At 37.9% G+C, this 139,195-nt stretch overlaps 17 protein-coding genes, 1 long non-coding RNA gene and 1 other non-coding gene across 29 annotated transcripts; 10 read left to right on the forward strand and 9 right to left on the reverse strand.

Moving 5' to 3' along the window:
• Positions 1-10,494: 10,494 nt before the first annotated feature.
• Positions 10,495-14,269, reverse strand: LOC103409883 (probable ADP-ribosylation factor GTPase-activating protein AGD15). 2 transcript variants are annotated; one of them, XR_525230.4, is made up of 9 exons: positions 14,060-14,269; positions 13,891-13,949; positions 13,644-13,734; positions 13,141-13,195; positions 12,833-12,923; positions 12,531-12,732; positions 11,569-11,749; positions 11,239-11,326; positions 10,495-10,883 (listed from the first exon to the last, which is right to left on the reverse strand). XR_525230.4 is itself a non-coding variant. In XM_008348672.4 (8 exons), coding segments are annotated over exons 1-8 (732 nt in total). In that variant the 5' UTR covers positions 14,111-14,269; the 3' UTR covers positions 11,074-11,324. The 2 variants fall into 2 exon arrangements, 1 of the variants encoding a protein (XP_008346894.1); XM_008348672.4 differs by lacking the exon at positions 10,495-10,883 and having other exon boundaries at positions 11,074-11,326.
• Positions 14,270-15,268: 999 nt separating this feature from the next.
• On the reverse strand, positions 15,269-15,341 carry TRNAF-GAA (transfer RNA phenylalanine (anticodon GAA)). The gene has a single exon. It is a non-coding gene; the product is annotated as a tRNA-Phe (tRNA).
• A 76-nt stretch (positions 15,342-15,417) lies between these two features.
• On the reverse strand, positions 15,418-16,399 carry LOC103409885 (uncharacterized). The gene is made up of 2 exons (XR_011582469.1): positions 16,200-16,399; positions 15,418-15,888 (listed from the first exon to the last, which is right to left on the reverse strand). It is a non-coding gene; the product is annotated as an uncharacterized lncRNA (long non-coding RNA).
• Positions 16,400-18,031: 1,632 nt separating this feature from the next.
• On the forward strand, positions 18,032-22,085 carry LOC103409886 (E3 ubiquitin-protein ligase RING1-like). Of its 2 annotated transcripts, none has more exons than XM_008348675.4 (2): positions 18,032-19,520; positions 21,898-22,085. In XM_008348675.4, exon 1 carries the CDS (start codon positions 18,366-18,368, stop codon positions 19,509-19,511), a length of 1,146 nt encoding a protein of 381 aa, XP_008346897.1. In that variant the 5' UTR covers positions 18,032-18,365; the 3' UTR covers positions 19,512-19,520; positions 21,898-22,085. The 2 variants fall into 2 exon arrangements, with proteins under 2 accessions (XP_008346897.1, XP_008346898.1); XM_008348676.4 differs by having other exon boundaries at positions 18,150-19,520; positions 21,904-22,085.
• A 2,583-nt stretch (positions 22,086-24,668) lies between these two features.
• LOC103438294 (uncharacterized) lies at positions 24,669-26,868 on the forward strand. Of its 2 annotated transcripts, none has more exons than XM_008376836.4 (3): positions 24,669-25,168; positions 25,301-25,431; positions 25,656-26,868. In XM_008376836.4, the coding sequence occupies exons 1-3, from the start codon at positions 24,914-24,916 to the stop codon at positions 26,419-26,421; spliced, it is 1,152 nt and encodes a 383-aa protein (XP_008375058.1). In that variant the 5' UTR covers positions 24,669-24,913; the 3' UTR covers positions 26,422-26,868. The 2 variants fall into 2 exon arrangements, with proteins under 2 accessions (XP_008375058.1, XP_008375057.1); XM_008376835.4 differs by having other exon boundaries at positions 24,772-25,168; positions 25,283-25,431.
• Positions 26,869-27,214: 346 nt separating this feature from the next.
• On the reverse strand, positions 27,215-27,981 carry LOC103409889 (protein phosphatase 1 regulatory subunit INH3). Its single transcript, XM_008348679.4, has one exon. It carries the CDS (start codon positions 27,804-27,806, stop codon positions 27,459-27,461), a length of 348 nt encoding a protein of 115 aa, XP_008346901.1. The 5' UTR covers positions 27,807-27,981; the 3' UTR covers positions 27,215-27,458.
• Positions 27,982-29,704: 1,723 nt separating this feature from the next.
• On the reverse strand, positions 29,705-34,282 carry LOC103438300 (dolichyl-diphosphooligosaccharide--protein glycosyltransferase subunit STT3B-like). Of its 2 annotated transcripts, XR_011582472.1 has the most exons (7): positions 33,102-34,279; positions 32,416-32,952; positions 31,593-32,047; positions 31,259-31,381; positions 30,747-30,874; positions 30,585-30,644; positions 29,705-30,157 (listed from the first exon to the last, which is right to left on the reverse strand). XR_011582472.1 is itself a non-coding variant. In XM_008376843.4 (6 exons), the coding sequence occupies exons 1-6, from the start codon at positions 34,038-34,040 to the stop codon at positions 30,028-30,030; spliced, it is 2,244 nt and encodes a 747-aa protein (XP_008375065.1). In that variant the 5' UTR covers positions 34,041-34,282; the 3' UTR covers positions 29,705-30,027. The 2 variants fall into 2 exon arrangements, 1 of the variants encoding a protein (XP_008375065.1); XM_008376843.4 differs by lacking the exon at positions 30,747-30,874 and having other exon boundaries at positions 33,102-34,282.
• A 3-nt stretch (positions 34,283-34,285) lies between these two features.
• On the forward strand, positions 34,286-36,420 carry LOC103438299 (DNA-directed RNA polymerase II subunit RPB7). The gene is made up of 6 exons (XM_008376842.4): positions 34,286-34,667; positions 34,955-35,120; positions 35,246-35,296; positions 35,469-35,534; positions 35,649-35,717; positions 36,160-36,420. Exons 1-6 carry the CDS (start codon positions 34,552-34,554, stop codon positions 36,220-36,222), a joined length of 531 nt encoding a protein of 176 aa, XP_008375064.1. The 5' UTR covers positions 34,286-34,551; the 3' UTR covers positions 36,223-36,420.
• A 460-nt stretch (positions 36,421-36,880) lies between these two features.
• LOC103438298 (plastid division protein CDP1, chloroplastic-like) lies at positions 36,881-41,759 on the forward strand. Of its 2 annotated transcripts, XR_011582470.1 has the most exons (13): positions 36,884-37,245; positions 37,568-37,681; positions 37,801-37,938; positions 38,275-38,379; positions 38,471-38,593; positions 38,874-39,242; positions 39,391-39,486; positions 39,614-39,733; positions 40,097-40,162; positions 40,250-40,685; positions 40,769-41,020; positions 41,129-41,319; positions 41,439-41,759. XR_011582470.1 is itself a non-coding variant. In XM_008376840.4 (12 exons), the coding sequence occupies exons 1-12, from the start codon at positions 36,991-36,993 to the stop codon at positions 41,521-41,523; spliced, it is 2,433 nt and encodes an 810-aa protein (XP_008375062.1). In that variant the 5' UTR covers positions 36,881-36,990; the 3' UTR covers positions 41,524-41,759. The 2 variants fall into 2 exon arrangements, 1 of the variants encoding a protein (XP_008375062.1); XM_008376840.4 differs by having other exon boundaries at positions 36,881-37,245; positions 40,250-41,020.
• Positions 41,760-42,280: 521 nt separating this feature from the next.
• Positions 42,281-45,755, forward strand: LOC103438297 (succinate--CoA ligase [ADP-forming] subunit alpha-2, mitochondrial). Its single transcript, XM_008376839.4, has 7 exons — positions 42,281-42,662; positions 43,237-43,446; positions 43,682-43,852; positions 44,072-44,195; positions 44,888-44,949; positions 45,161-45,242; positions 45,335-45,755. The coding sequence occupies exons 1-7, from the start codon at positions 42,447-42,449 to the stop codon at positions 45,472-45,474; spliced, it is 1,005 nt and encodes a 334-aa protein (XP_008375061.1). The 5' UTR covers positions 42,281-42,446; the 3' UTR covers positions 45,475-45,755.
• LOC103438341 (GEM-like protein 4) lies at positions 45,739-48,784 on the forward strand. Its single transcript, XM_070823325.1, has 4 exons — positions 45,739-45,784; positions 45,976-46,055; positions 46,545-46,836; positions 48,273-48,784. Exons 1-4 carry the CDS (start codon positions 45,739-45,741, stop codon positions 48,782-48,784), a joined length of 930 nt encoding a protein of 309 aa, XP_070679426.1.
• A 7,558-nt stretch (positions 48,785-56,342) lies between these two features.
• Positions 56,343-59,015, reverse strand: LOC103438305 (nascent polypeptide-associated complex subunit beta). 2 transcript variants are annotated; one of them, XM_008376852.4, is made up of 6 exons: positions 58,752-59,015; positions 57,586-57,653; positions 57,160-57,308; positions 57,007-57,063; positions 56,763-56,801; positions 56,343-56,685 (listed from the first exon to the last, which is right to left on the reverse strand). In XM_008376852.4, exons 2-6 carry the CDS (start codon positions 57,651-57,653, stop codon positions 56,507-56,509), a joined length of 492 nt encoding a protein of 163 aa, XP_008375074.1. In that variant the 5' UTR covers positions 58,752-59,015; the 3' UTR covers positions 56,343-56,506. The 2 variants fall into 2 exon arrangements, with proteins under 2 accessions (XP_008375074.1, XP_017188515.1); XM_017333026.3 differs by having other exon boundaries at positions 58,525-58,850.
• Positions 59,016-80,554: 21,539 nt separating this feature from the next.
• On the forward strand, positions 80,555-87,334 carry LOC103438304 (uncharacterized). 2 transcript variants are annotated; one of them, XM_008376847.4, is made up of 13 exons: positions 80,555-81,271; positions 81,884-81,933; positions 82,454-82,725; positions 82,811-82,885; positions 82,971-83,029; positions 83,180-83,315; positions 83,982-84,078; positions 84,179-84,245; positions 84,552-84,650; positions 85,341-85,430; positions 85,998-86,152; positions 86,624-86,725; positions 86,897-87,334. In XM_008376847.4, the coding sequence occupies exons 3-13, from the start codon at positions 82,473-82,475 to the stop codon at positions 87,021-87,023; spliced, it is 1,260 nt and encodes a 419-aa protein (XP_008375069.1). In that variant the 5' UTR covers positions 80,555-81,271; positions 81,884-81,933; positions 82,454-82,472; the 3' UTR covers positions 87,024-87,334. The 2 variants fall into 2 exon arrangements, with proteins under 2 accessions (XP_008375069.1, XP_008375071.1); XM_008376849.4 differs by lacking the exon at positions 81,884-81,933 and having other exon boundaries at positions 80,765-81,271.
• Positions 87,335-87,645: 311 nt separating this feature from the next.
• LOC103438302 (uncharacterized) lies at positions 87,646-90,473 on the reverse strand. 2 transcript variants are annotated; one of them, XM_070824248.1, is made up of 5 exons: positions 90,309-90,473; positions 89,677-89,842; positions 88,811-88,943; positions 88,581-88,695; positions 87,646-87,992 (listed from the first exon to the last, which is right to left on the reverse strand). In XM_070824248.1, the coding sequence occupies exons 1-5, from the start codon at positions 90,466-90,468 to the stop codon at positions 87,937-87,939; spliced, it is 630 nt and encodes a 209-aa protein (XP_070680349.1). In that variant the 5' UTR covers positions 90,469-90,473; the 3' UTR covers positions 87,646-87,936. The 2 variants fall into 2 exon arrangements, with proteins under 2 accessions (XP_070680349.1, XP_008375067.1); XM_008376845.4 differs by having other exon boundaries at positions 89,677-89,847; positions 90,309-90,461.
• Positions 90,474-95,443: 4,970 nt separating this feature from the next.
• On the forward strand, positions 95,444-97,090 carry LOC103438301 (ATP synthase gamma chain, chloroplastic-like). The gene has a single exon (XM_008376844.4). It carries the CDS (start codon positions 95,764-95,766, stop codon positions 96,874-96,876), a length of 1,113 nt encoding a protein of 370 aa, XP_008375066.1. The 5' UTR covers positions 95,444-95,763; the 3' UTR covers positions 96,877-97,090.
• Positions 97,091-104,628: 7,538 nt separating this feature from the next.
• On the reverse strand, positions 104,629-105,683 carry LOC103438306 (NDR1/HIN1-like protein 6). The gene has a single exon (XM_008376853.4). It carries the CDS (start codon positions 105,604-105,606, stop codon positions 104,767-104,769), a length of 840 nt encoding a protein of 279 aa, XP_008375075.1. The 5' UTR covers positions 105,607-105,683; the 3' UTR covers positions 104,629-104,766.
• Positions 105,684-106,649: 966 nt separating this feature from the next.
• On the reverse strand, positions 106,650-109,931 carry LOC103438307 (alcohol dehydrogenase-like 6). 2 transcript variants are annotated; one of them, XM_008376854.4, is made up of 10 exons: positions 109,630-109,931; positions 109,369-109,505; positions 109,253-109,290; positions 108,790-109,118; positions 108,436-108,518; positions 108,258-108,333; positions 108,118-108,179; positions 107,806-107,901; positions 107,521-107,682; positions 106,650-107,075 (listed from the first exon to the last, which is right to left on the reverse strand). In XM_008376854.4, the coding sequence occupies exons 1-10, from the start codon at positions 109,709-109,711 to the stop codon at positions 106,959-106,961; spliced, it is 1,182 nt and encodes a 393-aa protein (XP_008375076.3). In that variant the 5' UTR covers positions 109,712-109,931; the 3' UTR covers positions 106,650-106,958. The 2 variants fall into 2 exon arrangements, with proteins under 2 accessions (XP_008375076.3, XP_070679976.1); XM_070823875.1 differs by having other exon boundaries at positions 109,369-109,508.
• Positions 109,932-110,781: 850 nt separating this feature from the next.
• LOC103438308 (UPF0426 protein At1g28150, chloroplastic-like) lies at positions 110,782-112,692 on the forward strand. The gene is made up of 3 exons (XM_008376855.4): positions 110,782-111,091; positions 111,187-111,354; positions 112,279-112,692. The coding sequence occupies exons 1-3, from the start codon at positions 111,053-111,055 to the stop codon at positions 112,456-112,458; spliced, it is 387 nt and encodes a 128-aa protein (XP_008375077.1). The 5' UTR covers positions 110,782-111,052; the 3' UTR covers positions 112,459-112,692.
• Positions 112,693-116,439: 3,747 nt separating this feature from the next.
• LOC103438309 (uncharacterized) lies at positions 116,440-120,166 on the forward strand. 2 transcript variants are annotated; one of them, XM_008376856.4, is made up of 5 exons: positions 116,440-117,005; positions 117,847-117,989; positions 118,370-118,554; positions 119,216-119,329; positions 119,566-120,166. In XM_008376856.4, exons 1-5 carry the CDS (start codon positions 116,700-116,702, stop codon positions 119,691-119,693), a joined length of 876 nt encoding a protein of 291 aa, XP_008375078.1. In that variant the 5' UTR covers positions 116,440-116,699; the 3' UTR covers positions 119,694-120,166. The 2 variants fall into 2 exon arrangements, with proteins under 2 accessions (XP_008375078.1, XP_028959975.1); XM_029104142.2 differs by having other exon boundaries at positions 116,460-117,005; positions 118,370-118,562; positions 119,278-119,329.
• Positions 120,167-139,195: the final 19,029 nt, after the last annotated feature.

Consider the following 139,195-nt stretch of genomic DNA (forward strand, 5'->3'; position numbering starts at 1 on the left):
ACTTAGATCTAGTCGAGGAACACAGAAACCATGCTCACTTGAGGAATGTCGCCTACAAGCAGCATATCTCCAACTACTATGACTCAAGGGTCAAACTTCGTTTTTTCAAAGTGGGGGACTGGGCATTGAAGAAAAAATTACTCTGCGACAGAGTCCCGAGTGAAGGAACACTTAGTCCAAACTGGGATGGACCGTTTGAAGTTATTGGCATCAGTCGCCCTAGCTCCTACAAGCTTAGAAGCTCCGATGGAAAGATCATTGGCCATCCATGGAACGCTGATCACTTGAAGTACTATTACAAGTAAACTCACATTGTACAAATGTTAAGCTTCAGCCGTTCGGCATCCTATGTAACGAAGACTATTTGGCATAAATTCAATAAAGAGGTGATTTAGACAACTCGATCCTAATCCTCTTACATTCCTAGCAATGAAACACTCGGGTTCAAAGCTTCAACATGAATGCTTCCAACATGAAACAAAGTCTAAGTATATGTCAACAAGACTATACAAATAAACGAACAGCTTCACATTATATTCATCCAATCATACATTCCAACATATTCATACATAAGCCAACTGTGCTTTGAAATGGTTCAACATATTTTTTGTCATTCGACACTTGCTACAATGTGCCTAGACACCTTGCCACTCATGCCACCAACCAGGTGAAGAAGGAACTCATCTTCATGTCACAAACCAGGTGATGAAATGTACAACCCGTACTCTCCTTCATGCCACCAACCAGGTGATGAAATGTACAACCCGTACTCCAATATCATCTGGCAACTTGCCACTCATGCCACCAACCAGGTGAAGAAGGAACTCATCTTCATGCCACCAACCAGGTGATGAAATGTACAACCCGTACTCTCCTTCATGCCACAAAAGCTTCATGCCACCAACCAAGTGATGAAATGTACAACCCATACTCTCCTTCATGCCACCAACCAGGTGATGAAATGTACAACCCGTACTCTCCTTCATGCCACAAAAGCTTCACCTACAAAGCTTGACCCACAAAAGCTTCACCTAAAAAAGCTTCAACTACAAAAGCTTCACCTATAAAAGTTTGACCCACAAAAGCTTCACCTACAAAAGCTTGACCCATAAAAACTTCACCTACAAAAGCTTGACCCACAAAAGCTTGACCCACAAAAGCTTCACCCATAAAAGCTTCACCTACAAAGCTTCACCTACAAAAGCTTCACACTATCTTGATCAAGATAGTGTGAAGCAAAATCAATTCATGGTGCCGAACAAAACTTCACCTACAAAGCTTTAAAATATATATATATATATATATATATATATATATATTTTTTCTTTTCGGAAATTCGAAAATTCAAAAATTTTGAAATTCGAAAAAAAAAATCGAAAAAATAAAATAAAATTGCCTAGGCCTCTTCTTCTTTGGACCTAACAACTTTCATAACAAATATATATGAAGAAGGAGTTTTGGGCTACCACTTAGAAAGGAAATGCCTCATTCGTCAACTCCCTCGACCGGAGACTTGGGGGACTCCTACCATATGCTACTGCACCTTGATACTTGGAAGTCTCACGACCACTCAGTGACTTGGATTTTTCAAGTCTCCAAACGAGAAGTTTTCCTCACTCGGGAAATTAAGGGAGCACTACCTCAACCTACATGCATTACTCACAAAGCTTCAACATACAAGCTTCAACAAAAAGAAAAATTCAAAGAACTTAGTGAAGAAGACATTGGTGTATTTAACACAATACGTTGAAATGAAGCAAATCTTGTTTATTGATATCTCTGATAAGTTACAAATATGTACATATACATGAATCAAAATAAACAAACAATAGGGAGCCTTCACAAAGGTTGCTCAGGAGAAGTCTCAGCAGTCGGCAGAGCCCCAGAAAGAGGAGGCACCAGAGGGTGATTATTCGGAGCCTCAGTGCTAGGCAGAACCCCAGAAGGAGGAGGCACCGAAGGTTGATCATTTGGAGATTCATTACGCGATACAGCCCCAGAAGACGAAGGCAATAAATGCCTTTGGAACAAACCCACAAACCTCTGATGATCAAGTAAAATCTGACCATCAGATTCCTGCAGCTGGTCGAGCTTCCTCTTCATGTTTGTAGCATAGTCATGTGCGAGCCTGTGCAATTGTTTATTCTCATACTTGAGCCCTCTGATCTCCTGTTTGAGACTTATCACTTCAGCCGCCAATGATTCAACTTGACGGGTTCGAGCAAATAGGCGTTGGGCCATATTAGACACAGAACCTGCACACTGAACACTGAGAGCCAGAGAATCCTTAATAGCCAACTCATCAGACCGTTTGGAAAGTAGTCTGTTATCTTTGGGAGTGAGAAGGTTCCTGGACACCACCGCAGCGGTCATATCATTTTTCATCATAGAGTCCCCAACGGTAAGAGGACCAGTAGGGGATAAAAATGATGGGCGCCATATGTTGTCTTGAGAAGGCATGGCTGCCTCTTCACTAAAGTTCAAGTCAAAACGATGGTCGGATGAGCCAGACATTCTCAGAAATGATGAAAGAGAAATGAGGTGCAATATATCTCTGAAGTAAGGGGAAAATTCCTACAAGCAATAACACTCTGAATGTACTCCTTGCACACAATTAGTGCCCTTATAAAAGAAAGGGCAACAGGGCCGTTGGTTCAAAAATCGAAGAGACACCACTCTCCGGATTCCGAAGAGGCACAACTCTCCGGATTTCGAAGAGGCACCACTTTCCACACGCAACATCAGCTCAGCGGGTACCACAGATAACTTTGCCAAAGATCTCTGACAAAGTTTAGACACATAAATTTTGAAGGTTCAGCTACCCTACTATTACCCACAAGGGTAAAAGAATAGCACCACTGCTTGATAACTAGAAAGTCCCAATGTGTGTCAACCTCCGTGCTCCGTGGCAAGGCAGACTGGCAAAAATGCCCAACCTTTACTCACATTCGAGAAAACACTCCCAACAAGATTGTTTGCTAAAAAATCAAAGAGGAACCACTCTCCGAATCTCTAGAGCCAGACTCCCAACAGGATTACTTTCTCAAAAATCGAAGAGACACTGCTCTCCGAATCTCAAGAGTCAGACTCCCAACAGGATTGCTTTCTAAAAAATCGAAGAGGCACCGTTCTCTGAATCTCAAGAGCCAGATCCCCAACAGGATTGCTTGTTCGAAAATCGAAGAGGCACCGCTCTCCGAACTTCGAGAGCCAGATTTCCTTGGATAAAGCTTGTCTGCAATCTTCACACGCAACATCAGCTTTCCAGATACCACATACCACTTTTTCAAAGCGCTCTGACAAAGTTAAAACATGCGAAGCTTGCAACTCCCACTACATTGCTATGACCAAGAAGGGTAAAGGAATAACATTATTACTTGCTCAAAAATCGAAGATGCACCGCCCTCCGAATCTCGAGAGCCAGACTCCCAACAGGATTACTTTCTCAAAAATCAAAGAGGCATCGCTCTCCGAATCTCAAGAGCCAGACTCCCAACAGGATTGCTTTCTCAAAAATCGAAGAGGCACCGCTCTCTGAATCTCAAGAGCCAGATCCTCGACAAGATTGCTTGTTCGAAAACTGAAGAGGCATCGCTCTCTGGACTTTGAGAGCCAGATTTCCTTGGATAAAGCTTGTTTGCAATCTTCACATGCAACATCAGCTTTCCATATACCACATACCACTTTTTCAAAGTGTTATGACAAAGTTAAAACACGTGAAACTTGCAGCTCCCACTACATTGCTACGACCAAGAAGGGTAAAGGAATAGCACTACTACTTGTTGTTAGGGAGACTCTTATATATGTCGACCTCCATCCTCCACAGCCAGGCAAACCTGCAAATAAAAAAAATGCTTAACTTTTCTTCACATCCGAGAGGGCACTCTCAGTAGAGTCTCTCGAAATACTCAGCTTCTTTTCCTCCCGATAATACCTCTGCAAACAAGCCACACCAGAGCAAGAGTATCTCATATCATCAGGGTTAAAAGTAAGAGTATCCCATATCATGATTTTTCTCTATCTTTTCCTTTGTCCTTGTTCTTACTTGCAAGACAAGGAGAAAGAGAGCAATCAGTCAGCACTTGGAATCAAGCTTCTAGTCAGGAACTGACTGCCTGGAACCCCTTGCCTGATTACTTACCTGGCATTGCTCTTGAATACTCATCTTCAACATCTTATGCTTCCAGAAAAGATATCACATCTGCCTGAGGAACAGATAGGGCAAGTGAGAAGGATACAAAGAAGCATGTGGAGACAAGCGTAACAGAACATGTGTCGATACATCCACTACTTTGTCAACAGAAAAAGTATCCCATATCATCAAGGTCGAACGTACTTTAGATTTGATGGACTTGTTTTGACCCTCAAATTTTTGAGTCGGCCTTATACTCTAAAGGGAACCAGAAAACCCTCCAGCCCAGTTCAAAAATAAGCCTATGGAAAGTTACTTCTTCAAAAGAAAAAGTATCTTATATCATCTCTTCTTCATTTGCTTCTCCTTATCATTGGTGCTATTTAAGACATAAGGAGAAGGAGAACAATCAACCGGAAGCCGAAGTCGAACCTCCGATCCAGGTTACTTGCGTGGAAGTCTGATTGCTTACCTTGTCTGTTACCTCCTTCGGCAAATCTCCTAACTCAGCGACTTGGGAGACTCCTACTATAGGGTTTGTATCGCACTTGACCAAGCCCGAAACTACAAGTAAGCTTCAAGTGAAATTGATACATTACCTTGTGCATCTTCATCGGTTAAAGATACCACCCCTGGATGGAGGAAAAGTACTTCCAGAGAAGATGCCACATCTACATATGAGACAGATAAGGCAAGTGAAAATGATATCACACTTCGGTACTTAGAAGTTTCATGATTACTCAATGGCTTGGATCTTGCAAGTCCCCAACCGAGGAGCTTCCCTCACTCGGGAACTTAGGGGAGCACTGTTTGTACCATACTTGACCAATCCCGAAACTACTAAGCACCGGTCAATGTTATATCGTCAAGTACCCAGAAGAGTTTCCCTCCAACCAGGAGGCCAATCACAGCGCGACACGTGTCGACATCAGAAGCCAATCATAACGCGACACGTGTCAACATCAGAAGCCAATCACAACACGACACGTGTCAATGTCAAAATGAAACTAGAAACTCTCTTCTATAAATAGAGATCATTCTCTCACAATATTTCCTAATGTCATTTGTACTAAATCATTCGCTTGTACTCATTAAAGGAGAGCTTGAACCTATGTACTTGTGTAAACCCTTCACAATTAATGAGAACTCCTTTACTCCGTGGACGTATCCAATCTGGGTGAACCACGTACATCTTGTGTTTGCTTCTCTGTCTCTATCCATGTACATACTTATCCACACTAGTGACCGGAGCAATCTAGCAAATGTCACAAACTTAATACTTTCTGTTGTACCAAAGTCCTCACTGATTTTGTGCATCAACAGAAAGCATACCATATAGAATGAAGATTGTAAACATACATTGTTGAAGCATTTCCCACCCTATTCCCTATCCCTTTTGATCAATCATTCTCTTTCATGGGTATCTTAGTAACATGTAGATTTTAACAATTCATTACTTCTTTTTTTTTAAGATAATGATGTCGGATCTTTTTCAAAGGTAAATAATATATAATTTTATCTTTGTCGAAGGTAGAAAATTATATCTGTTTTCGTATTCTCACTTGTAAATAATTGTGTTAGTTTTTGGTTACCCAAGTTAATTTTCTTTTCTTTTTTTCAACAAGAATCATTTTGAATATGTTAGTAAGGTATTTCATATTACTTATTTGCAATTTTAATACTTGACATTTTTTGTTTTGATGTTGCTGGTGACCATGACAACAACACAAAAATTCAAAATTCAAAAGTTCAAAGTTAAAAGGGAAATTGAATGCATAAATTAGGGCTTTCAATTAATTTCCATAACCTAATGTAGGGATAGGATGGACATCAAATAAGAATTAAAACATTAATTAACAAATAAATTGACTTGGTTTTTTCCTAAAGTAGATGGATGGCCCTTAATTATAATTTCTAATTTATTTACTATATATTGGCTCATCAAATTGAGCTTAATTTCCTTTTGATACAATGTATGTACGTGATACTTTTAAGATAGCTAGACCCACCGATGTCACAGATCCCTCTTTAGGCATGCCTACCAGCGACCCCCTCTTGGAGTATTTTGCTATAATATCCACGTTCTCCTTCATCGATTTCCTTTTCATTTGATGTACGTACGTAGTTGATTGATAAGTCGGTGACAAACTTGAGCTTGATCGCTTTTTCTTGATGAAAAATCAGTTTATTAGAATACAAGAATAAACCTGTTTATATATAGTACTAGCTACCAATCACAGCCCTGCTTAGTTAATTATAAGTGAAAACATGATTGGGATATCTCACTAATTATGAATATATTGCTCTATTAGTTTGAAGGATCTTTCACTTGTGGACAATCAATTTCAATTTTGCCAATTGAAGTACTGTTTACATTTCTATCAAGGACAATGCGTCAAATCAACAAATTAACAGAAACGGAAGTTTATGTTTTAACAATTTACTTCAAGTAATGGACGCATGCATACATAATTGCCATTGGCATGTTTGAGCACGTTTAATATTGAACCTGAATACTTTCATTCAGTCATAAAAATAAATTCTGAAGGGTTTTCCATCTACGTTTTCTAGAGGATTTCATGGTAAAACGAGGGGAGTGTTTAGCCCGCTTTGATGATTAATTTAAGATTTTTATTTTTGTTTTTTGTTAAACGATAGATTTGTTAGATTAGAAAATCGACAGGATTTGAACTCACACCGCAGTGTAAAGGAAACACTTCTCTCTCCACCATTATGTTAGAGGGCTACTTGCAATTAATTTAAGAATTAAGGTGAAAAAAGTTCTAAAAGATAGACTTTTGAGAGTATGGACACAGTATATAAAAATAATAATTATTATATGCAGAAATAGTCAAAAGGGTATTGCCCAGAAATATATCAAAAACCTTTAGATCTATGTCTTTGATTTCTTGTTCCATTTTATAAGATGACAGGTGTAACAATGTTATTGTTTGCAGCAATATTCTATAATATCTAGATATGTATATAAATAGGTGAATTTGTCCAAAGATTACTTTTGTTTATAAATTGGCTTCTTTGTCACCAACTTAATTACCACTGACGCCATATCATTATCCTCTACCATTATATAATATACAGTACACTGCATGCATGCTTTTTAAAATGAAAATGTTTGAGCAACTAGAGGGTCCAATTTGACGGCAACTGCTCCCTGCGGACTGCAGTTTAATTTTCTTCCGATTGAATCGGCAGCAACGGCAAGATTAATAAACAATTCCACTAGAATATTGTTCCATCCCCATGCCGCCATGCGAGATATCGACGAGCTATAGATTATGATAACCAGAGCTATATACGTATAAGAAATAATGAAGAGAAGTTTTTATGATCAATGTCCATGCCATCGAGTTAGTTATCACATATAATTATTGACCAGAAATACAAAAAATGTCGACTATTAAGTAGATTCACACGCATATATATCATCTTCTAAGAATTGAAAAACCACAACTTTTGTTTAATTACTGATGTAATTACGGATAAATGGAAGCTGCTTGTAATTAACTAAGATTAACAACTAAGCAAACAGCCTAGGGAATATATAGTGAATTGTATTCTTGATTGCTTGAAGTAGTTAGCGCTTGATTAATGACTGTATAAAGAGATGGAGACATATGTTGGAGTGACACTCACTGTGCTGGTAGGGGGCTATACCGCTATATTAAATACAAATAGCCCTATACGCATTACATTATATATATCCCACTAGAAACCAAACCAGTGAGAGAGAGAGAGAGAGAGAGGAGGAGGAGAAGGTTGAAGATGGGCGTTGGAAACTTTGAAGCGCTGCCGCTAGTGGTGGGTGTCCACCAAGCGGCGCCCTATCCCTTTTGTTTTAACTTTTCCGTAGCCCTAATTGCCAAGTGGCCACTGTCCATGGATTTAGGGTTTATATGATATGATACATATCTTTTCTTTCTTCTCTCTTCCTCTCATCAGTCATCTCTACTAGTACTACTACTATTATATACCATCCGACTGCTACTACAAGGAAGGGTCACTCTATATATATAATATTTTGAAGGGCCCTACGCAGCTATATATATGTATATATATGTTAACAAAGTATATAACATTCAAAGAAAGGAAGAATTGGAATTGGAAGGTCTTTCATCTTTCATTTGAATAATGGCCTTGAAATAATGGGTGAATTAGTGGGTCCCCTCCCCCTCCCCCTCCCTTAAAGAGAGAGAGTTAGAGTGGCGTACAAAAACAAAATGCATATATAATTGTATTGCTGGTGAGTCTTTACATGATATAATGGTTGGTTGCTTCTTTTTTTTTTTTTTTTTTTTTTTTTTGGTAAACTAATGGTTGGTTGCTTGGGATGGAAGACTAAGGACGACAAAGCCACCAATTCCAATTTGCTGGGCGGCACCTGCTTTGCTCTTTTGCATTTTGCAATATATATATATATCAAACCAAATACAAACACTATTGTAGCTATGGCCATCCCCTTTTCATTAATCATGATTCCTTTACATGCACTATACAATATACATATTTAAATATAACACATATATCTAACTAATTGCAATTCCTTCCAGCATGTAGAATTTTAGCTAATTCATATATAAATTTGTAAAGTAATTAGTTGATGGTAGAGAGAGTTGTTAGCTAGGGCAGGAAAGGACAAGAATCTAGGGTTTGTATGATTGAATCCTTAAAAGCAGCTTATTCTTATTGGATGTTTTTTTCTTCTTCTTTCTAAATAACCAAATATATTTGTCCTAAATATTTCTAGGTAATACTTTGTTTAACATTTTAATTACTATGTTCCTGCCTAGCAAAAAGGAAAAAAATTGACCTTTTCCATATTAGAAACTAACCCGGAATTAATAGTAATCTTTCAATTCAAGTTGTGATCACAAAACACACACACACACGACACATGGCTAGCCAGGTAAATGGCAATGTTATATTATCCGATAGGAAAAGGAAGAGGCCCACACAGTGACACAGCCACAGTGTGTTGTGTTAACTTGGACAGAGAGGAATAGAAAGGGCCCGAAATTAAAAAATATTAGGTGCTTCATCATTCATCATGCGGTTGGTTGTTTAATTAGTTTGAATGGATATATCATATTATATATATGTATGTACATAATAATGTTAGAGAGACTATATTTATGGATTACATTTGTGTGTCACATGACACAGGTAACCAACATCATTTGCCTCATGGTATGTATACATTAATTTTTACATACACCAATGTAATATAAAAATATAATTTTCTTAAAATCTTTCATTCATATAAACTGAATATTAAAGTATCTTCATCACGAAAAATGAAAAATGAGACAGAAATGATTAATATAGATAAAGAAACCAATTTTAGTGTAATGACTCAGCCCCATGGATTCCCCATGTGCACATGCATGATTTTGTTGGTTTGACGATGACCCTTTGTAATTAAGTAAATATTAATTAATTAATGTCATAGTTAACAACATTTGTGCTCCCCACCTCATTACAGCCCCCTTTATACAAAGTCCGGTTAATTTTATATTTACATGAATTATATGTATATAGATGGTGACAGAATTAAAATCATGGACGACAAAAGCATGCATGCATCAGTTATGACTATTAGTTATGACTATTAATTCAAATTAAGATGGTTCAGTTCGTTCCTGATTAATTCATGAAGTGAAGGGTTCTAATTAATATATATTTCTTGATTATATATTAAACGATGTACACTGTATCATGTACCAAATTAGATGAAGATACTTGAAAGGAGCGAGGAGGATGGAGAGAGAGGGACAGCAGTTGACATGTCATTTCACTCTTATATATAATATACACAATGGCAAAATAATAATAATAATTATTCTTATAGAAGTATATATATAACAAAGCAAAGTATGGGAAGTTATTGATATGCTGCCTCCATATCCATATCCGTAGGAGCCAAATTGAACTTTTGGGTCAAACCCTTCCAATTTGATAACAACATACAACATCCAAGTTGAACACTTTTATACACAAACAAAGCATACATGCAATGCAATTATTGATTTTTGTTCTTCTGACAATCTCCAGTTTAAAATAAAATGAACCAATTAAACGAGCTAATGCATAAAAGATCAAGACACTTGTTTTGAATCTTATTGTACATATAATTATATAAGTAATTAGCATCTAATCCAATGATCAACTGTATGTACATGTGTATATGTGCATGCATGATAATTAAGGAGGTTAATCAAAGTGGCAATGAAAGGCGAATTCAGGTTTCTTTTCTAATTTGCATGACAGTCCAGCAACTTAACAGTGTCGGCAAATTTGACCGTATAATTTGCACAATCTAGGGAAAGCTGTATGTGCCCTTATAATAATAATAATAATAATACATAATACATAATAAAGGGCCTTTGTTTTTCGTACTTTATTATATACAATATTCCTTGGATTGTGGGACTCCAAAAGTTCAAATCATGAATCATCGAAGCAGATCAATTAATTGTTTGCGAGTAACACATCTTTGTTCTGTTTAATAATTCTTATAACAATTATTACATTAATTCTTTCTCCAGTCTGCGTTATTAAAAAATATGAGATGGAGACATTGGAGAAGGCGGCCATAGGTCCAACACTAAATCTTTTGATTGTTTCAGATCTTTTCTTCTCTTGCAATGTATGCAGTGTAGAACGATTGAACGAACAAGCAAATCGACATGAGAACAAGCGCAAATACAACCTCATCCTTGCAAGTTGCAACTAACTGAAAATGAGAGATGAGATTTTTAGTGTACTAGGAACATGGGCCGGTACACCAAGTATCATAATACAAGTTTTCAATCACTTGTATTATGACACTTAGTGTACCCAGTCGTGTTCCCGTTACATTGAAAAATTTCTCCTGAAAAACGAAATTTGGCAGGAAAGAAACCAATTAATGACATTCAGCAGACTTAGTGCGAAAATTTTCTTGCATGTCATTTGATACCAGTTTTTATTTTAAACCTTTTTTTTTTCTTCCATGGTGTTAGTGTGTGACAACTAAAACAGCAAACCTTGATGTCCAATGTCCAACCCTACAATTTTAGGGTAGGAATAAATACAAAGTCAGTGCTCACTCTAGTTCAGTTATAAACTATGGCGTTAACTTCCACAGCTGGTTCAACATTAGTGAATTCCATGGGCTTCACTTAAAATTATCTTCTCCTGCAAATCATGGATAGTCACAAGGTTAGAGCCGAGTCCAGTGCTCACAATTTAACACGCAATTTTACAAGCCAGTAAAAGTCATTTTCCATGCGTTAAACATGTTTTAGCTGGGGATTTTTAAGGAACTACTCAAATTCAAGTTATTTTCCATCTTCCTTTCTTCAATTTTACTACTTCCTTCCCAACTGCAAAATAGTAAACAAATAACAAAAAGAAAGATGTTACTATAGTTTTCTTACAATCAAAAGTTTGCCAGAGCGGAGGAGTGGCATACTTCTGCTTTGCATCATGAACATAAAGCAAGCTGAATAGGTCTGTTGTACCGTTGATCTTTTTTGTGACTGTATCACATTCCATCATTGGTGGTGGCCCCTTTGCTGGAGGTGACGTACTAAACTTATGATTCAAATCTAAAGAACCCTGCAATAAACAAGATAAATTAACTAGTAAACGTCTTCGACTTGTCAAAAGTACCATAAAAATTACTTATCAAAGATAAGAGCATTACCAACACATTTGACAAGGCACGCAAACAGACATGAAAGAGTAGACATACAACAAATCACGGAAGCAGATAGCTCTGATGAGTAGTGACTTTTCTCTTCCGTTTCATCTTTTCGACATGTGAAATCAGTTATATTTTAGGTTACTTAGTATGGATCGATCATTTTCTGGAAGAAAAAATTGGGACAGGCCTAAGTGCAGTATGATAGGTATATATTAAGGGGTAGAGGCAAATAGCAGCTGAATAATCTATGAAATCCAAGTATGGATCATATACGACAAATATTAGGGAAATCAACAAGGCAAAAGAGAACTTCTTTTGCTTCACTAGACCTAATTTCTCAATCTCATAATCTCCAAAGAAAGTGACATCGCCAAGCCAACAAAGAATCTCGATTTTCTTGCTCTCAGCTTTAAACCGCCAGTTTTCTAAAAGCTCCCTTATCGATCTAAGAATGAGCATGACCCATAAGAACTCAATTCAGGATCAGAAACACACATAAAGCTGTCTATTCCACACTTGTAGACGCGCCAAGTGACAGAAACTCCCTAATTAGTGATACCTAGATGACAGGTTTATTACGGATGCAAAGTATGAGGAAGAAGCAAGAAACATTTTTCTGAACCTAATACCTCCAAACAACTTGAGCATTTTCATCAAGATAACATAGCAAACATAACCAAATAAACAATCTACCCCACGGGATCTTGCCACTGTAGGAGCAGCTTCTGCCAGGTTCGTAAAAAGCATTGCCTCCTCAAGAGAATGTCTCCTTGTTTTCTTAGGAACTCCACGTGTGGGTCCGCCCTTTACCAAACTGTTGGAACTGATGCTCATATCTACTGGTTTAGGAGCTGGCTGTTTTGCATTCTTCGAAACCCACATTTTCCCCTCATACCTGAAGGTTCCGAAGAAAGTCAAGAGCAGAAGGAAATGATAACTAACACATTCTCCATGTTCCACATGAAGCTCATAATTAGCTTTAGAAAACAACTTACTTGGCACGAATAAATTTCTCAGTCCCACTTCTGTCAAAATTTGGTGGCAATTCTTTTTCCCAATAACTGTTTGCCTTTTCATTACCCATGGCTACACAAAAGTACATAGAGAGTTGATTAGCAGGATAATGAATTGGAACACAGTAGTCAGTCAGAAAAAATTAAAAACACAGAGCAAAAATGTGAATAGTGAACTGATGCTTTCTAACAACTATTTCGGTTAAATTATTTCAGGGAAAAGAAGGAAAAAGATGTCACTGAGATGACAAACAATGCACAAGTATCAGTTACCATAGTCGTGTTCTTACATTCCATAAAAGCAACCTGTTCTGGCAGCCATGTATCCAAAGTTGTAGACCGTACCTATTTCCAAGATCAACCATGCTACGCTATTATTAGAACATAGAGTTGCAATAATATGAAAACGTATGTTACTCAAACAGATTGACAATCAAATAGAATATTACTCAACTTTGATAAAAGTAGTTCAGTAGACCAGAACACGTAAATAACTCAATGCAGATTTAGGCTTTGCCAATCACCATTGTCATTCAAAACATTTTCGATTACTTAAGAGGTATTAAGTGGCCTCATTATCAATCTTTAACAATTTCAGAAACCAAGAATAATTCTTTAGTCACATGGCTGTTCAATTTCTTCAATGAAGAGTTACAAGACATTTGTTAATGACTTTCATGAGTACCAATCCGTTTGAATTTGAGAAGCCAGGAAAGGAAGGGCGAAAAAAAGTTTACTGGCAAGAACAGCATATGAACTAGGAAATAGAGAAATGATAGGTAGAAAAATAAACCTTTGAAATATGCACTCCAAGACTCCGATGAATTCCTGAGCACTGCATGCAAATAAATATTCCCAGGTTGACACTAGCCCATCGCGGGGCTCTGAAAGAAATACATTGCAGCACGAAGATAACGTTAATATGGACATCAAATTGCCACAATCAAGACCATCACTAAGAAATATAGCCAAGAATAGCACGTGAGACAGTAGTAAAAATATACTAGACAAAAGAAAAGAGAGGGATGTGAAATGCGTACTTGCTCCGGCAATCAGCACATTCCCTGTTTTGTGGCAGCTTAAGAAGGCCTTCTAAAACCTGGAGGCACAAGCAACAACGTGCAACACAACACAGAAACAATAAATGGGGATTGTAAGTGTAGCACGAGAATGTGCAAGGACAAGAAAACGACTGAAAATGAAGGATACCTTGAGGTGTTTGGCGTTGAGGTCTTTGGAAACGGAGGCCTTGTTGTTCATTGTTGCTAGTGTGAATGTGTATGCTTGTGCGCCTACCTTCGCTAGTTTGTTGGCTTGGATGATACGGGACCGGAAACAACCACACAACAACACATACACAGCAGCAACAACAGAGGCAAGGCGTTAAGACTTGAGAGGGAAGGAAGGCAAGGCCCAAGGCCACGGAGAGAGATGAGAGAGAGAGATGAGAGAGAGAGGCCGGAATGAAGGTAGAGGCTCAACTAATTCCAAGGAAAAACGGTTGGCATTCCTCAAAACATGCCTACAATCATTTTCCATTTTCATTCTTTTCTATTCTGTTCTATTCTATTTCTGTCTTCTTTTTTCTTTTTCCTTTTTCTTAAAAAAAAAAAAACAACTTTTTGACTCTCACAAGCCAGCCTCATTCTCTCTCTCTCTCTCTCCCACAGTACTCGCAAAAATGCAAAACATTCATTCAAGCGCAAATTGCAATTGAAAACTGCAAAATTATAATCAAAGCGCATATCATAATTCTGGAAGAAAGAAATTGGACATCATCACCATGTATGTATAAGCAACCATTTCAATTTCACATTAAAAACCAGCAAAAATTACATAATATTATTAATAATAAGTATAATAATAATAATCTGATAAATCCTCCAGCATAAATAAAACACTAGCAATTAGCAACTGAATTAACCACAAAAGAGTTTTCATTAGGTGGAATTTCGAATCCTATTATTTGGGGTTGAGGACAATCTCTTGGGGAGTCTTGGCCACGATGGACAGCGCGTGGAGCCCGGACTGGAGCTCGTCGGCCAAGGCATCGTAGACCATGCGGTGTCGTTTCACCAGGCTCTGCCCCTCGAACTTTGGGGACACGACCTTGAGGTTGAAGTGAGTTTCGCCATTGCCATTGGCCTTCTCTCTCATGGCGGCGTGGCCGGCGTGCTGATGCGACACGTCTTCAATCTCCAAAACGCTCGCTTCCAACGCCCTCTGCAATTTCGTCCTCATTCTGCTTGCTCGTGTCAGCTGCGACACCACCATCGCTGCTCCTCTCGAACCCATCTCTCTTTCTCCACACTCCAGCACCATCACACTCAGACTCGGTCACATTCATATATTAATTATTTTCTTCGCTTTTTTCATTAAAAAAAAGGGAAACAACGAATTGAAAAAGAAAAAATTGGGTGCGGTGAAGGTGGATCGAACACCTGACCTTCAGATCTTCAGTCTGACGCTCTCCCAACTGAGCTATCCCCGCAACCGATGACACTTCACACTATTTAGAAAATATTAAATATACATGCACGGACCATTCGCATTTCAAATCAACAGAATACACATTCAAAGGCGTGATTATTAATTAATTAGAATTTGATAAACATTTATTAATATGGTATATCTATACATGGTGATGGTGGTGTCCATTGTTTAATTGTAACATTTGACAACATATACGCCAAATCCAAAAGCTACAATCACAGCAACTGCCGCTAGAAGCTTCACTGTAACATCTTTTCCCACTTTCAATCGTCTAGAAACTAACATCCTTTGGCCCTTAAATTCGCAGCTTGTTGGTTTATTAGCATCATAATCACCAGCATTGACTGCTACAGGCATTGTCACTGTAAGGACTCCTGCACTGTGAAGCTTAGCGTGAATGTCATTTGGATTGCACTTGTCTGAAAGTTTGATTTCTTTGTGGAAGCGCCTCCATGTGTTTCCATTACTTTCCTTCAAAGGACGTTCTCCATGGATTATAACGAATCCCTTATGAATTTGAACCTTCAGGTGTTCCTTTCTAAAACCTGATCGACATCGATCAGTACAATAAGTACAATAATTAGTTAACAAAAATAATTAAACAATATCAAATGATCATTCAAATCAACATATATGCATTAATTCTTTATCTAATATATATATATATATATATATATATATATATGCATACAAGTACGCGGGAAGACCATTTGTTTATGTTTAAAAGAAAAGAATAATTGTGTGAGCATATGTGCATGATTTCAGGCAGTTGGCGGGGGGAAATGCAATGGAATTAATGTAAGGGCTCCATCCTTCCAACATAATTAAGGAAAAAAAGATAATACAAAGTGATTACTGCGAAGATGGAGCTCAATCTCGTCGCGTCCATTCCATTTGCAGAAGGGTTCAAAGTCTTCGTAAATGCGTAGGGACTCAGCTGTGGCCTTGTTTTCCATGAAAATTTTCTCTTCTTTGATCTTTAGACAGACTCTAGCAAGACGAAGAAGTGATTATATCTATATATGTTACAGAGATATTATTGAAATTGATTGATGAAGATGTAGGCATGTCTGTGTCTCTATTTATACTAGTTATTTTATGCATGGCAATTGGCAAGGGATGAACCAACACAAAGGCACAAAGCTAGCTGACCGGTTAAGGTAATCTCTGAGCTAGCAAGCTAGAGGTTTCTTTTGGTTTTCCTTTTAATCGAAAGAGAGTCATTCTTTTTTTATTTCCTAGGGTTTCTGCCTTCTCGATTGCTTCTGAACCTTCTTTATTTTAAGAACAATATTATGTAGTGTGGAAATGTTTCCTCATATCGGGTACATCCATCAATTGTGCAAATGTTTCCTCATATCGGGTACATCCATCAATTGTGCATGTTGTGATGTTCACTCCTCGCTTGCAAGGATTATGAGAATACCCTTTTCTTTTTTTCTTTTTTTTAAGAGAAATAATTACGTACCATCTTCTTTGCTGTAAGGTTATATTATTAAACAACAATTCACAATGTAAGAAATCATGAGAAAGAAAAGTATACAAACAAATTCCCTTGTGGCATGTGGCACATTTACCACCATATATTCCTAACCTAAAGTTTCCGTAGGACGTAACAAATAACGACTTATAGTCTGCTCTTGTTTTGCTCTCTTTAATTTGATTATCAACTCTTATAGTCTTGTAATGTGTTAATTTGTCCTTTAATGGTACATTATCACATTTTCTTCTAGTTTTTCTCTTTTACTCAAGTTGACAAAAATAACATTAAGCTGGATAAAATTTGGAGAAAGGTGATCAACCTACGGCCATCTATATGCAAGCAGTAAAAGAAATCTCTGATGACATATATCCATGAAATTGTAGTTTTTTTTGGTGGGTCAAATCCTCTTTTGACGAACATAAATTATTCATAGAATTTGGAAGATTTAGCTGCCTTAAATTTGAAGGAAAGCGTGAAGAAAATAATTTTTTTTTCTTGAGTAATGGTAGAGAAATTAAATTTATAAGTTATTTCATATTATTTAATTTACAAAATTTAATCTTCAAATTTAATCTCTTTAACATAACCCTCTTCCAATCGTGATAGTAGCTATTTCCTGGCGCCATGCAAAACGTTGCTTGTTATTGGATTTAGCAACAAACCCCCGTGTCTGCCTGCAGTGCCGGATAAGGATTGTCTGCCCTCCCACTTCCGGTGTCTTCCCATGCTCTTCTGTTTGTGTGGTCACGGTTAAGTCACGCCAACATTTTATATTACTATTCATTTTTGTCTTATTATTTCTATAAAAAAAAAAATATAAAATATTGACGTGATTTAACAATGACCACATAAAATAAAAAAATATTGAAGGGCATCGAAAATGAAAAGGCAGACAATCCTTGTCCTGCAGTGCCCCACCATTTATTGCAATTTTCAAAGAGAGGAATTGATGCTGGGTTTTCCAAAGACGTTGGCAACTAGGTTTGAGTTGCACGCGCTTTCATTAGGTTTTTTATTTTTATTTTTTCTTGTATTTATTATTAAATAATTTTTTATTAAAATTTAGAATTTTAAAGTGTTTTTTATTAATTTTTTTATTTTTTATACATTAATCATTAGATGGAAAAAATCTAAAGCCCATGTAGGATTAAAAGAGAAAAGGGAAAAACCATTTAAATAGGATGAAAAATCAGGAATTGAATTAGAAAAAAAAAAAATAGTGCTGTATTTGGACAATGAGTCCGCTCCTGGTCATCTACCTCCGTCGTGTTGCTCGTGTACTCCTATATCGGCGGCGCGCGCACTCGCCTAAACGCCATATTTCATCCACCCATTCAACTTTCCACTACAAAATCTCTCTCTCTCTCTCTCTCTCTCTTGTTTCTCTCTCTAAAATGTAAAATGTAAAATGTAAAAGGTAAAATGTAAAAACTCCCTCCCCCTTCAGCCTTGAGTTTCAGGTCTCCCTTGTTTCGTCCTCCATATAAATCGCCTTGCCCGCCCTCTCTGTCAAATCTCTCTTTTCTCAAGCCTAGCGACATGTCGTCCTCGGGCGGCCACTCCGGCAGTGTTGGCGGTCCGATCGCCCCTCAGCTTTACTTTTGCCACGAGTGCGACCGTACAGTTTCCCTCACCCCCTCACCTACCTCCGATCTCGTTTGCCCTCTTTGCAGCGGCGGCTTCCTCGAAGAGATGGAAACCCCTAACCCTAGCCCTTTCCCCCCCAATCCCTTCTTCTCTTTCCCCTCCTCCGACGCTCCTCCCTTTGCCTCCAGCGGATTTCCCCTCCTCTTCTCCTCCTCCGCCCCCGGCCCCGCTCCCGGCCCTGCCAATATAGCCGACGATCTCTCCGCCCTCTTCGGTGGCGCACCCCAACGCTCCTCACCCTTTCACGACCCCGACGCTTTCAACCCCTTCGTCTTCCTCCAGAATTACTTGCAAACCCTAAGGGCAAATGGTGCCAATGTCCAGTTCGTGATCGATAGCACCCCCGGCGGCGGCGGGGACCCATCAGGCTTTCGTGCTCCCACCAATCTTAATCTCGGCGATTACTTCTTCGGCCCGGGCCTCGAGCAATTGATCCAACAATTAGCCGAGAACGATCCAAACAGGTACGGCACGCCACCCGCCTCAAAATCGGCGATCGAAGCCTTGCTGGTTGTGAAAATCTCAGAGGAGTTGTTGGCTTCGGATTCATCGCAGTGCGCTGTGTGTAAGGACTCATTCGAGCTCGGTGAGGAGGCCAAACAGATGCCCTGTAAGCACATATACCACTCGGATTGTATTCTGCCTTGGCTGGAATTGCACAACACATGTCCTGTCTGTCGCCACGAGCTGCCCACCGATGATTCTGAATACGAGCAGAGGATTCGTGGGGAATCTGGAAATGGCAATCAAACTAGTCAATCTGGGGCTCTTGGTGGAGCCAATATTTCTGTGGGCGGCGGTGGGAGTAGTAGTGGGTTTGGGTTTGGAATTGGCGCGCCATCTCCAGACAATCAGAGTCCGAGTCCCCGAACTGTGGAGCGGAGGTTTACCATCTCCCTGCCGCGCTTTTTCAGGCAATTGGGTGGTACGGCCGAGACTAGCAATACTGGGAGTGGAAACAATGAGGAGTCGAACTCAGGGAATAGGGGAAGGCATAACTCTGGATCAGAGGAGCCTAGGCAAGAAGATCTTGATTGAGCACAATTGGTATTGCACTTGTTACCTTACACATTCATATATGTTTGTTTTCCATTTGGTTTATTCTGACCTAACAAGCTTGAATGTGCCTGTCAAACTCTGTCATTTATATCTTGACAAACAGGGACTATTAGCTCCTTTTATTTTTGCATCACTAGTTTAACTCATATGGACATGCACGAACTATTTCATAAAATTGTGCTTCATGTAAAGTCATGTACATTTGAAGTCTTTGTTTGATAATTACTTATTCGTAAGCCTTCTATGTGGCAAACTTGCAACTACATTGTACCTTAGACATTGCTTTGCATGAGTTATTTGTAGCTAATCCTTCACACACGAATATGAGGGTCGGGTCCTATAGTGTTAGGTAAAAGGAAGAAAACATGCAACCAGTGAAAAATGCTAGAAAGTACATATTTAAACACTGACAAGGGTATGACTTTCCCATTTGTGGTTGATCTAACATGACATAAAAGTTGAACGCTTACTCTGTATTAAAAAGATATCTTCCATGTAACAGTCCTGGTAGACCTCCATTCATTTCAATCAAGCCTCAACAATCTTATAAATCTCCTTCTTTGAACTAGTTAAAGTCTATAATGCATACATGAAGAACTTTGGAAATATACAGATGTGAATTGTGGATGCATATCTAATAATGCTAAACCATAGTGTATAACACACATAAATGCCGCTGCAATAGTTGATACTCATAATTATTGGTTTTTTTGGTATGTATCATATATACCATATTGTGATATGGGTGATATCACCCGTATGTCATCAGATGGTTGTAGAAGGTGTCTTTAACGACTTCTCTAGGATAATGTTTGATATCCTAGACGTTATGATATTTGTTATAGGTGAGAGATTTACGAGGTGCATAAGCACCAATGCCACGACATACTAGGTTTTATTATCTGTAGTGGCTAAAATCACCATCTTCAGTGTTCTAGGTTCATGTTGTCTAACCCTTGGAATAAACATACTCTTTCTAGGAGTGAACCTTACGTTCTTTTTTTGTGTGTTACTCTGATCACCATCCCAATCATGTATGATTATGGATGTATAACAGTGACCCTATTCTCTAGATTTGAGAATATGTGGCTTATATTTATTTCACAAGATCAAGTTGTTCCGGAGTTTTCCCCTTTTTATGTATCCAGCTTTTGAAGGTTACTCACAAAAAGTGGAGAATAGATGGGGTTGGATGTAAAGGTGGGTCGGAGTGCTTTTATAAATTCTTTGTGGTAATTTGACTATAAGCTAGTGGGAAAGTAATTATTCTGCTCATATTCCACTTCCTAAATGTGGAAGTTATGAGAGACAAATTCTAAGCAGTAAGTTAACTATAAGCTATAGGGGAAGTAGTTATTCTGCTTATATTCCAATTTTCTACATATGACAGTTATGACTAGCGGATTTCAGATTAGTCGGACTCTTGACTCATTTGATACATTAGATCTTTCATAGGAGCTTACTTTTTGCATTTTTAGTTAAATTGTAATACTCATAATTCTCTTTTTTTTTTTTTTTTAATTTTCTGTCAAAATCACCTGAAGTTGTGTGCTGATGACATTTTTATGTGGTGTTCCATCCATTCAAAAGAGTTAGACCATACAAAAATCTAGGCTGTTGTGTTTGTATCAGTATTGGATGGTATGAATATTTCCATCCATTCAAATCTAGATTTTAATGTTTATTTTTCTTTTCCATTCAAATTAGGTTGTCTTGTTTGTATCAGTATTGGATAGTATGAGTATTTCTGTATGACTAAGTTTTCTAAGCCAATCCATACATGAATGAGGTTCTTTTGTTTTAGTATACTGAAACTTGAGGAAATCAAGTGCATGTTTTACTATATTTCTAGCAGCAGTTATGTGCGTGATTCGTTTAGTTTATGAAAGTCTTTAACATAGCTCTATGTTCCAAGTTGCAAGACCTTTTGGGATTGTTTGGTGTCTAGGATTGAATTGGAATGGATAACTCATAAAATTCAAGGTATATTGAAGGTAGTGGTGTATGATTTTTCATTTTTAGGGGATTAGAAGTGGAAGATTAGACATGAAGGAAACTTGACCCTTCTCGTCCTATCATTTGGGGGGATTGGATTGTTCTTCTACTTTTTGGTTGGACACAATTTTTCAGTATCTGCCTTCAAAATATATTGAATATAGTGAAATATTTAATCCTAGACACCGAACGAATCCTTTGTGCTTTTTTTTTCTTTCCAGTTTGCTATGTGGCATTGTGTGTAATTACGAATATTATGTGCTCTCCTCACCACGCCCCCCCCCCCCCAGCTTCCTCCTCTCTCTCTCTCTCTGATTTTATAATTGTATTAAGTTTTTAATTAAATGGTTGCTTTGTCTCTTTTTGGTAGGTACAGTTAGCAGATATGCAACCAATTGTTGAACAAAGAGAGAGGAGGGCTTACACATTAACAGTTAGTGACAGTTGTTTTTCTCTAAATATTGTCCCGATAATCATAGGTAAATGTCCATCGTTATATTTCGTTGTTGCGAATTCTTTTGTAGATTCATCATCAAATTTATGAGAATTTTATGTGCATGATCTGTGTTGTCGATTGTGGTGTAATTTTTTTTGATTTGGGTACCATGGTAATGTTGGGGATATGTCTGTAATGATGCCTTGCCTTTCTTTCTTCATTGGGTTATATTGTAGTTGAGCTTTGAAATGGTTTTTATATTGTTATCTATATATTTATTATTGTGATGCCCAACCCACCCCCACCCAAATTGTGATTAGGTGTCCTAACCACATAGTTTAAGGCCGTAATCGTAAATCCGAGTAGTGTTGATGAACTTGACTGCCAATGCCAATATACGTTGAGTAGAAATGGAGATTGGTATTGCCATGGTGTGGCCAAAGCAAGCTTCAAGTTAAATTGAAGGAGGAATTTTCGGCCGTGTTTATTGGATGGTTGATCCTCAAGAGTTTAATAGCCAAAAGTCACATTGTGTATGATATTCAAAAGTTCACATTGGATTGGGGGGTGGTTGGTGGGCCGATGATGGCAACTCCAACACATGCATTTGTCTGCCCGCCTCAAAATCAAAATCAGTATAAACATCAATTTGAATATTAAACGTGGAAGAAAGGAAAGTGAAGTCTAATTGGAGGAGTATTTGTTGAATTCATCTATATATCATCTATCTAGCTTTCCTTTTTCCTCACCCACTCCCTCTCTAACTCTAAACTCAAAAGAGGAGTAGAAAAGAATTGTTACCAAACCAAAGGTAAAGAGCTTTACCAAAAAAAAAACCATTTTTTGAATTGAATTTTCGCAAGAATAATCCATGAGTTGAGACTTACAAAATTAACGGTTTGGATTGTTAAAGTTCAATGTGAAGTGGACTCCACACCTAATTTATTATTTAAAAAAAAAGTGCTATACACAATTTTCTGAGATGCAATGGAGTAGTGTGTAACGTGTATGGCACATGTATAAATGAATGATTAAATCAAATAGTTCAACAGTGTCCCTCTTTTTCCCTCCTCATGTCACACCGTATTGTTCTTTGAGAAGGGAAACCAACTATTTATATCAAATTTATAAAAATGTGACGTTATTATTGATAGTAACATACTTTATTTTACTATTAGTGACATATAACAATTGTAACTTTAATATAAAAAGTTAATTTATCTAACATTTCTCCGTAACAAAATCCCTAAAAAAGACAATAGGAAATAAAATAAACAAACAAACATCAACTCCAAATGTATGTGGGGAAGGAAATATACATACTCACGACTAGACTACGAGTACTTGAGGGAGGGAAGGTGGGGCCCCGACATGGGAGAGTCGTTCGTTTTCGTGACTTGATTGAACGATCCAAAATACCATATTAGTCGGTTCGGCTGAGAGATGTGTCGGTAGTCGGTTCGGCATCCCTCTGTCGTTCTTGTCCGCTGTCCTCCTTGGGGTGGGTTCAGTACGGTTACCATACCAAAATTCTTATACCAATTACCATACCAAACTTTCAGTTTGGTAAAATCTATTACCATTACCATACCAAACTTTCGGTATACCGAAGTTCGGTATTGCCAAAAGTTTGGTTGGCATGGTATGTCAATGGTAATTGCCATTTTGTTTTGGGACAAAATATGTTTTTGTTTTTTTAACCCAATTCAAGGGCAAAACTTCTTTTTTTGTACCTTTATCTCATACATTATAGATTAAATTCATCTATTATTCATCATTCACAATTCACACACATAATAATTCAAATGAAGCATCAAGATTCATCATGAAAATTAAGCTTACAATCCAAATAGAAGTTACGAACCAAAACAAATAGAAGTTAACAATCCAAATAGAAATTAAAGTTTCAAACCAAATGAAAATTGGAAGTAAACTTCAAGAAGGAGAATTCATTGATTAATTATTCAAACTTGTCGAAGCTTTTGGAGGAGGCATTGAACTTGTAGAAGATTGAGTTTGTATCAAGCTAACATTACAAACAAAGAAAACATATTAATTAGTAGCAAGAAGAATTAAAGTTGAAAACCATTTAATAACAAATTTACTAAAAAAATTCAAGCATATCTTTCTTGTTTTCTCTTCTTCTATTTCCTTGTAAAATTGAAGCATATCTGCCGTTGGTCCTTGTAGAAGTTTACTTCACCTGCCCTAAGCCAACCACTAGTACACACTAGTGCCTCAATTATTTTAGGAGTCAAGAATACCCTAAAAGGGTTCACAACCCTCCTCCCTAGACTAAATGCATTTTCACTAGCAACAGTAGAAGTGGGGGTTACAAAGATATTTTGGCTATTTGTGAAAGAATTAGGAACTCTTTTGTGTTTGATTTCCACAATTTTAAGAGATCAAAGTCACCAACAACATGCTAATATAAGTAGGGTTTTATTTTCAAATTATTGGAATATTATAAATATGTGTTATATAATTATGTATTATATAAATTATAAATTATAAATTATATTGTATTTTCGGTATGGTACGGTAATATCGTGGTAATAGTATCCATTACCAATACCGTACCATGAAAATTCGGTACAGTACAATACCGTACCATTACCGATTGGTACAAAAAATTTGGCAAAAATCGGTATGGCACGGTTGGCAATTCGATTAGCACGGCAATTTGGCAAAAAAATCCACCCCTAGTCCTCGTCACGCCCTCCCTCAGCTCAACTCAGCTCAGTCGTACCGCGTCAGGGAATTATAATAATTATTATTACTATTCATAGTTAATGTTAAAAAATAAATGTAAATACTGCCCGTCTCCCTTATGCTTCTTCCCCATACAAGGAGAAGAAGAAGAAGAAGCATTTGACTTTCTTGTGGACTCCATTTTTGTCTACAACTTAAATATTATTGTTATTCTTTGTCTTGTTTTACTGTATGCCGTATGGATCTGCTTGTGTCGGTTTGCTTTCTGAAAAACTCTCCACTCCCAACCAAGACTTTGGATTTGAGGCAGGCAAGCCCACAGCTGCCAAGGGACGAGAGATCGGAGAAAAGTGGCAGATCAATTATGTCTCCTTCCAATCCAAGGTCGGTCGAGAATACTGGAGGAGGCGGCGGCGGCGGCAATAATTACATAGAGCACCAAGTCTCCAAGATGGACACACTCGCCGGCGTTGCCATCAAATACGGCGTCGAGGTTTCCAACTCTTCTCTGAAATACCTTTTCTTAATTAGCTTCCTGCCCTGCGCATTGTTCCTAATTACATTTAGTACTAGTCTGAATTGCTAAAAATTGCTATGGAATTGATAGATGGTAAACACTAAACAGGTGTGTGACATTAAAAGGATGAATGGGTTTGCTACAGATCTTCAAATGTTTGCTTTGAACACCTTGAAAATACCTTTGCCCGGAAGACATCCTCCCTCTATTCCTTCTCCAACCACAACCACCGCCTCAAGGTAATTCTTTCAATTCAAACGTAGATTTACCATTCCTGAAAACTTGATGTTAGGGTTCCTTCCGTAAGACTCTCTGTCGTTTATAACAAAAGAAGCATTCCTTCAAATGTTATGATGCGTTTTCTTTACCAACTTTCATTTCGGAATGGATGCACAAGTGCATCTCGGTCTCTATATGTAGCCACCGGTTGCATAAAGCTAATCATTTGTATAACTTATTGCAGAGAAAACGACACTGAAAAATCCACTCCTTGTCTTGGCCAATCTATTGGTTCAAAACCTCCCAAAGAGAAGAAGGTCACTACAGCAATGAGCACTTTACAGAAATACTATGGTCTAAGATCTCCGAATTTGAAGGGAAAAGCGCAAGGCATGGAGATGGCTGTCTACAGAAGTCGAAGTTCTGAATCCTTTGATCAAAGCGCGGTCTCACCATTGTCTGACCCTCTAAGTCACCCTAACAAGTCCAGACATTCTTCCATTGATCTCTTGTCTGAGAATGGTGCAATGGCTGATTACCTTGCAGCACAACTTGGAGATGGGCAGGGTGAGAAATCTGATGACAAATCAGTCCGGAGGCGTCAGAAAGCTGAAGTTGATGATGGGGCAGTCACACCAGAAAGGTTGTTAAAGGGGGAAAACAGTGGTGGGACCAGAGCTTCAACAGGAAATGGTTTAGCCATGAGGCAGAAATCATCAAGCCGAGCATCGTTGCAATCTGATTCAGATTCAGGATGGCTGAACTCTGTTCCGGTGGGAATGGGGGATTCTATCACTATCATGACAGACGACATGGCTGTGGTTCGCAAGTCATCAAGCACACCGAGCTTAAAAGACCAAGACAGTAATAACACGGTATCAATTTGGCCAACTTCAAGGTGGAGCTTGACACAAGACCTTCAAGCTCTCTCAACTGCAACGATGGCCAGACCAATCTTTGATGGCTTACCAAAGCCAATAACTGGCCGCTGGAAAAAAGCCCTTGATTAGAGAAATTCATTAGCACCATGATATCATGGATTTGTTTCCTTACACTCGATCCAGTTGGCTGAAAGTTACTCAGCTACAGATTCCGCCCAAAGGCATACATATTCTAGAGCTGGTGCAGTATTATAATTCTAGCGGGAGAAACATACCTGAGAAGGAGAGAGGGTAGGAGATTACAGTGAATAAGAGATGACGTACGTGCAGCAATGTGTTAATAACAGCACTTAAAAGTGAAACAGTGGATGCCATGCCGCATCTTGAGAAATGGAGATGGTATTGGTACACGACCAAATTATTTATTGTTTTTTTTCTTGGTTGCTGTCATGTGTTCTTGAACCGGGTCATGCTATATATTACTTGTTGTATAATGATAATGAATGTGAGGCTGTGCATTACAGCAGAATTGTTTGTTGCTTATTGGCAATGCAAATTGAATTTGTTAGCACAAAACTCTCTTCCACTTGCTCTGTTTGTTGCTTTTATCATCTTTTGCTGCTTGGTTGTGCTCAATGGCTTAATGTTAACACACTCAATAAGAAGCAACTTTGCCTCCACCCACCTCTCCAGTTTCCAGCCCATGTCTCTGCCTCCGTGCTCCGACCGACGGTGTTTTCAGCGAGCTTAGGAAGCAACCAATTGTTATCAGAAACACTTGATGCAAACATTTGGTTGGGATTTTTTTTTATTTTTTTATTTTTTTAATCTTTCAACCACGAAAGCAGTCTAACAGATTGCATTTGGATGCAAGTTACAAGTTTTGGATTAAAAAACATCACTGGAATTCATCAGCATCATATATATCAATCATATATCAATTCTCAATTCTCAATGACGTAACCCAAACAACATGTATTTTGGGGCATTACAATTCTTGTTTTATCACTCACAAAACCTAAACCTAATTCATTCGTCCCTCCTCCTAACAAACACCTAAGCGCAGTACACAACACCATCACAGATCCACAATACTATGAATCAAATCCATCCTATCCAATCAATCCACTCTTTCAGATTCCAATACTAGATAGATTGACTATTGATCAGACGGAGTTGCTGTTAATGCCTGAAGAAGAAGGTGAGGGGTGGTGGTGGTGATTGTGATCGTGATCGTGGTGGTGATGGTGTTCCTCATCGTCGCTGTCGTCCTCGTCGAAGGGCTTCTGCTTGTGGAAGATGCAGCACTTTTTGGAGCTCTTCTTCTGCATGAACTCGTTGTCCACCGTCCCTTCCTTCCACGACACCTGCTTCTTCTTCTTCCGATTCAGCTTCAGCACCACTGCTTCCGATTGCGACGACGATGAGCCCGCGTTCTCAAGGGTGATGGTCGTCGTCATGCTCCCGCTCGTCGTTGGTGCTGTTGTGCCTCTGCCTCTCCCGCCGCCGCTCATGCTTCAATCGCAAATCGCAAATCGCAATCAATCGTCAATCCCCAAGGGCGTTTGGCCTCGTTCGCTCGCTTGCTTTTACCTTTCCTTCCTTTCTTCCCTCTTTTAATTATATTACACCCTTTGACCGTCTCCAACCGCTCACCAACATTTGCTTGCTTTTTTACTCCTCTTTATTTTCCCACCCACTTTCTAATGAAAATGTTAATAAAATGCTTATTCTTTTAGAATAGGATAGAGTAAATTACATAATAACCCCTCAGGTTTGAGGTCTATTACAACTTCATACAACATCTTTAAGAATTTCACTTTCATACCTCACGTACTATTTTATTTCAAAATAATACCTCCATTAGATTTTTCATCTATTAATCTGTTAAATGCTGACGTGACTGCCACATTTGTGTTGATGTGGCTGCCACGTAGCAATTTTTTTTTCTTTACATTAAAAATATTATAATATTAACCCTATTTTGAAAAAAAAAAAAAACACACACACACACACAAAAACCCAGAAATCCTTCCCCGCAACCCCACATCCCACCCCCACCCCCTTACCCATCTCTTCCTTCCCGTCCATCCATCTCATCCACCCCTCCATCCGTCCCCTCCACCGGAGCACCCATCAACGCGGGTCCCACCAAAACAATGTCAAAGAAAAAACTAGAGGGCAAGCCCTCAGGTGGAGAAGAAGATGTGGGAGTGAGAAAGATGAAAGGAGGAATAAGGAGGAGAGGCGTGTGAGAGTGAGAGAGCGCTTGACGGTGGAAAAAGAACAGGCAGGGAGTGTGCTCGCCATGATGTCCATCATTGCTCCTGTTGCTGCTACGTGTGTATGCTCGCCGTCATCCACTACCAAATGCATAAAAGCAGCCATATTTCGTAGCAAAGAAAGCTTATCCCCCCCCCCCCCCGGCGCGAAACCCAGAAAGCTCCCCCAAAAATCTCTCTAGGGTTTTTCACGGGTAAGATCCCAAATCCCTAGTTTTTCCCAATTCGAGCTCCTAGACCCCCCGGTCGGTCCCTCCCGTCCTCAGAACCTTCCCCACCTCACCCACCTGCACCCTCCCCCCGCCCCCCCCCCCCCAAAAAAAAACACGTGCAAAGCTCCGTTCCCCCCCTTCGACAAGTTCCTACCGCGGTCGTCGCATAGGTTCGAGGCTGGGATGGCAGGGTCGTCCTCACTCCAGAGCTTAAAGGTATTGTGGGTCTAATGTCTTGGATTTATGTGTATGAATTGAGAAAATTGTTGTTCAATTTCATGATTTGAATATGTTGGAATGTTGTGTGTGGGGTTGCAAAAGAAAATTGGTTGAAAAAACCAAAGGGGAGGGGAGAAGATGAATGGCATGGACTGGGGAGGGTTTCAATGAGGATGAATTGTGGCCTAAGCGGTGGATTTTGTAAATGGGAGTTGCAGAGAGGTGAGGGGGAAGAAAGGGGATCCGGGTTTAGGTTTTTATTTTTAATTTTTTTTAATAAGGTTAATATTATAATATTTTAATGTATAAAAAATTATTTTTTTGCCACATGGCAACCACATCAGCACAAATATAATAGCCACGTCAGCATCTAACAAATTAATGGATGAAAAATCTAACGGATGTATATTTTGAAATAAAATAGTATAAAAATGAAATGTTTTAAAGATGTTGTATAAGATTGTAATAGACCTCAAACCTGAAGAGTTACTATATAATTTACCCAATAAGAAATAATGGTATTAGCATAAGGTAGAGGCATGTATGATTTATCGTCCGACTTAAATTAAAATAAGGACTTTAACAAAAAGCTTTCGGTACTATTTATTTTAACGAAAAATCACATTTTTACACTAAAAAATCAATTATAATACTATTCACTTTGCCATTTATCTTGTTCTTATCGTTTAGAACTCAAAATTTTAAGCCTTTTTCATTAGTCTTCCTTATTAAAATTGCTTAAATGTAACTTTATAAAATCTTTCTCAACGATACAAATAAACAAAACCGTTGGTAATTCACGGAGGCAAAATGACGGGCTTCCAATCAGGGGTTCCGGATCAGATCAAATCAGTTACTAAAGAGCCTTCAGTGCCACAAACCGAGTCTACGAAAAAGAAAAATACGCTTTTGCTATCTTCTAAAAACTACATCTCAAGACTCCTAGCTCTCCGCCTTTCATCTAACCATGTTCCTTCACTCCTCTCCTTTCCTTCCTTCTTGTCGCTGCAACTGCACCGGACTTACCACCTATTATTTGGTGGTTTCACTTTGTAAATACGAACAATCCAATTGGATGTTGTGAATGCCTCTTCCAGGTATTCAAGTTTGATATCCTTATTTCCAATTTCAACCCCCCGTGCACGATCATACCTGTCAAACAAAACAACTGCAATCAGCAATTTGGCATAGGTAGCACATGCTGATGCATTGCAAACACACACAACATACACGTGTTTATGCAATAATGTACTCTCCATTTTCACCCAATAACGTACTAGGCCTCAACTAGTGGTGTAAACCCAAGCCAATGGAGAATTACCAGCCTACTGCAGCCTTTAATGCAATATAAAACTTAGGAAGAGCACCTAGTATTATCAATCTTGCATATTACGGCCATTCTCCCTATAAGGATGCATAGGCTCCGGTTTATAGGTTTTCCATTTTTCAATCAGTTTAGACAATTGCTGGTAGTGTCTCATACTCCATGTGCTACGCTTTTGCATTACACTTGTGCTGTGCGTTTGTTTGCACAGTAACATGCACACCTATAGTTGTTATCAACACACATGAAACTTACCCAGGTGGTTTCCCATACTCTGTCGTCATCTCTCCAAATCGATAGTAAGACAGCTTGTACCTAATCACCATACAAAACGAAAACCAAATCATTCCTGTACAGAACTTGACATAATACATAAGGAGCACAAATAATATAATAATCTCCGAATGGATAACTCACCCAAGGGTCTAGGATTAATTTTGAGTGAGATAGCACCCAAATACCTCGCACATTAGAACCGGTGGTCCAGCAGAAACGACACTCAATTTACTTTATGATATACAGCCCACTTATATCAATCACTAGGCCTTAAGGATTGCAAACCAAAAAATCATCAAAGCCAATCAGCTCTTCGACTAATTTCAAGCAAGTATAAGGTGTTATCTGATTACTAAAAGTTTTAAAGAATTCATTCATAAAAGAACAATCATACACATAAGCTCAGTGTAACAAGCATATGTTTTCCATTTTGCCTACTTTAAATCACCATACTGATTTTCATACAAACAAATTGTTTTGGATTATGGAACCCCTTTGGACGCATGTGTTTTTTTCTTTCATACTATGTTCGTGAAATGAAGTAAGGCGTGATCCCACTAGAAAAAGATGAAATTAATAGCTCTGTTCAAAAATCTTACATGTACGTACACATAATATAAGTCTGCACATCTTAGCTGTGTTATGAAACTTACATGAGACAGTTCAACATCTTGGGAGCTGCACCTTTGTCAACACGATATTCACCATTAACAAGGTAATCGGGTTCCTTAATCACAGGAAATACTCCACCCCCAATTCTCACCATCCACAGAAATCTGGCATACAGAAATTTGTATTACTATTACAGTATTACTATATCGTGAGTGCAGAATAACAGACAAGAATATTACTTTCACTTAAATTCAACAAAAGGGTTCTCAAGATGAATTGGAAACATTGGTAGAGATAGAAGTAAGACACATGCATAACTACACTGGTCCACCAACACGATCATAAACAAGTATTATGAAATAACAAGCGACTTACTTGTTGATATCATCAGAAGAATAACCAGTAACACCACCAAATACAACTAAAACATAGTCCACGTCAAGCGATCTCATTATGTCGTATGCCTCATCTTCATAAGATGACATTGCACGCCCAACCGTAGCAATGTGTGTATTGTTCCAGGTGTTATTGTCAACTATAACAGTTCTGTTTCCCATTGCAGTGATTTGGTACCCATAATCCCACCATGACATCACTTTAGCATCTGGAGGAGTATTCTGACGAAGCCAAAAGTATGCCTCACGGTAATCATCAAAAATGACCCTGTTCCCATGGGCACCCCTTGCAGCCAGAACAATTGAGGGAGATGAGTACGCCTCTGATGTAACCCAGGTACAGTGAGTTGCATACTTACTAAGCAAGTAAAATGCACCAAAAAGTAAGGCAAAAGCACCATTTCTTTGAAAAGGCTGAGATTGATCAATTGAACCCTGTTTGTAACACAAATTTTAGCAAAGATACTGCTATATACTGTAACTAAAAACATAAAACCAAAAATAGTACTTGATATATACCACCAAAATATCTCGAAAGAAAATCACCACAGAACAAAACATTAGCTGGCATTAACTAGTTCCTAATGGTGCACAAAAAACACACTCACAATATTGTCCTCACCGCTAAGAGTCAAAATCCATACTAACCATGTTCACATAAAAATAAATTTCCTATTTAGAGATTCAGTAGCTGCCACTGCATTTGGTTCAAACACTTGGTGAGTATGGACCCTGTACTCCACAGTGAGCAAGAGATCAAAACTGTAAGTGTATGTATGCATATAAAGGAGCAAATATCTCACCTTTGAAGAACTTTTTGTGCTGCTGGCTCCTTTGGCTGAACCAGTTTGAGAAACCTTGTCCTTTGCCCTTGCCAACTGTGTCAAGTTCTTAATAGTCGCAGAGACAGCAATAGCACTAATAAGACAAACTGCAGGTGTGGCAACAAGAATCAACCGAACCATGACACCAGCAAAGTACATGCTTGTAAGACCATACATTACTATAAATATGGTGGCATCTGACAACCGCTTGAAGCAGAAGTAGAGACCGGCAGGGAAAAGGAAGAGCAAGATATGGAAATCGAACATAAAAGATGACCAAGCTGTTGGTTGATGCTCAGAGACAGATGCAATAATAGGAATGTGATCCTTGGCATATGTTGGGTCTAGCAAGGAATAAAACCGGCCAGTCCATGGAGAGATATAGCCAGATGCAGTGCCGACTCCCAAGGCAACACCACCAACGGCCACGGCACAGGTGACAGTGATCCTTAAAAAGGCTTGAAACATCTTTGAGTCACTTAGTAGGTGCTTGACATAATCTAAGAAGTAAAAAACCTGACAACCCCATCCCCCGTGCCACCAACCAAACATGGAAAATGAAGTAAGCACTAAGAAATGAATTGACAAAAGATGTTTACTTCATAAAACAAATAAGTTGGTATATCATAAATTGAATTCTGCATGGAATGGAAACGTAAAGCAACCTGCATCAAGAAGAAGACGCCCATGGCAGCCATGTGCTCCCCAGACTGAACGTGCTGAAAGCCGACAAAGCGAATTTGCATAGCGAGCAACATTCCGAGAATATAAGTGCAATTGTAGGCGACATACAACCTCATGGAATAGCGCCCGGTGATCAAAAGCACCAAAACGTAAAGGGGAATCAAGTTGATTATAAAGATATAACCTCCCCAGGCAGAGACCATGTAGAAGTAGCCCAATGCGGAGCCCAACGCCCAAGCGAGCGAGCCGGTGTTGACGGCCTTGACGAACAAGTAAAACGTCAGCAACAGGGCGAAAATGGCGACACCCTCATTGTCGTAGGAGCCAGCCACCGATCTGGAGATGTAACCTGGGCAAATGGCGATCAATGCGGCGGCGACAAGGCCGGCACCGGTGTCCCATATCTCTTTACCAAAGAAATAGGCGACGATGGTGGTGTTGGAGGCGAAAAATGGAGCGGTCAAGACGCAGACCTCTCGAATGTGAACGGCGAAGCTGAGGAATCGGAGGGCCCAGTAGATGATGGCGGCGGTGACCATGAGGCCAGGGTAGAGAGTGCCGCCGATGATCCGACCCAAGGGGTACCAGCTCTCGGAATCGAACCAGTTCCAGAATTCGTAGAAGCCCTTCTCGGTGAGGTAGAGGGTAGTACGGTAATTGAAATAGGGATCGAACTCGTGGATCATGGACTCGTAGCGGAGGACGCTGAAGAGGCGGGTGATGAAGGCGAGGACGTAGACCAAGCAGAGGATGGAGACTCGGATCAGGAGCTCCTGCTGCTTGGTCTTCAGTTTTAGGGTTTTGAACGAGAAGTTGCCGAGGAGATCTGACATGGGTGTGGCTGGGGGCGGGGATGGCGACGGATATTGGCCGGTTTTCGCGGTGGCTGTGCCGTTGAGGGGCTCAGATTTTCCGACCATGATGTTTCTGTTTCCGATGAGAAAGAAATGAACTGGAGTGAAGTGAATTTCAGGGGTTGTGAGAGAGTATTTTCAGAGGGTTTTGGGATTTTGCGTTTCACTGCTACATTCAGAGTGGTGGGAGTGACATTTTAGGGTCGCCACGAGCACGACAGACAGGGATCAGGGATGGGATCTGGTCCTGCGATTACGAGAATCTCCCCGCAGGTCAACATTAACACAGTTACACAAGCATTAACAGCGTTGGACTTGGATATTTTGGGCTTATATTTTACCCGGCTTGGCTGGGCCCTCGAATTGGGTTTTCCTTTTTACTATGTTGTCCCACGGCGAGAAGGAATCTGCCCTACAATTTAAAGAATTTTTGTGAATAAAAAGGGAATCCCTAGATCGGTCTCTCTCGAGAGTCGAGAGAGAAGTAACAAGTTCCAAGTTGGAAGCTCAGGGCAATCGTCGAATTCTCAATTTCCAACTCACCAATCGGAATTGAGAGATTCAGAAAGAGAGAAACATGTTCTTCCATATAGTGTTGGAGAGGAACATGCAGCTCCATCCTCGCCACTTTGGCCGCAATCTCCGTGAAAATCTCGTTTCCAAGCTCATGAAAGATGTCGAAGGCACTTGCAGGTTTCTCCCCTCCTCCTTCTTCTTCTTCGGTATTTTTTTGCTATTTATTTGTTCCCACAATGTCGCCTGAGGAAAATTAAAAACTAAGGACGAAAACGGGAAACCCCTCTTTGCTTTATGCTGTTGGGTATTGCAGTAAACTTCAGAACACAAAAACACCCCAAAAAATTTGAGTTTTGTCGATCCTTTTGTAGACAGTCATCACTATGATTCAATTCAATTCTCTTCACCGTTTTCATCAGGGTTTGCGATGCATCCATTAGTTGATATGTATACTTTTTGTGCAGTGGCCAACATGGATTTGTGGTTGCAATTACGGGCATAGAAAACATTGGGAAAGGGATGATTCGTGACGGGACAGGCTTCGTCTCATTCCCCATGAAGTACCAGTGTGTTGTTTTCAGACCATTCAAAGGAGAGATCTTAGAAGCTGTTGTTACCATGGTAAACAAGGTATGCTATTTCCTCCTTCACCTGGTAACGTTTTATCATCAGTGTTCTTACTTTGCTTATGCAAGCTCTTGTATTCTGTATAATACTAACTGCGAAAAATGTAATGTCATCTCGAAATTTTATAGATGGGATTCTTTGCTGAGGCTGGTCCTGTTCAAATCTTTGTTTCGAACCATGTAAGTATCTCTTCCCCTTCGATTATTCTGAGCAGTGATAAGCATTATCATATCTTGTTACAAAACTTTGTTTTCTATAATATTTTTTTTTGTCTTGTACAAAGTTGTAAACATTTCCAATGACTTGGGTAGTGTTGTTGCTATGGGTTAATGTCCTCATCTTGTGTTGTAGTTGATACCGGATGACATGGAGTTCCAGACTGGGGATATGCCAAACTATACAACATCAGATGGATCAGTATGCTTCAGTTTCAAACTTTCAACTGATTCTCAGCTGTTTCTTTTAGCTTTAGATTTATATGGTTAAACTTGTTTTAAAAAATGTTTAAATTGATTTCTTGTTATTTTGCAGGTTAAGATTCAGAAAGACAGCGAAGTGCGATTAAAGATAATTGGAACCCGAGTAGACGCTACTGAAATTGTATTACCCTCAATCTATTTTCTCTTCTCTCAGTGATTTTTATATTTTGCCATCTTCCTTGTACTGTCCAAGTGATTCAGCTTTTGTTATGGAGGAAAAGGGTGGTGTGTGTGGGGGGAGGTGTAAAGTTGCACATTCATCCTAGCCTTCTAGAAATGGTCCTGTTTAATGTTTCCTTGATTAGTCAGCGAGTCTTAATTTTGAATTTTCTGACACTAGTAAATCATACTGAATGTGGAGTTGTGGGATTATCATCATGATCCTAACCTAATGTCTTACTTGTTTGATCCTGGTTAGCTGCGGTAGTCAGTTTTTGGTGCATTAGTTTCTTAGAGCCTGGCTGAGGCCACTTATGTAAAAATGGACTAAAATAGTTTCGTCATCCATGCAAGTTTGCTTATTTTTGTTTGCTTCTGATACTAGTTTTCCCTGTATTTTGCAGTTCTGCATTGGCACCATAAAGGACGATTTCTTGGGTGTGATAAACGATCCTACGACTGCTTAATGAAGTTGGGATATTTGTAGGCATGGACATTTACCCGTTTGCCTTGTGGCATTTGTTCTGTTGGATAGCTGAGTAGCGTGGATTTTTTGTATTTAACTGGGGGAACGTTTAGACCTGCCTTGTAATCCTACAACACTTAAAACCGACCTTGTACTTGTGTACATTTTAATCTTATTTACTCAGAGCATGCTCAACTCATTCATGTTTTTTGTTTTGTTTTGTGGTTGGTCGACATAGATCATCCTTTGTAGTCATGAGAGTCTCAGTATAATCCTTTGTCATTTGAGGTTCGTGTGTAGGGTAATAGTATTTTCTTGCTCAGATGGAAGTAGCTCATGTGAAAACCAAGAGTTTGGCGATGCAATGCATCCGAGGTTTTTTCTACGATTCCTTACATCCCAACGTGTTTGTAAAGTCTGGTCAAAACACATAAACATAAAACCGAATCAACCAAAAAAACATCACAATTAACAACGGAAAGAAAAAATAATTTCACGCCAAAAACTTACAACAAAATCCTCAAAAATTGCATCCTTTGCCCTGTCTCTTTACTTTTTGGGTCTCAGTCGAAATCCAAAAACGATGAGTGATGTGATGAGCGTGTTTTGTGCTTTCTTTCACCTTTAAAAATAATATAATTATTTTCTCGAAAAAATAATAATAATAATAATAATCTGAGAGATAAAAAGACGGGAAAGGTGAGGGTGAAAATTCCAAGTTTCTTCATCAGCGACAGCGAGCGAGGAGGTAGTAACTTACTGGGAAGCCATGACAGCTGCTTTGTCTCACGCCTTGCTAAGCATTCCGTCATCTCGCAGTTGCCTTGGCCGAATCGGCAATCACAAGCTCTGCGTTTGGGGTTTCTCCAGTGAAAGAAGCGACTCTGGAATCGGAATTTCTAGGGCTTACAAGAGGAACCGTGATCGTCTCACCGGCCGCTGGAGTCTCAAATCACTCGACACCCACATTGGTGTCGAGACTGCTCCTCGCACCACGGTTGAAATCCCCGTCACCTGTTACCAGGTGGCTTCCTCCGTCTTTAATTTGGATGGGCTTTGTGTTTGTCAAATCGTGTCATTTTTACATCTACATTCTTTCTGGTTGAGAGAGATCCTGTAACAGTGGCATATACACATTGCTCTCAAGACCTTCAAATGTTGAACATACTCAGTCTGCTAGCATATGCAGCATATGCAGCCTAGCAGTCCCATAATCAATTGTTATCACATTTTGTCTAGTATTTCAGTGGTTAAGGAATTTGTTTCTTGTGCTATGATTTCCCTATTTCGGAACTTCATTATAAGTCACCATTTACTAACTTAATGCCAAACGAATGACTTTGCAGCTTATCGGCGTTCCTGCTAAAGCTGAGAAAGATGAGGTTGTTAAATCAGTGATGGAATTGAAGAGTGCTGAAATTGAAGAAGGCTACACTTTGGATACTGTTCGATCTCGCCTGGTACGCACTTGGATTTTTTTCTTTATTTTTTATATCATATCAGCTGGGAGGAGTTTTCTTATAAGTTGTGCTATATGTTATATAGTTTGATTCTTTTTCTCTTACTGCTTTGTTTCCAGGGTCTTTTAATGGATGTGAGAGATAAGCTTCTTTTTGAGCCAGAATACGCTGGTAATATTAAGGAAAACATCCCTCCTAAATCTTCCCTACGAGTTCCTTGGGCATGGTTGCCCGGTGCACTTTGCCTTCTTCAAGAGGTACAACTTTGTCCTCGTACGGTCTTCTTAGTTTTACATCGAATGTTGCCTTTAAGGCTCTTTGTTCCTTTCCTTCCCTTCAACGAAAAATAAATATTGTTTAGCACCAGTTTAACAGGAATTGAATTCTTTTTTCTGAAAATTAATTACTGTACTCTGTCAGTGAAACTCCATTTGGCACCATACTTTACATTGTGGATTCTTGTAGATGCTTTATTGATATATTTGTAATTTTAGAGAAAAACCTTTTTTTTTTTTGTCTAATTAAAACAAAAGAAAAAAAATAGGCTTTTGTTTTGAAAGATGGGTATATGTTATGGGATTTCTCCATTCTAGGTTGGGGAAGTTAAGCTTGTGCAAGATGTTGGCCGCGTGGCTGTTCAGCATCCAGATGCTAAGCCTTATATTCATGATCTTCTTCTATCTATGGCGCTAGCGGAGGTAAGGCATATCAGCAAAGAGGTCAGGATATTGTGCCATCTGTTTCAGCCTTGTTATGCCTCCCTTTCTTATCCTAGGTGCTTTCTTGAAGTGTGCAACTGCAAAGGTTGGTTTTGAGAAGAACAAGGTGTCCCAAGGTTTTGAAGCTCTAGCTCGTGCTCAGTGTCTTCTAAGGAGTAGAAAGTCTCTTGGGAAAATAGCATTGTTGTCTCAGGTAATACTCTCATCTTCTATTCTGACAATATTTTGTTATCTGGTTTGTCACTCTGGAATGGGACTCTTGTTTCTCTGTTACAAAGTATTGACCAGATATCTACGTAATAATCACAAAAGTATAGTGGATCAAATGTTGAGATGTTAGGACATTCTTAGTCAGATGGATCATGGACCTGCTGGTTGAAATCTGTCACAGCATTTAACTTTATTCCAAGCTTGTGCCCAAAAGTATACTTGCTTTTGCTGCTGTTAACGCATATGTTGGCCATGTTTAATAGATAGAAGAATCTTTGGAGGAGCTTGCACCTGCTTGTACGTTGGAATTGCTTGGCATGTCTCACTCACCTGAGAATGCTGAAAGAAGACGAGGAGCAATTGCAGCCTTGCGTGAATTGGTCAGACAGGGACTTGATGTGGAAACTTCATGCCGGGTCCAAGACTGGCCATGCTTCTTGACCCAAGCACTTAATAGACTAATGGCTTCAGAGATAGTTGATCTTCTTCCATGGGATGAGTTAGCTATTACAAGGAAGAATAAGAAATCACTTGAATCACAGAATCAACGGGTTGTAATTGATTTTAATTGTTTCTACACGGTGTTAATAGCTCACGTTGCACTGGGTTTTTCAAGCAAGCAAAAGGAATTAGTAAGTCCATTATTCTCCTAGGTTACTGGCTTTGAAATAATTAGTTTTGAATATGAAGGCTGATGGAATAGTTCTCTTCAAATTCTCTCGGGGTGGTTGTTGTGTGTTCCATTTTGTTAATTTCAGTATTTATCATATGGTTCGGCAGATTGAGAAAGGAAAATCTATATGTGAGTGCCTGATTGCATCAGAGGGTGCTGATCTGAAACTTGAGGAAGCTTTTTGCTTGTTCCTCCTTGGTCAGGTATATTTTTCAGTTTCCTTCTAGTTTTATTTCCTGCCCTGTTTCATGAAATTCTTTTGGATATCATGCAGAGATAGAATTTTTTCCCTTTTTCTCCTTTTCAACTGAATATTTACTTGGTTTCCAGGTTGATGAGGCTGCGGTTGTTGAAAAGCTTCAGAAGCTGGACTTGAACTCAAATTCTGCTGCACGAAATTCAATCTTAGGGAAGGAAGTTAAGGATACTTGTGGTGCAACTCAATCTTTGGTATATCTCTTATTGGTTATTGTTGCCTCCCTATTTACACAGCGTTATCGTGGTATTAGCTGGATTAAGGGGCTCTGTGTGTCAACTCCTTTTGATTAGTGGCATGCACATCAGTGGTCCAAAAAAGCATACACCAGCAACCAGGGGCCACTCTAGTCTATTTTCTTTTTTACTCTCTGTGTCATGTCATGGTTTCAGGAAAAGTAAAAGTTGTTTTTAGTCTGCGGAATAGATGGTTTATCATGAAAATGCAATGTGTTCTATATTGTGCCACTTCACACTCTACTTATTTCAGTACAAACTTTATGTTTGTTTTCAAGGTCAGTACTTTCTCATGTCGGACTGCCTGCTGAACTTGATCAGGAAATGTGGCTGAAGGATGCTGTCCTTACTGTGTTTCCAGACTCACGAGATTGCCCTCCATCGTTGGTGAGATTCACAAGGATGGATTGATTAAGGATCCTATCTTCAGTTTTACCGGATGGTTTATGTACGTGTGTATGTATGTCTTTGTAGGCCAACTTTTTTGGTGGTGACAAGAGGACTCCTTTGAGCAAGAAAAGCAAAGTAGCTCCACAGAAGTTGCCTATCATAAGTCAAAGACCAATATCCACTGCTTTTGTGTCAGAACGGAGAGATTTCGATGAATCTTTTTCCCATATGAACTCTTCTCAACATCTTGGGACAGCTGTTAAGCAGTTGGCTCCAACTGATCTGCAAAGTCCCTTAATATTGGGCAAGACTGGCAGTGGAAGCAGTTCTGCATCATCTGTTCAATTGGAAAGGAATCTTGGCATGCACCGTGGTAAAGCTTGGGATGGTTGGTTTGCGAGAGGAGTTTTGGTGGGAAGAATCACTTTAGCTGGAGTATTGGGGTGCATTATTTTTGCGACCTTAAGGTTAACAGGCTTGAAGGGAAATGAGATGAGAAGTGCTTCCAAACGGGCCTCCAGTAAGCCAAATATGCACACAAGTTCTATTGCTTGGACAACAGTTTCATCTGCAGATTCTAATCTAGTCCCTGCTTATGTCAAGGGAAATGGACTAGCAGGCAGATTTAAGAAGCTTTTGGCGACTTTTATGAAGCCGGTGGGGACCTGCTCAGATGCCGGAAATCCACAAATTCTGGATCTGTCTTCTTCAACAGCTGTGTTCCGGAGGCTTATGTCTATTGAAGAAGCTGAATACCTTGTGAAGCAATGGCAAGCAATTAAGGCTGAAGCTCTGGGGCCCACTCATGAAATTCACAGCCTCTCTGAAATCCTTGATGACTCAATGCTTGTTCAGGTATATTTAAGCTTACTTCTTTTTACATGTTCTTTTCCTTGATAATTGCAAGTTTCACTGCTTTACTGTATGGGTGTGGGTGGTTACGATTGCATGCATGATTCACAGTGGCAGGCTTTGGCTGATGCTGCAAAGGCGAGGTCTTGTTATTGGAAGTTTGTCTTGCTACAACTGTCAGTCCTTGGTGCTGAAATTATATCAGATGAAGTTGGCGGGGAGAGAGCAGAGATCGAGGCTGTCGTAGAGGAAGCGGCTGAACTTGTTAATGAATCTGAACAAAGGAACCCAAGTTATTACAGGTGAGCTGAATGAAGGGGTTATGATTACTTTTGTGGTTGCTGTTACATTATGTGGGGTGGGGAGGGGTTATGATTACCATGGCTTGTATATGATTTGTTTTCTGTTGGAGTGATTGCAGCACCTATAAAATTTGGTATGTTCTAAGAAGGCAAGAAGACGGTTCGTGGAGGTTCTGTGAAGGGGAAGTTCAAGCACCATCATAACATTGGCCTTGCCTAATAGTTGCTGCTGAATAATGCTTTTCTAACTTGGTGGGCTTTCCTCCCATCTGTAATTTTTATAGCGGAGGAGGTCCCGACTAATCGGAGATGTGGATCTAAATTTAGGGAGGTTTTTTTTTTCGCACAAGTATGAAAATGGTTTGTTTTGATAATTCTTTAGTTTTGATTATGTTAATAATTGTTTACATGTAGCTGGAATAGAATGAGCGTTGCTTTCATCATGTGTCAGATGACTCTTTTAACCATCCAACTCAAAGGACATGGAAGGAGGATCAAGTTTCCAAATTTACCATGTCATCTTGTTAAGCTAATGTAGCCGTTTATCTTTTTAAATCTTTATTTTGTATATAAATATGAACTTGTGAGGAGGTGATGAGCAACTTACAAGGAATGAGTTTATTGTAATTGTGGCATTCTTGTTCAATTTTGAACCGAGATGACACCCGACGGTAAACTCAACTCATTCTATGGATTACTTTTGATTTTCGAATATAGTACTAATAATTGACACATGCATTAAGTCAAAACTAACAGACAGATGCCTGCAAATAATGGTGTTGCTAAACAAACAAGCTAATGCTTTGATTAAAAAAACAAACAAACAACAAACAATCCAATGGGGAATACGAGGTTTAAAAGCAAAAGAAAGTGGAAGCCCGTGATGAAATCCATCATAAGATTTTATTTTCACAAATGCAACTCAGCCCACCAGAGAAGAAAGCCCAGCCCAGCTCAGCCCATATTAAACCACAGCGCCCCACCCCCACTGCCACGGGCACAGCAGAAGAAAGAAGAATCTGAGACTAAACACTGTTTCGTTCATCTAACGAGGAGAAGCCTTGAATTGAAGCATACACTATCAGCCCCCGCCAGCCAACAGAGAGCGAGCGAATCACGACGGTGTGATGGGTCGCCAAGCCGTAGCCAAGCTGATCGGTTCGATCGCATCGCGCAAACCATCTCCTTCAACGTCTTTACGTCAGCGCCGTCATTACTCCCCGGCTCCGCCCCCGCCCCCCGCCGTCTTCGTCGACAAAAACACTCGCGTCATATGCCAAGGCATCACCGGAAAGAACGGCACTTTCCACACCGAGCAAGCCATCGAATATGGCACCAAAATGGTATCTATCACTTGCACCTGTCTGTCTCTTCTCCAAATTGGTCTCTATATGTGCTCTCGCTCTCATCTGTTTTCCATTTCCGTTTGCTTTATTGAATTCTTGGTTTGCGTTTGATGCTTATGCAATGTTACTTGAAATTTCTGCTAGCGATTCAGTTACCAAATTAAGCAATAATGCGTTATACTTGTACTGCTCTGTTTATGTGTTTAGATTCATTTGCTCATCTGCTTAAACTTGTTTGTCTCTTACTAGTGAATATCAAAGGCGGCGTTTCGATTCCGTATAAGTAATTGGGAATTGAGTTCACGCTGAAATGTGAAAAAACGAGCGATATGGGTTTTATAATGCGCCAACATGCCGCTAATGCAATATATTAAGAAAACCCCCACTGTTTACTTACATGTAGCAATGGGTAACCTATTCCAATGAACTGCTATATAGGAGTGATCACAATTAACGGACTGGGTTTCAATGTGAATTTCCCAAAATAAGCTTTCTTTTAGCAATATACTTTAACCATTTTTTTTTCTTTCCTTCTTCATTGTTTAATGTGCATACGATTGTGCTGAAACAGGTGGGTGGTGTAACACCGAAGAAGGGTGGGACTGAGCATTTGGGACTTCCTGTTTTCAACTCAGTTGCAGAAGCAAAAGCTGAAACAAAGGCTAATGCCTCAGTCATATATGTTCCCCCACCATTTGCTGCTGCTGCTATTCTGGAGGCAGTGGAAGCAGAGCTGGATCTTGTTGTCTGCATTACTGAGGGGATCCCACAACATGATATGGTAGTGTTAATTTCACCAATATCTTCAAATAGGAAGGATAAGGTCACCGTGTTTTTACTTGGTAATTTGGGTTTTGAGACTTGTAAAGAACCCCTGACCATAGTTATTGAGTTTATTCATACGGCTTGGATTTTGGACTTCATTGAACTTGATCTGGGCTCTGATTATTATTTTCAGTTCACTAGTTCACTGAAAGCCTTGTTACTAATCTTGAATCTGGTCTTAACTGATTCAGGTGCGTGTCAAGGCTGCTATTAACAGGCAATCTAAAACTCGCCTCATTGGGCCAAACTGCCCTGGAATTATCAAGCCTGGTGAATGCAAAATCGGAATTATGCCTGGCTACATTCATAAACCTGGGCGCATAGGAATTGTTTCTCGATCTGGTACCCTGACCTATGAAGCGGTGAGTACTATTTTTAATCCAGGGAGACTGGGAGAGTTATCTGATTAGGCTCTACAATTTTCATATTAATTTGGTTCTTTCAGCGGATTGGATACTCTTATTATGATTCAATCGTCAGCTCTTCTTGTTTGATGTTTGGATCTTGTGGGTACCACTTCCATTTACATTTTTATTCCTTTTCCTTGTAAATCTGACTAATTTATTCCTTTTACCATGTAGGTTTTCCAAACAACTGCTGTTGGCCTTGGACAATCCACCTGTGTTGGTATTGGGGGGGATCCGTTTAATGGTACAAACTTTGTTGATTGCATTGACAGATTCCTACAAGATCCTCAAACAGAAGGTTAGGAGCTTGATTTAGTTTTTCTTCTCCTGTTGCAGTTGGTCAATTTGCAGATTGAAAGGGAGAAATGTGCATCCCTTCATGCGCTCATCTCTATATGTTTATATTGGATGTTCGTATTTATGCTATGAGCGTCTGTAAAATAATAGATTGTTTTAGGATGCTCATTTTTCCCATCACTTTTGTTGAGTCAAATAGGACATGTTGGTACGCTCTGATCCTTCAACACTTTTTAGGGGCTTTATGATAAGCATATCATGTTCCAACTACTTTGACTGGATTCTAATTTCCATGTAAGCATCAAGCTCCATGTAGTGCAAAGTCTTTTATAAGAGGATATGAAGACGTTGTCCAACTTTTTGTGGTTAATGACTCATGAGTCAAATTTCATTTAGATTCCTCATTTAAACCTATTTTCATTTTCGATTAAATTCAATTTTTTGCTACAACTGTGTGTGTTATGTCTCTCTCCATGAGTTCTCAAATTACTACTAAAGTTCATCCTTTTAGGACTTGTCTTTCATGATTTTGGATGCTCGTCCATTCTACTATTTTTGGCTTGCTGTGATTATTAAAGTGTATGTATTCTTCTTACCTTTGTCATCAGTGTGGATATTGGTGAGGTATACAAGAAAATACGTGTTGAAGTAGAGGACTAGTAATTTGAACTAATTCTAGAATGTATGTTTCAGGTATCATTCTTATAGGAGAGATTGGTGGGACTGCAGAAGAGGATGCTGCTGCATTGATTAAGGTCAGAATGTCACTATCTTTGGTTAGGGCTTTGAGTGGCCATAACCGGGGAGAAATACCTTTCTGTTGCTTCGTACCTTTCTAAGGATTTGTTGAGCCATATATTGATTTTAGTTTATGTAGATTCTCAAAGTTAGTTTCAGTAAGTACTGGTGTCTATATTTGTTGTCTGGAAATGGGTGCTCAGACTAATTCTCTGACCAATGAAACAGGAAAGTGGAACTGAGAAGCCTGTTGTTGCATTTATTGCTGGATTAACTGCTCCTCCTGGTCGTCGAATGGGTCATGCTGGAGGTATATAATTCATTACCCTCTCTCTTTCTCATTGTCTAAGGTTGAGTCTGTGGTTTTCAATATGTTATGATTGCTCGCATCTGGTTGTGCAGCTATTGTGTCAGGGGGAAAGGGTACAGCACAAGACAAAATCAAGACACTAAGGGAAGCTGGGGTTACAGTGGTGGAGTCTCCTGCGAAAATTGGGGCGGCCATGCTTGACGTCTTCAAACAAAGGGGCCTTGTGAATTAGCAGCTTGACAATGGCAGTTCACTTGCAAGCAGCTTGACAATGGCAGTTCACTTGCAATCACACCTATAATATTCTATGGCAAGATGCCGAAAACAAGATGATTGTCTCCAGTTTTTCAGCGATTATAAGTTCAACTATGAAGGAGCATTTGAATGCTCGGAGTTTTTCCTTTGTCCCATTAATTTGTTTATGAGATATGTTTTCTCATACATAATGAAGTGATTTTGAAGGGAGTCCAGAATATAAATATAAGCTCTTGCAGTTATGCAATTTATGCTAAAGCCTAAAGGTGGTTACACAGATTATGCAGGTTTGTTATAATCCAACGAACACTGTTGTAAATAACAACTTTTTATTGTCCAAAGTGATCAGAAAAAGAAGAGGTTCGTTTCTGTTCATGTAGGTTTTACATGTTGCAAGGTGTGCATATCATTGTTTTCTGATGGTCTACTCTCGGGAATTTGTTTCAACGCGCTGAGTTTGACTTTAAAGGTGGTGCAGGTTCATCAACATCTGCTAACAAGCAAAGTGATAGTAAAAATGAAACTACCTATGTTGAAGAGTATTCCCCACGTAACAAGGTTGAGGATAATTTATCAGATGAGAAAAAACAATGAATTAATGAAACTACATATGTGCAGCCTAAGATACATCTACAAGGACGGTTTAGGGGAATGGATCTCTTTAAAAAGAAATGTGAATTAGTTGTGAAGTCCACATCATATTGTAAACTTCCTATAAAAAAATAACACCAAGTCACCAACACCGAAACAAATTAGCAAATTAGCAATAAACCCCTGTTTATTAGGCATGGCTTCTATAGAATTGTTTAAACTAATTGAGACATTTTCTAGAAAGATGTTTCTTTCAAAATAACTCAAGGTTCTTGGATAATATAGTCAACAACACCCTATAGTATGTATGAGCAGCATCTTGAAACTTCCTTCGTCGTGGTGGGTCAGTGGGTGCTCGATGCTTGAGTGAGTATTGACAGACTCACTATTACAAATATAATGAGTGCAATTCTTCTAATCTAATATAATATAATATGGATCCAATTGAATTGCCAGATACAATTTGAAGATAGTGATAAATTAGCACATCTAGCACCATCTTTTAAGGAGAGGACGCTGCAGGCACGCAGATCTATACACACAACATCTTTCAAAGTTCAGAAAGTGGAAACGGAAGATAAATCTGCAGATCAATTTGTTGCCAGTAGCAGCCCGTACATGAGGAACTCATATGATCATGATAGTGATACAACACCAGAAAGGCAAAGGCAGGCATCTCCTCTATCTGAACCTATCAGTCCATCTGCACATTCATCTTCCTCTTCCTCCTCCAAAACCACCTCCACCTGTACGTCTCCTCTGTGTCTCTGTACTGTATGCGTGTTTGTTTTGTTAGTGCACATAGTTACTATTTGGGTTAATATTTGAACATTGAATTTAAATGAAGAAAAGTTCAAGGGTGCCGGAGATTTGCCCGAAACCCAGCATCAAGCTCAGAAGTCTTCTCAGCCAAATACAAGTCACGTGCTTACTATTGAAGTGACAAGCGATGGAGACTAACCTACTACCAGCTAAAGAACACTTTCTAGTGGCATTTCAAGTAAAAAGTTGATAACTCACTAGCCTTCAAATGCTTTCGGGCAAGAGTAAAGTTTAACAATCGGGCTACTTTGTCTATAAAAGGAAGAAGCGACCCCAGATATAAGGACACTCAACCAATCAAACAAACAAACATACAAACTCTGCTCTCAACCTAGATTTGCATCCAAAAACTATAATCAGCACAAATCTCATATCTTTTTAACAACAAGCTATCTCTTGTTTAGATCTTTTTAGAAAGCCTATCTTTCTCTAGTTTAAAAGCTCTACTACCTCCCTTAGTGGCGTATTATCGATTCCCTCGTGTAAACCTGTTTACCATCTATCCATTTCCAGCATACAAACCTCTGTAAACTCAAAGATAAATGGCTGCAAGAGGTTCAACCTTGACATACAAGGTGAAATCTTGCCCGACTTCCTTGTGTTTGTACTTACATTTATAGATCTATTACTTAATGCATTCTCCAGTATGTGTTCAAGTTATTTCCATTAGTTTTCCTACTTCGAGAACACCATTTGTAGTTGGATCTGGTTAGTTTAATGGATATGTCATCGTTAAAACCAACCAAGAACCAAGTAAATGGCTTAAAGCGCTTTGAACTCCCTTCATACGAACATACAAGACTATGAACTAAAAGTCCTTGGTCACAAGGCAAGAAAAAGAACTTAATGTTGACTTAACTTATCCACGACAATCATTTGATAACAAGAAGTCCGAATAACTTGGGACGCAAGTAATTGACTAAAACACACTTGTTCTACATCTGCTATACTGAGATAGCAGTGGCACACCTAACACTTAGTTAGTTTTGATTGCGAACCTCAAGGCCTACATCTAAGGCCCCACAAAGACATCTTTCAAAACTAACTCTATCCTTTAGCACATCGACAAGCAAAAGCCTGACTATACATCTAAAGTGTCAATCCCTTGGGGAGCTGTGCTAAGATGCTCAAGACCCTTCCCCATGGAAATCTTCACGTACCGATGATTGTATATGTATAAATTTTTGCAAGTACAAATGGAGATGATTCGAGGAAAGGCCTCAACCAAATGGAGATGATCACGACGAGAGTCAGTCCGTCTTTTTAATTCATCTCCTCCTCCTGTCCTCCTATTACAACCTAAATATGCTATAGAATCAATCATAGATGATATATATGTTTATACTTACATGTGTGAATAAATTGGAATTGGAATTGGAATTGCAGTGAAACTTGGGCACAAGCTATCAGAAACAGTGAAGGGGAAATTGAGTTTGGGAGCAAGAATCAGTCAAAAGGGTGGGAGGGCCAATATTTTCAAACAGATATTCGGCATTAGCCAAGGAGAAGAGCTCTTGAAGGCCTCCCAGTGCTACTTATCTACCACCGCCGGTCCCATTCCTGGCCTCCTTTTCATTTCTACCCAAAAGCTTGCTTTATGCAGCGAAACACCTATCACTCTCCCTTCTCCTTCTGCTCCTTATGCTGCTGCTATTGCTGGACAACTACAACTCCTCAGAACGCATTACAAGGTTCAGATACCAATAAGGAAGATCAAAACAGCAAACCAAAGCGAGGATGTCAACAAACCACAGCACAAGTACATATTTACCCATGATGATTTCGATTTCTGGTTTATGGGATTCTTGCGCTACGATGAAGCTTTCAGAAATCTTCACAAGGCCCTTTCCATCGCCAACCATAACCACAACTAGAAAATGCGGGCAGCACATTAGCTTCCATGTTTATTTTCCTCAAGGTTTTAGTTTTACCCTTTTTCTACTTGGGTTTCTTATATCAATCATGTCAAATTCATCCATTATTCTTCATGGGGAAATGGATCGTTTGTTCTTTTTTTTTTTTTTTTTTATCAAACTAAATTACTTTCGTTAAAAAAGGCAAGTACAAAAAAAAAGGGGTCGAAGGCAACCCACTACCTAAATACAAGCCTAATAGCAAAAAAAGAAAATACAGTAGGTAGACCCAAAAGCCGCCAGCTAAACAACAACAAAAAAACCCTAAGACAATAGCCACTAGATACACCTTCATCGCAAGGCCACCACTACCACCAAGAAAGCAAACCAACGAAACAAATGGATCAACGGAAAATAGGGGTGAGCAAGCCACCCGTGCAGGAAGCACTCATCCTACCAAATAGTGCAAAAAACACTTTGATAGCTACCCAACACCCGAGAAGAAGCACATGGCTCACTTTGGTCATTATCCATACACACGGCGACATGACATCAATTCACCATACAAACGTCATAACCAGAGTTATTAATTTTCATTCGCAGTTATCTAAATATTATATCTTTAAAAATTTATTTGAAGATTGTTTAGTCTAGGTGTCAAACAAATCAATGATTATTATAACAAATAACATTCCCATGACTGTAATGAGCCAATCAGTCTAGGTGCCGAACTACGCATTGTTATTCATGTTGTATCTTTAGCTTGGGATAAAGGTTGGCATTCTTTATGGATTGAATGTGACTCATCACTGGTTGTTCATCTTCTTTCTTCATCCTCAACTTCCTTGACATCTATCCCTTGGAGGCTTTTGGTCAGTTGGCATAACTGTCGAGTTTTACTATCCTCCATGCATGTTCAGATTTCTCATATTTTTAGAGAGGGTAATCAAGTTGCTAATTGTTTGGCCAATTATGGTGTTGATCACCCGGTGTCCATTGGTGGGATTCATGCCCTCCTTGTGCTGCAGCTGCTTATTCTCACAACCTTTCTAAGCTTCCTTGATATAGGTTCTGCTAAAAGAGGTTTTGAATTGTTGTTATGAATTCTTTAATGGTCTGGGTTTGGCCTCATGTCCCCCCTGACATATTGTATTTTTCTTGTTTATCAATAAATTATCCTCAAAGTCTCTTCCCATGATAGCAATGCTGGAGTGGGACGGACTTTGCGGCCAAATTGAAAAAAAAAAATCAGTGTCCTTTTCAAAATATGTTGTATAAACAGTTTTACAAAAGGCAATTGAGACTGGGAGTACGCATGGCACTGGCAGGCACGGCACGCAACGGACTCCGGCGACAATGCAAGTTTATCGTTTTTCCGATGGGCCAACAACATCACCTGAGTCCCGTAGACAACCAATTTGGATTTGGTTTTCGGTATATTTCCCACCCCTTGCCGTGTGAGAAAAGACAGAAACACGGTTGTCTTAATAAGTTTTGACAGAGAGACAGTGAAACCTTTGAGATGGTTTTTACAGTGGACGATGGAGGTGATGTGAATTTACACAGAAAATAAAATGAAAGATCGAGAAAGATATCAACATATGGACTCCCACACACGACTCCCAACTGTTGCCGTGTGTTTTTAGAGCATCTGTAGTGAAGTCTTTAAATATGGACAACCATTATATAAAATGAGTATAAAATAAATATAGAGACACAATAAACCTCGACTAAATCGGAAAGTGAGTTCCTAAAGTATAAGTAATCACTGGATATATTGTGTATGTCCCCACATACAGGGACTGTATAGAGATAACTTTGAGTAGACAAAGTAGCCCACAATCTTGATTGAAGCTTTTAATGCTTTTAATGTTAATGTTTTTAATTAATTAAAAAAATATGCTGGAAAACGGGGCGTATAATCTTGATTGAAGATTTTAATGCTTTTAATTAATTAAAAATGGTTAACATAAACAAAAAATGTGAACCTAATCAAACTATCACATAAAGTTTTAAAAGTTCTAAATTTAGGAATTCTACTATAAGGACTCTCCCATTAGAAGTAATATTCCTTTAAAGACATAAAAATTTCCTTTAAATCTTTAAATAAGGACTCAAAAATAATGAAGAGGGTCTCTAAATAAGAACTTCCATCAAAGATGTTGGCCCTTTAAAGTCAGAGAGTATTGATGAAAGCATTGCTTAATATGCAAATTCATCAATTGCTCGATGCAAAACTGCTATAGGTGTTTTCAGTTAACGACGAAAGCTTTGCATATCTTGATCAATCCTCATTCTTGATACCCCTAACATGTGCATAAACATGTATCCTAGAGCACAGGGACTTTGTGTCATATTCACTGTTCTAAAGATTTTCGACTAGATGTTAAGGAGTTAATCATCGTTCCGATTACTTTTAGGGCGTTTGAAAATTATGAAATGACACCTAAATCTTTCCAAGCACCACGCCTGACTTGCATAAACCCACCTAAGTCGTGACTCTCACTTCAACAAAAAATAAATAACTTTCAATTTGCATTTTATTTTTTCAATAAATTATAAGAGACTTGTTGAATACTTGGAAAAACACTCCTTAGATGGTTGTTTCCTATGTTTTTAATATGTTTTAGTTCTTTATAATTTATAATGTCATTCTATTTAGCAATTTATGCATCACAATGCAATTACTGTTTTTCTAAGTATAAGTATACATTTATTTATTTCTTATATAATAAGTTTAAGGATTAAGTACCAAATATAATCAAAATGTCACATTTGTTAAGCCCCAATTGAATTTTGTTAAATTAACTGAGGCTTACTTTGGATCCATTTCTAATTCAATTCAATACTCTTTTGATCATTGGTTTCCATATTATATAATTTAGGGTAAAGTACAAAAAATTACCTCAACTATTAATGTCACGATACTTTCATACCTCATTTTATGAATTTGTGCCAATATCATACCTTCCGTTAGCTTGGCATGAATTTCTCAGTTAAATGCTGACGTGGCTTGATCAGGGACCCATTTTTATTAAAAAATTATTAAAAACTAAAAAAAAATCATTTAATATTTTTAAAATATTAAAATAAAAAAATAAAAAAATAAAAAATAAAAAAAACCAACAATCAGTTCGTCCCCTTCCCCCCTTCTCTCTCTTCTCCCCATCTTCTCTTCTTCCCCCTTCCTGCAACTTCAACCCAGAAAAAAAAAAAAAAAAAAAAAAACCAATTTGTCTTCCCCACCACCTCTTCTCCCCGCACCCACACTCCGCACCCAACTTCCCCACCTTCCCACCCACCCTCTGCACCCAACCTCGCACCCACTACCTGCAACCCAAAAAAAAAAAAAACCCAGATCTCGTTGAGGTGGAATAACAAAAATGGGGGGAATGGATGTGGAGGGAAGAGGGTGGGTACGCCGCGGCCGGGGGGGGGGGGGACAGACATTTTTTTTTCCTTCTCTCTCTTCTTCTTCTGCAGGTTGGGTGGGGGACGGACGATTTCCATTTTTTTTTTCCTTTTCTTCTTCTTCTTCCTCCTCCTCCTTCTTTCTGGGTTGCAGGGGATTGGGGGGACGAACAGAATTTGGTTTGGGTTTTTTTTTTTTTTTTCTTCTTCTTCTTCTTTCTGGGTTTGTTAAGGGCGTGACGAACTGGATTGGGTTTTTTTTTTGTTTTTTTTTTCTTATTCTTCCTCCTCCTTCTTTCTGGGTTGCAGGAAGATGAGGAAGAGAGAGAGGGGGAGGGACGACTTAGAGAGAGAGAGAGTTTAAAAAATTTATTTTTTTAATTTTTAATTATTAAAAATATATTTAATTATTAGTGAGTGGATCTGCATGTAGCCACGTCAGCACTTAACAAAAAAATTGACGGATGTATGACATTGGCACAAATTCATAAGACGAGGTATGACATTGTCAATTTTAAAAGATGAGGTATGAAAGTGTCGTGACGCCAATAGTTAAGGTAGATTTTTGTACTTTACCTATAATTTATGTTTAAAATTTAGATTGCGAGACAACTAATATTAATGTTGATCATTATATACCCAATTGGTGAATTTTAAATATAAAGGTTAGGATGGAGTTTCAATGGTCGTAGATTGCATTCCGAAGTAACAGGAGCTTTTCCAATCTTCATTTTTGTTTTTCTTTTTATTTGGAAATTTATTTATTTGTTTTTATTTTTCACCTTCATGTCCTTTTAAGTTACTTTATTATTTGTGTTCAGATGGGGGGCTTTAAGGCTCCGGGTCCGGATGGTTTTCAGGGGATTTTCTATCGGTCTTTCTGGGATAATATTGAGGAGGATGTCAACCACTTAATTCAATCCCTTATTCATGATTCGGTCTGCCCGGCGCTGCTCAATAGTACCCATATTATGTTGATTCCCAAGGTTCAGCATCCTGAGTCTGTGTCTCATTTTCGGCCTATAAGTCTCTGCAACTTCTCTTATAAGGTCCTCTCCAAAGTTTTAGCAAATAGACTGAAAGCTTTTATGCCAAAGATTATCTCCCCCTCTCAGAATGCGTTTGTGTCTGGTCGACAAATCCAAGACAATATTGGGATTGCCCATGAGGTTTTTCATTTTCTAAAAGGGCGTAAATCGAAACACAAGTTTGAAATGGGTATTAAAATTGATATGCTAAAAGCTTATGATAGGGTGGAATGGGCCTTCTTGGATTCGGTTATGGAGCGCTTGGGCTTTTGTTGTAGTTGGAGAAAGCTCATCATGGGGTGTGTGTCGTCTGTCAAATTTGCTGTTATACTTAACGGGCAACCTGGTAAGAAGTTTGCTCCGTCTAGGGGCCTTCGGCAAGGTGGCCCCCTTTCTCCGTATTTATTTTTAATGGTTGGAGAGGTTCTCTCGTGCTTGATCCAAGTGGCTGTGGAGAAGAAGTTGATTGATGGGGTGCGGTTGGGTGCCACGGGACCGGTTCTATCCCACATTTTCTTTGCCGATGATACCCTAGTTTTTATGCGGGCTGATGCAAAAAATTGTAGGCACCTTGTCAAGCTGCTTCGGGATTATTGTGATGCTTCGGGTCAGGAGGTGAATATGCAGAAATCCAGTATGTACTTTGGGGCCAATACACCATGTGAGGTATCTCAGGAGTTGGGTCGGATTCTTGGAATGCCGGTGGTGGGCGACCCGGGCACGTATTTGGGTGTTCCGGCATTATGGGGTCGCTCAAAAAATCGGGGTCTGGCGTATGTTAAGGGCAGGATTGCTGGTAAGTTGCAAGGATGGAAGCAAAGTACTCTCTCGAAGGCGGGCAAGGAGGTGTTAATAAAAGCCGTTGTCCAGGCTATTCCCGCGTACCCCATGAACATTTTTAAATTTCCGGCAGTGGTGTGCGATGATCTGGATGCTTTGGTGGCTGGGTTTTGGTGGGGTAAGGCTGGAGGAGGGGGGAAAATACACTGGGTTTCAAAGGAGGTCTTGGGTCTGCCTAAGAATATTGGAGGAATGGGCTTTAAGAGCTTTAAGGAGTTCAATGATGCTTTACTGGCAAAGCAATGTTGGCGGTTAATTTGTGAGCCGAATTCTCTTTGGGCTAGAGTGATTAAAGCCCGTTACTTCCCGCACTGTTCTTTCTTGGAGGCGTCGAAAGGGGGGAGAGCTTCTTGGGCGTGGAGTAGCTTGCTATCGGGAAGAGATGTGATTCTTCAAGGCACTCACTGGCAAATATTAGGAGGAGAAGATGTGAGAGTTTGGGTGGATCGCTGGTTACCTTCCCTTCTCTTGGGTCATCCTGTTCCTCTAGGTGGAGTGGCGGTGACTAGAAATCTTCGGGTTTGCAAACTTTTCTGTCCTCTCTCCCGAGAATGGGATCTTAATTTTCTGCAGCCTTTTTTGACGGATGTTGAGCTTGAGACTATTAGAGCTACGCCAATTGGAGATTCGAGTAGGCGTGATCGTTTGATTTGGGCGGCTTCTAAGAATGGAAGGTACTCTGTTAAATCTGGGTATAGGTGGATTCAATCTCGATCCTTGTGTTTGAGAGATTCTCGCCTTCCTCATGCCCGCTCTGTTCCGGAAGAGCTTTGGAAGTGTCTCTGGAAGATTGAGGTGCCTCCAAAGATTCGCCACTTTTTATGGAGTTCTCTTCATAATGCCCTTGCCACCAACATGAATCTCTTTAAACGTCGAGCTTCAAACTCCCCAATCTGCCCTATTTGTCTTTGTGATGATGAATCTACTGTGCATATTTTCCTCCTCTGTCCGTGGGTCAAACATGTATGGTTTGGTGGGGTTCTGAGTTATAAAGTTGATGGATCTGCTATTAGCTCCTGGTTTCTTTGGTTGCAGGCTATTTTTTCCTCCAATTTTGGCGCCCCAGATGATGGGATGTGGGTTCGGTCGTGTGTGGCTTTTACCTGCTGGTTCATTTGGAAAGCTCGTTGTGATTTTGTTTTTAATCAGGTGAAAATCATTCCTTCTAGGGTGGTTTCGGCTATCTCTTCTGCGATGGATTCCTTTTTGGCTGCTGGTAGGAGTCCGGAGGTATGTGGGTTGAGAGATGGTGTCGGCCAGGCTTCAAATCCGGTGGTCTGTTGGACTCCCCCGGATCCTCCTTTTTCTAAAATCAACGTCGACGCTAGTTGGTGCAGGATGTCCTTGGTTGGTTTCGTGGGTGTAGTTGTGAGAAGTGCGGAGGGGCAGTTTATTGCTGCAGCGCGTTACTCGATCAAGGCCTCCAATGCGGCTGCTGCGGAAGCGTTGGCTTTGCTTCACGGATGCAAGTTGGGTGTTACTTTGGGTTTGTCTGAGGTCATTATTGAATCTGATTCTCTTGAGGCAGTTTCTTGCCTGTCTAATTCTCTGGAGGATGGCAGTTGAGAGGCTTTTCCCTTTTTAGCTATGGTGAAAAAGATTGGGGAAACCTTTCAGTTCTGTCGCTGGTCTTGGGTGCCAAGAACAGCCAATATGGCGGCGGATGTGCTTTCGTCGCGGGTTTGTACGGAGATGTGTGATGTTGTTTGGGTTGATAGGCCCCCATCTTCGTTAGTTTTTGTTTTGAACAATGATGGGCTTCCTTGTCCTCATTCGGCGTGGGGGGCAGTGCTTGGGGGTGACGCTTCAACTTGGTTGTAGCGTCTCGATTTCTCTGATCTTCCTTGCTCTGCCTTCCTTGCGTTTCTAGCTTTGCTGTTTGCCTTTCTTAGGCTTTCCTGTTTTCTTTCGCCTCTGTGCCCGTGGAATGCTATTCCTTGTTCTCCAAAAAAACAAAAAAAACAAAAAAAAAAAAAGCTAAAGAAGTGAAACCCATAATTGCCACATGTACATTTATCGAAAAAATTAATTAAGACTTTACAGATGAGATATTTTCAACTGATTGAATCCTTGTTTGAAAGGCTTAAAAAATTAAGACCAATCTGAAATGACCCTGGAAAATTAGAGAGTTTTAGATGGTTGATTCTAAATTTAATTAAAATTCTAAAAAAAATAAAAGACCAGAGCCCCTACCCGCCTCCCGCCTTTGAGAAGCTTTGGTCATATTTCGTTTATTATAACAAGGAATCATCCAATTTCAACAAAATGTAACACCATGTAGCACACTACTCAATCAAGAATTAGGAAATAGTAAACTAAATTTTAACCAAGAGATAAGTAAATACTACCCAATGCATCACAAGGAGAATCCGTCAAACATGGTCAGACATGAACAAGGTAAAAGCAAAATCAAAAACTTTCCCCAGCATCGAGTGTATAAAAATAACAATCCCCTCAAAATTCCCTAAGAAGCTTGATTCTCCTCCTTGTCCTTCTCCTCTGCAGCAGCTTCAAAGGTCTCCCCAGCCACAAGCTCAGGGACCTCATCATCATCGTCCTCTTGTGCAGTGGCTCCACCAGCACCAGGTGCTTGCTTCTGGAACTGCTCAGCCAACTTCTTCAAATTGTCCAAGTTATCAGGCCCTGAAAATAATCACAACTCACTGTTAATTGAATCATATAAGCAGGAACAATATAAAAATGTTTACAAGCACACTCACCCAAGTGGCTGATAATACTGGGAAGAATATCTTGCAACTCTACAATAACGAAGATCATATGTCAAGTTACATGCCAAAATGTCTAAAATCTGAAGGACAATCAAAGGTAAAACAACAGCAAACATGGCCGTCAAAAGCTAATGCAGCTTGATGTCAAGGCACAGCCACAAACAAGAATGTAAATATGTCCAATATTCCAAACAAATTTCAAACTCAAAAGATAGAAAAAGAAATAGTGACATACTCTTTGTTTGAGGAGAACCGCTAACAACCCAGGTGTTGGCAGCAATTGAAGCTTGAACTGAAACGTACAATGAAAATCATCAACTATTAGGAGAAAAAAACTTGAAACAAACTGATAAAATACAAAATCAGAGTTTTGTAAGGTTGTCTTCACCTTTGGGGTTTATGAACTGGATAACTACATCATCCTTGAATATGTTAACTTCCTCGATTGCAGGAATAGCATTCACCCCTATCCTCTTGAGGGTGCTCTGAAGCCGTTTGTCGTCTGTGGTAGTTGTCTTGTGAACAGCCTTCTTCTTTCTGAAGTTGAGAGCAAAGATTAATAAACAAAGTCACATACAAACAGGAAGATAACAAAACCACCGAATGACTAAGTTTTATAATGAAACAATAGCCATACATGCAGTAATATTAGCAAAGCAGTAATCTTTATCATTAAGTGATTGCACTAAGACATCAATCAAACACCAAACGAATATTCTCTTAAGAAAAGGAAAACATGGTAAAAACCAATCTACTCAACATGCCATCAGGGCAACTGCTTCAAAAAAAATTTAAAATGGAAAAGTTTACTCACCTCCTCACGCTGCCCTTTCCACCAGTGCGAACCGCACCAGCCATCTTCATAAGTTTCTCCCTATTCATCTGCATAAAGTAAGAGTATAATGAGATGAAGTCACGAGTTCTAATCAAAACATGCAACAAAAAGTTTCGATAGACAAGAAGTCGTATCTTCAATTACATTATAAGTTTTAAGCAGTAAAATCTCCGGCTCACAAAACCTTTTGTTTACAATGTGTAAAATAATAAACAATTCAATTCCACTTTCTATTATCTTGTTTCTTCAATCTCATATTGTATTAAGAAAATGAGCCTGAATTATAGAAACTTCAACAAAATGGCTCTATGAGGTGCCAACATGCAACCAAAGAAAAGACGCATCAATTATACAACTTCACATACTGAATAATTGAGTTCACAACATCTCCCAAAGCCTATAAACATAAAAAATATATATATATATTAAAAAAAATATCTTCAAATTTGAGTTTATCTTCATTAAAAGGTGAAATGGGAGAAAGCAAGTGATTTAAAGATGGTAAAAACAGAAAAAAAAACACAGTTTTTATTATACCCAACATAATTCTCCACACGAAACTCAGGCCACAGCATCCTAAAACTGAGAAATCTAAGGCCACAAGGCAACACATGACAACTAAGTGAGAATAAATATAGTATACATAACTATACAACCGTGATACAAGTAAAATTAGCAATTTTGTCAAAGTAATACTAATGACACTGTCGAAGTAAAACCCAGTTCAGAATTCATAATTAGGCACTATCAGACCCTTTCGCCCAAAGACGCTTCTACTTGTACAGTGACACCAGTGACGACATATGCAAACAATAAGTGCACAGCTTTAGCAGATTCATTCGGAATCCCACACGATCAAAACTAGAAATCTAAAAATACAATATTTGCACCAGAAATGATTGATTTAGCTTTACCCACCTACGAACAAGCTCCTCCAAGGACACAAACAGCAAAAAAATACAAACACACACACAGTGGGTGCTCTGCTCAATAATGCATCCTCAATCATTTGATTAACCAGCAAACAAGCACAAGCGAAATCAAAACAAACGAGCTTTTCCAGTAAACAAATCAGAAACAGATTCCATATATAAGATAAAGGATTGACAAAAAGAGAGAGAGCGAGTGAGTGAGAAAGTCTTCACCTTGGCGTTGGGGGATTTGGGGGTTTTTTCCCTGCTAGGGTTTTTGCGTTCGGGATAAAGATGTAAAGATTCTGAATCCAAGCCTTCACCTTAGACGGCGCTTTGGTTAGGTTTTCTCTATCGCTATAAAAGCCCTCTCTCGCCTCTCCTCAACATCCGACGGTCACCAACCCATCTCTCTTGCCACGTGGTGCGTTCCTGCTAGGGTTTGATTATCACCTCGTTTTCTGATGCGATGTACACTCTAGCTTGCGTGGGCTATGAAGAACAAATTTCTAAAAGACATTAAGTGCTAGTTGGACAGCATGTTGAGACCTAGCACTTAAGTAAATTTAAGTAAATTTATTATATTTTATGTAATTAAGTGTATATTTATACTTAAATTATATATATATATATATATATCATTATAAACTACAAAATAGAATGACATATAGATTATGGAGTATTGAAACATAATAAAAGCATGGGGAACAAACCTATAATGTGTTTTCATTTAAGTATTCAACAAGTCTCTTACAATTTATTGAAAAAAAATAAAATTCAAAATGAAAGTTATCTATTTTCTGTCTAAGTGAGTTGCAACCTAGGCAGGTCTAGATGGGCTAGGAGGGTGCCTAGGAGGTCTAGGCGGGCACCTCAACAAGTTTAGGCTCCATTTCTTAATTTTCAAACGTCTAGGCATTAATCGGGTAGGTAACCAGCTGCCTAGCGCCTATGCAGGGTCTAGGCGACGCTAGGCGGTGATTTTTAAAACAATGAAAAAGAAAAAGAAAATAAAACCCAAAGGGTATACACATTTCTTTTTTAAATGGTGGACAAATTTAAATTTAGACTTTATTTTGGATTTTAATTTGATATGATACAATTGGTACATCATGTTTGTATCTCCTTTGATACAATTAATACATCAACTTCAATCTTCTTTGATACAATTGATGCATCAAGGCCCTTTTTAAAAAAAAAATACGATATTTGTTAAGGTGATACACAAGGTCTACGAAGATATGAATTTATATATAAACTTTGTCAAGTTACGCTACATTTTTGCAATAATGAAAAGCCAAACCTCTTGCATTAATTTTATCTTTTGTGACATCTAAGATCTCTAAACATTTTTTTCTTTAACAAACAATAGGTTTTTTAGATTAAATATTAGATTAGAGAGCCAACAAAATTCAAATTCACACAGTGTTACAAACGCGACACTCCTCTCTACCACTATAGTAAATGGTCATATGTCTCGCTTTCTTCAAAATATATTCATCTTTGACTTTAAAAGGTTATTCTAAACAATTGCTTAATTGCTTCTTAGCAATACAGTTATTGCTATTCTTATTCATTTGTAAAGAAGATGCCTTATGTTTAAATTTCATAGATTATGAGCTCGATATCAATTTATCCCCACCCCTTGATGTAAATATTCGTTTTTGTAAAAGTGTTCGGAGTGGTGCTTGAAGAGACGTGTAGGATAACCAAGGCTAAACAAGATGCTCGGTTCGCACCACTCTCGACTGAACACCTGTCACTTAACTGCCAAATATTTGGCTGATAGGTGAAAAGGTACAGTATGCTAGTTTTACGTAGATAGCTGTGAAGACCTATATTTTTTAATGCATATATTATTTACAAGAAACTAATTATTTCCTATTGTGATTATGTGTATATATACATTTCCTAAAATCATATTTTACAATATTTGACACACCCCGACCTAGAATATCCACTAGGACCCCGAATCGGGTCGTGCTGGCCGACACCTGGAAGGTGACGAAGCCATAAAGTGTGATAATGTATAAATTGTGAATAAATTAAAATCTAGAAGTGCCTAAGTACATGAGTGCGCGATGAGCAGATCTGGACCCATTTCACACGTGATACAAAGCATAGGTATAGTACAGTAAAGTGAGATGATGATTATACCATCATAAAAAGACATATGTGCTGAAAAGTGCCACGAATCCTCGTCAATACGGAACTCTACTACTAGAACCTGGAGGGGTACAAAAATAGAAAATGTGAGTGAGTGAAACAAAACTTTTCAAACCAATTCCAACTACCAAAGGTAATAGCCCCTCGCAGTAATATCTGTATAATTTCCCAGAAAATAACAGGTGTGACTATAAATCAAAACCATAACCAAAATAATAGTCTTACAGTTATGCCACGTCAAATATCTCAACAAGAATAAGTAACCTAGGTGAAATAAACCAATATGAAATGGTATGTTAGCCGGATCCACCTATCATGTACGGTTGAATCAATATCTCATCACATGCTAGTCGGAGTCACCTTACGTGACCTGTACGACTTATCCATATCTCATCAATTAAGGCTAGCTCATAAGTCGAAGTCACCTCTAGCGACCTGTACGACTTATCCACATCTCATCATATATGCTAGCTCATAACATATCTCATCGTATATGCTAGCTCATCACATATCTCATCATATATGCTAGCTCATAACATATCTCATCATATATGCTAGCATCTTATTATATATGCTAGTTTATAACATATCTCATCATATATGCTAGCTCATAACATATCTCATCATATATGCTAGCTCATAGCATATCTCATCATATATGCTATCATCTCATCATATATGTTAGCCCATAAGTCGGAGTCACTTCCAGTGACATGTACGACTTACCCATAACTCAATAAGTATACCTGCACACGAGTCGAAATCACCTAAAGTGGTATGTACGACAAGACTAGGTGTAAATAAATACGCTCAAATGCTACGATAGCGTGAAGACTGTGCGAATAATCGCTGGTCACCTACGAGTCGGAACCACCTATAGTGGTCTATACGACAGGACTATGCACGTACCTTGGATCCAAGGTGAGCATAAGGTACGGGAGGTGAACATCACGTGAATGACTGTGCCCTAGCCATGCACGGGAGCACTAACACTGAGGTGCAGGTTTATGAGCTCTAACTACATCTAATATAACATGTACGACTCATGGGCAACCTGTAAGACAAGGTCGGAGTTGCCTAAAACATAAATGCAGTAATGCCATAACTCCATCATTTCAATTAATACCAGAAACTCACATGAACTTACCTGCGTGTCTTGCGTTCACCTTTGCACTTCAAAACGTTCACCTTTAATTATGTGCAAGTAACATACATGTGAATATACCAGCACGTAAATCTGAAATTCAACCATATCATAATATTTCCAAACATATAAACATATATACAAATGGCATAAAATGCATAAGCTGTATTGCCCCACTCCCCAACTAATTACCTTCGGAAATAATTATCGGTAATAAGCCTAACTAAACACTAGCTTAATTAACTATTATTACTAACTATTTTTCACTTCAATGTTACGATTCTTCACACATTGATTTATAATCAACATTTAACCACTAAAACATAAGGTTAAATCTCACATTTTCCACCAATCTCCTTCACATTGCTCAATTCCCCCAACAAGGCTACTGTCTTAATTATTTAGTCTCATTTACTGTATGGCTGCATCTAACGTCTCGTTAGACTGCCTACATATCCTAAACAGGGATCAAGCAAATCGTAGTTCATAGTAATTATTTGTAGGTAACATGCATAATCAATTTAGAAGTGTTTGTGGAACTATCAATTATATACATATGACAAAAAGAAAAAGACCCACTCACCTGGAGTCCACGCTATGATTCTCTAGCATGCACATCAAGGCGTCCCGAACGATTGGTGCTTGTGACCAATTATAGAATCACATCTCAAAACTCTTATCAATAGAATACGTAATTCACATAAAGCACATCCTCAATGACATTCTAAAATAGTTTGAAACCCATTGACCATAAGTTAACTGTCAATCGAAGATCGACGATTGGGTCCACAACCCTGTAAAACTCGATTCAGAAGATCTGTATCTCAGATTTTCAGTCCACAACCTCCAAAGATACACATTATGCTTCTAGAATAACATACTAAAATTTCATTACAATCCAACGGTCGGATCTCTGCCATTTGCCTAAAACTAATTGACGGTTAACATTTATTTTACAAACTTACAAATCCAATTCGGGAAGATCCATACTTCGGATTCCCAATCCGTAAATTCCTATGATCCTTAAATATTACTATTATAATGTATCCAAGTTTGGTGACAATCCAACAGTTGGATCGTCGATTCATATTTTGGCCAAACCAAGTATCATAACAAAAATTTGATTCAAACGATCAACCTATGACATTCGGATATCAAAACTGAATTCAGGGCATTTAATTTAGCTTAAAAGTAGCATCCATAGTCTTCTGGCCATGCGTCGCCACACGTGGCGGTCGGTCGCTCCCATTCGCCGAAAAATCCAACTATTACAAAAAATTATCAAAATTTACAGGAATGAAGATCTCAATGAGTAGAGTAACTTTCATAACTGTGACCAAGGCCAATTTGACCGATGAGAGCTTCAATTTTACATAAATCCGTCATAAACCCTAAAGATGGTGTGCTTCGATTCGACCTCCATGCTCACTCCAACGCCTCCACAAGTGTTTGGGCTTTGTTCCTGAGGTTGATGGGAGTTTATTTGTAGTGGTAATTGGAGGAGGTAGCTTCCAATCATGGCGGAATGAAACCCAACCCGTGCGCCCCCTTTTTACACGGTTTTACCCAAAATTCACCAATTTCCACCCAATTTTCACATGTAAATGGAAGAGAGATCGGTTGGCCTCGTGATAAGGGTCATTTTGATACTAACCTTATCGTCCAAGGTGGCCGAAGATCGGAGAATCCACCGGGTCAGGTCACGGGCTGAGGGAAACCCGGTTTCCCTTTTTCTTTTCTCCCTCATTTCTCCTCCTTGCTCTTTTCTTTGGTTGGTCCCTCACTTCTTTTCTCTTCCTGATTGGGCAGCAACCCTTCCCTTCTCCTCCTTTCTTCTTCTCCCCCATTCCTTTTCTTTTTCTTCCCCCTTTCCGTCACATACACGCACACACACATGTCTTCCTAATTTAGCATACATTAATATAATATAAATAGAATAGATATTTCTTCAAAATACTTTTGGTTCGTAATTCCAAATTCACTTCTACTTGCGCTTACTCGTTCATATCGTCGAGTACTTCAGGAATACGCTAAATAATATTTAGTACGTCTCACTACACATTGGTCAATGAAAGTCAACACCTTCACCTCTAGGGCATTTTCGTAAATTCACACTTTTAAAATTACAAAAACCATAAGTTTTAGGGACGGGCTGTCACAATATTGATTAGATATTCAGTGTGAAATGACTGATAAATATCTTTAGTATTTTATATTATTCTTATTACCCATCCATAGTTTTTAGGTTGTGTAAGTTTGCTTTTGGTTTGATCTCATCTTCCTCTATGCCGACCGACTTCCCTCTCCTATGAATAGATGTTACAAGCATGAATACCCGCATTTTGCTGCGAGGTTTAAGAATACCATTTAAGACAATGGTATTTAATATAAATATGTTTTATATATCAATATTTACATGTATGTTGTTTGAGAAGGTAAATTAGCAAAATATTATTGTAATCAAAATATTAACAGCATTAAACTGATCATTATTCAAAATATTTAGATAGACTATGAACATGTTACTGAGTCTAGATTTTCCTACTTCACTGTTTCCGGCTCATCTTCATCTTCATTATGTTGAGGTTTACGGTTTCAGCTAGTTCTAAAAAAAAAAAAAAGGCTAAAATGAGTGCATTCAAACCAACCCATTATTCACACTTCAGTCAAATATCAATTATATCTCAGTGATACTAATTAGACAGAGTCAAGAAGTTCAAATAAATCACTTATAGCAACAAAAAAAACAATAAAAAACAAATGTTTATGAAGAAATTAAAATAGTAAAGAAGGTATCGTTATGACGAAGATGTAATAATTTGATGTGATTAATTTCACGAAGAAACCATATATAAAGGAATCAAGTGCAAACAATGCAACATTAGAGTGTTAAAAAGCAAATGAGGATTATATGAAGTCCGAGAGCAACAACCTACAAATGAGTAACATGTAAAGTTAAAATAGAGAAGACATTGATGTACAATGTTGTACTGGAGGAGGGCATACTTATGTAGAATATATATAAAGTGGAGGCAGATTCTCTGCCCTCCCACTTCCTGTGCCCTCCTATTTGTGTGGTCACGGTTAAACTACATCAACATTTTATATTACTATTCCTTTTTGTCTTATTATCTCTATAAAAAAATAATATAAAATGTTGATGTGGCTTAACCGTGACCACACAAAACAGGAGGGCACAGGAAGTGGGATGGCATAGAATCTGCCTCCATATAAAGTAGGCTGGAATTGGAATTTGTTATTCTAGAAAAAAATGGAATTTGCAATTTTCTCTGTATGGGTTCACATTTTGAAAAAGGATGCTCTTAGCATGGATGGTCTGTTAAATTTAACTCAAAACAGTAGAACATAAAAGTAAACAAATGGGGGACACATACCCAAAAGTTAAGACAAAGTTTTCTTATGATAATGAAGAAGCATATATAATCTGTTTTTCGCTCTCTTTTTTCATCTGCTCTATCAGATACAATGTGTGACAAAAGGAGTACATTTAAATTAGAAAGAGTTGGGTTAGGCATAATTGGACAAAGAAATGGTCTTTATAGCAACAAAAATGAAAAACTGCTTTATAACTGGACAAAGAAAGAGGAAGATAAGAAGAAACAAAGAAAAGGCCTTAAAAATTTGGTAGAGGCATTTTTAGGAAGTGAACAAAAAGCAGAGGCATTTCTAAACAAAAACTCAATATCAATATGCAGTGAAAAGAAAATAATAACTGAGCAAGGGGGAAAAAACAAAAAAAAAAATTATAAACCTGAGTAGCGATGTAGAATCCATTTGAATGCAATATTTTCCTTTCAAATGAAAACCTGTAGTAAAATTAAAAACCAAATGAAAGAGCATGGCAGAAAAATTGAGGGGGGAAATAGATTAAAAAAAGTAAATAAAAAAACAAAGATGACGAATGATTGTGTCCAATGTACTTAATTTCTCTCGAGTATAAAGACAGCTTACATATTTCTTGACCATATGAGATCAGTAGTTGATATAATTAGTCTAGCCACAAAGGAACCTAATTCAACGCTTAAACCTAACTTATCACTGCATTGAAATGATAAAGAAAATGCATATTATATCCATTATTTCAGTCATTCATTAGATGGATGTGTTTGAATGCCCCTGATGCCAATGATAGATTTCATTACTCTGCACATACAAATTGTACAGCCAAAACAACTATTCATAAAAAATTAAAGCATCAAAGTGCATGAAGATATATCTATATCTAAAGAGGAAGGCATATCATAGGCTTCAGTAATCTGTAAAAGAAAAGTGAGTGTATGAATTCTCAAAATAAAATTGAAATTGAAATTTTGATTTGTAAAGAAGTTGAAGACAAATTAAGATCATATTATCAATTGAACATTTATTAAAAGTAAATTCAACACTACTTTCTCAAGAACTAAATTATTGCGTATCAATGCTCCTTCTGACCTAGGATCAGTTCAATATTTTTACCAAAGTAAGGTGCTACTGATTGTTGCTTTTGATCATCTCGGCTCTTTTATTTAGCTCGACTGTTGTCATGGTCATTTCAAAAGTTGGTGCAAAGATGTAAGTCTGCAGTAAGGAACAAAAAGGATATAGATTAACCCTTACGATGGTTAAAGGTTGTAGCACCTGCAAGTAAACAAATATTGTAGCGGCATAAGTTGAATAATTGCAGCAAGCAAACAAATACAAAATTTACTTACTCTCAAAATCCAAATTGGAAAATAAAACAAAGTGAATGGACTATGAGAGAAAATTTATTCGCCGAATTAGAATCAAACTAATAAAGTTGAATTGTCACATCCCGGTCCGGGCCCCCACCACATCCCAGGCTCGACTCTGTCATAGCACAATATTGTCCGCTTTGGGCCCCGACCACGCCCTCACGGTTTTGTTTATGGTAACTCACACGAGAACTTCCCAGTGGGTCACCCATCATGGGATTGCTCTCGCACGAACTCGTTTAACTTTGGAGTTCCGATGGAAGTGAGCTCCCAAAAGGTCTCGTGCTAAGTAAAGATGGGAATATACATATAAGGTTTACATGATCCTCACCCCTAGGCGATGTGGGATCTTACAATAAAAAATTTGTTTCTGGAAACTCACACGAGAACTTTCCAGTGGGTCACCCATTATGGGATTGCTCTCGCACAAACTCGCTTGAACTCTAAAGCCAGTGAGCTCCCAAAAGGCCTCGTGCTAGGTAGAGATAAGAATATACATATAAGGCTTACATGATCTTTAACCCTGGGCGATGTGGGATCTTACAATCCACCCCCCTTAGGGGCTCGGCGTCCTCGTCGACACACTTCCGACCAGGGATTGGCTCCGATACCAAATTGTCACATCCCGGGCTCGACTCTGTCATAACATGATATTGTCCGCTTCGGGCCCCGACCATACTTTCATGGTTTTGTTTATGGAAACTCACATGAGAACTTCCCAGTGGGCCACCCATCCTAGGGTTGCTCTCGCGCGAACTCGCTTAAGTTTGTAGTTCCTATGGAATCCAAAGCCAGTGAGCTCCCAAAAGGCCTCGTGTTAGGTAGAGATGAGAATATACATATAAGGCTTACAGGATCCTCACCCCCTAGACGATGTGGGATCTTACATGAACTGAACAAAACTCTAACTCAAATTTATTGAATTAGAATCAAACTAATGAGATTTAATTGAACAAAACCCTAACTCAATTGAAGCCCATGTTAAAAACCTATCTCTGATATTAGATTATCTTTGGGTATATCGGGTATGAGTGAGGGTATTGATCTTTACCGGCCATGTCATGTTCGAAATTGGAAGAGTGTGGGATGTGATTTTGGTGGAAAATGGGCAGTGTTATGGAGAAAACAAAGCAAGTCCATGTTTATGTGGAATCGAAAGTGCAAAAATCAAACGATGTAGACAAGGATTTTGAAGATTCTGAATATAAGAAAGAGAAGAGAAATCTACCTTTGGGGAAGAATGGTGACCATTGCTGTTGAGATTGAAAATCAAGAAAGAAGAAAAGGGGAGTATGATGCATTGAGTGTAAGAATGAAGTTGTGATTGCGAGCGGCAAAAGAGATAAGCGAGATGAAGCGGTGAGCGTGAAACAAAAGAGGAAGTGGGGATGAACTTCTATAGATGAGTCGAGGAAGGAGAGAGAAGCGGCGAACACCCACGCGTCCCATTTTGTTCACGGTTTGACCAAACTGGCAAAATTGAAATAACAGCAAAGTAATCGGGAGTAAAACTGGAAATCTAGATTTCCCCACCGGTTTAGTATTATAAAATAGGGAACTTTAACCAAAAGATTCTGGTACTGTTCACTTTAACGAAAATTCATATTTTTACACTAAAAAGTCAATCCTATTACTATTCACTTTACCTTTTATTTTGTCCTTATCGTTAATATTCAAAGTTTTCAAGCCCTTTTTCATTAGTTTTCCTTATAAAATATAATTTCTTCAGATTTCTTCGCTAGCTAGGTGAGCCATTTATAGAATAGTCTTTCTATTCGTGTTGTTCTTTAGTGACAACCTCTCATGTACTGTAAATAATGCCATACTGATTTCTACTCCTGGAAACTGTATGAGCGTGTTTACGTATCCGTAATCGGAATCAAAAGTCGGAGTGTGATTCCGATCATGGTTATTCTTGTTATATATATACTAAACATCATTCCTACTTCATTTCTCGACAGTTTAGTAAACACTTTTCATAGGAATCCGTTTCTGATTCCCCATCATCCAATTTCTCCTTAATTCAATTCCACCTATTTTGATTACGGATTAGCAAACGAGCCATAAGAGACTTACATGATATTCTATTGCAGGGACTTACACACACACACACACACACACACACACTGTAAATAGATGTCATTTTCTTCAGTTTTCTTCGCTAGCTAGATGAGACGTTTTCTCTTCGGGTCTGCTCTCTTTCAGGTTTAAAGACTTACTTTCTTGATTTTCCACTTAATATATCTCTACTAATATTAGTGAATTATAAATGTTTGAATATCAACTAAAATGGGTTGCTGGGCATCATTCTGCTTACATATTTAAATTCGTTTATTCTGCCGCTTTGGTTTTATAGAATAGTCTTTCTATTCGCGTTGTTCTTTAGTGATAGTCGGCTCTCATGCACTGTATTACACATATTACATACAATATTATACTGATTCCTACTCCTGGAAGGGCACTTAACTGTAAGAGATTTACATGATGTTTGTTGATGCAAATTTCCGCCGTCTTTAGCTTTGACGAAAATGCATCTGTAAAACAATCAAGACTTTTGATCAATGACCTAAGTCTCACGTGCCTACGAGATGGGAGGGTTAGGCCAATGGATCTCTGATGACTAAGTTAATTTCTCTCAGAAGAGTAAGTGTTTAGGGCTTTTTAGGATTGTAAAAGATTCCCGCAATTTGTAAGAACATGAGGTATATATAAGGGAGTGGCCGGCCATGATGTTAGGGTTTTACCCTACATATGGCGACATCCTATTAGCCAAGGTTTTATGGAGAAATATTCTCAAGATATTAAATAGGAAATAATATCTTGAGATAATAGAGTAATTATCCCTAATTGATTTAAATATGTATTACTTACTTGAATGGAGTCAATCTTCAATTGGGAATGTATTAAAGTTATGATTTGGGTAACTAATCCTTATCTTTAATGCTTTGACTTTTCCTTGCCAAGGGCAGGTAAGATGTGGACAGTCGTATTCAGCTACATGGACCTTCAGGGGTGTGAGCTGCGCGTGGAGTATTTGAGAAGCATGTCCATTTAATGAGAGCAATCGTGTCTTTCTTGGCTAAAAGTTCACGTGTCGTCTCTAGAATATTTGGGATTATTTTAGGCTCCACAATGTTCTATTGTAGGGAGTAGAGTTGATACATATATATATATATATATATATATATATATATATATATATATATATATTGTGTATGTATATGTATATGTATGGACGTGTGTGTATTGTTAAAGAAGCATGTTGGTAGCCACTGTTCATACTTTTAATATGCTTGTACTCTTCATTGACATGATGTACATACATATATATATGTACACACACACATACAGGAAGCCTTTAATGAAAGAGATTTTAATTTTTTTTATAAACCTGAGGATTGGTTGTGGGGTCCACATGACATCGAATTTTAACGATCTGAACCATCCATTTTTCAAGTTGCATCTATTCTTGCAAAATATTAGCCAAATAGAAAATATTTAAGACATCTAATTGGGTAAAAAAAGTAACGAATATTTGGTTACATAATAAACAATGAAATTTTATCTTGATAATTAAATAGGCAAATGATTTTGGATTGAATTAAATTTTTGTAAGAATGATCTATGAATTGAAACTTACAAACTAGACGATTCGGATCGTTGAAGTTCGATGTGGAGTGGGCCCCACACCCAGTCCTCATTTTTGAAAAAAAAAATGGAGATCCCTTTGCATAAAGAGCATGTATACATACATAATATATATATATATATATGTCTAGTAATGACAAAGCTTTTATATAACTAAAGTGTTTTAATGTCACATCCCGATCCGGACCCCCACCACATCCCGGACTCGACTCCACCGTAGCATGATATTGTCCGCTTTAGGCCCCGACCACGCCCTCACAGTTTTGTTTCTGGAAACTCACACGAGAACTTCCCAGTGGGTCACCCATTCTGGAATTGATCTCGTGCGAACTCGCTTAACTTCGGAGTTCCTACGGAACCCGAAGCCAATGAGCTCCCAAAATGTCTCTTGCTAGATAGAGATGAGAATATACCTACAAGGCTTAAAGGATCCACATCCATGGGCGATGTGTGATGTTACAATCCACCCCCTTAGGGGCCCGACGTCCTCGTCGGCACACATCTAGCGAAGGATTGGTTCTGATACCAAATTGTCACATCTCGGCCCGGGCCCCCACCACTTCTCGGGCTTGACTCCACCATAGCATGATATTGTCCGCTTTGGGCCCCGATCACGCCCACACGGTTTTGTTTCTAGGAACTCACACAATAACTTCCCAATGGCTCACCCATCCTGAGATTGCTCTCGCGCGAACTCACTTAACTTTAGGGTTCCTACGGAACCCAAAGCCAGTGAGTTCCTAAAAGGTCTCGTGTTAGGTAGAGATGAGAATATATATATAAGGCTTAGAGGATCCACACCTCTAGGCGATGTGGGATGTTACATTTAATGTACTAGTCTTATATTTTAAGCTATATCTTCACCGATTTTGCAAAGCCATTTCCATTCCAACGTGTGCCAACTTAGGTGCCACCAAATAATTACTCTCAGTCCTATCAAGCAGAATCACTAAAAACCAATTCAATCTGTCATATGTCACCCAAATCAACCAAATATAACACTTTTTAGGCATTATTCATGTCCTATACAGTTGAGATCCACATCTCTTGTTGTATATGTTCAAATTTTCTTTTGCTAAAACATACTTATTAGGACCAATCAAGGAGCTTACAGCAGTCTTTCGAATCGAAGAAGGAATAGTGAGGAAAAAATTTCAAAAAGAGAAACCGTACCTCAGGATGCATGGCAAAGAAATGAATAAGCCTAGAATTAAAAACTTGGAGCAGAGCTATAAAGTCAGATACTGGAGAATGAGCTTGTAGAACACCAACTAGCAATGTGATATTCATATATGGATTGGTTCAAATAGGTATCGTTTGGTATGCAGATAAGACGGGATGAGACGGAATGGGACGGGACGGGACAGGACGAGACGGAACGGAGAGGGAGCAAAGATGCCCTCGGATGGAAACAAGGAGGAAGAAGAAGGAAAATGAGAGGTTATAATTTTGTGTTCCACGGATGTGGAATGAGTCGTTACAGGGAGGTGAGATGGAACGAAAATTCACCCAACATGTGTCTTGTGGAACAACGCATTCCACCCGTTTTAGGCGCACCAAACGTAGGATGGAACGCCTCGTCCCACTCCGTTCCATCCCGTCCCATGTACCAAACGGTACCCTAGCTTTCTTGTCTTGCACCAAAATACTACCTTTATGGCTTCCGGAAGTATAAATTTCATTTGAGCAAGATGCTTGTACAACAACTATCTGAAAAAGGAAAGGAAAGGATGAACACTTTGTTACAAGTGGAAAGACAATGAAAAATTCAAATATGCTAATAAACAATATTAAACAGATACCAAACTAATATTGAACAAAACTAATATTTCATACTAAAAGCAAGACCAAAATATAAAATGTACATGGCTCAGATTAATGTAATACTGAATAGTTCCAAATAAAGGCCATTATTTTAGTACATACCTAAATATGCATCGAAGTGTATTAACATAATATGAATAAATGAAACTAATATTAAACATATAAAATGACGATCGAAGCTTGCACACCGCAATGTCCTTGAAACAGAAATTCACCTTGTTCTATGCTTGTAGTTCTGTAGGCGTCTACCTCATAAGGATTCAACGATCTAAATTATGATTCTAGCACCGGCAAACTTAGTTTATGGTGAATATCTTTGTAATTCTCTTAGCAAGAAGGTTTTGGTATTTCAAAAGGAAGGATGTTTTTTTTCTAATGTTCTAAATGCAGTGCACATGAATGTATATATGATGTACATATACCTATTCGCAACAAGTATGAACTTGGAATGTGTCTTATGGGAGTCATCTTCTCATAAGGGATGTGTGCTACTCTGGTATTCTTTCGTCATCTCAGACTTCATCCAAAAGTATGAGTTTGTTGATTTAAAAAATTAACTAACTAATCCGAAATTAATAAAATAATTAATAATTTAATTTAATTATTACAACCCTAGCTTAAGAGGCCCAAGGGCCATCTTTTGATAATTAAATACATATTGATTATATATTAGTTGTCATAACCTAAAGTCTAAACCCAAAGTTTAAGCTCAATTTTGCTCTCTATGGTTCATCTCTCCCATCACTTTGTAAGAGGACTTCATGTTCTAATGTGTGTGAAACTTTCTAACTTGACCAATTTGGGACAAATGAGATAGAAGGAAATTTCCTCTCAAAACTCCAACACTTTGGAGCAATAAGAAGCCTTGAACCGGTAGTGGCCCAAATCAAAATAGCTCAAGTCAGGTCACGGAGGGAGAGACGATCAAAGAGAAGGCCTCACTCTCACGAATTGTGTCTGCAGTTGTGGTCATGCTTTCAACTTCAGACTCATGTGGTCATCCCTGTGATTTGAGGGGAACTTTTATGGGCTCCCTAAAAATAAGTCGTCGCATAATATATTAGGTTTAGTACTTTAGATACACATATTTTCTCATTTGCGAATGTAGCTTGACCAAATAAAAGCAATTATTTGAGCCATTTTATTCACCAATCTTCCATTGTATTGGAGTTAGTTTAATCATTCAAAGGTATAAAATAAATAGACGGTTTATCATGAATATATTACTTGGTGTTATAGTCAATTTGTCCTATACATTTAAATGGGTAAATAATTTATGATTAAAATGATTTTTTTATAGGTGTGATCTTCAAATAAGAAATAAAATAATTAAATAATTTCAATTATTTTATTAGTATGGTCAAAATATGTTGGTCATAATAAGAGCTGAATGAGCTCATTCTCCCAAAAGAGAAATGCAAGTATTTATCATATATTATTCTTCATGCTGTATAATGTTGTACAACAAAAATGATATGTTACAGTTTTAGAATAAATTATAAGAATTAAATTACGATTTGAGAGAGTTGTAGCGGTCACAATAAAAAATTGTTCTCTTGTGGATGTGAGTTGTAAACTCTTGATGAGGCGTCAGAAAGTTTGTCTGCCCTGTGATCTCAATCCAACGAACCAACCAAACCAACCCAGGCAGGCGGTTGCCACTGAGCATTATTTTTACGTTGAAAAATATCCCGCACGTGGCACGCAAGGAGTGGACCAAACTGGTAGACTTTGTTGCCTGGAGGTTGGAGTGGCGTGTACCTCTCATGTCATCATTCATTGTCCAGTGTAGAGGTAGTGGTAGCTATAGCGGCATCCCAACGTCACACCAACAGCATGCCACAACCTTAGCCGAAATCGGCCAAAGTATGGAACGGACAGCCACCGCTCGCCACGTGTTTCTTCCCCTCTATTGAAAAATGAGATATTTCGGATTTGTTTCCATCCCAGTCACCGGCCTCGGCAAATAAGAGGCTGAAGTTAGATATATATACACTTCGGTGATGCCACATGTTCAGGCACGTGGAGTGCTTACAGCTCTTTGACGGTGGGCTTCATGGGAGCTGCTCTGCCGTGGTCGATGTCTGGTCTCGCTATCACTGGTTTAGCTCCCACATAGAACCAGCCCCCACGTACCCTCTGTAAACACATACTCAAAAGTCTGTCCAAAACTGCGAGCGAGCTATTTATATCAAGAGTGTGGATGTAGAGTACTCTTGAAACAAGTAAAATGTATACAAGTATTATTCTTTCATTTATCGATGGAGAATTTGATTTAATTAACCAAAAAAAAGCTACGTATTTAGCTTTGATTAAAAAAAAAAGGCTATGTATTTAGTGCTACTTTTTATTTTTATTTTTTTACTCGAAATTAAAGAGCATAGTTGAAAAATGAAAAAAAAAAAAAAAAAGGAAAGAGAGAGATTCCATATTTTTCCCATTTGTCCACGTAACATGCATATATTATGGAATGATGAGTTGCTTATCAAAGAGGAAACTAATGAAAATGAACGACGTAAACAAGTCTAACTTGTTTTGTAACTCTATCATTATATGTATATGTATATATATGTAGTCATCAATCAAACACTTTTTAATGGTAACGACAATTAGTTATGCTACGACATAAAGATTTCAATATATATAGATGATGATGCATGCGCAGCTAGCCAAGAGATCTCATGAGGTCCCATAAAATCCTGTCCTTTTGATGAATATGTCTTGTTCCTAGCAAGCAAGCAATTGCTAAGTCATGGCTATGCATATGCATATACATGCATGTCTTAGTCGATCAAAAGTCTAAAACGACTACTATATATGCATGCATATGTCTAATTCATATAATTTATTAAAACTTAACAGTACGTACTTGTCAAAATCCACGTTGGCAAAACAGACCTAAGAGCAACTCCAACGTGGAAGTCATCTTCCTAGGCTATTCACCATTCAATCCACCAAGTGAACAGTAACTGTCCTTAATGAACAGTAATTGCCTTTTGTATCTCCACCCCTACACTGAATAGCAATTGGCAATAAAATATTATTATTTTTTATTTATAAAATAATACAAAATAATTTTATTTGTAATTTCATATAAGATTTTTAATCGTTCTTGTTGCGCCACGTGTCATTATTCGAGAAGACAATTATTGGTGATGGATTTCCAATAAGATTTTTAATCAATCATGTTGCCACTACTACAAATCCATTTATTAATGTCGCTATGAAAACCACCAAGAAATGTGTATTAGTGTCGGATATTAAGCAAAATCATACAGAAAATGTGTATTACTGTCCACATTTTGTAAATATCCACCCACGCACACACAGAAAGAAGAGAGAAAACAGAGAAGTAGTGACCACCAACAGAGCCTCTCGCTTTTCTTCACTCTCTTCTGCAATTTTAGGACAAAATTGCACAAAGGATGATAGAACAGCCTTTAAATCAAGCAATGTATCACATTGATGACCACATTTTCTACTTATTCCTAAACAATCCAACTTCAATGTTACGGGTTTGGGATTAAATACGCAACTTCTGTTTACCAATGATACGAAACAAACCAAACAATGTGCAGCCAAATAAAATAAAATTACTTTTTTTAGACCAGAACAAACATCTTCACCTTTGAAAACAACAGGGACATCAACTTTTAGCTCGGAGCCCTCATCCGCCCAAACAAACACCAAATTCAGAATCTTCCTACTGTCCTGGCCCCTGTGAATCTACACAATCAAACACCCCAAAATTCAAATCACTCATAAATTTTCAATATTTACATATATATATATATATTATAAATGGATGAAGAAAATGAGAAATTGCCTTGATGGGTATGACATTTCTGGATTTGAGCAAATCCGACGACCCGGACCTGGCTCAGATTTGGAGGGGGAACCGACTGGAGCAGAAAAATGGGAGTTCTACCAACTTCAGAATGGCCTAATCGTACCTGAAAATTGGAAAATTGGGACGCAATTGGTAAGGATGAGGTGAAGATTTGAAGGATTTGGCGAAATGGAAACCCTAAAAATAACTGAGGCTCATGAAAATATGTTAGTAGAAAAAACGGAGCAAGGAAGAGATGGAGAAGCAGCAGCTATGGCAGCAGCATCGGTGATGGTGTTGATGGCAAGAGGCTTGAAAGGGTCGCCGATGTGGAGAAGACAACAGCGTCTAGGGGATCGTAGTTGGGATCGATGACTTCGCGGTCCTATTTTGGAAGCAAGGTTGCTTTCGTGGCTTCGCGGCCTTATTCGAGGAAGGGGAAAAAGATGTGGAGAAGGAAATGAGGAGAGGAGAAAATGGGGAAGGAAGGGATAAGGGAAGGGGTTTTATTTTGGAACATTTTCATTAGTGTCGGTTAAAACCGACAGAAATATTTTTTAAAAATATAAACCGATAGAAAATTTTAATTACTGTCGATTATAACAGACAGAAACAAAATGACATCCCCCCAAAATCCCCTCCCAAAATTTTGTTACGATTTAAAAAAATAAAATAATAATTGTTTGGTTTAATAAATAAATAAATAATTTGGTTTAATATTCAGAGATTAGGTAATAAAACAAAAGTGTTTGACGGTTATAAACGAAAAATCACAATTTAACTGTTATTTTAACTCCGATTTTGATGATTTTTTATAGCTACACTCCTCGACCCTATAAGAATGAATTGAATGAATTCGATCTTCAATTTAAAATATTTACACTAGTGGATACCACAAAATCTTATTTTATACTTAATGGAAGACTGGAAGTATAATATTAACTCTAAGTGTTTGTTTAATCTACTGTGTTAACGCGATATGCATTCTACGAAATGTTTTTCAATGATCCAACCGTCAAACTTATTTGTAAACACTCCGAGATTGCATACGCAAAAAATCATAAAAAATAAACGAAAAATCACAATTTAACAGTTTATTTTAGCTCCGATTTTAATGATTTTTTTACAGCTACACTCATCGACCATATAAGAATGCAATGAATAAATTTGATCTTCAATTAAAATATTTACACTAGTGAATACCACAAAATCTTATTTTATAATTAATGGAAGTATAACATTAACTCTTAAGTGTTTATTTAATCTATCGTTTTGACGCGATACACTTTCTACGAAACTTTTTTCAATGATCTAACCGTCAAACTTGTTTGTACATACTCCGAGATCGCATACCTAAAAAATCACAAAAAACAAACATTCAGAGATTAGGTAACAGAACAAAACTTTTCGATGGTTATAAACGAAAAATCACTTTTCATATTAACAATTATTTTTTAGAACATTTATTAGTACTCCACGTCAACATCTTATATTAATTTTATATAGAAAAAGAAAGACAAAATAGAGAATGTGAGAGGAGGGGAGAGAATCCTAGTCCGAGAATAAAAAGGATTTTACGTGTGTTTATAAGTAAATGAACTACTTTTCATATTAACAATTAATTTTGAGAACATTTATTAGTACTCCAAAAATCTTAATTCGCACTATTCACATGTAAATTTTTCTTTCAAATTATAAAAAGTTTAAAATGAAAAATGAGATATTTGAAGTGCAATAACAATTTCCTTAATTTTATGGAGAAACTTTATTTTTTCCCAAAATATAACAGTTTTTGTTCAAGAAAATATTATAACAGTTAAAAATCTTGAAGTACCCTATATTCAGCAGCACCATAAAATTTTGGGATAAGCCTCCGAATCCTCAAATTGTGTCCGTTCATCGTACATCGTGTAGCCAGTTTTCATCAAGTACTATTCATATTTAATTTAAAATGATTTCTGACCACATGATGTATGGTGAACAAATATGATTTGAAGATCTTTGAGATCCTCACAAAGAAGATCCGGAAAGGATCTTCATCCCTCTTTCTCCCCCTTCCTTCCTACAATTAGACCATCTCCAATGGTTGGGCTAAAAGCCAAATATTTTAGCCCGGAAAATTTAGTTTTTAGGCCAGAAACAGTTTTTCTGCTTCAACAGTTTTGGCCTAAAATTTTAGCCCGGGATTATTAAAGAATAAACTTAGGCTATTTTTTTAAAATTAAATTTAAAAAAATAAATAAATATGTAGACTATCGTAAATTAATTTTATGAACATTTTAATCTAAAAAAAATTTAAATTCCGATAAATATTGAAAAATACTAAATTTTCCACAAAGCAAGCCTTCAACTTTTATCAATCTTTCAATCCTGGGCTAACTTTCAATTCACCAACCGTTCAACACCAAACTTTCAACTTTCACCGCAAGGATTTGGTTGAGCATGTATGACGCCGAGAAGGTGAACGTTGATGATGTTGGTTAAGCATTTATGTAATAATTTTAAGTGTACTATGTTGTTATTTTCCAGTAATAAATTTAAGTGTCTTCTTGTGCAAAGTATTTTGTCTAGTACGTTGGATAAATTATTGAATGGAGGTTGAATTATTGAAGGCATCTAGTCTACATCAAAGTGTGGAATAATAAGACATAAATTATTGGATAATTAATAAGACATAAATTTAATAAAGTACATAAACCACATAAACTTAATACAACCGATAATTCATAAACCACATAATTAATAAACTACATAAACTTAATACAAACGACAATTAATAACCTTAATTAATAAAGCACATAATTCATACACTACATGAACTTAACAATCATATCCACCATCTTCACTTGGTGATGGACTTTGTTGAAATGTTGGGATATAGGGTTCAGAGGATTCATCATCTTGAAACATACTCCTTGAGGCAGACTTTCGCATAATTTCCTCTTGCTTACCACGTAAGAACTTCTTCCTCTATGGACTGTATTTGCTGAGGTCATTCATCATGAATTCAATTTCAAACCTATTTTCCTTCCTATCCGAAATTTCCTTCATTTGCAAATGCATTCGGGCCGTTTCTTCTTGGCGAGCGCTATGAGTTTCGTTCAATTTTGCAATTCCAGTATCAAAGTGTCCACTCATCGGATCTTGGGACTTCCCTTTTCTCTTTGGTTCCTTTTGCTTATCTCTTCCCGGGGGCCTTGCAAAAGAAGGAGATGGGGTCATTTCATCGACACCTTCATCTCCGGCATTTGTTTGTGCAGCTTCGCATTGAAATAATCTTTCCCATTGTTGGTCCGCATTGGTTCCCCACCTCGGACAATCCTTGAGGACGTCCCAAGCATGTTGCAACTTAAAAACTTGATTTTTTTTGTGTTACTCTTGTCTTGTAGATTTCCATTGCTTTGTCACCCTATGCAAAAAATACATAAAAATAATTAGTTGCAACATAATATTATGTACATGACAAATAAAATATCAAGAACAAAACTCACAATTTCTGTGGCGCTCATTCCACTAGCCATGCCAACCACGACTCTCTCCAAGCTTCTCTTCCATAAAGTGCATGCTTTGTTGATAGTCTTCTATCGATCATAAACACCAACACCATCCCGCCCTCCGCCATTGTAGTTTTCTTGAAACTTTGCAATGATTTTATCCCACAAAACCTTCTTATTTTGATTTGTGCCAACTGCACCATCTTCGCTAACAGAAACCCATGTCAAGTATAGAGCAACATCTTCCTCACAGGTCCAATTACAACCTCTAATATGCTCTCTTGCCATGTTGAACAATTTGGAAATGGAAAGAAATGGTAAAAAGATAAATTGGAAGAATTGTAAGAGAAAATTGAGTTTTGTGTGGATATTTGAACAAATACATATGTATTTATAGAGTTTTTGGGTGAATTTTGAGTTAAATAAAATTTTAAATTATTTTAGCCGTTGAATTTAAATTTGGGCCGTTAGATCTTTTTTTTACCGTTAGATTTGATTATATTCGATCTCAGCCGTTGGATTCAATGTATTTTAAAATAGCATATTTTAAAAAATAAAATTTGAATATGGACCGTTGGATCAACCAACAGTCCTTGACAACTAGCCATCCGATTCAAAATGTAGCCGTTGGAATTCAGTGGGTGGCCGACAAACCGCTAACAATGGGGCCCACCCCGGGCATGTTGGAGCGTGAACGGGCCGAGACTGGCCCAAAGGCCAGCGAGTCCAGTCGCGCGGGGGGGGGGGGGAACCTGGGGGTATTTGGCGCAGAAATAACATTTGGCATTTAGCCCAAAATTTTAGCATGAATTTGAGATTGTTTGGGAAGAGGGTAATTTGGGGAGTAACTTGGCTTTTAGCCTCCCATTGAAGTTGGTTTTAGGAGTAGTTGCACCATTATTGGGTTTTGACACTTGTCATGCATTTTGTGAAATATTTAGTTGGATCCAAGTAAAATGGAAGTGGCTTTGTTTTGTTCTATTTTTTTTGGTTCTGAAAAGGGAAAGGAAGAAAAGATGAGTTACCATGTAAACAAGTGCGCATTCCAATGTCAACACCAACATTCTCAATTGAAATTAATTATTAGGATGTTAATAATTGTTGCCGGAAATAGAAAAAAGGGTGAAAAAAGAAAAAGTGACAAGAATAACGGCTATTTAATATTGACAGAAGAAAAAAAAACCGAGACTGACCAATTTTTTTCGTCTCATCGCTCATCAGCCAAGTTATATCCGCCGTCTAATGAGGGATGAGCAACCCAATGAGAGAGAAAAGAAAAAAAGAATATAGGGAATTTCATTTAAAACTCGATTAGTATCCAAGGAATGAAAAAAGAAAAAGAAAAGAAGGGAGAGAGAAAGCGACTGAATGGCGATAGATATATAATAATAGGAAGGAAGAGGATACACAAAGTTGGAAGTTGCATAGCGGTTCTCATTTTTCAGTTTTCCAGTTTTCAACTTCCACCAATTCCCTCCCTTTGTTAATTCTGTGTTGAGCGAGTGGTAGTTAATTAAGAAAGAAGAGAATATAACAAAGTAAAGTATAAACAAAACGCCTCCCCTGATCCCCTTCCCCAGGCTTTAATTTTTTATTTATTATATTTATACAAGGAATTTCCACTTTCCAAATTTCCAATACCCTCCTCAGTCCTCTCCTCACCTGTTTGTTTGGCTCTTTCTTCTCTGGACAGACTGGACTCCGGACGACTCTACTCCCACATCAACAAAGGGCAGTCTGCCTTTTTCCTCTTTGTAATATCTTTCAAGGTCTGTTGGTCTGTCTGTCTGTGATCTATCTCTCTCCAGATTGCAGACACCAAATAAGCTTAAAGCTTCTTAAAGTTAAAGGCGGTAATTGTGGGGTGCCCACCAACTTGCAAACTCGATCCAAAGTGGCTGCCTTTATGTTAATTGGTAAGTATTCTCGCCTCCTCACCCAATCAATGATTCAATTGCTTCCAATTGCTTGGATTGGAGCCTTGGGAGACTTTGGAGTCCCTTCAAGCTCGAAGCTTTGAAGTTTAAAGCTTGAAGCCTGAATTCTGGGTTTTAATATAATTTAACTTAATCGAATTATTTGCTCCAGTTGTTGTTCTGCTTGTTTGTTTGGACACCCTTTCTTTACTTACAATCCTCAGCTCAAGTTAACTGTTTCGTGAGAGGAGGGGTTGCTTAGGTTACTCCAATTACCAAATACGAAATGCCTTCCTTTCCTTTCCTCCAGTCCAGTAGAGTATTTGTAGTACAATTGTTGGATTGCTTTACTTTCACATTTAACATTTCATTCAATGGACGGGCAAACGTATGCATATGCAAATGCAATTGTGCAATTGGTTGCACGAGAAATCACCCCCTTCTTTCTCTTTATCTTTCATCTCTTGTCCAGCGCCAGCGCCAACGCTAACGCCATGCCCCCCTCATGCCTTTCATGTGATTCATTCTCTTCCCTTTTCACAAAAATACTAACTAATTTTTCTTTCTTTTAGCGCCTCTAATTCTGTTGTTTCATTTTTCCTTTTGCTGCAGAAAAAGCCACAACGCTTGACCAATCACTCACCCTTCCTATAACAGACAAGGTTTGTTTTTTATTTCATCAATTTTATCCAACTCACTTATTTCTTTACATACCACTACTTAATGCTCCCTCCCTTCACACTTGGTCTACCCTTGGAAAATACATACATATGTATATAGATAGATAGATAGATATAATAGTTTTTAAATACCAATTGAGAAAAATTAATATCTCAATCTCAAAGACAGAGAGAGTTCTAATCAAGCCATTTGGGTGTCACTCGTGAATAACAACCTACTACTTGTGCACTTTGGTGGTTGACATTTAATTATGCCTTGCTTGCTGTTTATGTTTCACCTCCTTGTGATGCCCATCTCCATCCTTTGGTCTATAATATTTGAACAATCTTCGTTTCTGGTTCATATGCATGCATTTCTGAATTCACCACTGTTGCATGTGTGAGAGAGAGTTTGCCTTCAATAAGTTGCAAATTTATATACATAGAGAATCGTATGCATGTGTCTATATACATAGCCTCAACTGTGCCGATGCTGATTGACTAATATTTGTTTGGGTAGCAGATATAGTCAGTCTTAGGATATGGGATGCCTGGTCTCAACACCGAAAGATACACTAGGAAATAGGAGGAGGCCCGCAAACATTGGGGAAGTTTCTGTCTATGTCCCCGGTTTGAGAATCCCTAAACCTGTTGATTTCTCTCAGTCACTTGGTGATCACTTGTCCAAGAGTTTAGTGGAACGCCTATCTGCATTAAGGACTCGCATAGTTGTGATGGCTGCCCAAGAAGGTCCGACAATTACCAGAACGAAGAGAAGAGCTGCTACTCAACATGGTTTGTCATAGACACAAGCTTGTTGATTTTTCCAAATGATAACTGAAATCATATATTTCTTTATCTGAATGATTCTTGTCCTCAGGTGGTTCAACATTGGCCGATCTTCAGCAGGCTCTCAATGATTACTTGCCTGTCCTTTTGGGATTAATGAAAGATGGTAAATCATGATCTCATGCCATCTCATTAATTGTATCCACAAGTTTTAGTAAACCCTAAAGGTGTTTCTTATTTCTATTGTGAAGGAAGCCAGCTACACCACAAGGTTCAATTTTTGTGGGTAAATCAAGAGGATGATGCAGAGGTGGGCATGTAGGAGCGCTCTTAAAACTCATATTTCTTTGTTGGGCATATTATAGTTTTTGCTTTCCCCATTTTGTCATTCCTCAAATGGTGTTCAGATTCCATGATATTGTAAAGGGAACCTGGCTTAATTTGAATGAATGATTTTCAGGAAACAGCTATGTCTAATGCATGGTACGAGGTGCTGTCGATTTTGCACTTAATGGCAATGCTATCATTATCACAAGCTAACTTGTTACTTCTTCCAAGAACATCTGCTGATGGTTATCAGCCAAAAGTAACAGAAGGTAGGCATTATCACATGAAAACTGAGCTATAGACAATTAAATCATGTTTTCTTTTGAATTTTATCAACTCAATTATTATCCTACTTTGCTTGTCGAGTTAAAGAGAAAAGTTGTGTTGCCAATGCTTTCTGGAATGAGTACACCTTTAATGGTGATGAAGTCCTCTCTTTAGAGTTTCGAAGAGAACTTAGTGCTATAGCACGAAACTGTCGCCTGAATTTAAGAACCAGATGCAGTAAGTTTTGGGTGAAACCTTGTATGGTTGACTAGGAACTATATGAAAAATAGTAGACATTGGAAAACCGGAGATATGGACAAATTCATTAGATTATGTCATTAAACCCTTAAAAGCAGGATGCTGATATGTAAAGAATTCACTAAGGCGAGTGAAAAATGGATTTCATGATCCATATACTTAAATCGAGATTCTTGTGTTTGATACTTCGTACTAAGTTCTTTGTTTCACCTGTTTATATTGCATAATCAGAAATATTGTTTTCGTAAGACTTCTAAAGGAAATTAACAAAACCTGTGCATGCAGTAGTTGTCGTTGGTCTACCTTTAGGTTTGTATATTGCCAAGTTTTTCATTTGGTTGTGCCTTGCATGGCTCTTTCTTTTTCATTGATCATACTGTGAAGGTTCCATTGTTTACTTGTTGCTACAGAGAGTAGACGAGCTTCCATTGATATTTTCCTGAAGGCAGCAGGATACCTTGATTGTGCAGTCCGACATGTTCTTCCACAGTTGCCTACTGAGCTCAAGTTTGTATCAGTTTAAAAATTGCACTGATTTTAACTTTCTGCTTGTTATCATGTTCCTAATGCTGTTATTTATAATCTTTTGACTATTGCTTGATTGCAGGACAAACCTGCCAGTTGACTTAGCAGAAGGAGTTCTTCGAGCTCTTTGCCTACAAGCATTAGGACAGGTAGTACCTTTACTTAAATGGTCTGATCTGGTAAATGTTGCATTTTATATTTCAGGCTTCATGCTTCTGAAACGCCATCTTATTTATAAAACATAAATATTGCAGTCAGCCCTTGTGAACCTATCCTGCTTAATGGGCACAAAGGGTACAAGTGCAATAAGTTTGATTTTCATTCATCTTTTTTCTTTCTTTTTTGACATCTCATAATGGTCCAACTTATCCTGAAAATGAAATTAAGCTGGAACCTTTGTCTTTTGAAAATTATCTTTTGCTGACCCTTTTTATCACTTCCACCATCTCATGTAGGGTGTTGATATTCAACTTGGAATGGCAATTGATAGCACAAAAGCCACACTTGCAGTGAAGCGACGGCTTGCATGTGAAATGGTAAAGTATTGGCAACAGGTAAGAATTTATCATCATTGCCGGTTTGATCTTGTCAATTAGTAATATCATTTAATGTCTGGGATTTGTGTAATAAATTTTCCATGCTTCCATTGTGTCCCGATTTCTGTTCATCTCCTTTGGCTGTAGTACCTATATTCAAAATGTGCAATTTGAATTTGGACCATTGTGAATTGAGTTGGAAAGAGGAAACATTAGTCAGCCCGAATAGCATCAATTTAGGGTCTGAATTTAGATATTCTAGATTAACAGACCATTATAATGATCCTAAAACCGCATTGTGAGTACATGATGGATTCCATCCATGGTAAGGTGAAAAAACTAAAAATGATAACAAAGATGCACCCTCTGAATACTCCAAACATCAGGAACCAACCTCCAGTCTCGTCTAAAATCATATTTTTTATCAGTATTCTTTTTATTATGAATCCAATTTTTTGCTACATTCTTAGGTTTTCCTTTTGCATTTCCCAACATTGGGTAATTTTGGCTGTTCTCTATTCGGAGTAGTTGTGAGAAGTTCCTTTATATTTCATATCAGTTACATGTCATATATAGGTTGTTAATTCTTATGGTTCACTATGTTTCTCATGATTACACTCGTCATCCGAGCACATTATATGTTTGTTGAATCACATGGTGATCCTGATTCCTGAAGAATATTGCTTTCATTCTGCCATTTATTTGCAGGCTCAAGATAACCTTATGAACCTTCCCTTATTAAATGGTTGGGGTGAAAAGCATCGGCTCTTTGTGAAGTGGAAATATGTTGAGGCAAAGGTATCTTGCACTTTCTGCGTGTCCTTTTTTATGCTCTTACTACTATCCTTATTTAAACTTATGAGTTCCTTCCTCAACGCCCCTCCCCCTCTCTCCCAAAGATATCATATTTAAACTAATGAGTTCCTTCCTCAACGCCATAGTATTTATGAGAGTAATATGGAAACCAAAAGCATGATTTATCCTTCTGAAGGAAAAATAATGGACTTTGTAGTGATTCCTCTAGAAAGCAAAGCACACTTGTAGTTTTCTAAAAAAGATATCAGGTTGGTCATATGTATTTTCTACTTTGGGGATTACTTGCTCATTTGGTTTGTCTTCCCTTGTACTAGATTGTGTGCATGCAGATTTTGATAGCTATTTCCTTTTCTGAATGAGTAACTGCCAAACGAAAGTATCTTGAACTATTCATGAAGAATATTGTATTTCATTCTTTCGAGTTGATCTCGCTGATAGAGAGGGGGCTTATGCCGCTAATGTAGAATATTTGTTTTCATTACGATTGAAGTTTGTGCTCTTAACAGCTGACCAAGGTTCTTCCAATTTTAACCTTCCCATTGTAACCAGGCTGCTGCATATTACTATCATGGTTTGATCCTTGATGAGGGTAACACTGAAAAATTTCATGGGATGGCTGTAGCTGCCTTGCAAGCAGCAGATGAGTATTTTAAAGAAAGTAGGAAGGCATGCGACGCATTTAACGCTGCTCCCCCTTTGTCGAGGTAGGGAGAGGCTCTATTTGCTCATTCATTTTACTGATTTCAATGGATGCCATCTAGCAGATTATCTGCTGTTTTTCTAGGGGCAATAAAGTATGTGCTGTAGCCGCAATATGTTTATCCTCTCTCCCTATCTCCATTAGCGTCAAACTCAAACTTGTACAAGGACAAACCTAAAATCGTCATAAGTATGAGATTTACAACTTTAGGCCATTAAAATGGAGTTCAGTTTTTACGAGAACTCTTCCTAAGAAGACTGTCTCCTAAATTATCTACTCTAGAGTCATTAATATGGAGTCCAATCTCTAGATATCAGCAAAGATTAATCTACAGGCCCTTCTTGAAAATTGTGTGCGTGTCTCGTATGTAGCATTGGTTGTTTCAAGGTTGAAATGTTCATTATCTGATCAGTTTTCTAGTACTTTTCAATTGTTCTTTTAATTAGCAATTGCTTATTTAATACACATTATGCAGAAATCCACCGCTCTGGGGAACCATGAAGTATCTATCTGAGAAAATTCCTAAAGATACTTCAAGCAAAGTGCGGATAAACCGTGATCTGTACTCACACGAAAAGTATGTCCCGCCTGCGAGAACTATTACTAATAGTATTTTTTTTTTATGCGTAAATGCAATTCCTTTTCACTCTTGGCACCCCTAATTGCAATCTCAATGTTCTTGGTTGATGATACATAGAACAAACCCTTGGCAATAATTAATGTATGGTTTTGGATACTTCAACTACAGAATCATGGAGACAGCGCCAACATTGCCCGATTTTGCTTTGGCCTTGAAACCGGATGAATTCCAACTTCCTCCAGTAGACCACTCTTGGAACATGGAGCACATGAATAAGGGTTCCAACCAGCTCTAATGACAGAATATAAGCCATATACGAGAATACTTTTGTGCATTACAGAGTACAAGTCCAAAAGCGTGGATGGCCATTCGAAACCGGATGGATTATTCTTCGATCGCTGTGCATCCATTTTCCCTTGTAAATTTCTTTTGTTCCTTCCCCCGTGCGTAATTTACTGTTGATAGAGCTTTGTACAAGTCTCCCCTCTGTTGTGTGTAAGTTGTTAATTGACTGCTTCAGGGAAAGAGCTGAATGGTTTGTTTGCAAATTAACAAAAACGGGGTGTTTGCCCATCAAAGTTAATCCAGTACGAATATGATTGTCCATCGCTTTCATTTCATACAAAAGCATTCCAAAAATTTGTGTTTACAGCCTCGTTTTGCTGGCTGGAAGTTGGATGTCACGTTGGACATGGAATCCGAGAGGATCTTGGGTTTCAATCCACAACTGTCCACGTGCTGCTCTATAATTTCTCCTCTAGGTGGAGGTGGTGGCTGTAACCAAGATTTCTCCTGTAATCTTTTCATCAACAGAACAAGGATAATCAAGCACATCACACATTGTGGCTCCAAGAGGTCGGAATTTCAAACGTGGAACTGCGGCAGGCCATTCTGTATAAAGGTGTTGATAGCTCAAGTTGGCTGTGGATGTTTGTATCGAGTCTATTGACACTTTTTTGTTGTCCGGCGAAAATACAAGAATACATTCAGTTTCGACAAAAGCACAGCAGAGAGTTTATCATCAATAGTAAAACTAAAAGAAGCTCACTTCCAAGTCGCTACTTGCATACAGGTGTAAGTCAACTCTATTCAACATGTTTAAAAGTGAGCGAGAACAATCTTCTCAAGTTTAATTCGAAGAGCTTGTGTGATTTTCTTTCCTTTTTCCCCTTTTGTTTTTCCGTTGCCAAGGTTAGGAAAAATCAATTCTAGTCTTCACCATTTCTGCCATCTCCATCCAATTGCTTTTGCTTCTCCTGTTCCTCTGCTAAAAAAAAAAAATTCCAACAGAAAGAGAAAACCAGTGAGTTCAATATGACTAGACCTAGGACTCTTAGGTACAGCCAACGGAATAAGCATTTGATTCTCATTGTCACAGGTGATAGATTAGTTAAAAGTGTAAAGTGATGCAGTTCCTTGAAACCTTCAAACCATTTCCTAACCAAATTCAATGTTAGTCTCTTACATTGTAAGGCACGCACATCAAGGAAAACACTTGATCTTTTAAATGCAGAGGGCCAAATTGAGGCTCCAATTATGGTTCCGAAACTGTTTACTTCCAGACAATGCGACCGAATATCCAATTGGACACAATGTGAGATGGATATAATTTTCCATAATTTCCCAGTAGGTGAAGCATGAACCGTTAAAAGTAATAATGGCCAGGAAAGTAACAGTACAAGTTAGGAAGAGATCAACTGCCTTATTTCTGAAAAAACAATATGGTAATGGTTTTTGAAACTTATGGCATGCCTTCTAACCAATCAATTTAAGAAAAGATTTTTCATGATTTCCATTCTGTTAAATGTAGCTTTAAAGGGTAATGGTTAATTAGAAAATGGCAACACCATACCCATAAGTTTAAGCATTGCCTTTTGGGTTCGCTTTTCAAGCTTATCAAGCCTCTTCTGCACATCCCTGCGAAGTTCCCAGTTTGGTTTTTTAGGAGCAATATTCACAAACGGGTCCTGAACGTTGATCCAGAATAAGCACAAGGTGACATAAGGAACAATCCTTTTGAAAAGCACAGAAGCTAGTGATTAACTGAATTCTGGGTCTCAAAATTTAGAAGTAACCAAGTACCTCTTTCTTCTCTGATGGAGGTGGTACTCCTGCAACAGGGTCTTCAAACTTTGGCAGCACTGGTGGAACAAGCTTTCCCTCCTGAAGCTGCTTATCATGAGGAACATAATTTCGGAATTTCATGTTGGTATTACTGCACAAATTTACAGTTTAAAGTTAAAGCATCAAATTTTTTTTCTGGATCCTATAAACTTGAAGACCATGAGAACAGAACAATACCTATGTATCATAAAAAATAACAATAATAATAATAATAATAGTGAAAAGCATCCTGACATGGGCCTTCTAATATAAATCAAATATCTCACAACGATAAACAAATACAACCATGAAATTAATTCATATGCTACTAGAAGTGAAGATAATAGATTATGAAAAAAAATGGAAGCAGAAGTCTCATATGTGTATGGTATGACAATATCTACTTCCAAAAATTAATACCGCTGCCCATTTTGGGGATTATTTCAGATTTACTCTTGTCCTTACCCTAAAGATCTTGTGCTCATGATGAAACTACACAATCCATAGTTATGTTATCCCCCAAAAAACCATAAATCACATGCATACCTTGTGCTTGTTGAGAAACATGAAATATTAAATGCAAACAAAACCGTTTAGTATCATCTCTAATGACACGTGTGAATAAATACTGAGCAATTACGGATTGCAAAAATTGTGGGCAAATAACTAAATATTGTTCACATATATCAACCCACAAACTTGTGAATTTGAAAGGAGGAGGTGTTGCGCAACACCTTCAGGGCATTCAGACGAAAAAATTAACATAACACTTGAATAAGACTAATAAGGAAATGGAGGATAGGTAAGGGATACTAACATACAAAACATGAATCGGATGTACTCACGTTTCGTCACTAATTGGATTGCTTTCATTAGTGTTATCGTGAACTTGTGCGGAATCCTCATCTGGAGTGTTTAACAGTTCCTGAGCTGCTTTAAGAGCTCTTAGCCTCTCTTGACGTGCTGCGACTGCTTGTTCAATGGAGTCCTCTTCAGCGGCCATGGCTTCGCCTATGCTATACAAATGAGGGAGAACCAGTCAAACATATAACAGATGAAATGACATTTAAAAAAAAAGAAAAAAATTGGCTTAAGCACAAAAGAAATTAAAAAAATTCAGAAGATTGTTAGAATTTACACCAGACTATCCTATCCAGCATGATATTCCTAATCTTTAATCTTTAATCTTTAATCATAAAGGGATATTAATTAGAGGTTATGCCCAAAAGATGTGAAAAAGGTAATTTGTAATAACAACTGGTTAAAAAAAAAAAAAACCCTAGGCTGGGCTGGTTGGGCAGAAAAAGGGAAGAATACAACAGAAGCGTGTCTTTCGAACACTCTAAATACGAATCTAATGAGGAAAAAAGGTTAGGGCGTTTCAATTGAAAAACGAAGAGAAATCAGCAGCAGGTATAATAATAATAATAATTATAATAATAAGATTGAACGAAGGTGCGAGTAGAAGATGGAATACCGGAGAAGACGAAGAGAAGGTCCCTGACCCGTCGTCTGCAATGCACTGTTAACGCTGTCACTTTGGAATGGAATCGCAGAATTGAGAATTTGAGAGGGAGGAGAAACAAAAGAGGTGGTAAACTGCACAAGAAAGATACAGACCGACCACACCACAGCATTGAGATTAATGGGCTTCTTTTCGTGTTGCATGAGTTGGGCCAGGTGGGATAATGGGCTTCTGCTGAGCGAGCCACGTAATTAAAAATGAGTTGGGTCTGCCTTGCTTGCCCCGTATGTATATTAAGTATTGTCTCCCTCATTTGTATACCATAGGCAAAGCAACTTATAACTCGCAGTTGTTGTCACTCATTGTGTGGCTTAGCCAAACTCCTCCTCCCCTTAGTGTAAAAATATTGCTTTACTTAAAAAAAAAAAAAAAAAAAACTCACAGTTGTGAAAATAATTGAAATCTTTAGTTTTAGGTAATATTTTGCTTACAAGTTAACGAAATTATCACAAGAGTTTTGGATGTGATCCTACCATTTATAAAGTGTCGGAATTATTTTTTATTAATTTTTAAAGTTGAAAAAAAAAATTAAAAAAAATAATATAAACTAATAGCGAGGTCCCCAAATAGATTTGTAAGTGTCGAAAATCTTTGGAATGTGGTAAATTAATTTTAGAAAACATGTGGTGTGACTAGAATGACTCAAATTTTGGCTTATAATGAATATTGTAAAAGTTCTCAAAATCGATTGGAAAACATGGGTTATATATAACTCATAGTTTTTTGTGAAAAAATTGAAATTTTTAGTTTTAGAAAAAAAAATTCGTGGGAATTAACAAAAATGTTGTAAGACATTTGAATATGATTGTAACCTTTATTAGGTCCCGAAACTATTTTACATTGATTTTTAAAGTTGAAAAGTAGAATAAAATAACGAAAACTAATAACGGGGCCCCAAAGAGAATTGTAGGTGTCTGAAATCTTGTAAATGTCCTAAATTAATTTTAGGAACACATGTGGTGTAAGTAGATGGGCTTTAACTTTTACTTATAACGAATATTGTAAAATTTCTCAAAATCGATTGGAAAACCGTGGGTTTTTTAACTTTAGGAAATATTTTGTGTCGGAGTTAAGGAAAATATTGCAAGACCCTTAGACATGATCTTGCCGTTTATTAGGTTCCGAAGATTTTTAAAGTTGCAAAATAGAAAAATAATATAAACTAATAGTGAGGCTCCCAAATGGAATTGTAGGTGTCAAAAATCTTTGGAATGTCGTAAATTAATTTAAGAAAACATGTGGTGTGATTAGAATGACACAAATTTTGGCTTATAATGAATCTTGTAAAAGTTCTCAAAATCGATTGGAAAACGTGGGTTATAAATAACAATGTTTGTAAAAAAAACTTGAAATTTTTAGTTTTAGGAAATATTTAGGGTGAGATTTAACGAAAATGTTGCAAGACCTTTGCATGTGATTTTATCCTTTATTTTGTCCAAAAACTATTTTTCCTTGATTTTTAAAGTTTTTGAAAAAATAATGAAAACTAATAGCCAAGCCCCAAAGAAAATTGTTGGTGTCCGAAATCTTGAGATTGTCCTAAATTAATTTTAGGAAACATGTGGTGCGAGTATAATGACTTTAACTTTGATTTATAACGGAAGTTGTAAAAGTACTCAAAATCGATTGGAAAACTGTGGCTTATAACTCACATTTTTGTGAAAAAATTGAAATTTTGGGCTTTAGGAAATATTTTGCGTCGTAGTCAAGGAAAATATTGCAAGATTTTTTGATGTGATCCTATTAGTTATTAGGTCCCGAAACTATTTTTAGATTTTTAAAGTTGAAAAATAAAAAAAAAACGTCTTTAAATTTAGGTTTTTAAATATAACATCCCACATTGCCTAGGGGAGTGGATCATGTAAGCCTTATACGTAAATTCCCATCTCTACCTAGCACGATGCCTTTTGGGAGCTCACTGGCTTCGAGTTCCATCGGAACTTCGAAGTTAAGCGAGTTCAGGCAAAAGCATTCCCAAGATAGGTGACCCATTGGGAAGTTCTTGTGTGAGTTCCCAGAAATAAAACCGTGAGGACGTGGTCGGGGCCCAAAGTGGACAATATTGTGCTATGATGGAGTCGAGTTGGGATGTGGTGGGGGCCCGGGCCGGAATGTGAAAATTTGGTATCAAAGCCAATCCTTGGCTGGAAGTGTACCGATGAGGACGTCGGGCCCCTAAGGGGGATGGATTGTAACATCCACATCGTCTAGGGGAGTGGATCCTGTAAGCCTTATATGTATATTCCTATCTCTACCTAGCACGAGGCCTTTTGGGAGCTCACTAGCTTCGGGTTCCATCGGAACTCTGAAAGTAAGCGAGTTCAGGCGAGAGCATTCCCAAGATGGGTGACCCACTGGGAAGTTCTCGTGTGAGTTCCTAGAAACAAAATTGTGAGGGCGTGGTCAGGGCTCAAAGCGGACAATATCGTACTACGGTAGAGTCGAGCCCAGGATGTGGTGGGGGCCCGGGTGGGGATATGACAATTTTGTATCAGAGCCAATCCTTAGCCAGAAGTGTGCAGACGAGGATGTCGAGCCCCTAAGGGGGGTGGATTGTAACATCCCACATCATCTAGGGGAGTGGATCATGTAAGCCTTATATATATATTCTCATCTCTACCTAGCACGAGACCTTTTGGGAGCTCACTGGCTTCGGGTTCCATCGAAACTTCGAAGTTAAGCGAGTTTGGGCGAAAGCATTCCCAGGATTGGTGACCTATTGGGAAGTTCTCGTGTGAGTTCCTAGAAACAAAATCGTAAGGGTGTGGTCGAGACCTAAAATGGACAATATCATGCTATGGTGGAATCGAGTCCGGGATGTGACATTAAAATCATTGATTTCAAGTGTTTAAATATGAATTAAAATAAATTTTGCAAGAAAAAATAAAATTTGAACAACATAAATATGACAGTTTGTTGTTATGGTAAGAGAAAAGAAAAATTAACAACAACAAAAAAAATTGAAAAAGAAAAAAAAATCCAAAAGGAAGGGATCGGTACGATTCTAGCGACTTTTCTGAGGGACAATGGCAAACCTTTCAGCGACCCTTTTTGAAGAGAATCGGTAGCAAAGTACTGATTATATCATTTTCTATTTTTTTTTCTCCTTTTTTCTTTTTCCATTGAAGTTTTTTTTTCTTCCTACATTACTTTATTTAGATTTAAATACCCTTGGATTTAGATTTAGATTTATATCCTTATTTATGAACTTTTTGACATGGATTATAAGAGGAATTTTCGCCGAAGATACATTTTGTAGAACATGAAGATGATGGTTTGGCGTTGTGGTAGGAAAAAAAAGGAAAATTAAAAAAAAATTAAAATTAAAACATAAAATAAATAAAATTAATGGTTAGGAGCAGGGAGACACAGCTCGAACTCACGCCCTCAGGAAGGCCCAAGGCGCAGCAGAAGCAATGGAGGTCTATGAAGTTTAGAGTTTATAGGTGTGAATAGTAACGAGCTGTAAAAATAACATTTTGAGTTCATCGAGTTTTAGAGCCCAACGCCTTTGAATTTTTTCCCCTCACCATACCGCGGTAAAGAAATGTTTTTTTTTTAATTTTAATTTTTTAAGAAGGGGTTACTATGTTAAAAGTTGCAATTTTATCATGGTTGATAATGGCTTATAAATACCCCACCTTAAACCATGGTCGACCCTTGAGATTGAAACAAAACCTTAATAAGAGTCCTATAAATGACCACCCCAACACCAATGATCGTGCGGGTAACAACGGTTGACCCGTGGGAATAAAACCAAACCTAACCCCTATATATACCCTACCCTCGACACCTATGGTTCGCATTACAATCATACCTGACATATGATATTAAAACTAAACCTTACCCCCAACACAATTGTTTGTACGGGCAACAAAGGTTGACCTTTGAGATTAAACTAAATCGTACCTCATATTGATAGTAGCTTATAAAGGCTCCATCCTGGTACCAATGCTTCGAGCGAGCAACACCGGTTGACCCATGCGCTTGAGCCCGCAACGTTTTGTATGGGTCGACTTGTCTCATTTTTCGTGCATATGGGCGATCTCGTTTTTTGTGCATTGCACCGCCTCGTTTTGTATGCCACATTTTTTGGTGTGTTGAGCCCGCCTCATATTACGTGCACAGAGCCTACCTCGTCTCCGCGAGCAAAATACTCCTCGTTTTTCGTGCACCTGGGTTCACCTTGTTCTGTGTACGGGAAGTTCATGCAACGACCCCGGCTCGTTTTGCGTGCCACAAGCTCGTCTCGTTTTATATAAGCATAGTCTAACTCGTTTTGTGTGTACAGAGCCTGGCTCGTTTTCTATGCACAAAGCCCTCTTCGTTTCCATGTGCCTTGGTTCGCCTCATTCTGCGTGCGCAGAGTCCACCTAGTTTTGTATGCCAGAAACTCGTCCTCTTTTTTGTGAACAGAGCTTGCCTCGTTTTTGCACCCACGAGCGGGACTTTAGGGAAATATTTTTCTTGGGAGTTAATGGAAATATTGCAAGACCTTTGGATGTGATCCTAACGTTTATTAGGACTCAAAACTATTTTTTATTGATTTTTAAAATTGAAAAATAGAAAAAGTAATATAAACTAGTAGTGGGTCTCTAAAAAAGCTTTGTATCTGTCAAAATCTTGAGAATGTCCTAAATTAAATTTATTAAACGTGTGGTGCATCTAGAATAACTCAAATTTTAGGTTATGAATCTAGTAAATTCTCAAAATTCATTAGAAAACATGAGTCTTATGTATTCAATTGAGATTTTGAGAGATTTTAATTCTTTTAAGGGTATTTATTTAGAAATTTTAGGGATTATCTGAAATTCAATGTGTATTCAATTAAGATTTTAAGATTGAATATTAAAATATTTAAAAATTTGGGTGTATTCAATTAGAGTTTGATTTTAAAGGGTTTGAAAAAGTTTTAAGGAATTTGAGGGAATTTGAGGGATTTTGCAGTGTATTTTAAGTATCCACAAATCTCATCCCTCCAAGAATTTTTGGGGGAATTGAATTATAATTTTAAATGAAATCTCTACAAATCAATTAAACTCTATAAAAATATATGAATTTATAAATCTATTAAAATCTCCCAAATTCCCATTACACGCCCAAAACAATGATCTAGTTCTGGAATCAAACAGTTCTATACTGCTCCGTTGTATTGGGTTCAATGATTACCTCGCCGGAGAATCCAAAACATATGCTTAGCTCCAGGGTCCATCTCAAGCCAACCCCAATCAAATTGACTCCTATTACACAAATCTCAGGAGTAAATTTCCACCAACAACAAAGTTGTTGCAAAGATACAATTCCCCAAGAAATTTTCAATCTTGATGCTTTCATAAAGCTTCAATCCATTTAGGTTTTTGCAGAGATTTGAATTTGTTCAATCTCGGCAAAACTAGAACCAGAACCAATGGCTGTGTCCAATTCAATCCTGTGGGTCTCTGCAAAACCCCCAATTTCTAACATATTTCTCCAAAACCCTAAACACCTTTTGCCCCAAATCTCACCCCAACCTCTCCGTTTTCAATCTTCAGCAATCCACTGCGGTCTGCGTGAGATCCGGGTCCGAATTGATTCCATAAAAAATACCCATAAAATCACCGAAGCCATGAAGCTCGTGGCGGCTGCCAGGGTTCGGAGGGCCCAGGAAGCAGTCATCAATGGCAGACCCTTTGCTGAGACGCTTGTGGAGGTCCTGTACGACATAAATGAGCGGCTTCAGTGTGAAGACATTGATGTCCCTCTCACAAATGTTAGGCCTGTGAAGAAAGTTGCCATTGTTGTGATCACCGCTGATCGAGGCCTCTGCGGCGGCTTCAACAACTTGGTGGTAAAAAAGGCCGAGGCCCGAATCGCGGAATTGAAGAAACTTGGGTTAGATATCACTCTGATCAGTGTTGGAAAAAAGGGTAACTCGTATTTTATGCGTAGGCCTGAGATTTGTGTTGATAGGTTTATTGAAGGTGGGTTATTTGCAACAACAAAAGAGGCTCAGGTCATTGCTGATGATGTTTTTTCGCTGTTTGTTAGCGAAGAGGTTGATAAAGTTGAGCTTGTGTACACTAAATTTGTGTCGTTGGTGAAATCTGAGCCGGTTATACATACATTGCTTCCATTGTCTCCGAAGGGGGAGGTTGTTGATGTGAATGGGAATAGTGTTGATGCAATTGAGGATGAGTTCTTTAGGCTGACAACTAAGGAAGGTAAACTGAGTGTGGAGAGGGAGAGTGTGAAGATAAAGAGGGAAGGGCTTTTGCCGGTTATGGAATTTGAACAAGACCCTGTTCAGATCCTTGATGCCATGATGCCTCTCTACTTGAACAGTCAGATTTTGAGGGCATTGCAGGAATCAACGGCAAGTGAACTCGCGGCGAGAATGAATGCTATGAGCAATGCCACCGACAATGCAGTTGACTTGACGAAGACTCTTTCAAATGTTTACAATCGGCAACGACAAGCAAAGATTACAGGGGAGATATTGGAGATTGTTGCTGGAGCCGAAGCACTAAAGGAGTTTGAGTGATCTCAGGATCTTCCTCTCCTTGTTCTTCGTTCCTTTTTGGGTCATATTGTTCATGATGAAAGTTTTGTGATTGAATTCATTAGGCAATTTTCTAGGCGAAAAGCATCAGAATAGCAATATTGTTTCTTAATTGTAATGATGATCAGAGCGCTCACATTGACAACGAGATTAATAACATGGAGGAATATATCTCATTCTTGTTCTATCCTAACAATATTGTGCAGTTTCTTCCATGCAGTGACTCTTCTGCTTTCCTGTTCAAATGATTAAGTGCGCATTGCTAGTTATTGAATACATCCTATTCTTACAAAAGCACAGAAAGTAAGACAAAAGCATATCCTGTTATTTGTGATTTTGAGTTCTTGTCGGGAGTTGAGTAACTCAGAAGAGTAGAAACTACTCTTTTTATCGCAGAATCCGGAAGGAAGAAGTGGTTGTAGCTTTGAAGAAGATGAAGCATAGAAAAGCAGTAGGCCCAGACGATATACCAATCGAAGTGTGGAAAGTTTTGGGAGATACGGGTATAACATGGCTCACTGACCTTTTCAATAGGATTTTGAAAACGAAGAAGATGCCAAATGAGTGGTGAACGAGCACTTTGGTGCCTATCTACAAGAATAAGGGCGATGTACAAAATTGCATGAACTATAGGGGTATTAAGCTAATGAGTCATACAATGAAGCTCTGGGAGAGAGTCATTGAGCATAGATTGAGGCAAGAGACACGGGTTTCGGACAACCAATTCGGGTTCATGCCAGGGCGCTCAACCATGGAGGCAATCTATCTTTTACGAAGATTGATGGAAAGATATAGAGATGGGAAAAAGGATTTACACATGGTCTTTATAGATTTGGAAAAAGCGTATGATAGGGTCCCAAGAGACATTCTTTGGAGGATTTTAGAGAAGAAAGGAGTACGAGTAGCATATATCCAAGCTATACAAGATATGTATGAAGGAGCAAAGACTGCCGTAAGAACTCATGAAGGACAAACCGAAAGCTTTCCCATAACTGTAGGATTACATCAAGGCTCATCCTTAAGTCCTTACCTTTTTGCGTTGGTAATGGATGAGTTAACATGACATATTCAAGATGATATTCCTTGGTGTATGCTTTTCGCAGACGATATAGTGTTGATAGATGAAACTCAAGAAGGGGTAAATGCAAAGCTTAACCTTTGGAGAGAAGTGTTGGAATCTAAAGGTTTTCGCCTAAGCCGATCAAAGACAGAATATATGGAGTGCAAGTTCAGTGCAAATGGAGGCCAAAACGAGTTAGGGGTGAGGATCGGAGATCAAGAAATACCAAAGAGCGACCGTTTTCGTTACCTAGGATCTATCTTGCAAAAGAACGGAGAATTAGATGGAGATCTCAACCATAGAATACAAGCTGGATGGATGAAGTGGAAGAGTGCATCCGGCGTGTTGTGTGACCGCCGTATGCCACTGAAGCTCAAGGGAAAATTTTATAGGACGGCAATAAGGCCGGCGATGCTGTATGGCACAGAATGTTGGGCGGTGAAGCATCAACACGTACACAAAATGGGTGTAGCGGAGATGAGGATGCTTCGTTGGATGTGTGGGCACACGAGAAAGGATAAGATTAGGAATGAGGATATCCGGGGTAAAGTAGGAGTAGCCGAAATTGAAGGAAAGATGAGAGAAAATCGGTTACGGTGGTTTGGACATGTGCAAAGAAGGCCTACTGACGCTCCGATTAGAAGATGCGACTATGGGACAGAGGTTCAGGGCCGAAGGGGTAGAGGAAGACCCAGGAAAACTTTGAGAGAGACCCTAAGAAAAGACTTAGAGTACTTGGATCTAACGGAGGACATGACACAGGACAGAACACAATGGCGTTCTAAGATTCATATAGCCGATTCCACTCAGTGACTTGGATTTTCCAAGTCTCCAACCGAGAAGTTGTCCTCTCTCGGGAAATTAAGGGAACACTACCTCAACCTACATGCTCCACTCACAAAGCTCCAACATACAAGCTTCAACAAAAGAAAATTCAAAGAACTTAGCGAAAAAGGCTTTGGTGATTTAACACAATACGTTGAAATGAAGGAAAGCTTATTTATTGATATCCCCGATAAATTACAAATATGTACATATACTTGAGTCAAAATAAACAAACAAGAGGGAGCCTTCACAAAGGTTGCTTAGGAGAAGTCTCGGCAGTCGGTAGAGCCCCAGAAAGAGAAGGCACCGGAGGGGGATCATTCGGAGCCTCAGTACTGGACAGAACCCTAGAAGGAGGAGGCATCAGTGGTTGATCATTTGGAGCTTCATTACGCGGTACAGCCCCAGAAGACGAAGGTAATAAATGCCTTTGGAACAAACCCACAAATCTCTGATGATCAAGTAAAACCTGACCATCAGATTCCTTCATCTGGTCAAGCTTCCTCTTCATGTTTGTAGCATAGTCATGTGCGAGCCGGTGCAACTGTTTATTCTCATGCTTGAGCCCTCTAATCTCCTGTTTGAGACTCATCACTTCAGCCGCCAATGATTCAACTTGGCGGGTTCGAGCAAATAGGCGTTGGGCCATATTAGACACAGAACCTGCACACTGAACACTAAGAGCCAGAGAATCCTTAACAGCCAACTCATCAGACCGTTTGGAAAGTAGTCTGTTATCTTTGGGAGTGAGAAGGTTCCTGGCCACTACCGCAGCGGTCATATCATTCTTCATCACGGAATCCCCAACGGTAAGAGGACCAGTAGGGGAGACGAAGGATGGGCGCCATATGTTGTCTGGAGAAGGCGGGGCTGCCTCTTCAACAAGGTTCAAGTCAAAACGACGGTCGGAGGGGCCAGACATTTTCAAATGTGTAGAAAAGAGAAGAGGTCGGACAAATCAAGATCTTAGAAGTGCCAGAATGGAGCTTCTACTGGTGGATATTCAAGTGTGCTTTGGAACTTAATGTCAGCCTCTATAAAAATCTGCACTCGACGAAGCTTCAGAAATCGAAGAGGCGTTTGCTTTCTCAAAAGCTGGGCTGCTCAGAGACCACGAGGGTCGATCTCAGAAATCGAAGAGGCGTTTGCTTTCTCAAAAGCTGGGCTGCTCAAAGACCACGAAGGCCGATCTCAGAAATCGAAGAGGTTTGCTTTCTCAAAAGCTGGGCTGCTCAGAGACCACGAGGGCCGATCTCAGAAATCGAAGAGGTTTGCTTTCTCAAAAGCTGGGCTGCTCAGAGACCACGAGGGCCGATCTCAGAAATCGAAGAGGTTTGCTTTCTCAAAAGCTGGGCTGCTCAGAGACCACGAGGGTCAATCTCAGAAATCGAAGAGGCACCTACTTTTCCAGCCTTGTCAGCACCTGTCACACGCACACTCAGTTTTGCGGAAATTATGGGCATTCTGTCGAAGATTTCTGGCGAAGTAGAAAGCACATGAATCGTACTGTTCAATCACCCACTTCCCACACGCAACAGTAGCTCATGGGTACCACATATAACTTTGCCAAAGTTCTCTGACAAAGTTGAGACAACTTTTCCAGCCTTGTCAGCACCTGTCACACGCACACTCAGCTTTGCGGAAATTATGGGCATTCTATCGAAGATTTCTGGCGAAGTAGAAAGCACAGGAATCGTACTGTTCAATCACCCACTTCCCACACGCAACAGTAGCTCATGGGTACCACATATAACTTTGCCAAAGTTCTCTGACAAAGTCGAGACACGTGAAGCTTGCAACTCTCACTACATCGCTCTGACCAAGAAGGGTAAAAGAATAGCAAAGAAACAACACTAACAAAGTTTAGACACATAAATTTTGACGGCCTAGCTACCATATTATTACCCACAAGGGTAAAGGAACAGTACCACTGTTGGATAATTGGAAAGTCCCGGTGTGTCAACCTCTGTGCTTCATGGCAAGGTAGACTAGCAAACATGCCCAACCTTTACTCACATTCGAGAAAACACTCCCAACAAGATTGCTTGCCCCAAAATCGAAGAGGCATCGCCCTCCGAATCTCGTGAGCCAGACTCCCAACATGATTACTTTCTCAAAAATCGAAGAGAGGGTAAAGGAACAGTACCACTGCTGGATAATTTGAAAGTCCCTGTGTGTCATCCTCTGTGCTTCGTGGCAAGGTAGACTAGCAAACATGCCCAACCTTTACTCACATTCGAGAAAACACCCCCAACAAGATTGCTTGCTCCAAAATCGAAGAGGCACCGCCCTCCGAATCTCGAGAGCCAGACTCCTAACATGATTACTTTCTCAAAAATCGAAGAGAGGGTAAAGGAACAGTACCACTGCTAGATAATTGGAAAGTCCCTGTGTGTCAACCTCTGTGCTTCGTGGCAAGGTAGACTAGCAAACATGCCCAACCTTTACTCATATTCGAGAAAACACTCCCAACTCCCAACATGACTACTTTCTCAAAAATCGAAGACACCGTTCTCCGAATCTAGAGAGCCAGACCCCCAGCATGATTGCTTTCTCAAAAATCGAAGAGGCATCGTTCTCCGAATCTCGAGAGCCAGATCCCCGACAGGATTGCTTGTTCGAAAACCGAAAAGGCACCACTTTCCCAACTTCAAGAGCCGGATCTCCTTGGATAAAGCTTGTCTGTAATCTTCACACGCAACATCAGCTTTCCAGATACCACAGACCACTTTTTCAAAGTGCTCTGACAGAGTTAAAACTTGTGAAGCTGGCAGCTCCCACTACCGTGCTATGACCAAGCAGGGTAAAGGAATAGCATTATTACTTGATGTTAGGGAGACTTCTATATATGTCGACCTCCATCCCCAACGGACAGGCAGACCTGCAAAAATGCTCAACCCTTCCTCTTATCTGAGAGGGCACTCCCAACGAAGCCTTTCGAAATATTCAGCTTTCTTTCCCCCCGATAATACCTCTGTAAACAAGCTATACTAGAGCAAGAATATCTCATATCATCAGGGTTAAAAGCAAGAGTATCCCATATCATGCTTTTTCCCTGTCTTTTCCTTTGGCCTTGTTCTTACCTGCAAGATAAGGAGAAATAGAGCAATCAGTCAGCACTTGGAATCAAGCTTCCAGCCAGGAACTGACTGCCTGGAACCCCTTACCCTGGCATTGCTCTCGAGTACTCATCTTCAACATCTTATGCTCCCAAGGAAGATACCGCATCTGCCTGAGGAACAGATAGGGCAAGTGAGAAGGATACAAGGAAGCATGTGGAGACAAGCGTAACAGCACACGTGCCGATACATCCACTACTCTGTCAAAAGCAAAAGTACCCCATATCAGCAGGGTCGAACGTACTCTAGATTTGATGGACTTGTTTTGACCCTCAAATTCTTCAGTCGGCCTTATACTTTGGAGGAAACCAGAAAACCCTCCAGCCCAGTTCAAGAATAAGCCTGTGGAAAGTTACTTCTTCAAAAGCAAAAGTATCCCATATCATCTCTTCTCATTTTTCTTCTCTTTATCCTTCATGCTGCCTGCAAGATAGGGAGAATGTGAACAATCAGCCGGAGCTCTGATTGCTTACCTTGTCTGTTACCTCTTTCAGCAGATCCCCTAGCTCGGCGACTTGGGGGACTCCTACTACATGGTTTGTATCGCGCTTGACCAAGCCTGAAACTACAAGTAAGCTTCAAGTGACATTGATACATTACCTTGTGCATCTCCACCAGTTACAGATACCACCCCTGGATGGAAGAAGAGTACTTCCAGAGAAGATTCCACATCTACCTATGAGACAGATAAGGAAAGTCAAGCCGATACCACACTCCGGGACTTAGAAGTTTCGTGGTTACGAGATCATTCTCCCACAATATTTCCTAAAGTCATTTGTACTAAATCATTCACTTGTACTCCCTAAAGGAGAGCTTGAACCTATGTACTTGTGTAAACCCTTCACAATTAATGAGAACTCCTCTATTCCGTGGACGTAGCCAATCTGGGTGAATCACGTACATCTTGTGTTTGCTTTCCTATCTCTATCCATTTATATACTTATCCACACTAATGACCGGAGCAATCTAGCGAAGATCACAAAAAGTGACCGTTTTCGCTACCTAGGATCTATCTTGCAAGAGAACGGAGAATTAGCTGGAGATCTCAACCATAGAATACAAGTTGGATGGATGAAGTGTAAGAGTGTATCCGGCGTGTTGTGTGATCGTCGTAGGCCACTGAAGCTCAAGGAAAATTTTTATAGGACGGCAATAAGGCCGACGATGTTGTATGACACAAAATGTTGGGCGGTGAAGCATCAACACGTACACAAAATGGGTGTAGCGGAGATGAGGATGCTTCGTGGGATGTATGGGCACACGAGAAAGGATAAGATTGGGAATGAGGATATCCAAGGTAAAGTAGGAGTAGCCAAAATTGAAGGAAATATGAGAGAAAATCGGTTCCGGTGGTTTGGACATGTGCAAAGAAGGCCTACTGACGCTCCGGTTCGAAAATGTGACTACGGGACAGAAGTTCAGGGCCGAAGGGGTAGAGGAAGACCTAGGAAAACTTTGGAAGAGACCCTAAGAAAAGACTTGATTACTTGGATCTAACGGAGGACATGACACAAAACCGAGCGCAATGGCGTTCTAGGATTCATATAGCCGACCCCACTTAGTGGGAAAAGGCTTTGTTGTTGTTGTTGTTGTTGTCGGGATTGGAGCTTCGTATGTGAATCAGATATTTTCATCTCCTACTGCTCTGACTAAACTTGCTCAATTGATTGTGTCCATAGGTCAGAAACGTGGAGTTACAGATGATATCACCTAGCAAAAATTACAAAATCATGTAGTATTGAAATCTAGTTCTTTCGTAGATGTTTCAGTTTCTTTCCTTGTTTACATAATCGTAGTTAGAAAGAGTGTTTCGAGACACTGACGGGAATTTCTGTAGAACTTTATCTTTCTTGGAAAAGAAAGAACATTTGGAAAGTAATTTCTCATTTCCTAGGGAAGAAACTAGAGAAATTAAGGTTCCTATTGGCTCAACACTGTTGATTGTGACTCTGCCATATATTTGGTACTGAAAGAGTTGCCTTTTTTTTGGGGAAATAATATAAATTCATATGCAGCTTTTTAGTATATACGACCTTGACAAAAATCAAGATCTTCTCCGCCTAATATAAAGAAAAATGCTAGGGGAATTATGTTTTAGGCTATATTTTGTAAGTCACATGATGTGGCGATTGATGATTGAATTTTTTATTTAATAATTTAAAAAAAGAATCCAACTATTGAGCACCACATCATGTAGTCTAGAAAACATAATTCTAGTAAATGGTCTCTCTAAATCACGCATAATAATGATTAGTGAGTAATATAAACATATAATTTCAAGATAAAGTTGCCAATCTTTTTCCTGGTAGATGCGAACTCTTGTTATCTTTTTGCTTTTACACTATCCTGCTTTACTGATTGAAAATTTCCAAAATTACAATAGAAGAAAATGGCCTAGAATAAGGTTGGATGTTTACTTATTTGAAATGAGTATAGAAATTATTCTCATCCTTTATTTTCTCTGCGTCTATCAACACTTACAGAATAAACTGATCATGCAGGTCAGTTGAAGTTCTGATTGTGTGATACACTCAGTTCTTGAATCTTTGTAGTTATATATTTATAACTATTGTAGGATACATGATATGACGTAAATAACACTCTATGTAGATCTGTATACCATTTTATATAAAATCTCTTATATCCTAACATCACGTGTTGTGATTTTGTCTTTGTGCGAGCTCATTTGCTATGTTTTTTTTGTCACAACTCAAAATTGCTATGTTTACATCAAAAGTAAAAGGCAACCGCATTGATTGAAATACATATGGAAAGAAAGAACGGAAGAAGAGAAAGTGCAACAGACAAAAAACATTTAAATAAACAGCTCCCATATCCCCGAAATTGTAGATGTATTGCCAGATTAATTCAAAGTTTCATTCTAAATCTACAATTATTAGCTTTAATGCTAATCAAATTGTTAGCACTTAAGCTATCCACCACCAGCAAGCATTCCCCCAAGATGGTCACCTTCCTGAGCTTCAATTTTCCGAGTTTAATTGCCACTGGTGCGTTAACCTTAAGATCCAAGGGGATGCGTCCGGTTTGTTGTTGCTGTTGCAGTGCATTCATCAAAGTGATTCCGTATTGCGTTTGGCCTGTCAAGTCCACATTGAGTAGTGTTTTGTTCTGATGACCTTGGTAAAACTTCGGTAGCATCCCTTGACAAAGCCTCGTGTTTGTATACCACACGCTCAACCGGCCACCTTTCTCATAGTAAATCCCGATCTTCTTGTTTGGGTTATTGGCTGTTATCTTGACATCGAATTTAGCATATAAGGTCATGCCCAAATTGAGCGTTAAGTCGCTGATCTTCAAGCTATCAACCGAGTAATTAGGAAGTTTAGGGTGGAAGATAAGATAAAGTATGCCAGCGGTGGCTCCTATTATGATCAATACAAGGAGAAGGATGCCCATTGTCCACCACATGAATCTGCAGAATGTACATGAGCTTCTCTTTTTTGGTGGGTTTGCTTGGATTACAGTATTAATGGTACGTCCTACTACTGGTAATTGTAAAGGAGCAGAGTGATTATTCGTCTGAAGCAGCTTTGTTTTCTCTGTCGCTCTCTCTTTCTCTTTCTCTGTAGTCGATGATGATGAACCGTGTCCGTGCAGTGGCACCACCGGAGGCACAGGCGGCAGTGCTGTTGGTGGTGCCTCCACATCTCCAGCAGGATGAACTCTAACTCTCTGGTGATCAGACATCTCTATTGTTAACTTTCGAAACAAAATGCCACCGAGGATACAACTCTTCAAGTCTACGCTTCCGGTCCATGTATATAAATAAGTGTGGGTTTCCTAATATTTGCGTATGGTCCTCCAGCCTTTCCTAAAAATAATTCCTACGACTTTTTGGGGAGAAAAAATGCCTGATCACAGATCACCCTCCTCACCTACTCACAACGACAAGATATCACAATTTACACGTACAGCGCCAATGTGTATAATGTATGTGTGGTGGTTCAGCTAATCGAAGTTAATAAGCAATCAAATAAGAATAATTCCTTGGTTGGTTGCCTTCATTCCTTGTCTGTTACAAATTCAAGGGTGTAGTAGTTAATTTGTTTGTTGAAAGTCAGCGAAACGGTAACGCGGGTATAAGGACTGACAAGGTCAAATTTCACAAGAAAAAATGCACTCTATTACTATTCTGGAATTCATCCAGAAAATAGAGAAAACTATGAATTAGATTGATAATATATTCACATATGTATATATTATTCAACTTTGTGTCTGTTGGTACCACACATATTGAGCCTCAGACTTTGACACATTGGGCCTCATTACCCAACCCATAATTATGTAAAAGGAGGAGCCCCGTATTCTATAAAAGGGGACTCCTCCCCCCTCACAAATCAAACTCGGGGATACACCAAAACATACAAGTCTCAAACAACTTAGAGACAACACTCTCTTTCTCTGGGGGATTTCCCCTCTCATTTGTAATCCATACATACATACAGAGAAATACAATCAACATCAGTGTGGACGTAGCCCAAACATTGGGGTGAACCACGATACATCTTTGTGTTTTTGGGCGTTTGCATGATTCACGGCCGGATTTACGTTGTTTCAAGACCTTCCGGTTTTGTGCATCAACAATGTCTTTTCTTGAACTACAAGATCAATTCATTGATTGCCAGACAACAAATCAAAGAATCTCCAATCCGATTCTCGGGCATGAACACTGTAATTAGCGATTAATACGGTTGGTGGATTAAGTCTCGTCTCAACTCTTACACCCAAGATAATAAATAAATAATGTCTTTATGTCACACCAAGTGGATACATGCATATTGATTGTGTTCTTTATGTCTGTAAATATTGCAGCAGTGAACAGTTTACAATAATGTTTAACCAGCTGGGGGAGGAAGGAATTACAGTTACAGTTACTCGAGTTAGCCTTCCAACTTCCAAGGGAAGGGATAATAATCCTCCACGAGTAGATAAAACTTGATCACAACAACGATCGAACAATCAAATCTCGCATGTAGGACGTAGCAAGGCAATTTGTGCTCTTGTTCTACCAAGGACCAAGGTGACCAAACAAGGGAAAACTAGTTTTCCATGTGGATGACACAACGCAAACACTTGCCTTCTCGCATGAGATTGAAAGCTTTGTTCACATCTTCAAATGGCAGGTTATGTGTTATGTACTCATCAACTTGGATTTCCTGCATTTTCAAGTTAACAAAACATATATTTCAAATTATTTGGCTCCGTGTATTTTTTGTTGATTCATAATTCTTCAAGCAAAAGCTTTTTCATAACCAGAGGAATCAGGACTGCCGATCGGTCATGACAAACAGGACAAGAAGGAAACAGCTGATAAGAAAAGAGAACTAATATAATATTTTCATGATCATCCTTGAATCATTGAGACATTAGATATTTATCAAACTAAGACATGCTAAAGTGTTAACAAAAAGCTCTATTGGTTAGGCATGCCCTGTTGCATTTTCTGGTAACTACCAGAATGCTAGGACCAAAGATGGTCTGCAGATTACCCAACTACATGAGGACAAAATGAATTCTACCATAATGAAAGGTAAAAGGACACTTCATATTAGATGATATTCTTTCTTGAAGCTTCAGTGGAATTTTAGTCAGTTCAATTACCTTTTTCGTGTACATTTCTACTAAGGAAGGGAGATCAGATTTAGGTTTCCATCCTCCAAATAGCGACCCCTTCAATGTTCTTCCGGTAAGAAATGCTCCATAATGAGCTGTTATTTCGGGCTTCACTTTTGGCACACCAAGTGTAACTGTCAAACCCCATCCCTTCAAGCAAACACCAGATAAAAAAAGGCCAAGTGGAATGAATAGAACTTCATCAATTTATACACAAAATTAATGAGATATGCTTGAAAAACAAAAGGAAACCATGACATATAAGAAACTTACATCACAACATGCCTGCAATGCAGTAGTTACCATGCCAGTGTCACCTATACATTCAAATGAGTAATCTGCTCCTCCGCCTGTCAAATGCTTAATAACCTGAAAGAAAGTTAGCTCACATTTAAGTTTCAAGCCAAATGAAATGCAAGTTGATCCACTATCGTTCCTTACTGTAGAATTCCAATCACCCAATTCAATCTACCACCAAGTTCCAACAATCTGTCACGCTGACTATTTAATTATTATTAATGTATTTCTTTGATAATAAGTTTAAATTGAGGGAGGGGGATGCATCTATGGTTTGGTCAGAATTACCTGTTGAATAGGTTCTTTGCTGTCATTTGGGTTGATAAATTCTGTAATTCCAAAAGCTTTGGCTGTGTACCAGTAAGAGCATCATTATTTAACATATAACTCGAGAGTCAGATAGAAGAAAACATCTGTCCAAATATTACCATTTTCACCCTTTTCAGGATTAGTATCAACACCAATTATTTGAGATGCTCCCCTAAGGTTTGCACCCTGTGCAACCTATCACACAAGAAACAATGATGGTTTGAATTACATGCTGCATTGCTGCTCCTGTCATTTTTGAAAGGCCTACTGTAACGGTAAAGGCAAAGCTGTACTTACAGAAAGGCCTACTGTCCCAAGACCAAATATCACCACACTTGATCCATCAGATATATCAGCAACATTCCAAGCTGCACCCAAGCCTGAAAATTTGTATCCATACATGACACATATGAGAAATATTTTTCCTTGACCAAGAATTGTCATTACCATTACACGTACAGCTACATAGATGTACACGTAGGGGTATGTGAGGGCTATCATAAACTGAAATTGCATTCCTCTACTTAAACCCTCTGAGCTATATATGTGTGTGTGTGTGTGTGTGTGTGTGTGTGTGTAATGTGTGTGTGTGCATATATCGTGTGTGTGTGTGTGATCTCATGGCAATATCAACATGACTTGGAACTCTACCTGCAGCTACTCCACAACTGAGAAGGCATACTTTCTCCATAGGCACAAGTGAGCTGATTTTGACAGCACATCCTGAGTGCACCACAGTATATTCACTAAAACTTGAAACTGCACAATAATGGTAAACGGGTTCCCCGGTGGCATTTATAGAGAAGCGTGTCCTCTGATCGCAGTGCATTAAGCCTCTCCTTTCGAGCCCCAGGAGTTGACAAATGTTGGTTTTACCTGATGCACATTGCCTGCATTTCCCGCATTCTCCAATGAACACTGTTAGCACATGGTCACCTTGAGTAAATTCAGTCACCCCCTCACCAACACTCTCGACAATCCTGCAATAATATTGCTATTGGTTAGGTTAGTACCTAATATCACCATATTCATATCATACAGCAGCAGCAGCAACAACAACAACAATAATAATAATATATAAGTAGATGAAAAGGAAAATAGAGAAATAACTTACCCTGTTGCTTCGTGACCAAATATCCGAGGAAAGATAGTCTGCATTTAAAATAACAGAACTTAAATAACTGCGAGCAGTCAATAAAAATTTGAAGAATAAGAAAGAAGACGAAATACCTGAGACTCCCAGGCAGAGAGGTCGCTGCGACAGAGAGAGGTGCATACAACTTTGATCCTTATCTCCATTGGCTGAGGTGGACTCACATTCACTTGCTCTATCACCAAAGGCTGTCCAGCTCCCCATGCCACCGCGGCTGCTTTTACATTTTCATTTGGATTTGGATTTGGATTTTCACAAAACATAAAAACAGATGAGTAAGTATTTTCGTATTTGATTTTGACTTTAGTTGTAGAAATTAACAAACATATAACACATACCTTTGCAGGTGATGACATCGACATCGACATCATGGACACGGGGTTGTGGTTGTTCTATGGAAGTGGAAGTAGGCAAAGACATCTGCTCAACTCACAACTTTGTTTTTCAATCGTTAATCAACAAGAAGCAAGCGGAGACGAGGTTGGAGGAGTCGGCAGTTGAAGTCGAGCACTTCCCTGGGGGTGTTGGGGGTGGGGGTGGTTGGTAAAGGATCTCCTCACCTAACCGTTGCATTATTTTATGGGTGGTCTTTCACCACACACCCACACCTATGTTATTTTTTCTTTTCTTTTTTGGAAAATTGGAGTATTAATTGGTTTTTGAATTTTAGCCAAATTGCTACTTTAGTTCATCAACTAAAAATTATATGAGTCTCACAATTACTAGACAAAATCTACTTCTATTAAACTTTTACTTATTGTAACAATTGTGATGTAAAAATCAACTTTAATATGTTTGCTTCCTACATATAGAAATCAAATCATGAGAACCAGTGTGAAAATGAAAGAGAATTTGTTTCATACAACTAATATTGTGGAAGAAGGAATCAAAATGGGACTTGGATTGTCTGCCCTCCTCATCTCATACCCTTTCCATACCCTCTCATCTTCTTTGGTCACATTTAAGCCACATCAACATTTTATATTTATTTTTTTATACAAATAATAAGACAAAAAGTAATGAAAATATAAAATGTTGACGTAGCTTAACCGTAACTAACAAAAATAGGAGGGCATAGAAATGATATGAGATGGAGATGGCAAATAATCCAAGTCCATCAAAATGACTTCGATGGTACAGGTGAGGTGGTTAAAATAAAATATTTGTAAACAAATGGGCTTGTGCATCCCCTTTGTGGTAGGGTCAGCAATTAGAACGGATCAAACCGGGAGCTAAAGTTGGGCTGGTACATCCATCTTTAAATGGGCTTGTCATGGTTTGGTGGAGAAAGGAAACCAATTCCAAAATTCATTAGAACTTCTGAAATCAGGACCTCTCACTTAAGATAACAGAAAATTCTGTACTTGTGAATTTACGTTACGGTAACTTGGCAGGGTAATTGTGTACGGACATGGGTCCTTTCCGGATTCATGTATCATAATTCATCAAATTCATGTATTCGAGCTGTTGGAATTTGATTTAACGATTACAAATAAAGACTCATTTAAAAATTATAATAACTTTAATCGTTGGATCAAATTTCAATGACTCAATACATGAATTTGATAGATTAGAACACATGGTTCCGAAGAGTACCATGTTCATTGTTCACAACCCCCGAGTTTTGTATGAAGCGAAATGGCCTTAAAATAGAGAGAGAGAGAGAGAGAGAGAGAGAGAGGGGCAAACAACTACCAGTGGGGAATAAGAACCAGAACCATCAACACGAGAAGACAGCACCAGGAGTTCAAGTTAGTCAACATGTCTGTGTTTATTGTGAATTCTCCTTCGTGTGCACTGGTGAGTGAATAATCCAACAGGCCCGAACTTTTCATTTTTCTATTCTTACTCATCTGCTAATCAATTTTGATGAGTAATTGACAATTGGGTAACAGTGGAAATCGAAGAAGCCTGGCCCTGGGTTTATTAAACCACCGACATCACCGAAGCAGCAGGTTCCCAGAAGCAGCAGCCGCAGAAAATTGCGTTTGGGGAACGGCAATGGGATTAAGGCGTTTTTCTTCAATCCCAACGAAGAACCCATCCTCAGAGAAGCGCTTAAGGTACTTGTTTCACCTACTACTACCTCTGTCCGCACCCAACGCCCATTTTTTCAATAATTCATAGATTACCCATGCGTAATTTGGTTGAATGATGTTTGGAATCTATGTGTTGTTGATTTATCTGATACCTTGGATCTTGGTCTACGCGTTTGTATGGTTTTCTTTTATTTGCTGATTTTTTCTATAATTTTGTGAGGATGTTTTACGGTTTCCGAGAGGTTAGATTTTTGCCAACTGATTCTTGCATTTTTCGTAATACCGAATCTACTCTCTCTCTCTCTCTCTCTCTCTCTCTCTCTCTCTCTCTCTCTCTCTCTTATGCATATGTGCATCGGATGAAAAATTTTACTATGAGCCCTTTGGGCCTCAAGCTTTCATTCTTAGAATCTTATTATTTGCTTTGCTCTATCGATTCTTGTTTTTTCCTTTACGTTATTGCTCAATAAAAATTAAATTTAAAAGAAAAAAAACCCGTTGAACCCACCTTTGATATGTTATTGTACAGCTAAAGTTGCTCTTCTATATTCCTAGCTTCATCCTTGTGAAATTTTTGAATCACTTCATGTCTTTTTTTGAAAGACGATTTCCTCTTTCATTGCACCATCTCATGTTCACTTATGAAATCACTGCATTATATTTTGCCTGGTCCGTATTTGGATTGTATCAGTATCTTCTAAAAGCAAGATCGCATGCTACTTCAATGTTTGCTTTGGTAAAACAAAAAGTAACTCTTTGATCAGTCTCTTATGACATATGAGTCACTAATTGACCGTATCTCCCATTTGTTCGGCCTTCTATGCTTCTACAGTGTTTTCTATGGTATGTGCGAGTAGATAGAGGATTTCCTATGAGAATGCGCATTGTTTTGTATGTAAATGGTACAATATTAGTACCATGATTTTCTCTGCTTATCTCATCATGTAGGAGCCAGTTGCCTTCATGGGAGGGATGTTCGCTGGTCTTTTACGGCTTGATTTGAATGAAGATCCACTCAAGGATTGGGTTTCAAGGACTGTGGAAGCCACTGGAATCACCGAGGAAGAAATTGTTGCTGACGGGTTAAAACCAGCAGGAGAATCCCCGCTACAGATTGAGATTGAATAACATTTCACACTATGTACACTTGGCTCCCCTGGTTTGTTAAGCATGTAATCATGACCCATTGAAATGAGTTCTACTGGCAACTTACCTCGTATACTTCTTTGACACAATGAATCAGACTGCCTGCGGATTCATTGCAAGTATTATTCTTATGTGCTTATGGTTTCACGATGACTGCATTTGGAAGAGATAACATAAAGACCTGTTTACCGAAGTGGTAAATGGTTTACTTCAAAATTGCAATTTGCATTAACTTAATCTCTGCTGGACTCGGGTTTCGGATTTGGATCCTAAAACTCGATTTATTAGTTCGATGGGTTTTAGTTGTGAGTTTTGAACTTCAAACATTTTTTTGTTTAACTTCTAAACATTTTTTGAACAAACGATATTATTTATACTAAAGGGAAGGGGGGTAGGCTAAGCCTCACAATGGGCTACCAATAATGTGGTTCAAATTTACGTTTGGCGAGAATCAAACCTGAGACCTCTCACTTACAAGTGAGGAGAAATACCACTAGACCGTAGTATTAAGTGGCTAAACTTCCAAACATTTAGTTACCAGGGATATTAGCTTGATTTGAAAACTTAAGGGACCATCTCCGAATATCAAGAGTCCTAATTAGTCAACCTTTTAATACATTCATGATATGTCTCATTCTAAACGAGTAAACATGCACCATAGTGGTTTGATTCAATATTTGATATAGAGGATTTGTACTAGCGAAATTGGCCAAACTAATTAAAAAAATGAATTCTTGTTGCCAATTTGATCGGAACCCAATTCTCTTAAAATTGTTAAAATAGTAAATTGTAGCCATGGTTTTTCAACTTTAACTCAATTGAAGCAATGATCATTCAACTAAAATCCCATTACGAATGGTCCCTCAACTCATCAAAACGTGCAGATATGATCATTTTCGTCAACTCCGTTAAAATTTCCGTCAAAATGAGTCACGTGCCAAGCACGTGAGACTAAATCAAGGGGCAAATATGAAAAATCAAATAAGAAAAATTGTATCAATGGTCTCTCAATTTTAACCTAATTGGAGTAATGGTCCTTCCAACATAATTCATTTTGACAAAATTATGACGGAGTTGATGAAAATGATCATAGCTACACGTTTTGATGAGTTGAGGGACCAATGGTAATAGATTTTTAGTTGAGAGACAATTGCTACAATTTACTCTTGTTAAAATTGTCATTTTATCATTTGAAATGACAAAGTTACCCATGATATATAAGACATTTTATACGTTGGGAAAAATACCTAAAAATAGGACACTTTCTTAATCTTGGGACATAAATATGATTTTTTGAATATGCACATGGCATGCCCAACAATCAGACAAAAATATGATTTTTCCTACATCTTGAAATGATCAAATTCATGTAAATGAGTTATTTCCTCTCATTTTTTGATTTCTCTCTCTATCTACTCTCTCTCTCCCCCTCCCTCCCTCTTTCTCTAAAATTGATATTGATTGGATGTTCTTATATCAGTGAAAGATAATGGAAAATCCAGTTTGAAGATTTGATTTATTTGGAGATTGTTTGTGTTTGCTGATTGGCCCTTTTGGGAAATAAACACATTTATGTGTTTGCAGTTGCATATTGAGGATTTCTTCCTCAAATCATCATCTTCTTCCCCAAATTTGAAAACCCAATTGGAAGATTTGATTTATTTGGAGATTGTTTGTGTTTGCTGATTGGCCCTTTTAGGAAATGAACACATTTATGTGCTTGCAGTTGCAGATTGGGGATTTCTTCCTCAAATCATCATCTTCTTCCCCAAATTCGAAATCCCATTCAAAACCCATCTGGGTCAAAACCAATCTGCAGTCCAAAAAATTTCAAATGTTGAAGAAAATCCATTATGAAAAACCAAAGACACCATTTTTTCTGCTGCAATATCTCTCTTTCTCCTCCGCCGATGAACGCCTTCTCCCTCTAAGTTCGAAGAAAATCCCAAATTTGTTATATGTATCAATACCTGCAATGACGTCAATTTTGTTGTAGACGTGCATCGTGCAATTAACGGCGTTGGAGGATATGTAAGGGCCTATATTCCGAAAATCCCTTAGAGATATGTAGTTTACAAATCTTTGACTGGAACCTAGATTTTGGAAATCCCATTAAAAGTCATCTATTTCAAGTGACATGCACATGACATAGATGTGAGCCAACCTAAAAACTCATAGCTCACAACGATCTCTTCGAAATTAGAAAAATAACATCATCACCTATGACATCTCCACCATATACACTATATGCACGCCATATGCACATCATATATACAGTACATGAGCATCATATGCACATAATTGGAGGTCGAGCAACGAGCTGCTTTTCACATTAATAAGAAACTTTAATGACAATCTATTGGTATGGTAGATACAATTAAAATATAATTGTTATGTATATAAAGTTACAATGGCAGTTTGAAAAAGTCTTGTTATGTATATCAACCACCACTTAACAGTGCACTTGGAAAATATGACACTCATTGTCGTAATTTCATGGACACGCATGACCCTTAACGTCCTCTAAGTTTTTTCTTAATTTTATTTTTCGCCGAGAGGTTGTGGTCATACTCGCTAAATTCGGGGGTCCAATATACATGCATTATAATTAATGAACATTTCCCCTTCTCATATTAAGTTGTAGCCACCAACACCATATGCACATTATGGAAAAAATTTCACAAATTTCTGCATTTGAACACTTGAACCAGAAATTGTTCCATCCCAGTTCTGTAGCATGTGAAAAAGTAAAGTTTATGTCACAACCTATAGGCCCCAACATGAAACACAAACCCTAATTAACTTCTAAGTATTAATTCATCTTACAAACAACCTATTTATTCCATAAATCATTGATGTAGAAACTTGAAACTAAACACCCTACCTTACTATGCATGCCGAAGCTTCAATCGCTGGAAAAAATGGAACTTTCTAGCCAAAATAGAAAATATGGTGCAAAACTGAGCTCACTCATCTCACCTCTTTCTTTTGCATCCCTTTGTTCAAAATTAGAGGTATGAGATCAACCCAAAACCCAACTCACTATTCTCACCTCTCTTTGGACTTCCATCTCTTTAAAATTAGAGCTCAACCCACATCCCTTTCTTCCAAATGAGAAAAGTTATGCAATGGGTTGATGAGTTTTAGTATTTATATGTGGGTGTTTTAGTAATTTCGATTTTGTGCATGGCTTGTGCATCGCTAGTTTGCGCTATTTCTATCCCAAGATTAAAAAATGTTCTATTTTTGGGTATTTCCCAATTTTATTTGAACATATAATATCTTTATGCACCCATATTACTGTTAGTTAAACTATCAATATCTTTTTTAATCCAATTTACTACCTAAATTACCCTCACAAACTCAATTTAATATATAAATTTATCTTTACACCCTTTTAAAAAATAAAAACCCCAAATCAATGCAACTCATTCACGGTGTAAAGAGAGCAATTTCTCTCACATATTTATCTTGTGCTTAATCATTCTTTTGCTGATTTTGCTTTATCCCATAGGTGTTTTAATTAATCCTGCATCTACTGATTTTGCTTAATCCCATAGGTGTTTTAATTAATCCTTCATCTTGCTGATTTTGCTTAATCCCAAATAGATGATTAAAAAAAATTTAAAAATTTATATCCCATATATGTTTCTGCGAATGACTATGTTGTGGAAGAGATGCTGATATTGTTCCTAAATCCTAAAAAAATTAAAACAAACAAAAAGTAGAAATCGATTTATACCTTAGTTGAAAGATTCAAAATTTCAAAATTATAATCCATTGATAAAAATAAAATAAAAAACTTATTTTTATCTATGAGGGCGTTACAGCGTCTTAAGGCTTTAGATAGAATGAATGTAAGATCAAAATTGAGTTGTGGTTGTTTAATTATTAGACGTGAATTTATTGATAAAATTTGGTTTTATGATTCAATTTATCCCGTCGATAATTATGTAACACGGTAAGAAAGATAACTTCCATTTAAAGTTTAAATTCGGGGTGGAAAAGGGTTATCCGGTTTCAAATAAAATTCCCAAAATTCAAGCGATTCGAACGACTGCTGCTTCCTCCGGTGAGCTCTTGCCTTAAATTCGCCGCTGAATATTTCTCCCTCAATAAATCCACGTCAAAACGAAACCCGCAGGCAGGCGTATTTGATTTTCATTTTTTTATCACCAACGCCTGGCCGCCGCCGTCGCCCCCTCTCCTGTTCTACCGTAGCCATGGCCACTGGCACTGAAGAAGTAGTATTAAAAGAAGAAGAAGAAAGAATGGTTAGGATGGGATCGTACGGAGGAATGGTTAGGCTGCTGACGGTGACGGCAACGGCGAAATCAGAGGAAGAGGAAGAAGAAAAAGAAAAGGAACAGTGTTCGTATGAAGCAGCTGCGGAGGAGATAATGCTGCTGTGGGGAATCCAACAGCCAACTCTCTCCAAGCCAAACGCTTTCGTCTCTCAAGCTTGTCTTGAACTGAAACTGGATGCGTGTGGCCATTCACTCTCCATTTTCCAGTCCCCTTCTTCCTTGGTATCTCTCTCTAATCTCTAATCTTTATTCCTTTCTTTCTTTCTTCATTGCAATGCCTCTTTCTTCTTGTCAACTTCAAAACTTTGTTTTCAGTGTGATTCAGTCACTTTACAGAATTCTTAGCAAAATATCATTCATTCTAGATGTAGATTGTAGAGGCATAAAACCAGAAGAAAGAAAGAAAGAAACAAGCACAACAAGTCTAGCTTGTTGTAATTCGGAGGCTTTATTACTCTTGTAGCTAGTTTCTGGAAGCATTATTATGGAGATTATGCTTGGTCTCTCTCTAGGACTGGATTGAAATGGATGAAGGTAGACGAGAATTATTTTTCATTTGATGTAGGACAAAATGACAAGCGTCAAATCTGACAGTATACTCTACTAAATGAGTAACCACCTTCTACCTCCAACTTGGTCGCAAGTTTTCTATTTCTTCCTTCAACATACTTTGAAAATATGGTGGCTTGTCCATTCCAATCCAATCCTCTATGCCCAAGGCCTATGATTTCTGGTCCAAAGAGGAGGTAATTTTGGTTCGCCCTTCAAACTTAAAAATATTGAAATCAAACCTTTCGGTCAGTTTATTGAACCAGATAAAGAGACACATGAGCTAGGACAAGTATCCCCTAGTCAGTTAGTTTTACGAAGGTTTAGGCTTCAATTTTTAATATGGTAATGAAACTAACTAGGTGATGAGTCACATAATAGATTATTTTAAAGCTTCCACCGTCGTTTTATTTCAGTTGATCTGTGATGTAAAAGATAGCTGCTAGAGGACTCACTTTTAAGTTTTATTCTTCTAGAAATTTTATTGTGCATTCAACTTGTTATTGAACTGTAGAATACACCTGGGGTCACTGGTGCTGTCATGTGGGACAGTGGAGTTGTATTGGGGAAGTTTCTAGAGCATGCTTCAGACGCGGAGTTACTACCTCTTCAAGGGAAGAAAGTTGTTGAACTGGGCTCTGGCTGTGGATTAGTCGGGTATTCATAATTACAATCCCTTTCTTGACATCTATCTGTTTTTCTTCTTTAATTTCTATGAGATGCTATTCTCTAAGCTAGAGTGTCTAACTGGACCTCTAGATCAATTTTTTTCTATTATATTGGCTTTGAATGGGTAGAATTAGGAACTTTTACTGTTAGATCTCCTCATCCTGCAGAGCTCTAGTTGTTTGCAGTTTGGGTTGATTGTAGGCCATGTTAACAAGATATAATTGGCATTTATATGTCTACCTCCCCGGAGATGGTTAACATACATGTAGATTTTGACTTGGATTCTAATTTATGGCCTTATAGGCCAGGTTGAAAATAATGGTTCTCTTACTCGCTGTATACCACACTTCTTTTCTTTGTTCTTCCAGCTGCATTGCTGCTCTTCTAGGCGGTCAAGTTGTGCTCACGGATCTTCCTGATAGACTGAGACTACTGAGAAAGAACATTGAAGTCAACCTGAGACATGGAAACATGCGAGGTTCAGCTAAAGTGATGGAATTCACATGGGGAGATGATCCTGATCCAGAACTGACTGAACCTCCACCTGATTTGGGTAACAATGTTGGTTCCCTCTCCTATAAAGCAGTAATATAACGATGTTGATTCCCTTGCAGTGCTGCACATCAAATTTTTGGATGGTTAACTGGTAATAATAATGCTACCAACATAAATGTTAGGAACCAAGGTCTGGTTTTGAGATTAAAGAACTGAAAATGAATGGAACTAATCTTTTATGGTCAAAGTTTCTGTGATATTCCAATTAAGAGGTCTCTGTTTAGAATCACATTCAATTGGTCTTAATCCTAGCGTTATGCTGAATTCAACAGCCTAAAAAGGTCGTACCCAGTGCACAAGGCTCCCGCTTTACGCAGGGTCTGGGAGAGGTGAATGTCGGCTAGCCTTACCTCCATTTATGGAGAGGCTGCTCCCAAGTCTCGAACCCGAGACCTACCGCTCATGGGCGAAGGCATTTGCCATCGCACCAAGTGCGACCTCTTTGAATTCAACAGCCTAACTGAAAGCAAAATAACTTCTCCTAGAACACCCAAGAAAGGGCGGTTGAATTTTAGGACTGTCCTCAATAATTAGGATTCTGTTTTCTTTGCTCATTTCTTAGTCAGAGTGAATTGGTAATTGGTAAACCTACATTCAATACTATCAATGCTCAAACCATACTATGTCAAATGTGTGTTTTTACCAAAATGTTATACCAGTGCTAGGCTCTGATGTAATCTATAGTGAGGAAGCAGTGTTGGATTTGTTGTCTGCATTACAGCAACTCTCCGGAGGTGAAACGACAATCTTTTTGGCTGGAGAACTTCGAAATGGTAATAATTGCTCTTTTTTAAAATTTTATTTTCTGTTTTTTATAGGAACTTTAACGAAAAGCTCACAGTACTGTTCATTTTAAAACCACATTTTTACACTAGAAAGTCAATCCTTGTACTATTCACTTTACCCTTTAATTTGTCCTTATCGTTTAAACTTAAAGTTTTTGAGCAATTTTCATTAGTTTTTTTTTTTTTTTTTCCTGTACTGTTTTCAATTCTTCTTCCTGGTGCAGATGCTGTCCTTGAATACTTCTTGGAGTGTGCAATGAAGGATTTTGTAATTGGGCGTTTGGACCAGAGACAGTGGCATCCAGAATATTGCAGCAGCCGTGTTGTGTTATACGTTCTCGTGAGGAAGTGAAGCGATTTGGGTGGGACACTGACTTGGAGTGCATTTTTCCTCACTACCATTTAGTGTGGTGCATATTCACTATCCTATTTATCATTGTTAGATGAGTTTGAATTTTGAGATTTGTTCTTATCCATTACACGAATCTCGAAATTCAAACTCATCTAACGGTGATAAATAAAGTGGTGAGCATACACAATGATGATGAATGTAGGATGCACCATAAATGGTTATCCATTTTTCATGAAAATGACAGGAAAATAAATTCTGTTCCAGTCTCACACTCAAATGTCATTGATAAACTGCAGAAACATGTTGAAGTTTTTTTTTGTTTGTCGCAATTGACGTTTACGTAACATCTCTACAGTTCTGTGTGATGGCCTCAAGAGGTGGCTTCAGAATTCGTAACAAGCTCTGTATCATTTTTTTGGGTCTGGCTTTTGTTATGATTCATGGATTTTTCTGCTTATGTATAAAATTATAAATCCTATGTGCAAAAAATCAATAAATATGAGTATTACGAACTGTTAAAATCAATAAAAGATTCTGTTTTTGTCCTGCCCAAAAGCCACAATATTCATTGGGGAAAAAAAAAGTCTAATTGAATTATTAGTTTCCGTGGTGATAGGATAGTTGGAAGATAGTTCATATTGTAAAAAAACTATGATTTAAAATATGTTAGGCTTTAGGCCTAAAATTGAAAATTCCATTAACTTTATTAGCACGTGGACCATATATATTAGGCCAAAACGGAACTCTCCGTATATTAGGCCAAAACGGAACTCTCCGTCAATTGTTAGCACGTGAGTCTATGTAAGGCTAACTTTATCTTGTTAGTCTCACATGTGAGCCTTTATGTGCTAATAATAAACGGAGAGTTGACAGAATTTTCAAACTTGGGCCTAAATCCTAACAAACTATATCACCACGGAAACTAATAATTCAATTAAACCCCCTAAAAAAGTAAAAAACCACAATATCTATGCATGCGGCATGCCAAATTAAAGGTTAAAGAAGTCGTAGTATTCATTTTGGTTCAAGCTGATATTTCGTGAAAATAACCTTAGGGGTGGGCGCGGGTTGCACTATTACAAAATTGGCTTAATTTGTCGGAGAGTGGTGACGGTTTTATACTATTATTGTCGAATAAAATATTTCCAACAACATGTTTAAAAAGTGTCAGATAACAAAGTATTACTGTCGGATATATCCAACAAGAATAATGAACCGGGCCCTTAACTCCACCAGATTTATTTTTAAAATAATTTTAACTAATGCTGGCAGATATATCCGCCATGAGTAAGTAATGTGTTAAATTATATTATATTATTTTGAAATTTTTATACTATCTCTGGCAATTATGTGATAGTCTGTCTCGAACGTATATATTATTTTATCCTCGAGAGCGTGGAAATTTCTATTATGCCCTTTAATGGTTGAGTCGTGTGTGTGTGTATAGGCTAAGGTTTTGGACCAATTAATTCATTTCCTAAAGATTTGGACCCAATTGGAACTTAAGATTTTATTTGTTTTTGTATGGTGACCAATTAGGACCATACACCCTTTTCTCTCTCCTTCCCTCTCGGACTTCTTTCCATTTCCGTACAATTGTACAGACAGACTTCAAACCAACCTTTGCAGGCACGGATCGAGACTGTAAAGGTGGTTTTCATGTTCCTTGCAAGCCCAGGAGTTGATTCGTACCCTTAGTTGGTCGTGAGAGCTTGTAGAACTCAAGATACCCTGACTCCGGCGAGGGGTGATTTTTCCTCCGACATGATCGCGAAGGTTTAAAGTTGTTTTGAGACCTAAGAAGGTATTATTCTTGCCTTTCTAGCACGTTGGATCAATTTTGGAGTGGTTTTGACGTAAGAACAATCGGGTTTATATAGTTGCAGGATTTGGCCTGTTTCCTTGAGTTTTTCCAGCGAGTTTCCGATGAATTTAGGTCCCCAAAGTGGTATGAATGTGTTCTACTTGTTGTAAGCTTCATTTTGGTACAAATTTCATCGAATTTGGTTGAGAAATGGAAGAGATATGAAGCTTTAAAAATTTTCTAGAATCCGGCGATCGCAGCGGTGACCGGCGCCAGACTCCGGCCAACCAAGGAAGAACGAGGAGAATATTCCGTCAAATTTGATAGAATATTCTAACGGCGTCAGGTATCTTTAACGGCATATTCTATATTTTAACGGAATATTCCCTAACGCCATTAGGGAATCCGTCAGTGTGCTAGGCACGTGCCTGCATGTGGGCCGCTCGTCTGGTCGTGCCTTGGCCGCGCACGTGAGTGGTCGGAAAATTTTTCTAAAAATATGAGGTTGTTCCTGAGGTTGAGTAAGCCACGGTGGTATATTCAAATACCCCAATTGAGCAATGTATGATAAATTATTACCTAGTTTAGTTTATGTGCTTAAAAATAACGTTTGAATAGTTGTTTCGCATATAGGTGAGACCTATCCTGAGGACGAGCACAGTCAAGCAAGGTTAGGGGGTTACGACCCTTCCACATATCAGTGAGTGGACTTTTGGTTTTCAGTATATATCTATATACTTGATATTTTTCCTAGAAAACTTAATTAAATGATCTTATACTTTGAAATGCCATGTCAAATGCTCTTTATGTTTAATTGTGCATTATTATGGTTATATATATATATATATATATATTGTTGCTCGACGCTGTGGACGCTCAGGTGAGTATATTGATGGTAGTGATGGTAGTGAGTACATTAGTGCTGAGATATATTTTGAGATTATTATCCTGCACCCCGGTATTAGTGCTCTGCTCGAGGATAGGATCTAGCCTTCACGTGATCGTTCACCTCCCGCACCACACGCTCATCTTGGATCCAAGGCAGGTGCTAGCCTGTCATACAGACCACATTAGGTGGTTCCGACTCGTAGGTGACTTGCGATACTTCGCACAACCTTCACATGACTATAGCACTTGAGCGTATTTATTTACATCTAGCCTGTCGTACAAACCATATTAGGTGGTTCCGACTCGTGTGCAGAATTTGATTGATAAGTTGTGGACCTAACCATACAGGTCACTTTAGGTGACTCCGGCTGACATATTATTTCATATTGATTTATTGCACCTGACTTACTTATTTCTTGCTGAGATTTGACATGGTATATTTAGTGGATTTGTTATTTTGAATATGATTTTGGGATATAATCGTATATGCTATTTTATGGGAATTATACAGGTTTTACGGCGAGGGGTACTACTTTGATAGTGAAATGGATTTGAAAAGCTTTGTTTTTACCCACTCACACTTTATGTTTTGCGCCCCTCCAGGTTTTAGGTAGGAGTAATCGTTGGTGGCTTACGAGGATTTGACGGTGGTTCTGACAGATCATCATTAATGTAGGATCATCTTTGGTATTGTATAATTAGAATTTGTCCTGCTGGACTGCACTTAGGATACGCTCTGGTTATGTTTAGTCACACTTAATTTCGTTATGCACTTATTCTTATCTACTGTTTAGTCAGTTGGTTTTTATTTATTCGCATTTCTCAAATCTTTATTGCTTCCGCACTGTGCACATGGCTACGTCATCCTCAAGTGACGGCCAGCATGCCTCGATCTAGGTCGAGGTGTGTCAGTTATATCCGACACAAATAGTTTCAAATTTTTTATACTCACTCTAGCGGTTATAATCGACACAAATATTTTCAAAATTTTTATACTAACTCTGTCGGTTATATCTGACACAAATAGTTACTAACTATGGCGATTATATCTACACAAACATTTTCAAATTTTTTATACTACCTCTATCGGATTGTATTATATATTTTCAAATACTTTATAAATATTTATGTTTTGTTAATCACATTCAAAGGCATCAGCAGAAGCACACCCCCTTCGAACCCAAGACCAAGATGTCTCATGCACAAACACTTCACCGTCAGGCTGGGAAGATGGTCAATTAAATATATTCATTAAACTAGTTAATATTTAATATAACATAAATATTTATTTATGTTTTTTTTGTCGAATAAATATTTATTTATGTTAAATTAATATATTTTTTCTCTATAATTGGTATGAAGATGTACAAAACTTGAATTTAATGAATAATCACGATTATATAAGCATAATTTTGATAATCTTTGGTTTTTTTTTTAATTTGTTTTTACTATAGTTATAATCACGATTAGATAAGCATAATTTTATTAAACCAAATTTTATTTTTTTAGATCGTGACAAAAAATTTGGGAAGGAATTTAAAAATTTGGGAGTGATATTTCCCGCCATTCTTTACACGGAAAAAGTGATGTCTGTTATATTCGACGGTAATAGGAAAGTATGTCGGATAAATTTTTTATATTTTTTTATAGAAGCAGATTGCTGTCAGTTTTAACCGACAGTACTACCAATTCTACATGATAAAAACCCTCTCTCTCTTCCTTGCGCCACTACTTTCTCCCTTCTCCAGTTTATTCTCCTCCCCGCTGCATTCCTTCCCCCTTTCCTTCTCCTCTCCTCCTTCTTTCCTTCTCCTTCTCCCTTCAATCACTATGGATGAACAATTCGGGGAGCAACATTCTGAAACCAGTACGTTTTAAATTATTTGTATTAGTTCAGTTTGTGTTTTAAATTTTGATTATGTTATTAAATCGAGTTTGTATTTTGAATCTTGACTTGAGATACCTTATCAAACATTATGCATAAATTGAAAATTGATCTTTGTTTAGAGCTTTTATATAGGTTTTGTTTTTGTAAATATGCATCACAAATGTTTTTTTTGTTATTAACAAGAAGCAATGCCTCAACAGAGAACTCGGAGCTGTGGAATCCCAAAATGGATAGGAAAACAAAAATGTTCATTTGATTCCACCGGAAAATGCATAAGTTCGAATAGTGGCCATTTTTCAAAGTTTATTGCTTTTGAGGTCAACGATCCTCAAAATATTCCTTTGATGAAGGATTGGCACTTGATTAAGGAAGATGAAAAGGAAGTCGAATGTAGGTATATTTTTTCTTTTTCTTACAAATTGTATAATTAGCAAAAGATTATAGACATAATTAACGAACTTATATATATATATATATATATATATATATATGAATATATATTATAGCGGATAATTATTAGTTTTGTTTAGTATTATTTATTCAATTATTAGTTTTGTTTATGTTTATTTAAATTGTCGTTTTTATATTTTTTTTTATTAATATCTTTTATGTTGGTTATGGACGACTGAATTGTCCTTGTTTTCGACATAATTTCTCAGAATTTAGTGTCGGTTGTATCCGACGGCAGGATTAATGTCGCTTGTATCCGACGCCATTGTCTCATATTCGACACCATTTTTCTTGGCAAATTAAGAGTCATATTCGACAGCAAAAGCTTTTTTGTGACGCAAGCAATGCTGTCAGTTGTTTTATTCGCCATTACATGAATTTTTGTTGGATTTTTTGCTAATATCTGACATAAATGGGCTTTTCTTGTCGTTTTTTAGAATGACACTGCTGGGTACTTTTGTAGTAGTGTTGGGTTGGGTTAGTTTTGAGCCAAAACAGAAACCAAACCGATCTAGTTGGTTGAGCCAAAATTGCAAACCGAAACCTATCAAGCCGGGACTAAAACTGATCATGTCGGTTAACTGACAATGACGGGTTGGTTTGGGTCGGTTTTCGATTTGTGAATGATGCAGGAGTGGGAGAGAGAGAGCTGTCATCTGGAGAGATTCACGATGGTGATGGAGGACGTGGCTAGGAGGCTGTTGTGTTAGGTTTGAGAACTAAGTCTGAAAGTGAGAGAAAATAAAGGGAGAGAAAAAAGGCCACAAGAACAAACCGCAAAAAAGCAAGAAAAGTAAAGAAAATGTGATGTAGATACAAACTAGGCAACAAAAAAGTCATCCTAGATATATAGACAAAACACCACCAGTACCCTTAAGGTCTCTATTTTGATTAAAACAAATAAAAGCAAACACACGGGTCGGTTCGGTTAACTGATGTCTAAGAATTAAAGGCAACATGATGGATTAGTATAGTGTACTTATCAAAAACAAAAAAAACCGACTTTAGTCGGTGCGGTTTAGTGTACTTATCAAAAACAAAAAAAACAAACTAAACCAAACTGTCAGTGCGGTTTGGCCAGTTTAGTCATTTTGTGTTGAAGACTTAAAGGCAACATGATGGATTAGTATAGTGTTTTCGTAGAATTATCAAAGAGACGAGCTGAAGGCCCACTTCCAACAACATCAATATTATCCTCAACTTGGTAATTACCATCTGCACAATCCGTCAAGTGTGTAGTTTATCACAAAAGACCTCGGTATTAGTTGAAGTGGAGATAAAATATTTAAACTTTTATTTTTTTCCAAAGATACAGTCGATGTGAGACATTTCAACACGCCGCCTCACGTGGGATCCAATTAGCAGGTCACCACATGTGGGAAATCCACACATCGACAACCACATTGAGCCAAATGGACTCACCCTACACGTGGGGCTAAGTACCCGCCATCATCACGCGGGGCCAAGGGGACCCACCCATTATGTGGGTGTACGAGGCCCGCTCTCTGGCTCTGATACCATATAAAATTATCAGAGAGACAAGTCGAAAGCCCACTTCCAACAACACTAATATTATCACTAACTTGGTAATTATTATCTGCACAATCCGTTAGATGTGGGGGTTTATGACAAATGGTCTCGGTATTAGTTAAAGTAGAGTTAATATATTTAAACTCTTATTTTCTCAGAAATATGATTGATGTGGGATATTTCAACAGTTTTCGAATAAAATATAAACATATACAGCGCAAAGTCAAACTTGCTTTAAGGTTTCTCATGTATTGTCGTGGTTCTCTTCAAGTTGAAGACGAGTCGCGTGGATTCATGCATGCTTTTGCAGTAGGACGAACTAAGGTTAGTTTGTAACTTGAAATACACGCATAAGAGGCCTATTCCAAAGTACTAAGATGTGTACCTTTGTAACTCTAAGGCTAACTACATTTTACACTTTTTTAAGTTTTAAATTTTTTTTCTCTTTGAGATTTTTATGTTATATAATTTATACGTTTGTTTGTTTGTTTAATCCTCTACTAATTAATTTATAAGTTTTGTTTTATTAATCTGGTACAAATATGACCTAAATGCATTCGAATTACGAGTTCTACACTTATCGTAATCATATCATCAATTTAAAGAAATATCAAATATTTCATTAAACAAAGGCGCACATAAATGGAGTATACTAAAAATACACGTGCAGTTAGAAATAAAAAAATATGGGTATTCTTCCTTGAGAATTCAGATAATTGATGGCCTGCTATATATACGAAATGACATTAATTCTAATTTGTATACGTACACATACCAGTGTACAACGAAGAATAACTTATTAGTCATTACTTGTGTAACTTGACGTTGATCTACTGTGCTGGTTGTCTTGGTCAATGACTCCTGCTCCGGCTCAGCAAAGTTATTTAGGTCATTAATTTTATGAATATTATTATGTACATCTTGTGTTTATTTTTTTAATTGTGATCGATCGTGTTGTAACAGTGGTTGTTATATATATAATTAAATATGGGACGGACTCCACATTACCATTTTTTTACACAAATTTTAACAAATGCTTTTGTGGGATTCATTTCACAATATATTTCAACGATCATACCGTCTGTTTTTTAAGTTTTTCCTCAAAGATTATGTCTATTTTAAATCACTAAAATTTGAAACTATATGATGTTGCGACTTATATATTAGTTAAAGTATAAATAGTAGTTTATTGTCCCACATTGGTGAAGTACATATGTAATACCAATTGTAACTCCTATATATACTCCACTTTGGAGATTAATGCATATATAAGAAATTCCCAAATATTGTCATATATATTTTTGGTATTTACCATGTTTAGATTAATATGGCATCAGAGCAGTTCGCTCTTGGTGACCTGTGTGCTTTAATTTTGTGCCCACATTTTTCGTGATTTCCTTCATGAAAAAAAAAGGTGAATAGTGTCGCGCTACAGTACAGTGCATGAATAGTGGTCCTCTACAATGCCGTAAACAGTGATTGCTACAGTCTATGAATAGTCTTTGCTACAGTGCCATGAACAGTCTCTGCTACAGTATCTGGTAAATTGTTTTCATTCCGCTGTGTATCTTTTATGCATTTATTGTTCGTGATTTTGTTCAATGACTCAATATAATCATAGTGTTGTTATGCATATTGGTGGAACAAATAAATGGATAATTGATACTGGGGCCACTGTTCATGTGACTAGTGACCCTAGAGTGTTTGATGAGTTATGTGACCATGTTCGTAATCCATATATTACTAGTGCAAATGGAACACATTCCCCTGTGAAGGGTGAAGGCACTATCTCTCTGACTCCAACCTTATCACTGATCTGTGCTTTACTTCTTCCTGATGTTAAGGGCAATCTTTTGTCGGTAGGAAAACTTCTTGATACCTTATATTGTTCTGCTCACTTATACCTTACGTATTGTTCTTTTCAAGATATTCAAACTCAGAAGATAATTGGTCATGGTAAAAGAATAAGGGGTTTGTACATCTTGACTATGGAGGATACTGTTGTTTCTGGTTCAAATAATCATCAAGTTTTAAGTGCTAAAGTGGATGACAGACATCAAATTTGGTTGTGGCATCGATGATTGGGACTTCCATCATTCAGTTATATGAAACATCTTTTTCCTTCTTTGTTTCGCACCTGTAGTGATTCAGAGTTCAAGTATGAAACATGTGTCATGGCTAAGAGTCATCGTGCTTCCTTTCCTGTAAGTGATTCTAGAGCTACTTTGCCATTTGATTTGATACATTCTGATGTGTGAGGTCCGGCGAAAGTTACTTTTAATGGATTCCGTTGGTTTGTTACTTTTATTGATGATTGTACTCGGTTAACTTGGGTGTTCTTGATGAAGAATAAGAGTGATGTTCCGTTACTTCTTTAAGAATTTTGTACAATGGTGTCTACTTAGTTTCAGACCAAAGTTAAGGTCTTCAGGTTTGATAACGGAGAAGAATATGTGAATCACACTTTGACATGTTTTTTTTTCGTGATCATGGTATTATTCACCAGACGACTACTCCGTTTACACCCTAACAAAATGGTGTGTCCGAACGGAAGAATCGTCAAATAATGGAGGTTGCTCGCTCCTTGATGTTGGATAAATGTGTTCCTAATTATTTGTGGGGTCATGCTGTTTTGGCTGTTGTGTATTTGATCAATCGTGTTCCAAGTAGGGTTCTTGATTTTCAGACACCATTCAATGTGCTACAAAAACATGTTTCTCTTGTTTCTGTATCAAAGCTTCATCCGAAAGTGTTTGGGTGTATTACGTATGTGCATGTCTACTCTCATTAGCGGAGTAAACTTGATGCATGTGCTCTCCGGTGTGTCTTTATTGGGTATGCTAACAATAAAAAAGGCTATAAGTGTTATCATCCTCCGACTCAAAAAACTTATATTATCAAAAAGGCTATAAGTGTTACTTCTTCAATGAGTGAAGTGCAGATTCGAAGAGATGGTATGGATGATGTGTTACATGCAGAGTTGGGAACATAACCTATTATGTTGCGTGATACTGATCAGTCGGTTACAGATAGTGATCGGTCACCTGTTATTCCCGGAACTATTTCTACTGACGACAAATCAGATGTGCCCAGCGAGTTGCCTGTTAGTATCTCTGACGAATTACCTTCTGATGATCGGTTGCCTGCTGCTGATATGTATAATGAGTTGCCTGATGGTGGTTCGTCCATTGATGATTCTTCTAACAGTTTGGTACAAGATGGTGGCATAAATGAGGTAAATTCTGACGAGTCTTCTACTTATCAGTTGCCTCCACGAGCTAATCATGGAAAACCTAAAGTACAATATGAGCCTGATATGCATGCCAAAGCCAAATATCCTATCAACAATTATGTGTCTACTTATCGTTTGTCCAAACTATATGCATCTTACATATATCAGCTATCTAGTGTATTAATTCCAACAAAATTGCAAGATGCTTTGTCTGACCCTAAGTGGGATAATGCCATGAAAGTTGAGATGGAAGCTTTGGGAAAGAGTTCTACTTGGGATTTGGTTCCTTTACCAAACGGGAAGAAAGCCGTTGGATGTAGATGAGTATTTACTATTAAGCACAAAGCAGATTGTTCTATTGACCGGTATAAAACCATATTAGTTGCTAAGGGTTATACTCAAACCTATGGGGTGGACTATCAGGAGACCTTTGCTCCTGTTGCTAAACTTAATATTGTGCGTGTTCTTCTGTCCTTAGCAGTAAACCAGGATTGACCTCTGTTGCAGTTTGATGTTAAGAATTCTTTCCTTCATGGTGATCTTAAGGAGGAAGTGTATATGGATCTCCCACCTGGTATTGGAACATCTCCTGGAAAATGTGTTGTATGCAGGTTACGAAAGGCATTGTGTGGTTTGAAACAATCTCCTAGAGCGTGGTTTGAGAGGTTTATAAGTTCAATGAAGAAGTTTGGGTATATCCAAAGTCATTCAGATCATACTTTGTTTCTAAAGCGACAAAATGGTAAACTAACAGCATTGATTATTGATGTTGATAACATGATAGTGACTAGTGATGATCAGAATGAGATACAACGTCTTCAAAAGTACCTAGCTACTGAGTTTGAGATGAAAGAATTGGGTGAATTGAAGTATTTTCTTAGAATCGAGGTTGCACGATCCAAGCATGGTATTTTTTCTATCTCAACGGAAATATGTTCTTGATTTGTTAGCTGAAACAGGTATGTGAGATTGCAAACCTGTTGATACTCCGATTGAGCAGAATCATCGTCTGGGCTTATTTCCAGATCAAGTTCCTACTCATAAGGAACGGTATCAGAGGCTTGTGGGGAGATTAATTTATTTGTCTCACACTTGCCCTGACATTGCTTATGCAGTTAGTGTGGTAAGTCAATTTATGCACTCACCTAGTGAAGCTCATATGGATGCAGTAACCCGTATTTTGAGGTACTTGAAGATGGCTTTTGGTAGATGCCTGGTTTTCTCCAAGAATGATCATTTGAATGTCGAAGGGTATACAGATGCAGATTGGGCAGGTTCTATCACTGATCGGCGATCTATATCTGAATACTTTACGTTTGTGGGTGGTGATTTAGTTACTTGGAGAAGCAAGAAACAAAAAGTGGTGGCTAGGTCAAGTGCAGAAGCTGAGTTTCGTGGTATATCTTATGGTGTATATGAGTTGTTGTAGTTGAAAATATTGTTGAGAGATCTTGGGTTTAAACCCAAAGGTGCTATGAAACTTCATTGTGATAACAAGGCTGCTATTGAGATTGCTCATAATCCAGTGCAACATGATCGAACAAAACATGTGGAGATTGATCGACATTTCATTAAGGAAAAATTGGACGCTGGAATTATTATGTTTCCGTTTGTGAGATCTGAAGATCAACTTGCTGATGCTCTTACTAAGGCTGTGTCTAATAGTGTGTTTTCCAACTCGCTTGACAAGTTGGGCATGCGTGACATCTTTGCACCAACTTGAGGGGGAGTGTTGCGAGTTATATATTAGTTAAAGTGTAAATAGTAGTTTATTGTCCCACATTGGTGAAGTACATATGTAATATCAATTGTAACTCCTATATATACTCCACTTTGGAGATTAATGCATATATAAGAAATTCCCAAATATTGTCATATATATTTTTGGTATTTACCATGTTTAGTTTAATATTGGTATTTACCATGTTTAGTTTAATATATGAATGTTGAATTAACGGTTTAGGGTTGCTTTGTAGAACCGTATTCGTCAATTTTCTCCACTACAAATGAATGTCTTGGAGTTGTCTAACTTTTTGGAAAGATGACCGATGGATGATATTTTAAAAGTACGGTTCATAGCGTTAAAACATGTGTAAAAAATTGTATAAAAAAAAGTGTCACGGATGCGCATATATATATTCAATTAAGTTAACGTCAGCTGATACATTTTTCTGGCAGGTTCCGATAACTAGGAAATGGGAAACCTTTTCCCAGCTGCCACTTGCCTGCATTTGATCTCCACAGTATTTTTATTTCTTTTGTTGCAAATTTGTTGGCGGTAAGGATCAGAAAAAGCAAGCTTAAGGTTGACCAATTGCCACCAGGAAGAAGAGGTTGGCCGATTGTTAGCGACAGCTTCAATTGGTACAATGCGGTCGTGATTTCCCACCCCTCGGTTTGTTGAACAACAGGTCCAGAGGTTCGGGAAGATATCCTCATGCAGTATGTTTGGAAGATGGTCTATGGTATCAGCAGACCCAACCTTCTATGAAGATCGAAGAAATCTTGAAGAACTCATGTGAAGGAATGCAGAGAATCAGAGAGAGAGAGAGAGAGCGTTCTAGAATTGGGAATTGCTTTTCTTGATTGTCAAGTAATGAAATAGAATGGTACTGTATATAGCTATATTATTACAAGATTTGTAAGCAAAGCTATTGGATTATATTCTAACTACCTTATCTCAACTAACTACACTCTTAACAAACTTCACATAATTACCTATCTCATCTATTGACAAGTGGCACCAGCTTGTCCTCTGATTTCTTCTTCACTTGTAGCATTGAATTCTTCACTTGGATCATGGTTTTGGTCTTCATTACTCTTACATCCCCTCAATCTGATACTTGAGTGAACTGAGCATTAGATTGCCATGGTGTTGCTGGAATAATGGTGTTGATAAACCTTTTGTAAGAACATATGTTGACTGTTCTGCGGAAAAAACATGTTGGACTTGAAGATCCCCTCGAGTGACTCTGTCCCTCACAAAGTGGCAGTCAATCTCAATGTGTTTTAATTTAGCATGAAACCCAAGATTTGTGGAGAGTGTAATAGCTGAAATGTTGTCACAGTATATCATTGGTGGTAAATGTAGAGGAACATGCAAATCACATAATAACTATCTAATCCAAGCAAGTTCTGCAACAATAATTGCAAGGGCTCCATATTTTGCTTTTGTAGACAACCTGGAGACAATATGTTGTTTCTTTGATGCCCATGTGATGGGATTTGAAACAAGAAACGCAACAAAACCTAAGGTTGATCTCCTCTTATTTGGATCACCAGCCCAATCTGCATCACTTTAAGACTGTAGATGCATTGATCCTGGTTTGAAATGAACTTCATAGGTAGAAGTGCCTTTGAGGTATTTGATAATTCTTTTGACTGCAATCACATGAGATTCCATGGGATTATGCATGAACTGACAAGCATGATTCACTGAGAAAGTTATGTCTAGCCTTGTAAATGTGAGATATTGGAGTCCCCCAATAATACTCATGTATGGATTGTGATAAGGTTTCTCATCATCCTTAAGTAACCTATGATAAGGTAAACATGGTGTAGCACATGGTTTAGAGTCTTGTGGATCCACTTTATCAATCAACTCATTTATATACTTTGTTTGTGACACAAACAACCCCTTTGAAGTACAACTGATTTGTAACCCCAGTAAATAGTGCAATGTGCACAAATCCTTCATTTCAAATTCTGCAATAAGATCTACAAACACTTGAGTTATCAATTGAGAAACACTACCAGTGAGTATCACATCATCAACCTTAGAAGAAATAGCATAGTGCCTTTGGAGGAGTGTTGAACAAACAAAGGTGGATTAGCTTTTGAAGCTTGAAACCCCAAACCTAGTAAAAAAAATTTGTGAATCTTTCATTCCAAGCTCTGGGAGCTTGCTTAAGGCCATATAATGATTTTTGGAGTTTGTAAACATAGTGTGATAGATGTGTTAAGGTCTCAAACCCTGGAGGTTGTTCCATATAGACTTCTTCCTGTATAATTCCATATAGAAAAATTTTCACATCCAGTTGCCTAAGAGGCCATTTGAACTGAGAACCTAAGGCAAAGATTAGTCCAATAGTTGTAGGTTAGACCAGAGGATTGAAGGTTTCCAAGTAATCTATACTCTCTTCCTCGCTATAACCTTTTGCCACAAGTTTGACCTTATACCTTACCACATATCCATCTGCATTGTTCTTGATTTTATATACCCATTTGCACCAAACTAGATTCTTATCAGGTGCTAAAGGAACTAAAGACCATGTCTTCTGAGAATGTAATGCATCAATTTACTCCTTCATTGCATCTTGCCATTCTGGCACTTTCAATGCAGCTTTGAAAGTTTTTAGTTCTGACAGACAGTTGCAGAGAATGCTTTTTTTTTTTTCTTTGAAAACTCCATTCTTGGATCTTATTTACATAGGCTGCACATTTATAGGAATTGGCAAAACAACATTGAGTTGTTTATGTTGGAAATCAGGACCCACATGGATAAAGTACTATGTACTTGAGCTGGTAGTGACAACTATTGTATTTGAGGTTCACAGGACATTTATGTTGAATTTAAACTATGTATAGGTGAGGAAATAAACTCTGTGGCACTAGATGCAACTATTTACAAAGAATCTCATGCTCTAGATCCAAATAAGGAATCTGAGGCTTTAAATGAATGCACATTCAATGATTTTGAGGCTGTAGATGTAGATGAATGATATGAAGGTGATAATGTTTGATTTATTAATGAAATGACCGGTATTGGTATTGTTTGGTGAATTCATTTGTGAAGAAGCAGATGACAATGCTGCTGTTTTGTGAAATAATGCAGGATTTGAGTATGGAAAAATGGTTTCATTAAATAAGACATGTCTAGATATATATAGTATATCAACAACAATATCTAGACATATGAAACCTTTCATAATGTCATGCATATCCCAGAAAAACACAGGTTGTAGTTTTGGGTTGAAGTTTGGATATATTATATGGTTTAAGTAGTGGAAAACATGCACAACCAAAGATTCTCAGGTGCTTAATATCATGAACCTTATTATACAGTTTTTGAAATGGAGATTGCATTTTTAGAGACATCCTATTTATCAAGTAAGTTGCAGTAGCACAAACATGAAACCAGAAATGACTAGGCAATTTTGCAATATGAAGTAGTGAGTGTAATTGCTGTTCAGGAGTGTTTGAACATGATTTGTGATGTAGGATACCATTTTGTGATCAGAATTGTTGAAACTTTGTGCTTATGTATTTACCTCCATCATCACTTTGAAATATTTTTAATTTTGCAGAAACTTGAGTAAACAAGCAGGCATGAAATTGGACAAATGTTGCAAACACTTATGATTTATTATGTAATGAAAAATTTCTTCTATGAAGGTTACATAGTACCAAAATCCTTCATTAGGAAAGTAAAGGAGCATGTCCCCACACATCACTACGTATAATCTGTAAAGGTTGTACAAATTTTGTTGCAGGAAAAGTAAATGGTAATTTGGTGAACTCTTCCCCTATAAACATGATGTATAGATAGATGAGCATGTGTCTAGTGATGTAGGAACATGAGATTGATGAAGAATTGCAGAAGTGATCGTATTGGATGTGTGTCGTAGCCTTTTATGCCGTAAGCTTGAATTAATTGGATTTGTAAGAAAGCATGTATGTGATTTGGGTGAGGTAGGTGACACCTTCTATGAGATTTTGAATGGAATGAGATAGTAACTAGCTCTACACAATCCCTTGAGGAGTATTTTCCCTATGATTTTGTCCTGAATCCAAAAAGAAACATCATCATAAATGAATATACACCTATTATTCATGCAGAGTTGATAAATGGATAATAAGTGTTGAGATAGTTTTGGAACATGTAAAACATTCTTTAGAGCAAATGAAAGATTTGAAACTAGTAACTGAGATATGCCAACATTAGAAATATGCAAACCTGCACCATAAGTGTTGAGATAGTTTTGGAACATGTTTGCAGTGGTTATTGTGTCATTTCCTTGATATGGAGTAACAAGTTCCAAGTTAGCCTGATCATAAGTCATGTGTGAAGTGGCACCAGTATCTGCAAACTGCTCAGTGAATGCAGAAGGTTGATGATTAGCATGCACAGTTGTGAGATTAGTTGTTGGAGGTTTTCCTTGATGAGCAAAAATTCAGAAATATGATCAGAACAGGTGGACTGATATGGTTTTGGTGTACCAAGAGTGCTAGGATTGAGATTTGAGAATTTGGGACCAGAGTTGTACTAAGACCTTCCTCTTTCTTTGCCTCGAAAATTACACTACAAGAATATTGATTATCAGGGGCAATAGCTTAGGGGCGAAAATAGGGATTTGTCTCTATCAATTTGCATTAGGGGTGAATACATAAATTTGCCTCTAATGAAAGTGATCGGGGCGAAATAAAAATTGTTGCAATTAATTTCATATATTGGAGGCGAATAAATGGGCCTCTAATATATTTAATGAAATTTAATCATTTTAGTTAGGTATTTACGTATTTTTTTCGTTTATTTTGAATGTGTTTAATGGATAAATAAAAAGATATTAACTCCCAAAACCCTAATTCTCTGATACCTATGCACCCACCTCCCTTATTTCTCTCATTTCCAACCTTTCACGCAATGATCAACAAAATGTAAGGAGGGGGAGAGTGCCCGGATTTGAAGAATTCGAAGTAAAACTGATTGAAAGTTTTCAAGAAATTTTAGGGTAAAGGCCTGCTAATCTTCACTTGTAGATTTTCTTATACTTTTAACTTGGTGTAAGATTTCTAGGTTTTATTTTTAAAAGATTACCTTATGAACTGGTTCGATTTGGGGTTGGGCTTTCTTTGTTATTTTTGTTGGTTTTGCTTTTGCATATTTAATGTACAATTCTTTTGAAAAAGGGTGACAATAGAGGTTTCTTTTGTAGAGTTAATGGGTGAATGAATGCCCACTCAAAGGAATAAAGACTTAGGAATAGTATTTGATACTTATAAAAGTATCATAATTGTATTTGGATGGTTGTAGTTACAGGAGTTACCTTATAAATAAAGTACTCCGTGTGCTATCTAAAGGTACACTGCGAAAGAAAGCAAGAGAAATAATATCAGTATCTCTCACTTCCTCTGCAATACTTTTATGTTACAGTTATAGTGTGATATTTTGCATCTGCTTCGCTCATGTCCTTAGCAAAGGTTATCTCTCTAACTTTTGCCTATTTATAACATTTTCTTCTTCTTCTTTTTTTGTGAGTTCTGTTTGTATTTAAACGTTACTTTCTCTTATATTGCACTTTTATCTAGGTTTTTCAATTGAAGTTTTATTTTGTGGAAATCTGTTAACTTTTCTCTCATCTTCCTATATTGTATCTGCAGGGATGAAGGAACGATAAAAGACGTATGCATTTGGATTTTTGGAGGCTGAAGATTGAGTCTTTGATTAGATATAAGTTTTGTTATAATTCTATATCTACTACATTTTGAGCTAAATTTGTACTTCTTCCTCTTTCATGTATTCCCTATAAACATTGTAAATCAAAGATTTAACATTCAAGAAGAATATCTAGAATATATATATATATATATATATATATATATATATATATATATAATTTTAATCTCCTTGTAAATTAGATTAATATATACTTACTTTTTTGGTCAAATACATACATATATATATTCTTTGATTGAAACCTTGTTAATTTTTAATTTTTGATCAAGATCCCTGAAATTAATGTGATAATTTATTTCTATGTACGTTACTATATTTTTTAAATTAAAAATTAAAAATTTTAGTTGTTTATATAAATGAGATTTTAAATAAAAAACCATAATTTGTGGGATTAAAAATATTAAAATATAAATATACTATTGTGTGTGTGTGTGTCTATATATATATATATATATAAACATAGGTACATTCATCAAAATTAACCAAAAAAATTATTGTATCAAAACATGGGTACTATCTTCAAAATCACAAAAAAAAAGAAAAAAAAAAGATATTATGCTTAATAACATTAGTAAATTTCTTCGATTAAACTTGACATGGATACATTTTAAAATCAAAGAAAAAAGAATGTACCCATATAAGTTTAAAAATGGATTAGAAAAAAATTGAATAGATTTTATATACAAAAAAGGGTACATTTTACATATAACAAATTGGTATATTTAAGAATGAGTACATTTTAAGATTAAAAAGTTTTACATGAATGGGTACATATAATTAGCATGGGTACATTTAGCAAAATAAAAAGTACAAAAAAAAATATATGGGTACAAATACAAATAAACTTTAAAAAATATGGGCACAAAAAGAAATTAATATATGGGTACAAATTAAAATTGAAAAGAAAATTGGTACAAATTAAAAAAAAAATTACAAATTAAAAATGGGTACAAACTAAAACTAAAAATATATGATAAAAAATTTAGTCATAAATATAAATATACTAATTGTAACATTTTTTGCATTAAATGAATATATTTAGAAATAAAAAATATTTTATTATTAAAATAATTAATGATGTTATTAATACCAAGGACCTTGATCAAAAATTGAAAATGCATAGGATTTTAATCAATGAAGTAGCAAAAGGAATGATGAGAACCTAATTTCTCCTAGAAAAATTAAATGATAAACTATCAACTTTTTCATTCATAATCTTTATACAATCAACATTACAAGCTACAAAGATCGAATTGATCCACGATATCAAATTATGAATTTAAGACATAACAAATTAACAACAACTATAATCTATTATGAGTTAAAAAATTTCATCTAATACCTCAATTTAACATCCTATAGGGTTAATTTAGACTAAAATAGAAAATAATAGACTGGAGAGGATAATTTATCTTTTAGTACTGTTAATCCCACAATTATAGGTTTTATTTGAAATCTCATTAATATAAACAACTACAAATTTCAATTTTTAATTTTAAAAATATAATAACCTATATAGAAATGCATTATTACATTAATGTCAGGACTTCAAATAAAAAACTAAAGGCTTTTTAGTCAAAATGGTTCCTGAGATTTGCATAACTCCTCACTTTAGTCCTTGAGATTTGAAATCAATAGAAGTGGTCCCTGAGTTTGTCCACCATCAATCATTTTGGTCATTTCTTGAAAAATCTTCATTAAATAAAGATATAATGACAAAAATACTCTTAATTTTTGTCAAATCATTTTGGCCAATTGTTTATTAAATTGAGGTATATTTTTGTCATTTGGTCCTTAATTTTTCAAGGAATGACCAAAATGATTGATGATGGACAAACTCAGAGACCACTTCTATTGATTTCAAATCTCAGGAACCAAAGTGATGAGTTATGCAAATCTCAGGGACCATTTTGGCTAAAATGCCAAAACTAAAAAATCAACAAATTTTCAATCAAAGAAAATTTATAGTTAGAAATGAGTAATGTTATTCATACCATGTTTTTATACCACATTTCTATACCACCTTAGGTGGCATCTGATGTGGACAACCAACATCATTTAAAAAATTTGCAAAACCCAAGGAAAATGAGGAGAAAGACTCATCGTATATAACAATCATCATTTAATTAACTAGTTTTTTTTAATTATTAGTTTATTAAATAATGAACTAAATTTAAAAATCTTATTAATTCAAATGATGTGGTTGTTCACATCAAATGTCACCTAAGGTGGTATGAAAATGTGGTACAAAAAC

The sequence above is a fragment of the Malus domestica genome, chromosome 06, assembly GCF_042453785.1.
Source record: "Malus domestica chromosome 06, GDT2T_hap1".
NCBI classification, from domain to species: domain Eukaryota; kingdom Viridiplantae; phylum Streptophyta; class Magnoliopsida; order Rosales; family Rosaceae; genus Malus; species Malus domestica.

Coding starts and splice junctions, on each gene's coding strand:
- LOC103409883 (XM_008348672.4), bottom strand. CDS start 14,110: ATGAACAACAAGGCCTCCGTTTCCAAAGACCTCAACGCCAAACACCTC. Junction 13,950..14,059: donor TCAACGCCAAACACCTCAAG/GTATCCTTCATT, acceptor TTGTGCCTCCAG/GTTTTAGAAGGCCTTCTTAA. Junction 13,735..13,890: donor TGTGCTGATTGCCGGAGCAA/GTACGCATTTCA, acceptor TATTTCTTTCAG/AGCCCCGCGATGGGCTAGTG.
- LOC103409886 (XM_008348675.4), top strand. CDS start 18,366: ATGTCGTCCTCGGGCGGCCACTCCGGCAGTGTTGGCGGTCCGATCGCC.
- LOC103438294 (XM_008376835.4), top strand. CDS start 24,914: ATGGATCTGCTTGTGTCGGTTTGCTTTCTGAAAAACTCTCCACTCCCA. Junction 25,169..25,282: donor CCATCAAATACGGCGTCGAG/GTTTCCAACTCT, acceptor TGGAATTGATAG/ATGGTAAACACTAAACAGGT. Junction 25,432..25,655: donor ACCACAACCACCGCCTCAAG/GTAATTCTTTCA, acceptor AACTTATTGCAG/AGAAAACGACACTGAAAAAT.
- LOC103409889 (XM_008348679.4), bottom strand. CDS start 27,806: ATGAGCGGCGGCGGGAGAGGCAGAGGCACAACAGCACCAACGACGAGC.
- LOC103438300 (XM_008376843.4), bottom strand. CDS start 34,040: ATGGTCGGAAAATCTGAGCCCCTCAACGGCACAGCCACCGCGAAAACC. Junction 32,048..32,415: donor GCACAAAAAGTTCTTCAAAG/GTGAGATATTTG, acceptor TGTTACAAACAG/GGTTCAATTGATCAATCTCA. Junction 30,158..30,584: donor GAGTATGGGAAACCACCTGG/GTAAGTTTCATG, acceptor TTTGTTTGACAG/GTATGATCGTGCACGGGGGG.
- LOC103438299 (XM_008376842.4), top strand. CDS start 34,552: ATGTTCTTCCATATAGTGTTGGAGAGGAACATGCAGCTCCATCCTCGC. Junction 35,121..35,245: donor TTGTTACCATGGTAAACAAG/GTATGCTATTTC, acceptor GAAATTTTATAG/ATGGGATTCTTTGCTGAGGC. Junction 35,535..35,648: donor ATACAACATCAGATGGATCA/GTATGCTTCAGT, acceptor GTTATTTTGCAG/GTTAAGATTCAGAAAGACAG.
- LOC103438298 (XM_008376840.4), top strand. CDS start 36,991: ATGACAGCTGCTTTGTCTCACGCCTTGCTAAGCATTCCGTCATCTCGC. Junction 37,246..37,567: donor TCCCCGTCACCTGTTACCAG/GTGGCTTCCTCC, acceptor ATGACTTTGCAG/CTTATCGGCGTTCCTGCTAA. Junction 41,320..41,438: donor AGGAACCCAAGTTATTACAG/GTGAGCTGAATG, acceptor GAGTGATTGCAG/CACCTATAAAATTTGGTATG.
- LOC103438297 (XM_008376839.4), top strand. CDS start 42,447: ATGGGTCGCCAAGCCGTAGCCAAGCTGATCGGTTCGATCGCATCGCGC. Junction 44,196..44,887: donor ACAAGATCCTCAAACAGAAG/GTTAGGAGCTTG, acceptor TGTATGTTTCAG/GTATCATTCTTATAGGAGAG. Junction 45,243..45,334: donor TCGAATGGGTCATGCTGGAG/GTATATAATTCA, acceptor CTGGTTGTGCAG/CTATTGTGTCAGGGGGAAAG.
- LOC103438341 (XM_070823325.1), top strand. CDS start 45,739: ATGCAATTTATGCTAAAGCCTAAAGGTGGTTACACAGATTATGCAG. Junction 45,785..45,975: donor TGGTTACACAGATTATGCAG/GTTTGTTATAAT, acceptor AAGGTGGTGCAG/GTTCATCAACATCTGCTAAC. Junction 46,056..46,544: donor AGTATTCCCCACGTAACAAG/GTTGAGGATAAT, acceptor TTGAATTGCCAG/ATACAATTTGAAGATAGTGA.
- LOC103438305 (XM_008376852.4), bottom strand. CDS start 57,653: ATGAATAGGGAGAAACTTATGAAGATGGCTGGTGCGGTTCGCACTGGT. Junction 56,802..57,006: donor CGGTTCTCCTCAAACAAAGA/GTATGTCACTAT, acceptor TCGTTATTGTAG/AGTTGCAAGATATTCTTCCC. Junction 56,686..56,762: donor CAGTATTATCAGCCACTTGG/GTGAGTGTGCTT, acceptor GATTATTTTCAG/GGCCTGATAACTTGGACAAT.
- LOC103438304 (XM_008376847.4), top strand. CDS start 82,473: ATGGGATGCCTGGTCTCAACACCGAAAGATACACTAGGAAATAGGAGG. Junction 82,726..82,810: donor AAGAGCTGCTACTCAACATG/GTTTGTCATAGA, acceptor TCTTGTCCTCAG/GTGGTTCAACATTGGCCGAT. Junction 86,726..86,896: donor GATCTGTACTCACACGAAAA/GTATGTCCCGCC, acceptor CTTCAACTACAG/AATCATGGAGACAGCGCCAA.
- LOC103438302 (XM_070824248.1), bottom strand. CDS start 90,468: ATGCTGTGGTGTGGTCGGTCTGTATCTTTCTTGTGCAGTTTACCACCT. Junction 89,843..90,308: donor CCTTCTCTTCGTCTTCTCCG/GTATTCCATCTT, acceptor TGTATAGCATAG/GCGAAGCCATGGCCGCTGAA. Junction 88,944..89,676: donor AATCCAATTAGTGACGAAAC/GTGAGTACATCC, acceptor AAATTTGTGCAG/TAATACCAACATGAAATTCC.
- LOC103438301 (XM_008376844.4), top strand. CDS start 95,764: ATGGCTGTGTCCAATTCAATCCTGTGGGTCTCTGCAAAACCCCCAATT.
- LOC103438306 (XM_008376853.4), bottom strand. CDS start 105,606: ATGTCTGATCACCAGAGAGTTAGAGTTCATCCTGCTGGAGATGTGGAG.
- LOC103438307 (XM_070823875.1), bottom strand. CDS start 109,711: ATGTCTTTGCCTACTTCCACTTCCATAGAACAACCACAACCCCGTGTC. Junction 109,291..109,368: donor TCTCTGCCTGGGAGTCTCAG/GTATTTCGTCTT, acceptor TTTTAAATGCAG/ACTATCTTTCCTCGGATATT. Junction 109,119..109,252: donor TTTGGTCACGAAGCAACAGG/GTAAGTTATTTC, acceptor ATATTATTGCAG/GATTGTCGAGAGTGTTGGTG.
- LOC103438308 (XM_008376855.4), top strand. CDS start 111,053: ATGTCTGTGTTTATTGTGAATTCTCCTTCGTGTGCACTG. Junction 111,092..111,186: donor ATTCTCCTTCGTGTGCACTG/GTGAGTGAATAA, acceptor ATTGGGTAACAG/TGGAAATCGAAGAAGCCTGG. Junction 111,355..112,278: donor TCCTCAGAGAAGCGCTTAAG/GTACTTGTTTCA, acceptor CTCATCATGTAG/GAGCCAGTTGCCTTCATGGG.
- LOC103438309 (XM_008376856.4), top strand. CDS start 116,700: ATGGCCACTGGCACTGAAGAAGTAGTATTAAAAGAAGAAGAAGAAAGA. Junction 117,990..118,369: donor TCTGGCTGTGGATTAGTCGG/GTATTCATAATT, acceptor TTGTTCTTCCAG/CTGCATTGCTGCTCTTCTAG. Junction 119,330..119,565: donor GGCTGGAGAACTTCGAAATG/GTAATAATTGCT, acceptor TTCCTGGTGCAG/ATGCTGTCCTTGAATACTTC.